The sequence below is a fragment of the Scyliorhinus torazame genome, chromosome 12 (genome assembly GCF_047496885.1).
Source record: "Scyliorhinus torazame isolate Kashiwa2021f chromosome 12, sScyTor2.1, whole genome shotgun sequence".
Taxonomy (NCBI): domain Eukaryota; kingdom Metazoa; phylum Chordata; class Chondrichthyes; order Carcharhiniformes; family Scyliorhinidae; genus Scyliorhinus; species Scyliorhinus torazame.
In genome coordinates, this window is record NC_092718.1 from 54,644,005 (window position 1) to 54,765,900 (window position 121,896).

The 121,896-nt window shown below is 50.4% G+C and overlaps 1 protein-coding gene across 3 annotated transcripts; it reads left to right on the forward strand.

Annotated features, from left to right (window-relative positions):
• The first annotated feature begins 20,887 nt into the window (after window positions 1–20,887).
• Window positions 20,888–120,910, forward strand: LOC140386406 (transmembrane 6 superfamily member 1-like). Of its 3 annotated transcripts, XM_072468722.1 has the most exons (10): window positions 20,888–21,156; window positions 34,895–34,998; window positions 35,124–35,221; window positions 38,548–38,651; window positions 42,292–42,374; window positions 42,839–42,957; window positions 81,992–82,096; window positions 83,624–83,716; window positions 88,893–89,012; window positions 118,704–120,910. In XM_072468722.1, exons 1-10 carry the CDS (start codon window positions 21,065–21,067, stop codon window positions 118,893–118,895), a joined length of 1,110 nt encoding a protein of 369 aa, XP_072324823.1. In that variant the 5' UTR covers window positions 20,888–21,064; the 3' UTR covers window positions 118,896–120,910. The 3 variants fall into 3 exon arrangements, with proteins under 3 accessions (XP_072324823.1, XP_072324824.1, XP_072324825.1); XM_072468723.1 differs by lacking the exons at window positions 34,895–34,998; window positions 35,124–35,221; window positions 38,548–38,651; XM_072468724.1 differs by lacking the exons at window positions 20,888–21,156; window positions 34,895–34,998; window positions 35,124–35,221; window positions 38,548–38,651 and adding an exon at window positions 41,040–41,176.
• Window positions 120,911–121,896: the final 986 nt, after the last annotated feature.

Here is a 121,896-nt window from a genome sequence, read left to right on the forward strand (position 1 = left end):
GTTCAGTGTGGGTGGGAGAGTTGGGGGAAGGGGGGCTGTGTGTGTTAATGGCGACTATGGGTGATACCTAATTTCCTTTTGTCATTTGTTTGTGTGAACATGCGGGCTAATGTTTGGGGTTTAGTGGGAGGATGGGATCGTTGTTATTGATATGGGGATTGGCATATTTGTTACTGATTATTGTTGCTGGGTGTAAATTTGGGAGAAAATGTGAAAAAGGAGGCGAATAAAAAATATATTTTTTAAAAACACAACATTTTATCCCAATTACCATGAGCATAACCCCGTGCACTAGAAAGTTGTGCTCTTCTTATTTCTCTCTCATATGTGGTGCAACCTATGTGGCTTTTGTAGAGGTAGAGCCAGGTTGCCCGGATCCCTGCTCTGATTGCTGAGATGCTCCAGTTTAGGTCAATGATCATTGAGGTTTGGAGCTCTTGAGGGCCCCACCAATGGCTGCTCCAGCTGCACTTTTGCAGGCTGGACCTGGCCATTGGGAGACGGGGTTACATGTGGTGTATTGTAACTGTCCGACTGATTGAGAATTACCACTGATATAATTAGTCTGAAAATCACATTGCCTTTATCAGCAAGAAAAATCTCAAACTCTCCAATACTTTTTATTAGTAAGAAAAAAAACCTTAAAACTTCCCTGCAGTTTTTACGAACATGAGAAAGCTTAATCCTTAAAGTTACATTCTATTACCCTGAGGTTGATCTGACTTCAACTAATCCACTTTCTAGAGGCATCTCCTTGATGGTCTCATTCCCTGATGGTGCGATGCAATCGGCGATCGGCTGGAGAATACCTATTTACGACCAAATCGGGGGCGGTGCCGTTTTTGAGATGCACCACCCCCTCCAAAGCGGCATACTCGCCGCGCACCATATCGACGTTGCCTGAGGCCTATGCTCCAATGCTCCGCCCCCGACTGGCCGAGTTCCCGATGGCGTCAGTCGCATGTGGTATCATCCGTCGGGAACTCGGCGTGGCGGCTGCGGACTCAGTCCAGCACCGCCACAGTCGGGGGAGGGCTGATCCACAGGCAGGGGGACTTTGACAGGGTCTGGGGACACTGTTGGGGGGTGGTCCAGGGCTCGCCCGGTTGCTAGCCCCCAGCGAAACGGAGGATTGGTGGCCATTTTACACCGAATTTTCGGTCGTAAATCGCCACCGTTCTCACGCCGATGTGAAGACATAGCCTCAAAATCGGGGAATCCAGCCCATGATCTATGATGATCTTAATAGACTTCACCTTTTGGTCGGAATTCTCCAGCCGTTGGGATTCTCTGTTCCCGCCAGCAGCACACTCCCCCCCCCCACCGGGTTTCCCAGCGGCGTGGGGTAGCTTCAATGGGAAATTCCATTGACAAGCAACGGGAGTAGGGAATCCCGCCACCAGCGAACAGAGTGCAGCAATGAAACACGCGGCTGGGGGACCCGAGAATCTCCCCATGGAACCTGGAGTATCATGGCTGCATATCTCTCAGCCATAAGTTTGATTTATAAAACACTCAACAGTGGAAAAGTCTGTTTTTCTTTGCAAACCACAACCGTTGAAATATTCCAAGAATCATTAGTTTCTATTGCTCTAATGTAAAACAGATGTTTTGGCATATTCTGACAGTACTGACTGAAAAGTGGAGCTGCTAAGTGGCGTCCCCAATACCATGAACCCTTTCAGCTTCATTCCTCTCATTGACCAGTCGCACTTCCCTGCTATCACTGCGCTGGAGGCTGTTTTAGTCCAGCTCAGTGTGGCTCTGCAATGCCAAGGCTGAAGTATCTGTCAACCTTTAAGTTGGCAGATATGTTGGGACTCAGAGTCTGCACAGTGATGTTGAAGATGTACATGGACTCATTTGATCGGAGTGTATGATGGTCTGTGATGGAGACATAACCCCATTCATACCTGAAATGCAAGGAGAAGTGAACCTAGAATGTAAGTGAATGTGAGGAGTGATATGTTGGAGTAATATTGACAAGGCTAAGTGAGGAAATGGGGTCAGGCATAAGGAGGATATAGGTAAATGTGCCACTGTGTTCTTCCTTCCTAACCTGCTCTGGCCATCAAACTGTCTTCTGCACTAAATTCAGGAGAGTGGCACCTCTGCTACCTCCAGCTACGCCTTCCAGATCTCTTCAGCAGGCTTTACCTTTCTATTGCTATCTCGTCTTCTGCTGTTTAACATCCATCTAGCCTTGCGATTGGCACCTCATTTTTAGGTATACCTGGGTGTTGCTATTTGCATCCTCTCCCACATTCGTCATTGAGCAAGGTCCCCCGGTGATGCGACCGTCAATTCACACAAAACAAGGAGTAGAAGTAAACTGTGGCTTTAATCGACTAGAACAGTACCTGCCTGCGACTGCTCTGCTACTGAGAGCCCCCTACAGGGCTACTGCTCTTTATACCTCCCCTCGAGGGGTGGAGCCAGGGGCGGAGTCCACAAAGGCACCAACATGATACATTACAGGTAGTGCCTTACAATGGTCATTAGGTAGAGTCCTCATGGGCAACAGCATGATACAGTTACATACATGGTGAATGATTAATGCAATACGTTCACCATATTCACCCCCTGTTAAAAAAATGAAGTCTGGCGAGGGTGAAGGGTTCACAAGTTCAGCCTGACCGGTGCCCGGATCGTGCGCTGTGATCACCGAAGCTCTGGTATCGCAGCTAGCCCGGGTGTCAAACTCATTTGTGCGGGCATGGGTAGTGAAGTCGCCGATGCGGGCACAGAAACGGACTCTGGGAGCGTGTCTTCTGGACCTTCATTCCTGTGGGTCGGTGAAGGGGAAATGAGGGGCGGGAGGGGGTGCGGGTGCCATTTAGGGGCGGGGGCGCTGGTCAGCGTAGGTTGGGCGGGGTAAGTTGGGGTGGCAATGGTAGTGGAGCCTGCGGGTGCCACGTCCCGGAGGGAAACCGTATCCTGTCAGCCGTCGGGGTGTTCTCTGTATGTGTACTGGGGGTTGGTGTGTAGGAGCTGGATCCTCTCGACCAGAGGATCGGACTTATGGCTCCTGACGTGTTTGCGGAGTAGGACGGGCCCCAGTGTCTTCAGCCAGGATGGAAGCGAGGCTCCGCAGGTGGGATTTCCTGGGGAAAACAAACAGGCGGTCATGAGGGCCGTGCAAAGGAGGGACCTAATAGAGTGGGGTGCGCGGGGAGGACCACCTGCCAATGGGAAACTGGGAGATTCCTAGACCGTAGGGCCAGGAGGACGGCCTTCCAGACCATCGCGTTGTCCCTCACCACCTGCCCGTTTACCCGGGGGTTATAACTGGTAGTCCTGCTCGAGGCGATGCCCTTACCGAGCAGGTACTGACGCAGTTCGTCGCTCATGAACGATGAGCCCCGGTCACTGTGAACATACGTGGGGAAACCAAACAGGGTGAAGACACTATGTAGGGCTTTAATGACGGTGGCGGCGGTCATGTCGGGGCAGGGGATTGCAAAGGGGAAGCGGGAGAATTCGTCAATGAGGAAATATGTGTTGCGCTTGGTGGAGGGGAGGGGCCTTTGAAATCGATACTGAGGCGCTCAAAGGGCCGGGATGCCTTTACCAGGTGGGCCTTGTCCGGTAGAAAGAAGTGCGGCTTACACTCCGCGCAGATTGAACAGTCCCTGGTCAAGGATCTGACCTCCTCAGTGGAGTAGGGCAGGTTGCGGGCCTTGATGTAGTGGAGAAGCCATGTGACCCCCGGGTGACAGAGATCATCGTGGATAGCCCGGAGTCGGTCATCTTGCGCGCTGGCACATGTGCCGCGGGACAGGACATCTCGGGGCTCGTTGAGCTTCCCAGGATGATATACTATATCGTAATTATAGGTGGAGAGTTCGATCCTCCACCTCAAGATCTTATCATTCTTGATCTTGCCCCGCTGCGTATTATCAAACATGAAGGCGACCGATCGTTGGTCAGTGACGAGGGTAAACCTCCTACCAGCGAGGTAGTGCTTCCACTGCCGCACAGCTTTCACGATGGCTTGAGCTTCATTTTCGACCGAGGAGTGTTGAATTTCGGAGGCGGTGAGGGTACGTGAAAAAAATGCCACTGGCCTGCCTGCCTGATTGAGGGTAGCGGCGAGGGCGACCTCTGACGCGTCGCTCTCCACCTGGAAGGGGACGGACTCGTCCACCGCGCGTATCGTGGCTTTGGCGATGTCCGCCTCGATGCAGCTGAAGGCCTGGCGGGCCTCGGCTGCCAGTGGGAAGATGGTGGCCTTGATTAGTGGGCGGGCTTTGTCCGCATAGTTGGGGACCCACTGAGCGTAATAGGAAAAGAACCCGAGGCACCTTTTCAGGGCCTTGGGGCAGTGGGGAAGGGGGAGTTGCAGGAGGGGGCACATACGGTCAGGGTCGGGTCCTAGAACTCCGTTTTCCACGATGTAGCCGAGGATGGCTAGTCTGGTTGTGCGGAGAATGCATTTCTCCTTGTTGTAAGTGAGATTAAGGGTTTGGGTGGTTTGGAGAAATCTCTGGAGGTTGGCATCATGGTCCTGCTGATCATGGCCGCAGATGTTGACGTTGTCCAAATACGGAAATGTGGCCCGCAGCCCGTACTGGTCCACCATTCGGTTCATGGTTCTTTGGAAGACCGAGACCCCGTTTGTGACGCCGAAGGGGACCCGGAGGAAGTGCAAGAGGCAGCCGTCTGCCTCAAAGGCCGTGTAGTGGCGGTCTCCCGGGCGGATTGGGAGCTGATGGTACGCAGACTTCAGATCCACCGTGGAGAACACCTGATAGTGTGTGATCTGGTTAACCATGTCTGCGATCCGGGGAAGGGGGTACACATCAAGGTGCTTGTACCGGTTTATGGTTTGGCTGTAATCTACAACCATCCGATTCTTTTCCCCGGTCCTGACGACCACCACCTGAGCTCTCCAGGGGCTATTGCTGGCCTCGATGATCCCCTCCCACAAGAGTCGCTGGACCTTGGACCTGATAAAAGTCCTATCCTGGATGCTGTACCGCCTGCTCCTGTTGGCGACTGGCTTACAGTCGGCAGTGAGATTTGCGAAGATGGGGGGAGGGTCGACTTTTAGTGTCGCGAGGCTACATACGGTGAGTGGGAGTAGGGGCCAGCCGAATTTCAGAGTTAGGCTCTTGAGGTTATATTGGAAGTCCAGTCCCAACGGGAGAGGGGCACAGAGGTTGGGGAGTACATATGACTTAGAATTGGCGTACTCGGCGCCCTGTATTGTGAGGGTTGCGGTAGTGCACTCCCGGATCTGCACCGAGTGCGACCCAGAAGCGAGGGAGATGGTTTGATGTGCTGGGAAGATTGGCACGAGCAGCGTCTTACCATGTCTGGATGAATGAAGCTCTCCGAGCTCCCGGAGTCGAACAGGCAAGGCGTTTCGTGTCCATTCACCCGGACGGTCATCATGGAGCTCCGGAGGTGTAGCCGGCATCATCGGAGGTGCTGGGGTGATCCCAAGATGGCTGCCCCCGTCGGTCGCATGTGTCGGGCAGTGTTGCAGATGGCGGCCAAGATGGCCACCCCCATGAATCGCACGTGGAGGGCCGCATGGGCGAGGATGGCCAAGATGGCGGTCCCCGCGAGTCACACAAGTTGTGCGGACTTGAAGATGGCTGCCCTCACGGATAACATGAAGCTGATGACGCGTCCGGCGTGGCGGAACTGGCAGGCAAGTTGCCACACTGCGGGATCTGCGGGCCTGTGAGTCTGAGGGTCGGGCCTGCGATTTCGAGGGTTTGGACCTGACCAGGCAAACCTTAGCGAAGTGTCCTTTTTTTCCGCAGTCGCTGCAGTTTGCGTTCCGGGCCGGGCAGTGTTGCCTGGGGTGCTGATGCTGGCCGCAGAAATAGCAGGGTAGCCCCCCGTGTTGGGCGGGCAGCCGCGCGGCACAGGCCTGGGGTACTCTTTGGTCGGGGGTCCACGAGGGGGTCGCGTGATCAGACGGGAACGCGTTGAGGCTTTGGAACGCTACTTCGAGGGAGGAGGCTAGCTTTACTGTCTCTTCCAGGTCTAGGGCACCCTTCTCGAGTAGGCGCTGTCTCACGTAGTTGGACCTGACTCCAGCTACATAGGTGTCCCGGACGGTGAGGTCCATATATTGAGTGGCCGCAACGGTCGCGTAGGTACTCCTCCAGCGATTCCCCGGGGCATTGGCGGCGAGTAGTGAGGAGATGCCGCGCATACATCTCGTTCACTGGCCTTACGTACAGGCGCTTCAGCATCGCGAGAGCATCTGTGAACATCGAGTTGTACAGAGATTCGATGGCTCACCCGGGCGTGGAGGAGGCTTAGCTTCTGATCGTCAGAGACGGAAGGCGAGGAGGCAGCGAGGTAGGCCTCGAAACAGCGGAGCCAGTGCAAAAAAAATCCCTTTCACCTCCGCGGCTTGTGGGTCGTGTTCCAGTCGGTCAGGTTTGAGGGCTGATTCCATAGTGGTGTTGTAGTCGATTAAATTGATGCGACCATCAATTCACGCGAAACAAGAAGTAGAAGTAAACTGTGGCTTTAATCAACTAGAACAGTGCCTGCCTGTGACTGCTCTGCTACTGAGAGCTGCTGACAGGGCGACTGCTCTTTATACCTCCCCTCAATGGGTGGAGCCAGGGGCGGAGCCCACAAAGGCACCAACATGATACATTACAGGTAATACCTTACAATGGATGTAGGGAAGTTGTTTCCATTAGCAGGGGAGACTAGGACCCGGGGGCACAGCCTTAGAATAAAAGGGAGTCACTTTAGAACAGAGATGAGGAGAAATTTCTTCAGCCAGAGTATGGTGGGTCTGTGGAATTCATTGCCACAGAGGGCGGTGGGGGCCGGGACGTTGAGTGTCTTTAAGACAGAAGTTGATAAATTCTTGATTTCTCGAGGAATTAATGGCTATGGAGAGAGAGCGGGTAAATGGAGTTGAATGGTGGAGTGGACTCGATGGGCCGAATGGCCTTACTTCCGCTCCTATGTCTTATGGTCTTATGGTCTTATGGTCCATAGGTGGAGCCCTCATCGGCAACAGCATGATACAGTTACATACATGGTGAATGGTTAATGCAATATGTTCACCACACCCGGATTGATGAGGGTATACTTTGGGGTTGAATATGATTCTCTGCTCTGATGGCCCACAGTGCCTCATGGGTTCCCCATTTTGAGCTACTAGATCTGTTTTGAATCAATGCAACTCAATGGAGAGATTATTAAGTGTGAAAGCTGGCCTTCTTCTGCACAAGAGGATTTAAGGGGATGGTGGCGTAGTGGAAACATTCCTGGATTGGCAATCCAGAGGCCTAGGCAAATACTTTAGGAACACAATTTTAAATTCTACCGTCACAGAATCACAGAACTTTGCAGTGCAGAAGGAGGCCACTCAGTCCTCGAGTCTGCACTGGTTCTCAGACAGCATTCAAACTGGTCCCACACCTCTACCTTATCCTTATAACCTTGCATATTCTCCCTTTTCAGATAGCAATCGAATTCCCTTTTGAATACCTCAATCAAAGCTGCCTCCACCAACCTCTCAAGAAGTTCATTCCAGACTCCAACTATATCATTCCTTTTGCCAATTATTTTGAATTTGTGCCCTCTCTTACTTGAGGTGCTCTTGGGTGGAAATTTTCTCAATATTGACCTTGTCCATACCTTGCCCAGGATCTTGAATACCTCTATCAAGTTTCCTTTCAGTCTTGTTTTCCTCAAAGGAAAACAGTCCTTCTCCAATCTCTCCTCATAGTTACAGTTCTTTATCCCTGGAATCAATTTTGTCAACTCCTCTGCACTCTACCCAATGCCTTTGCATCCTTCCCCAAGTATCTGGTTGCAGTACTGCAGATGAAGCCTAACTATTGTCTTATAGAAGTTCAACATGACCTCCTTATTCTTGGGGGCTGATTTAGCACAGTGGGCTAAACAGGGTTCAATTCCGGCACCAGCCTCCCCAAACAGGTGCCGGAATGTGGCGACGAGGGGATTTTCACAGTAACTTAATTGAAGCCTACTTGTGACAATAAGCTATTATTATTATTGTACTTAATGTCCCTATACTTTATTAACTGCTCAACCTGCCCTGCCATCTTCAAATACTTATGCACATGTACACTGAGGTCCCTATGTTCCTGCATCTCCTTTAGTATTTCTCCCTTTATTTTATTCTTCTCTCCATATTCTTCCTGCCAAAATGAACCACAATCACCTCACACCTTTCTGAATTGGATTTTTAAATATATATGTTTATTAAGAATACTTTCATAATAATCAGAACAAACTGAAACAAATAGAAAAATACAATTGAAGAGAAAATTTAAAAAAAGGAAAAAACACACACTGCACCTTATTAACTTAAATACAAGAACTAACCTAAACCTCCTAACAGCTGACGGTGACTAACTCCTTAAAAAAAGAAATGAATGGCTGGCATCTTAGGTTGAACCTCTCCACCGATCCCTGGATGGTCAACTTGCCTTTTTCCAAATGCAGAAATGACATTAGGTCACCCAGCCAAGCAGAGGCACTGGACAGAGTGGGATACGCCAACCAAGCAAAGTTTGCCTCCGGACTATCAACAAGGCAAAGGAAAGGACAACCAACTTCACCCCAGACTGTATCACCAGCGAATGTGACACCCCGATACGGCCACCAGCAGACACGGATCCAAATCTAAACGGAGTATCTCCGACATGGCGTTAAAGAAAGAAGCCCAGAAGCCTATCAGCTTGGGACAGGACCAGAACATATGCGTATGGTTTGCTGGCCCATGAGAACAGTGCTCACACTTATCCTCAACCCAGGGAAGAACCCACTCATCCTCACCCTGGTCACATGCGTCCTGTACAAAACCTTAAACAGAATCAGACTCAGATGAGCACATGAAGATTGGAGTTGACCCTGTGAAGGGCCTCACTCCACACCTCACCATTAAGAATGAGACCCAATTCACCCTCCCATTTTGCCCTCACACCACTCAACGGAGCAGAATCCATTGAAAGAATGTGACCAGATATGTCTGAAATAGGCCTAGCCAGAGACTGAATCTTCTTCATCAGGGAAGAGGGTAGGGCCAATGGAGAGGACAGAAAGGCTTTACGTGAAAAATTGTGAATTTGGAAATACTTAAAAAGACTGGAATTGGGCAACTGGAATTTCTCCTTATCTGGTCTGGCCTACATGTGACTCCAGACACATAGCAATGCAGCTGACTCTTAACTGCCGTCTGGAATCGCCCAGCAAACTTCTTAGTTGTACCAAACCACTACTGAAAAGTCAAAAAGGAATAAAACTGGACGGAACACCCAGCATCGATCTAGGCACTAGAAACGACAATGGCACACATGGCTCAGGTGACAAGCAGAGTCCTCCTGACTCACTTCTGTGGACTTATGCCAAACTTGGGAGAACCGTCCGACAGATTAGTCAAGCAATAGCCTGTGACACTCCTGTATCATGCCTTCCAGCCAAAATCCAAGATATCTCCATCACCATGCCTTAGTGTGTCTTGTCAGAGTGCAGAAGAGGTTTACGAGGATGCTACCAGGACTTGATGGTCTGAGTTATAAGGAGAGGCTGGATAGGCTGGGACCTTTTCCCCTGGAGCGTAGGAGGCTTAAGGGTGATCTTATAGAGGTCTATAAAATAATAAGGAGCATAGATAAGTCGACATCTTTTCCCAAAGATAGATGAGTCTAGAACTAGATGCCATAGGTTTAATAAAAATAATAATCGCTTATTGTCACAAGTAGGTTTCAATGAAGTTACTGTGAAAAGCCCCTAGGTGAGAGGGGAGAGATACAAAAGAGATCAGAGGGGAAATTTCTTCACACAGAGGGTGGTGAGCATCTGGAATGGGCTGCCAGAGGCAGTGGTAGAGGCAGGTATGATTTTGTCTTTTAAAAAGCAGTTAGACAGTTACATGGGAAGGGTGGGTATAGAGGGATATGGGCCAAATGTGGGCAAGTGGGACTGGTTTAGCGATAGAAACTGGGCGGCATTGACAAGCTGGGCCGAAGGGCCTGTTTCCATGCTGTAAACATCGATGACTCTATCTATATATGACTGTCCCACTGGCTGGTGGCAGCACAGTGGTATACCTTTGGGAGGGAGTGGCCCTGGAAATCCTCAACATTGACTCCAGGTCCCATGAAGATCAAACATGGGCAACAAACCTCCAACTGATTACCACCCCCCCACCTCCGCTGATGAATTAGTACTCTTCAAAATCGAACACCACTTGGAAGGTGCACTGAGGGTAGTAAGGGCAGAGAATGTATTCTAGGTGGGGGATGTTAATGCCTATCTCCAAGAGTGGTTCAGTACTCACTACTGATTGAGCTAACTAAGTCCTGAAGGACATATCTGCCAGACTGGTCCTGTGGCAGGTGTTGGGGGAAAAAAGCTGCTTAGAATCATAAAATGTCTACAGTGCAGAAGGAGGCCATTCAGCCCATCGAGTCTGCATCGACCCTTGGAAAGAGTACATTCCCTAGGCACGCACCCTGACCCTATCCCCATAACCCAGTTACCCCACCTGGACACTAAGGGGCAATTTAGCAAGGCCAATCCACCTAACCTGTACTTCTTTGGACTGTGGGAAGAAACCAGGGCATCCGGAGGAAATCCACGCAGACACAGGGAGAAGGTGCAAATTCCACACAACAGTCAGCCGAGGCCAGAATTGAACCTGGGTTCCTGGCGTTGTGAGAGAGCAGTCCCAACCACTGTGCCACCGTGCCGCCCCTACTTGATCTTGTCCTCACCACTCTATGTATCACACATACATTTGTCGATGACACTATACATGGGAGTAACTACCATACAGTTCCACCTTCCCACCTATTGTGCTATGTGTTAAATGGGATGGATTCAGAACAGGTCTAGCAGCTCAAAACTGGGTATCCATGAGGCACTGTGGGCCATCAGCAGTAGCAGTGGAATTTTATTCAAGCACAATTTGTAAGCTCATGGCCTGGCATATCTCTCACTCTACCATTATCAGCAAGCCAAGGAATCAACCCTGGTGTGTAGGAGGTCATGCCAGGAGCAGCACCAGGCATATCTAAAAATGAGGCGCCAACTTGATGAAGCTACAATGCAGGTCTACATGCATGCAAACCAATGGAAGCAGCATGCTACAGACACAGCTAAGCAATCCCACAACAGATCAGATCAAAGCCTTTTAGATCTGCCACATCTGGTCGTGAATTATGGTGAACGTTTAAGCAACCAACTGGAGGTGGAAGCTTCACAAATATCCCCATCCTCAATAATGGGCTTGGGTAGGGTGCACTTTCCAAGAGCCGGTGCAGACTCGATGGGCTGAATGGCCTCCTTCTGCACTGTAAATTCTATGATTCTATGATGTGGGAAGCCGGCACACCAGTGCAAAGACAAAGCTGAAGCCTTTGCAACAATCTTCAATCAGAAGTGCTGAGTGGATGATCCATCTCAGCTTCCTCCTGGAATCTCAGGCATCACATATATCAGTCTTCAGCTAATTTGATTCACTCCACTTGATATTAGGAAACAGTTAAAGGCACTGGATGCAGTAAATGCAACGAGCCCTGACAACATTCCAGCAGGAGTACTGAGGACTTGGGCACAAGAAGAGGCAGAGCTACAGATACAACACTGGCATCTATCCAACAGTGTGGAAGATTGCCAAGGTTTGTCCTGTCCACAAAAAGCAGGACAAATAGAACATGGCCAATATACGGCCCATCAATCTACCCTTGATCATTAGCAAAGTGATGGAAGGTGTTGTGAGAGAGCTATCAAAAAGTTCTTACACAGTAATAACCTACTCGTTGATGCTCAGTTTGGATTCCAGCAGGTCCACTCAGCTCCTGGCCTCATTAGAGCCTGGTCCAAACATCGGCAAAAGAGCCGCACTCAAGAATAGAGTTGAGAGTTAGTGCCCTTCATAAAATGGCAACATTTGATTTGAGTGTTGCATCAAGGATTCCTAGTAAAATCGATGTTAATGGTATTCAGGGGGAAAACTCTCCACTGGTTGGAATAATACCTAGCAAAAAGGAAGATGGTTGTGGTTGTTGGAGGCCAATCATCTCAGCCCCAGGGGCAGCACTACATGAGTTCCTCAGGGTAGCGTCCCAGATTCCACCATCAACTACTGATTTCAAATAACCTTCCCTCCATCAAAAGATCAGATGTAGGGTTGCTTGCTGCTGATTGAAAAGTTCAGTTCCATTCGCAACTCTCAGATACTGAGGTCACCTGTGTCCATATGCAGCAAGACCTGGACAATATTCAAACTTGGGTTTGTAAGTGACAAGTAACATTGGTGCCACACAAGTGACAGGAAATGACCACCTACAATAAGAGAAAATCTAATCCTATTCTCTTGACATTCATCAGTATTACCATTACTGAATTCCCCACTATCAACATCCTGAGGGGTTATCATTAACCGGAAACTGAACTGGACTAGTCATGTAAATACTGTGACTCCAAGAGCAGATCAGAGGTTAGGAATCCTGCAATGAGTAACTCACCTACTGATTTCCCAAAGCCATCCACTGTCTACAGCGCACAAGACAGGAGTGTGATGGAATACTCTCCACTCACCTGGATGAGTGCAGCTCCATCAACACTCCAGAAGCTCAACACCATCCAGGACAAAACAGCCTGCTTGATTGGTAGCCCATCCACAAAAAATCCCTCCCTCCTTCATCAACACACAGTGGCAGTCATGTGCACCATCCACAAGATACTTTGCAGCAACTCACCAAGGCTCCTCAGGCAGCACCTTCCAATCCACTATTGCTTCTATTTAGAAGGCAAAGGAGATAGACACATGGGAACATCACCACCTGGAAGTTTCCTTTCAAGCCACTCACCATCCTGACTTCAAAATATATCACTTTTTCTTCATTGTCGCTGGGTCAAAATCCTGGAACTCCCTCTCTAATAGCACTGTGGGTATGCCTACATCGCACGTTTCAAGAAGGCAACTCACCATCTTCTTCTCAAAGGCAATTAGGGATCATCAACAAATGCCAGCAAGTCTTATGTTCCGTCACAGAATAAAAAGATCAAGGACTGTGTGGAGCTCACGCCAACTAATAGTGCCATGGAAATATGCACCTGTGACAGGTGGGTTGATGAGGACTAGGTAAAGTAGATTCTCCCTCATGTCAGTTCTCTCACTATCTACCATGGGTCCAGTCTGGCAAATCTATCCTTCAGGATTTAGCCAGCTTGGCCATTGTGCTGCTACTGAGTGAACCTTGATGATGGATATTAAAGTCCCCACCCTGTTACCCTTAGTGCTTCTTCCAAGTGGCATTCGACATGGAAGAGTACTGATTCATCAACTGTGAGAGGGTGGTTGATGCTAAAAGTCAAGACTTGGACTTCCCTTTAGATCTTTAAGAATACAGTTTTCAAGTTACCCATGAAACAAATCCTCACTCTTATCATAGAGTCTTGCAGGCAGAGGAGGCCACTTGGACCATTGTGCTCATGCTAGCTTTTTGAAAGAACTATCCCATTGATGTCACTTTGCTACTTCCCATTGCCTTGCCTTGTCGCAGGACTGAAAATTTGCCCTCACTTACACATTTGGAAACTATGTGGGATATCTGTCAGAATTTTCTAACTATTATGAAACATGGAAAATACTACACTGAAAGACAGTTACACCAAGGCTACAATTAATACATATGTTCACAACTAAGTTAATTAGATAGAAAAAGGAAGAACACAAGTTAATGACGGTGTTAGGGATGTCAGCTCAGCTCTCAGAAGAGGCTAAGGTACTGGATCAGACACACAACTTTTTAAAGTTTTAAGGCAGTGCAGAAAGATTGATTTGTTCCAGGAGTGATATCATAAGAAATAGGGCTTGGTAATTTCTGGAACAAGATTTATTAAAACAGTACTTAAACATTTAAACTTCAACGTTAACAATAACAGATTACATGTAGTTCCTTATCTTTAACACACAAGTTCCCATTAAACAGCACTTTAAATAAACATGCAGTTCTCATTCCACTTACTCAAGTAGGCATAGGCGATACTTGCATTGATGAAACAATTTCTCTTCTGTCAGGGAAGTTGTTTCGTAACCATTTTTCAAAGCCTGCCTCGGTGGCAAATTCTTGGTCACTTTCCAAAGCCTTCTCCTTCTCCAATTCAAAAACAGGATTCTCTCTCTCTCTCTCTCTCTCTTTCTGATCTCCACCCAGCCCCTCAAACAAAGGTTCTCTACTGGGGTTTCCAGACTTGAATCCATCATCGTTATCTTTGCTGTTTGATTTCCCACTCCTGTTTATACAAAAGAGCAGAGCCATGCTATTGATATGCAAATAACCTCCCATTGATGGACAAAAAGGCCATCAGACTCTGTAATGGGCCATTCACTGGTCAGACCGGAGTGCCCTGAAGGACAATAGATCTGGGGCATCCCCACTAAGTTTAAGTCTGAATGGGACAATGTAATATCCCTCTCACGCCGTGCTAGCAGATTTTCCCTCAGTCTGCTAACCCCTAAATTGCTTGCCAGTTCTTCGATCACATTTCTGGACACAAGTTCCTAATCTCTCCCTCTCGTAACAAAGAACAAAGAACAAAGAAATGTACAGCACAGGAACAGGCCCTTCGGCCCTCCAAGCCCGTGCCGACCATACTGCCCGACTAAACTACAATCTTCTACACTTCCTGGGTCCGTATCCTTCTATTCCCATCCTATTCATATATTTGTCAAGATGCCCCTTAAATGTCCCTATCGTCCCTGCTTCCACTACCTCCTCCGGTAGCGAGTTCCAGGCACCCACTACCCTCTGCGTAAAAAACTTGCCTCGTACATCTACTCTAAACCTTGCCCCTCTCACCTTAAACCTATGCCCCCTAGTAATTGACCCCTCTACCCTGGGGAAAAGCCTCTGACTATCCACTCTGTCTATGCCCCTCATAAGTTTGTATACCTCTATCAGGTCGCCCCTCAACCTCCTTCGTTCCAGTGAGAACAAACCGAGTTTATTCAACCGCTCCTCATAGCTAATGCCCTCCATACCAGGCAACATTCTGGTAAATCTCTTCTGCACCCTCTCTAAAGCCTCCACATCCTTCTGATAGTGTGGCGACCAGAATTGAACACTATACTCCAAGTGTGGCCTAACTAAGGTTCTAACTAGTTCTTAGTTCTAACTAAGGTAACAATGGTACAAATTGTTTAAAACAACAAGGAATAACTCAATGCTTAAAGATTTTAAATATTTTTTCTTTATCCGTTTGTGAGATGTGGATGCTGCTGGCAAAGTCAAGCATTTTCTGCCCATCCCTTATTGCCCTTGAACGGACAGTGGTGAACAGCCTTCTTGAACTGTCATCATATGTGTGGGGTAGGTACACCCACAGTGTTGTTGGAAAGGAAGTTGCAGGATTTTGTCCCAGGAACAGTGAAGGAATGACATTATAGTTCAAGTCAGGATGGTGCATGGCTTGGAGGGGAATTTGCACGTGGTGGTGTTCCCATGCATCTGCTGCCCTTGTCCTTCTAGGCAGTAGAGGTCATGGTTATGGAAGGTGGAGAAGAAATATTGGCAAGTTGCTGCAGTGCATTTTGTAGATAATGCACATTCTAGGTAATTGAGTAGATGGTGCACACTGCTTGCACTCTGTGCTGGATTGAATGTTTAAGGTGGTGCATGGGAGTCACGCGGGGCTACTTTGTCTTGGATAGTTTTGATCTTCTTGGGTGTTGTTGGAGCTGCACTCATCAAAGTATTCCAAACTGCTGACTTGTGCCATGTAGATGGTGGACAGGCTTTGGGGAGACGGGAGCTGAGTAGCCATCACAGAATTCCCAGCCTCGGACCTGCTCCTGTAGCCACAATATTTATGCAGCTCATTCAGTTAAGTTTTTGGCCAATGGTGACCCTAGGATGTGGCTGGTCAGGGTTCCAGTGATGGTAATTCCATTGAATGTCAAAGGGAGGTGGTTAGAATTCATTTTGTGGAGTTGGCCATTGCCTTACACTTGTGTGATGCAAAAGTTACTTGCTACTTATCAACCATGAATGTTGTCCAGGTCTTACTGCTTGAAAATATGGACAGCTTCAATATTTGAGTAGTCGCATGTAGTACGGAACACTGCGATCCTCAATGAAGATCACCACTTTTGACTTTATGACCAAGGGAAAGTCACTGATGAAGCAGCAGAGGTGGTTGGACCCAGGCCTATGGTTCAAGTTGGATAGTGTCAGCTTGTGAACATGTAGTATGCCAACGGAATGTTCCCTACCTGAACAGGTGAGCTTGGGGCTCCTTGGATACTAGGCCCCATTCAAATTAGGCAACACTGCAGACACCTGCTGCATATCCTCAGGCAGGTTTTCTGTAAAGTGGCTGTATGTTTAGGGCCAGTGGGTCATTGGCAGTGGTCCTGAGGTAGATTTTGGCAATTGAGAGGGAGAGTGTGATCAGGGGAGAGAAGGGATGATTAGCAGGGAGACGATTTCGAGGGAGGAGTAATCAAGAGGGGTGAAATGACTGAGTGGAAAGGGGACAATTGATAGTGAGGGGGTGGTTGCGAGGGAGGAATGGGAGTTATGAGGGGGTGATTGAGAGGGAGGGATTGCTGGTCAGGAGAGGGCGATTGAGACGGAGGGACTGGTGGTCATGAGGGGGTGATTGGGGGCTGGCAGGAGTCTTGCAGACTGCAGGAGAGCAGATGGAGAATTCCTGCCCCATATTTATTCAGTCTACTTTTTGGCAACTTGCCGAGCCCCTACATAACATCACCAATGAACACCAAATCTGGCTCCAATGGACCAGTATTGGCTTTGTTCTTTTCCTTAGACTGCAGCCTTTTCTTTGGAAAGGCTATGGATAGTTTGACTCAGAGCGTGCTGATGTCAGACATCTTGTGCTGTGATCCATGAGTTAGATTTTTTCCTGCACTCCTATGCTCAAAATCCTTTTGTCCCATGTAGGACGTGTGAGCTGATAGCAGCATGGTGAGCGTAACAGGGAGCATCTGTGAACTTGCTGAACAAAAGGCTCAACAGTACTCCTCCGTAACCAATGTGATTTAAATAATGATGAAACAATAGGGATGATCGAGGACGGTGAATTCAAGTCTAATTGGGCATAAAAAGAAATAATGCAAATATCCCTATTTCTGACCTTATGATGGAAGGAAGGTCAGTGATGAAGTAGCTGAAAATAGTTGGGCCTAGGACACTATCCTGACGAGCTCCAGCAGTGATGTCCTGGAGCTGAGATAATTGACCTCCAACCACCACAACCATCTTCCTTTGTGCCAGGTATGACTCCAACCAGTGTAGAGTTTTCCCCAAAATTCCCATTGACTCCATTATAGCCAGGGCTCCTTGATGCCATACTCGGTCAAATGCTGCCTTGATGTCAATGACAGTCACTCTCACCTCACCTTCGGCATTCAGCTCTTCTATCCATGTTTGAACCAAGGCTGTAATGAAGTCAGGAGCTAAGTGACCCTGGCGGAACCCAAACTGAGTGTCCATGAGAAGGTTATTGCTGATTAAGTGCCGCTTGATGGCACTGTTGATGATTCCTTCCATCACTTTTCTAATGATGGAGGGTACACTGATAAACAGTAATTGGCTGGCTTGGATTTTTCCTTCTTGTGTACAGGACACACCTGGGCAATTTTCAACATTGCTGGATTGATGCAAGTGTTGTAGCTGTACTGGAACAGATTGTACACAGTTTCTTAACTTTAACACAATAAGTCCCATTAAACAACACTTGACATTAAATACAGCTCTCGTTCCACTTGCACATCCAGGCAAAGGCAGCACTTTCATTTAGGAAGCATTTTTTCATCTGTTAGGACATCTTTTTCAGAATCCTTTTTCAAAGTTTTCGCCCTGTGTGACAGTTTCCATGGCTTGTTCCATGGCTACTTACATCTTTAAGCTAGCAGGCTTCATGACCTGACTGGCTGCTCTCCACATCCTTCTGCTTCCAGATTTCCTAATCTGACTCCTTGGCTGCTTCTGTCTTTGTTCCCAAAAGGATTTCTCTCTCTCTCTCTCGAACCTGCGCCCATCCCTTCAAACAAAGCTCCTGCCCTAAGGTGGTCAAACTTGAAGCTATCCTCGTTATTTCGCTGATAGCTCATCCCGTTTACACAAACGGCCAGAGCTATGCCATTCATATGCAACTCGCTTCCGTTGATAGGCCATTAGGTCATCAGACTCTGTTAATGGGATAATGGCCGGTCATGCAGGAATGTCCTGAAAGACAATGGGTCTTTGGTGAATTACATTATGCATTCCCTGACGAGTTTAAGTCTGAAAGGGAGCATATGGTTCAGCCAGGTATGGGCCTAACCCTTTGAGTTTGGTGTATCAGTATTTTCCTTCAATCTGTTTAAACCTTCAAATTGTCTGCTTCAATTTTGGTCCCCATTTCTGAAACCAAGTTTCTAATATCTCCCTATCATGATAAATACCACCACCTGGAAGTTCCTTCCAAGCCATTCACCATCCTAACTTGGAAATATATTGCCGTTTCTTCACAGCCGCTGGGTCAACATCCTGGAACTCCTTCCCTAATAGCACATGGGTGTACCTACACCACATGGGCTGCAGCAGTTAAAGAAGGCAGCTCTCCACCAACCACTCAAGGGAAATTAGGGATGGACAACAAATGCTGGCCTTGCCAGCGAAGCCCACATCTCGTAAAAATAAATTAAAAAAATATATTCTCACCAAGGCCTGGTACAGCGGCAGTGAGACATCCTTGATTCCGTACCCTTGTTTCCGTACTCAAATCCTCTTGCAATGAAGGCCAACATACCAGTTGCCTTCCTAACTGCTTGCTTTCAGTGAGGGTGTACAAGGGCACCCAGGTCTTTTTGTATATCAACATTTCCCAATCTGTCGCCATTGAATTAATACTCTGCCATTCTGATTTTTTCTACCAAAGTGAATAACTTCACTTATTCAAGTTATACTGCATCTCCCATGTATTTTCCCACTCACTCAACTTGTCTAAATCACCTTGAAGCTTTTTAGCGTCCTCCTCCCCTCTCACCTTCCTATCAAGTTTTGTGCCATCAGCAAACTTGGCAATATTATATTTGGTTGCCTCATGCAAATCATTGAAGTATATTGCTGGGCACAAACACTAATCCCTGTGGTACCCCACTAATCACTGTCTTCCACTCCAAAAAATATTGAGTTATTCCTATTCACGTGTGGGTTAACAGATTGACAATCTGTGGTGAACAAATCCTGGAGTGGGATTTGAACCTAGAGCTTCCGGCTTGGAGTTGAGGACGCTATCCGCTGAGCGATAAGAACTCCAAAAACAATGGAGGAGCAGAAATACAAGTCCAAGTCAGGATGGTGTATGACTTTACAGGGAATATACCTGACCTATCAAACTTTTTAATCACCAGAAACCAATTTGATTAGATTGCCCCTTGTGTGTAGACCCCAATATAGTCTAAAGCCATGCATAATTTTCTTTCCATCACATGGTTGACAAGGAGTCTCCCCCGCTTTAACCACCTGCCATTGTTGTGTGTTGGAACGATTTACAGGTTTAATACTCAACCCGTGTGGCCACATTATGAACACACCTTCCTTGACCATCCGGTCCGAGGATGGGATTAGAACTTGGAGCTTGTGGCTCAGAGGCAGAGATGCTACCGACCGCACCACCAATCACTTTTTGTAGAGATTCTGCGACCCTCCAAGCTTGACATTTTAGGGCTGTCAGTCCTCCATGATTAGGCTGGAGTCTTCAGGAATTGAACATTAATCTCCAGGACACTCCTGCGTGTGACCCCGGAGGAACAAAATCATCAAGGAATTAGAAAAGTTTGTTTTTTAAAGTTACTTTTGTTTGAACACTTTTCTTTACCAGATGTAAAAATATTGAAAATGTAGGATGACTTATTTTTCCCACATTTGTCCTTAAAATTAGTGCTGGGGTGTTCAGGGGGTGATGTTAAGAAGTTCTACTTCCCTCAAAGGGTAGCGAAAATCTGGAGCTCTCTGCTCCAAAAAGCTGTTGAGGCGAAATGGACTGATAAAGAATTTTGTCAGGTTAGGCATTAAATGATCTGGCACCAAAGGTACTTCAACATAGTTCAGACATGAGGGAATGGCTTCACTGACGTGAATGGTCTACTCCTCTTCTTACGAAAATTCAAATTATTGCCTTCTGATTGGACCGATTCCTCGAGTATTTTTGCTATTTTGGGGAAAAAAATTACCAATTCAACTTAGGAGTGTACATGTGTCACATGTGACTTGCCAACATGCTTTCCCCTCACTGCCATCTCACCGGGAAACTTGGGACATCCATAAAATGCTCTTTTAAAATTAAGGGATAGACAATTAGAGGCCTAAAGACGAGGGCGCTTTGCTGGACGTGGTCGTGGTCACAGAAAGAGAGAGATTGAGCCAATTTTAGCGTTAACGTTTAGAACGGTTGCAATCTGCAAAGGTTGATGATGATGGTGGCGCCACATACAGATTCTACCCACAAAAAAATTAAAGACATGCAAAATCTCATTATCGAATGCACAATGCTTTTTCACCCTAGTAACTATGCTTTGCAACAAAACGCACACACAAACAAACACGCACAGCTGACAGAAGAAGCTAAATGTTTCCAGTGTGTGCTAACAGCTTGCCCGGGCTACGTTTGACAGCTGGACGATGTGCTGACGTTAGGCGCATGGAGACCTGCCCAGAACCTACAGCTGGAATGTGATTGTGCGCTGGGATCAGAGCCAGCAGCAGCCAGCCAGTCAGCCTCTTGTGTGTTTTTGGAGTGCACAGCCTCCATCCCCACAGGAGAAACGGGTCCCCAGCACAACTGCTGCGCTTTCATCATTATTAACACTGCAACAATTCCGCTGCTTGAAGCTGAGTGAGAGACTGGGGGGGGGGGGGGAGAGGAAGTTGCAGCTCAATCTTTGGAAGGAGCAATGCTGGCTTCCCCTTTTTGATAACCTTGACAGGAGCCACAGAGAGAGAGAGGACACAGGAGTTCCACATCACTGATTCGCAGTTTTGCTAAAATAACCAAGTGACGTCTAATAAGAATTCCAATTTCAGCAACAATGACTGCTTCCTCTGCCACCAGGGTCTTTGTGTTATCACTCGTGTCAATCCCAGTGACCTCCCTGTTTAATTTCTTCTTCACAAACAGCAGGTAAGTCAGTCGGTGCTGATGTTCCAGGTCGTCCTTGATCTGTCCGTGCCTGTGCTGCGTTCCAAGTGCAGCAACAATTGGGGAATTCGTGCTGTTGTTTAAAAGTACATGAAAGTCGCGGGTGCAGGAGGGGCGGGTAGTGTTCAGCATTGTTCAAGCAGCACTGGAAGCTGGCAACTAAGCGGTTCGCCTTCTGTCCCTGGCCATCTGGGCTGGCACTTGTAATCTGTCTTCGATTAAGTGTCAGACTGGACCAAAATAAGCTTGCTTCGTATTTTTTGCATGAAGCTACTTTTATTTTTTTTTAAATCCGATTAGTCTGTCAAATATTCTTCCTGCTAAGAGTTGCTGCATGTTGGAACTTGCGGTCTGCATTCTATGTGACAGACATACACCTATATCTGGATTATTACATCATTAATAAAATTGCTGTTTTACTTTAGGAAAGGTTGTTATCAGTCCTTTAAAGGCTGATCTGTTTGTGTTTCTTGGATAACCCCTGCAATGTACTGTCACTGCCATAACAGCCTATAAAACACATAGAATATTTATGTTGTAAGTAATCATATTACTAACCTCATTTTGGTTAATCGTGGCATTTGAATTCTAACATTCTTTTTTTAGATCTGCATCGATAACTCTCTTCCCCCCCTACCTCATGCCCTAGTTTCTGGAACCTTTTCTGTCCCACTCACCCTCTCTCATATGAGAGGTAAAAGCTCAAGGATGAGTGCTTGCTCTCCGGTGTCGGGGGCAATATTTATCCTCTAAGCAAGCTCACTGAAACAGATTATCTGCTCATTATTTCACTGCTGTGTGTTTGTGGGTGTGGGATCTTGCTGTGCAAATTGGCAGCCCCCTGTTTGGTGCCTCAAAGATTGGTGTGGGAGAGATGGGTTCATGGGTCATTGGCACCAGTATTGGGGAAGGAGGGAGCTGTTCTGTGGGGACGGGCTCCACTTGAATCATGCTGGGACCAGAGTCCTGGCAAATTGAATAACCAGGGCTGTAGTCGGACTTTAAACTAAATAGTGTGTGCCTGGGGTGGGGATGAGGGTTCAATTGCATGGAAGTTTAAAAAATCAAAGCGTAAGGAGAAGGTAAGAGTACAGGTCAATGATGAGGCTAATTGTTACCAGAAAATGAAAGGAAGGGACAGAGTGTGTTAATGCCATTTGAGACCAGAAAATCGTTCAAGAGTAGGGAAAATTAATAGTCACACAAACTTAAAGGTTTTGTATCTGCATGCATGTGGCATTTGGAATAAGATTAATGAGTTAACAATACAAATAGAGATAAAGGGGTATGATTTGGTGGCGATTATTGAGGCATGGTTACAAGGGTACTCAGTCTTTTGGAAGGATAGACAGAAAGGAAAAGGAGTTGATGTAGTTTTGCAAGTAAAGGAAGGGATCAAGCTGCAATGAGAAATAATATTGGCACTGGAGATCAAGACGTGGTATCAGATTGGGTAGAAGTAAGGACGAGCAAGGGAAAGAAATCCCTGGTGGGAGAAATCTGTAGGTTCCCTAATAGTGGTTCCACAGTATAAACCAGGAAATACTGCAGGCATGTAAGAAAGGTACGACAATAATCATGGTGATTTCAATATGCATATAGACTGGATTAATCAAATTGACAAGGGTATCCTCGACGGAGAGTTCATACAGTGTAGAGATTGTTTATTAGAATAATATGTTGTTGAACCAACCAGGAGGCATGGAATTTTGGATTTATTGCTTTGCAATGAGATGGGATTAAATAATGATCTTGTAGTAAAGGGTCCATTAGGGAAGAGTAATCATTGCATGCTTGAATTTTAAATTCAGTTTAAGGGCAATAAGCCTGAGTCTTACACTAATGTTCTGGTGTTAATGTAATTACATAGGCATGAGGACAGATTTGGCCTCAGTGGCCTGGGAAGAAAGACTAAATGCCTGCCACTGATGATCAGTGGCAGGCATTTAAGGAGATATTCAATTCTTCCCAACTAAAATATATTCCAGAGAGAAAGAAAGATTGTAAGAGGGGAAAATGCATCCATGGTTAGCAAGGAGGTTAAATATAACATAAATGCAAAAACTAAAGCATGCCAGATAGCAAAGGTCAGTGGCAGGCTGGAGGATTGGGAAACCTTTTAAAGATCAACAAAGGGTGACTAAAACAGTAGTAAAAAGATAAATTATAAATTATGTTAGAAATCTAGGGCAAAATATAAAATTGGATAGGAAAAAATTCTATAAGTATATAAATATATTAACAGGACGAGAGTAGCTGAAATCAATGTTGGCCCTTTAGAGAATAAGACTGGAGAGCAAAGATGTTGCTCGAGCTTTTAAAAATGTAACTTAAATTGCAGACGTTCAATTTGAAGGTTGTTCTAAGGAGTTCTCAGGGGTTCGCTCCATAAACTTCTCTGCCTATTCTGGCAGTGATCTGCCTCAGGGGCAGTCACTGCGACTAGAAGGAGCTCTCAGTGAGGATAGACTGTGGGGACAAGTTGAGATAAGTATCCTGCAGAGGGCGGCAGAGCGGCGACACTGATTGGCTGTTGCAGGGAGTGAATTGTGGAAAGCTGCTGTCGGGTGAGTTTCTAGAAATAATATTTTTCAGGCGGTGGCTACACCCGAGACACTACACAGGTAGTGTCTCCCACTCATCCTCCTCCTCTAACCAAAAAAAAAGACTTTGTGGTGCGTTGGTGAGGTAAGCTTTCCTTTTCCTCTCTCCACCCTTCCACTACCTCCAACCTGCGGGGAATGTGAAAATCAGGTAAGCTTTTTTTTTTCTCTCTGTAATTGTCAAGTGGATAAATGGAAGGGATGGCAGAGAGCGCAGTGCAATGTTCCTCCTGCAGGATGTTCGAGGCGAGGGACACCGTCAGTGGCCCTGCTGATGTTCACCTGCGGGAGTGCACCCATCTCCAGCTCCTCAAAGACCGTGTTAGGGAACTGGAGCTGGAGCTGGATGAACTGAGGATCATTCGGGAGGCAGAGTCGGTTATAGATAGAAGCTACAGGGGTGTAGTTACTCCTAAGAATGAAGGTAGATGTGTGACGTTTAAAAGGAGGGGGAAGAAGCAGTCAGCGCAGGGATCCCCTGCAGTTGTTCCCCTCAATAACAGGTATACCATTTTGGATACTGTTGGGGGGGGGCATACCAGAGGTAAGCAACGGTGACCAGGTCTCTGGCACTGAGTCTGTCCCTGTGGCTCAGAAGGGAAGGGGGGAGAGCAGGGGAGCATTAGTTATTGGAGACTCTCTAGTTAGAGGTACAGATAGGCGGTTCTGTGGCAACGATAGAGGCTCACCGTTGGTGTTTTGCCACCCGGGTGCCAAGGTCTGTGACGTCTCTGATCGTGTTTTCAGGATCCTTAAGGGAGAGGGGGAACAGCCACAAGTCGTGGTACACATCGGTACCAACGACACACGTAGGAAAAGGGACGGGGATGTAAAACAGGAATTCAGGGAGCTAGGGTGGAAGCTGAGAGCCAGGACAGACCGTGTTGTCATCTCTGGTTTGCTGCCAGTGCCACGTATAAGCGAGGTGAGGAACAGGGAGAGAGTGCAGTTAAACACGTGGCTACAGGGATGGTGTAGGAGGGAGAGTTTCAGTTACTTGGAGCACATTCTGGGGAAAGTGGGACCTGTACAAACAGGACGGGTTACACCTGAACCAGAGGGGCACCAATATCCTGGGAGGGAAATTTGCTACAGCTCTTCGGGGGGGTTTAAACTAATTTGGCAGGGGGATGGGAAACTGATTTGTAGTCCAGGAGATAGCGTTGCTGGAGTTCAGGAAGTTGAGGGTAGTGCAGTACTAAGGAAGGTACCAAGGTCACAAGAGTGGACCTGCAAGCATGAAGGTGGTTTGAAGTGTGTCTACTTCAATGCGAGGAGCATCAGGAATAAGGTTGGTGAGCTTGAAGCATGGATTGGTATCTGGGACTACGGTGTGGCCATTATGGAGACGTGGATAAAACAGGGGCAGGAATGGTTGTTGGAGGTTCCGGGGTTTGGATGTTTCAGTAAGATTAGGGAAGGTGGTAAAAGAGGTGGAGGAGTAGCATTGTTAATCAAGGACAGTATAATGGCTGCAGAAAGGCAGTTTGAGGAAGATCTGTCTACTGAGGTAGTGTGGGCTGAAGTTAGAAATAGGAAAGGAGCGGTCACTTTGTTAGGAATTTTCTATAGGCCCCCAAACAGTAACAGAGATGTGGAGGACAAGATTGCAATGCAGATTTTGGATAGGGGCGGTAGCCACAGGTTAGTTGTCATGGGTGACTTTGACTTTCCAAATATTGATTGGAACCACTATAATTTGAATAGTTTGGATGGGGCTGTTTTTATCCAGTGTGTGCAGGAGGGTTTCCTCACACAATATGTGGATAGACCGACAAGAGGCGGGGCCGCATTGGATTTGGTACTGGGTAATGAACCGGGCCAAGTGTTAGATTTGGTTGTGGGAGAGCACTTTGGAGATAGTGACTACAATTCGGTGACTTTCACTATAGCAATGGAGAGGGATAGGAACATACGGCAGGGCAAGGTTTATAACTGGGGGAAGGGTAATTACGATGCGATTAGGCAAGAATTGGGGAGCATAAGATGGAAATAGGAACTGTCAGGGATAGACATAATTGAGATGTGGAGCTTATTCAAGGAGCAAATACTGCGTGTCCTTGATATGTATGTCTCTGTTAGGCAGGGAGGAAATGGTCGAGTGAGGGAACCATGGTTTACAAAAGAGGTTGAATGTCTTGTCAAGAGGAAGAAGGGGGCTTATGTAAGGATGAGAAAACAAGGTTAAGTTAGGGAACTTGGGGGATACAAGATAGCTAGGAAGGAACTCAAGAAAGGGCTTAGGAGAGCTAGGAGAGGGCATGAGAAGTCCTTGGCGGGTAGGATCAAGGAAAACCCCAAGGCTTTTTACACTTATGTGAGGAATAAAAGAATGACCAAGGTGAAGTTAGGGCCAGTCAAGGGCAGTAGTGGGAACGTGTGCATGGAGTCTGAAGATATAGGAGAGGCCCCAAATGAATACTTTTCTCCAGTGTTCACAAAGGAGAGGGGCCATGCTGTTGAGGAGGATAGTGCAATACAGGCTGGTAGGCTGGAGAAGGTAGATATTCGGAAGGAAGATGTGTTAGAAATTGTGAGAAGCCTGAGGATAGATAAGTCCCCTGGGCCTGATGGGATATATCCTAGGATTCTTTCGGAGGCGAGGGATGAGATTGCAGAGCCTTTGGCTTTGATCTTTATGTCCTTACTGTCTACAGGAATAGTGCCAGAAGACTGGAGAGAGGCGAATGTTGTCCCCTTGTTCAAGAAAGGGAATAGGTATAACCCTGGGAATTATAGGCCGGTTAGTCTCACTTCGGTCATAGGTAAATTATTGGAAAGGGTCCGAAGGGATAGGATTTATGATCATTTGGAAAGATACAGCTTAATCCAGGATAGTCAGCACGGATTTGTAAGGGGTAATTCTTGCTTCACAAGTTTGATTGTATTCTTTGAGGAGGTAACTAAGTACATAGATGAAGGTAGAGCAGTTGATGTCTTATACATGGATTTTAGTAAGGCATTTGATAAGGTGCCCCATGGTTGGCTCATGCAGAAAGTAAGGAGGCATGGTATAGAGGGAAATTTGGCCGATTGGATCAGTAACTGGCTATCAGAGGGTGGTGGTAGATGGTAGTCACTAGCGGTGTACCACAGGGATCAGTGCTGGGTCCTCTGCTATTTGTGATTTTTATCAATGACTTGGATGATGGAGTTGAAGGTTGGATTAGTAAATTTGCTGATGACACCAAGATTGGTGGAGTAGTGGATAATGTGGAGGGCTGTTGTAGGCTGCAAAGAGACATTGATAGGATGCAGAGCTGGGCTGAAAAGTGGCAGATGGAGTTTAACCCTGTTAAGTGTGAGGTGATTCATTTTGCTAGGCTAAATTTGAATGTGGATTACAGGGTTAACGGCAGGGTTCTGAAGAATGTGGCGGAGGAGAGAGATCCCGGAGTTCATGTCCATAGATCTCTGAAAGTTGCCACCCAAGTAGATAGAGCCGTGAAGAAAGCCTATAGTGTGTTAGCATTTATTAACAGGGGGATTGAGTATAAGAGCTGTGAGGTTATGCTGCAACTGGTCAAGACCTTGTTCAGACCACATTTGGAGTATTGTGAACAGTTCTGGTCACCTCATTATAGGAAGAATGTGGAAGCATTGGAAAGGGTGCAAAGGAGATTTACCAGGATGCTGCCTGGATTGGAGGGTAGGTCTTATGAGGAAAGGTTGAGGGAGCTAGGGCTTTTCTCATTGGAGCGAAGGAGGTTGAGAGGTGACTTAATTGAGGTGTATAAGATGATGAGAGGGATAGATAGAGTGGACGTTCAGTGACTTTTTCCTCGGTGGATGTAGCTGTTACAAGGGGGCATAAGTATAAGGTTCATGGTGGAAGATATAGGAGGGATGTCCGAGGTAGGTTCTTTACTCAGAGAGTGGTTGGGGCGTGGAACGCACTCCCAGCTGTGGTAGTGGAGTCGGACACTTTAGGAACTTTCAAGCGGTTATTGGATAGGCATATGGAGTGCACTAGAATGATTGGGATTAGGTTGATTTGATTTTAGTTTCAGACTAGTTCGGCACAACATCGTGGGCCGAAGGGCCTGTACTGTGCTGTACAGTTCTATGTTCTATGTATATGTTCTATTCACCTTTGTCTTATCCCTTGCTCTCTCAAAGCTACCTTTTTGACCCAACTATTGGCCACATTTCCCTATTCCTTTTGTGATTTAATGTCAAAGGCACCACCTTCAGAACACAGACGACAGACAGTTGAAGGGAACAAAATGGTGTTTAAATTCAGTTAATGGAGAATATGGAGTTTAAAGTGTGGAGAGTTGAATTCTTACAAACCCAATCCTCAAACGTAGCCCAGTAGTGTAAGGAAATCACTTAATTGAACAAACTCTTCATTTTGAAAGCAGGCTCAAATTCAGTCCACAGTTCACAAACACCAATGCAGTACTGAGCGAGTGTTGCATTATCAAAGGTACACCACAACAATTATTGGTAGTCATGACACGATTCCAAGCAGAGGGTTGCATGAAGTTGAAGGTTGGATTAGTAAATTTGCTAATGACACCAAGATTGGTGGAGTAGTGGATAATGTGGAGGGCTGTTGTAGGCTGCAAAGAGACATTGATAGGATGCAGAGCTGGGCTGAAAAGTGGCAGATGGAGTTTGATCTTCATTCATCACATTGTATGATAATCAATAGTAAGGAAGAGGTTTGGAGTCAAAAGGTCCCTGCACGTTGCAGCTGTCATGCATGAAGCAACTTAAAAGATGTTGTTGACAATTATATTGTTAATGATACTATTCATGGGAAGCACTTTGAGATATTTTATTATATTAAAGACACTGTATAAATGTAAGCTGCCGTTTGTTGCCTTAAAAAGTGCTGAGGGTGAACATTCCCAGTCATTCACCTGCTGTATCAAGGGGCCATAAATTTTAGGTGAATGGTGGAAGATATAGGGGGGGATGTCAGAGGTAGGTTTTTTACCCAGAGAGTAGTGGGGGCATGGAATGCACTGCCTGTGGAAGTAGTTGAGTCAGAAACATTGGGGACCTTCAAGCGGCTATTGGATAGGTACATGGATTACGGTAGAATGAGTGTAGATTAATTTGTTCTTAATCTAGGACAAAAGTTCGGCACCACATCATGGGCCGAAAGGCCTGTTCTGTGCTGTATTTTTCTATGTTCTATGTTCTATGTATTGCTCTAATTTTGACAAAACATTGAAGTTAAATATGTTGGCGCAGTTTGTGCTGCCCTTATGCCAAAGCAATGCCAGCTGAGTACGAAAGGCATTGAAAAACGTCCTAGTCTTCGTCTTGGATGCTTGAAGAAAAGTCCAGCCATGTACAACCAGTGTACATTGGGACATAGGAGCAGGGGAGGTCATTCTGTCCATCGAGCTTGCTCTGCCATTCAGTCTGATCATGGCCCATCGTCCACTTCAATGTCTTTTCCCCACTCTGTCCCCATATCCCTTTACACCATTGATATTTAGAAATCTGCCAATCTCTGCTTTAAACATACTCAATGACTGAACTCCCACAACCCTTTTGGGTAGAAAATTCTGAAGATTCACAGCCCTCTGAGTAAAAGGATTTCTCCTCATCTCTGTCCTAAGTGGCTTCCCCCTTATTTAAAATTGTGCCCCCTGGTTCTAGACTTCGAACCAGGGAAAACATCTGACCTGCATCTACCCGGTCTATCCCTTTAATTATTTTGTAGGTTTCAATGTGATCACCTCTTATTCTTCGGAACTCTTGAGAATACAGGCCCAATTTCCCCAAACTCTCTTCATTAGACAGTCCCGCCATCCTGGTAAGAAGTCTGATAAACCTTCATTAATCCCCCTCTATGGAAATAATATCCTCTCTAAGGTAAGGGGACTAAAACTGCACACAGTGCTCCAAGTGCATTCTAACCAAGGTTCTATTTAATTGAAACAAGACTTTGCTAATCCTGTACTCTAATCTTCTTGTGATAAAGGCCAACATACAATGAGCCTTCCTAATAACTTACTGCAGCTGCATGTTAGTCTTCAGTGACTTATGGACAAGGATACCCAGGTCCCTTTGTACATCTACACTTTCTAATCTTTCACTTGGAAATATTACATTTGGTCCCCACATCCAAATCATTGATAAATATTGGGCATGATTTTCCCATCGGGCGGCTAAGTGTCGACGCCGGCGTACAAACGGGAGTGTTTTACTCCGGCGTCGCCACCCGTTCCGGAACCCCATTCCCCGGCCCACAGAGGGGTAGCATGGCGCTGGAATGGCCCACGCCGCTCCAGCCCCGATCCCGGCATGAACCCGGCGCCGCGGGTTCCGCGCATGCTCTGTTGGGCCGGCGCCAACTAGCGCATGTGCAGTAGCCTTCTTCCCCGCGCCAACCCAAACGCCAAATGGCGCAGGGCTACAGGAGCCGGCGCGGAGGAAAGGAGGTCCCCAGCCAGAGAGGCCTGCTTGCCGATCGGTGGGCCCTGAAAGCGGGCCAGGCCACTACGGAGGCCCCCCTGGCATCGGACCCCCCCTTCCCCCCACACAGGCCGCCCCCGGACTCTTCAAAGCCAAGGTTCCGCCAGCTCAGAGGATGTTAGAATGGCGCCGGCGGGTCTCGGATTCTTTGTGACGGCCAATTGGCCCATCTGGGCCAGGGAATCACCGCGCCGGCCCGGGTCGGAGAGTCGGCGCATACCCCGACCAGCACCGCGCCGGTCATGCTGGTGCCAATGGCGGTGATTCTCCGCTCTGCGGAGAATTGCGTCGGGACGTCGGGGCGGTATGGCGCGATTCGCGTGGCGCTGCGTCGATTCTCCGACCATTGTGTCTCAAGTACCGATCCTTGTGGTACCCCACCAGTTACAGCCTGCCAACATGAGAATGACCTGTTTATTACTACTTTCTGTTTCCTGTTTGTTAACCTGTCCTTAATCCATGCCAGTATATTATCTCCTATCCCATGTGCTTTAATTTTGCTAATTAACCTCCTGCAGGGGATTTTATCAAAGGCGTTCCTTAGGTCCAAGGACACTAAGTCCATCGGCTCTCGTATATCAATTCTGTTAGTAACATCCTCAAAAAACCCACAAATTTGTCAAACATGATTTTCCTTTCATAAATCCATGTTGACTACGCCCAATGAGATCATCATTATTTGAGTCTTGATTCATAATATCCTTTAGAACAAATTCCAACATTTTCCCTATATCTGATGTAAGGCTAACAGGTCTGTAGTCCCCTGTTTTCTCTCTTCCTCCCTTCTTAAATAGTGGGATGAAATTTGCTACCTTCCAATCTGTAGGAGCCATTCCAGAATCTATAGAAGTTTGGAAGACGATCACCAATCATAGAAATCCTATGGTGCAGAAGGAGGCCATTCAGTCCATCGAGTCTGCACCAACACTCCAAAAGAGCACCCTACCTAGGCCTAATCCCCCACCCTATCCCCGTAACCCCACCTAATCTTCGGGCACTTAGTGGCAATTTAGCATGGTCAGTCCACCTACCCTACACATCTTTGGACAATGGGAGAAACTGGAGTGCCCGGAGGAAACCCATGCAGACAGGGGGGAACTAGCAAACTCCACACAGGCAGTCTCCTGAGGTCAGTATTGAACCCGGGTCCCTGGCACTGTGAGGCAGCAGTGCTAACCTGTGGTGAATGTATTTCACCTAATGCATGAGCTGTCTGTACTGTCTGTATAATGATGTGACCCATGACCTGGAAGTGATGATACGGGCTACTTCCAGGTACTGTACTGGAACCCCGGTGGGCTCCGCCTCTGGCTCCGCCCTCACCGGGGCCATATATATTCCGGCCACCTATGGGTGGCACTCATTTGTACAGCCGACTCTGGCAGGCGAGTTCATGGATATGAAAGCCTAATGTTCACTTGTTCTCACGGTCTCACAGTGAATTGACGGTATAACATAACCCCTATCTACTATCCTCCACTGTCACAATGCATCTGATATCTCTACAGCAAACTATTTCAATACTTTGGGGTGTAGAACATCAGGTTCCGGAGACATAAATCTTTTAATTTTTCTCAGTAATCTTTTCAATACGACCTGCTTACTAATACTAATTTCTTTCAATTCCTCATTCTCCCTATTTCCTTGGATCACTAATTCTGGGAGATTTCTTTATCTCCCTCAGTGAAGACAGACTCATGGTAATCATTTAACCTCTCTACCATTTCTCTGTTCTCCATTACAAATTCGCCCGACTCTGCCTGTAATAGGTCACATTTGTCTTAGCCAAATGTTCCTCTTTTTGCATATCTATCGAAGCTTTTGCAGTCTGTTTTGATGGTTTTTGCTAGTTTACATTCATGTTCTCGTCTCCCTTTCTGTATCAATTTCTTGGTCCTCCTTTGCTGTGTTCTAAAATCCTCCTCATCCTCAGGTTTATTACTATTTCAGGCAACTTTATAAGCATTTTCTTCTAATCTTACGCAATCTTTAACTTCCTTTGTTAACCACAACTGACTGACTTTTTGGCAGATTTTGTGCCTTGAAGGAATGTATAATTTCTGTAAACTGCAATAATTATTCAAAGAAGTTGCTTGTGTACCGTCATTCCTTTTAGTGCATTTTCTCAATCCACCTCAGATATGTTCCCCTCATACCTTCCTTTGTTCAAACCTAGCACCATGGCTTTAGATTAAATTACTTCATTTTCAAACATAATGTAAAATTCTATCATATTGGATTGGATTGTGACATGTACCGAGGTACACTGAAATGCACTGTTCCGCATACAGTCCAGACAGATAATTCCATACGTGAAAAGAAACATAGGACATACAGTAATGCACAATATAAATACATAGCCACAGGCAACGAGTGAGGATACGGAGTGCCATACTACTCATGACTCTGGTAACAGCGGGGCAGAAGCTGTTTTTGAATCTGTTAGTGTGTGTTTTCAAACTTGTACCTCCTGCCTGGTGGAAGAAGTTGGAAGAGTGAATAAGCCGGGTGGGAGGGGTCTTTGAATATGCTGCCTGCATTCCCAAGGCAGACAGGTGTCGAGGTGTAGACAGAGTCAATGGATGGGAGGCGGGTTCGCGGGACACACTGGGCTGTGTTCACGACTCTCTGTAGTCACTCATTCCAAAAGGTTCTTTTACGACAAGCTTATAATAATAATAATTTTTATTAGTGCCACAAGTAGGCTTACATCAACACTGCAATGAAGTTACTGTGAAAATCCCCTGTTTGCCACACTGCGATGCCTGTTCGAGTACACTGAGGAAGAATTTAGAATGTCCAATTCACCTAACAAGCACATCTTTCAGTATCTGTGAGAGGAAACCGGAGCACCCGGAGGAACCCCGCAGGCACGGGGAGAACGTGCAGACTCTATACAGACAGTGGCCCAAATCGGGAATTTAAGCCGGGACCCTGGCGCTGTGAAGCAACAGTGCTAACCGCTGTATGTGCTGTGGGATCTTTTACATCCACCTGAGAGGGCAGTTGGGCCTTTAGTTTCTTATGAAAACGAAAACACCTCCAATAATGAAGCACTTGCTCAGTCTTGCACTGAAGTTTGTGAACTGTGAACGGAATTAGAGCCTGATTTCCAAATGAAGGGCTTGTGTAATCAAATGATGCAAACTTGTTTCCATTTCCAACACTGCTGGACCACATTTGAGGATTGAATTTATAAGAATTCAACTCTCTACCCACTAGCTTCCAAATCCTCCAATAACTGGATTTAAATATCATGGGCTGGATTCTCCGATTCTGAGACTAAATGGTGATGCAGGCATAGGAACGGTGGCCTTTTGCGACTGAAAAAATGGCACAAACGGCCACCGATTTCCCGTCTGGTGAGGGTTAGCTGGCACACAGCGTAGAGCACCCAGCTCTAGCTGCCGATACGGCCAGAGAATTGCCGGGTCCGTGGCCACGCATGCGCACAGTCGAGGCCTGCAGTGGCCGCGGCCTGCCAAATAGTGCCCCCCTTTGGTCAGGCTCGCCACCCCCGGCCCACTCCCCACCAGTGCCCCAGCCCCTGACAAAGTCCCCCCCGCCAGAGTCATGGATCGGCTCTCCCCCGACTGTGACGGCGCTCAACTCAGTCCGCAGCTGCCACATCGAGTTCCTGACAAAAAAATAGCGTGAGAGAACCACATCGTCGGGAACTCGGCCCTTCGGGGGCGGAGCATCAGGGAAGGGCCTCAGGCAATTCCCTGAGGCTGTCCATACGGCGTGTGGTGTGCTCCTATATTACGCCGTTTTGGAGCGGGTGGAGGATCGTAAAAGCGGCGTCGCGCCCGATTTCGGTGCCAACATGGATTCTCCGACCGATCGCCGAATTCAACTTTGGGGTCAGAGACCGTAGAATCCAGCCCATCATATTTTCCCCTTCAGCTGCCTGTCCTGGTAGTTTTCTGAAGGCAGTGCCTCATGGAGTATAATCCCCCAGGATGCAGTCCCATGTCACTTTTGATCAGACGTCAGAATGCGATACTCGCTATCACAAGAATGGTTGGGGCAAATCGCATAGAAACATTTAAGGGAAGCTGGTTAAACGCATGAGGGAGATTGGAATAAACAGTTGCGCTGACAGGGGTAGATAATGAGGGGTGGGAGGAGTCTTGTGGAGCTGAAGCACGGTATGGTTCACTGGGTCCCACTGGCCTGTCTGTGGTGTAAATTCTATTAAGTTCTACGTAATACCATAATTTAACTCCCCAAATTTACCATAACCACCATTAGCAACCATGCTTTCAGTTGTCTAGGCCAGGAACTCAGGGACTCCCTACCTAAAGCCTTCTCCCTCAATTCGGCATTGAGTTCCCATGAATGAGGGCCCCCTCTCAATTCTCCCTTACGAGGCCTCAGGCACGTCTAGAAATGTTTGCTGGGTGGCTTTCGCGGGAACTGTGCGATTTACCTTGCTCCTTGAAGCCTGCCTCCTTGATCACACTTTGTCCTCATATCTGTTTACGTGATTTGATGTCAAATTGTATAACGCTCGTGGGATATATTGCTATATTAAAGGCACAATATAAATGTGAGTTGGTGTTGAATGATATTATTGCATTTTATTTCAGTAATAGAGGTCAAACTCTTTAACAAAACATCAAATAAAATGAGGCTTTTTAAAAAAAACTGGTTGACATTTATTTTTACTTTGGCAGCCCCTGGACAATCTTGATTGTTGCATTGTTGGTCTTGATTTCGGTTGCAATAATTGCATTTTTTCTGGTAAAAAAGAAACCACCAAAGGATCCTTTATTCTACAGTGAGTATTGATGAATTACGGTGAAAGTAATCATGTGCAAATCCAATTGATTTGCCTAATTTAATACTTTGAGAAAAGCCTGAAATGGATCCCATGATAATTGTGCACCATTTTCTTCATGGTAGTTTATGCAGTGTTTGCATTTACCAGTGTGGTGGACCTTATTATAGGACTTGAACAAGATGGACTCATTGATGGATTCATGACTCATTACTTGAAAGAGGTAAGCAAAAACGGTATGAATCCACTGTGAAAGGATTTAGGATGAATTTTGACTTGGGCAATACTATGAAGTACACATTTAGACATCTCTGGTGAACATACAAGAACACAAAAACACAAGAGTTAGGAGCAGGAGTAAGTCAATTTTCCTCTCAAGCCATTCGATAAGATCTGATTGTGACCTCAACTTTATTTTCCAATCTGTTCCACATTACTGTCAACCCTCTTGTCGATCAAAAATCTACCGAACTCATCCTTGACTATAATTAATGGCCAAGTCATTACTGCTGTCTGGGGGAGAGGTATCCATAAACTAACGACCCTCTAATAGAAATGCTCCTCCTTATCTCAGTCATAAATATAAAAGTGCCTAATTTTAAATTGTAATCCCCGAGTTTTTGACTCTCCTGCAAGAGGAAATATTTTCTCAACATCCAGCCTAAGTCTCCTCAGGATCTTGTATGTTTCAAAAAGAACACATCTCATTTTTTTCTAAGCCCCAGTGGGTACAGGTCCAACCTGCCCAGCCTACCTGAAAACAAAAATGACAACAATATTTCCTGAAGTCAAAATGACCCGTAGACATTGGAGAAATCAATTTTGTCTGCAGCACAATTCTTCACGAGTAGGTTGAGTTAAAAAAGGATCCCTGTCCTGTGGGAGCACTACTTTGGGAGTGGTGGCTTATGATGGAGACTAAGTTTAAAAAAGCAAAATTGGTCGCTTGGTAACACAGAAATTGAATATTGCAAAACACAAAATCCTGTCGAAGCATTTCATCTTGCACTCATCAGGATAGATGCAAGAATTTGAAATTTCAAAGGGGAAAACAATATATAATGCATGAAAAAAGCTTGGTTGGCAAGTGGACTCTGGGGGATAACTACTCTGGTGCATTCTCCATGGCAATGCCTCGACCAATCAAAGTCCACTTGCCAACCACTCAGCACCCCTTTTCTCGCACAGTATTAATTGTTGTTCCCGTTGACATTTGCATCTGTCCTGAGCAGTGCAAGACAAAAACCTTGATAGCGTTTCCCTTTTTACAGCAATGCTAAAGCAAAATTACTTATTAAAGATGTAATTGTGTCCCAGTGTCATGTATAATTCTCCCTGCTCTCCCTACTTAAACTGAATTCAATGTGTCAGTTGAGTAGAATCATCTTAAGTTGTAGAACAAGCTTTTGTCCAATGCTGAGAGGTACCGACTGACAGATTTTCAGATAATGATGACCTCCAGAAAGTCTTTTGCTCACTGAATCTCGACAGAGATAACTTGTGTTTACTTTGTCCTTTGAGTAACCTTGGGTAGAGATTTTCTTTGTGCTATTTTTAGTGAAATCATAAACCCGTGCGTAAAGATATTTTGCCAGAGGTAATGAATGGAGGAAACCTTTCCTTATTTTTCAAACTCGGTCAGAGAGATCATTTTTTGTTCAAAGGAGATTGCGGGGGCTTAGGGATTCTACAGAGTGGGTCTCGATTGCTCGAGGCCTTCAGTGGTGGGTGGCAGAGATACACTAATCAGAGGAAAGAAACTTTTTGGATGGGGCGGTTAGAGGAATTACAGATATACAAGGCCATGAAGTGATCTAACTATAAGAGTATGAATTTGTAAACTTCAAATGTACACCATCCTTCCCCATCTCTATCCTCACTTTCATCTCTTCCTCACCATTTTTATGATCATGGACCCCCACCCACACCACCCCTCCCCCACCTCTGCCACTGCCACCCATTTGCTATCTCGTAACCTTTTTCAATCACTGTGTCTCCAATTTCTCTGCTAAAGATATAATAATAATAATTGCTTATTGTCACAAGTAGACTTCAATGAAGTTACTGTGAAAAGCCCCTAGTCGCCACATTCCGCGCCTGTTTGGGGAGGCCGGTACGGGAATTGAACCCGCGTTGCTGGCCTTGCGCTGCATTACAAGCCAGCTGTTTAGCCCACTGTGCTAAACCAGCCCTGTTTGAAAAATAAGATATTGATCCGTTGAACATGTTCAGTCATGTTACGGATAGCTTGACCCGCTCCCTTCACAATGACCTTAGCGAACCCACACTTCAGCTGTTTGGCAAGCATGAAATTCAGTGACAGCAAACTGGTATTGAAGTTACAGCCATGATCTTATTCAAAGGCGGGGCAGGCCTGAGGGGCCGAGTGGTAGATTCCTGTTCCTAATGTGCTGGTAAATTGTGTCTATTATTGGCAGGTTCATACAATTGCATTGTACATTAATTTCTGTGATAATGAATATTGATATTTGATAACATTCGAAGCAGAGCAGCAAAAGGCCAGATAGCATGATTTTGGTAGGATTCCTACAGCAGGGATCCAACATGAACAAAGTGGGCCAAATGGCCTCCTTCTGCTCTCTAAAACATTTACAGTTACTTTGAATGGAAGCATACTTGTGTCATGTTACTGAGCCATGTCTTGTTACCATGTTACTTGTGTCATGTTACAGTTTGAATAAACTCTGGTGAATAATAGTTCACCGTGTCCGTGTTCATGAACCCTTCTTCAGAAAAAGAAACCTGCAGTCAGGTGGTGTCTTCCTGAAGCTGAACTGGGTTAGGTACTCATGAAACAGTTGATGGAGAGATCAATCTCAGCGATACTCCTCTGGTTTCATTTGAATAGTAGGAAGGGAAATTGGGTGTCATTTGCGATTGAATTCTACAATGGAAAATTGGGGCGCAGTTCAACTCTGAAATGAGAAAATAGCTGAAGTTACTTTTCTTTTTTAAGGGGCAATAGTGTACAGCAAATGAAAGTAATGAATTGACCTTTGATTGCTGTTTTCAATGAGATTTATAAATTAAGGAACAAATTGATGCCAGGTTGGTCAGTTGGGTACTGAGTTCCATGCCTCACAGCTCCAGGGACCCGGGTTCAATTCCGGCCTCGGTGTCTGTGTGGAATTTGCACTTTCTCCCCGTGTCTGCGTGGGTTTCCTCCGGGTGCTCCGGTTTCCTCTCACAGTCCAAAGATGTGCAGGTTAGGTGGATTACAGTGAAGCCACAGTGCTATCCACTTGTGCTACCGTACTGCCTTAAGGCTGGCAGTCTTCATTTCATAGGAATAAATAAATATAAGGGAGTTTTCAATGTGGCTTTCAAACATTTTGTAATCACAAAGTTTACTGATTTACATTTTTGCAGCATTGATAAACATTAAAGTTATGAGCTTTTCTTGAATTTACGGTCAGTATTAAGTGTAAAGAAAAGTTTTTAACCAAGTAATAAAGTCAGATGCTTTGATGCTAACTGTTGTTTGACCTTTGTAAATACAATGGTTGCCCTTCTCTTTTTATTGTACAGGGTGAACCTTACCTGAGTACAGGCCATGGCCATATGATTTGCTACTGGGATGGTTCAGCACATTATTTGATGTATCTCCTGATGGTCGCAGCTATCGCATGGGAGTAGGTTACATAAGCAGTTTCTGCTTTAAAGAGAACGTGATTGTCAATGTCCATCTGAATTGCATTGCATGTGAAGCAAAACTCACAATTCCTAATGGCTACTTGGCATGATTTCAAAACTGGGATATAATAATAGGGTTCGATGTTAACTCTAAGCGTGAATGGGATTTCAGCGAGTTAAACTCTTGCTATATGAGAGTCTCGCTAATATACTACATGTTATGCCTGTTCCAAAAGTATTAGGAATGCTCAATAAATGGCAGCCTTACCAAAGAAACCGACATCCTGAGGATTAATTAGAAGATGGACGTTCTCTACCACCAGCGTCCCATACTCCACATACTCTTATTTTCTCCAGTCAGCACATTTAGGCCAACTATCACACCACTTTGCTAATTTCTTGAGTAATTATAAGTAAAGTGGCCATAGTCCCAGATGACCATAGGCTGCTTTCCTCTTTGAAGGGGAAGAGCTGACCTGACTGGTGGTGATTTAACCTGAGGGTCACCACACCTCAGGCGAGGAGCAAGGTTGAGAAGGCGGATCTCAGCCGGTACTATAATTGAACCTGCGCTGTTGGCCTTGCTCTGAATCACAAACTAGCTGTCTAGCCAACTGAGCTGAGTATGGGCCTGATATGAAAAGATGAAAGCTATGTTCATTTTCCTTACGGCATCTTTCCATTTAAAAAAATTATTTTTCACGGAATGTGGGCATCGCATTTGTTGCCCATCCCTAATTGTCCTTGAGAAAGTGATGATGAGCTGCCAACAGCAGCAGTCCATTTGGTGTAGAAACGTCTACAGGATTGTTAGGGAAGGAGCTCCAGGAATTTGACCCAGCGACAGTGAAGGAACGATGATATATTTCCAAGACAGGATGGTGTGTAGATTGGAGGGGAACTTGCAGGTGGTGGTGTTCCCATGCTTCTACTGCCCTTGTCCTTCTAGGTGGTGGAGGTTGCAGGTTTCGAAGGTGCAGTTGGTGAGATGTTGCATTCATCTTGGAGATAGTACACACTGATGCTGCCACAGTGTGTAGATGGTGGAGGAAGTGAATGCTTAAGGTGGCGGATGGGGGTGGGGGTGGGGGGGGGGGGGGGGGGGGGCATTGAAAGTAGACTACTTTGTCCTGGTTGACGGTGTTGAGCTAACATTGTTTTTTTAAGGCTTACCTTATTGAAATGTTCTCCTTGTATCTAAATCCAAACCTTTGTCCCGTTTGATAAAACGGCAGGCCCTGAGATAATGGGAACCAAGCTTCAAAAGGTAGAATTATCACACAGGTTTCTAATAATTAATGTGCATCCCATGGTTCAGTAATAGGTTTTTGCTCAAAACTCTCTGCATATCCTTTAGTGATGCAGCATGGAATATAAAACAGACCTTGTTGGCAGTTTTATCTGATTTGATATAATGTTCAACATTGTGTTCATCACAGAGGAACCCCATTAACAAGCTGCAGATTGCTCAGAGGGACTATAAATTGATTGAGCGAGAGTTGAAAGTACTCAATCAAAGATTCTTGTTCTCCAAATGTAGGAGAATACCCTTTTGAACAAAACATTTTAATTTTGATCATGTGGATTTTTGAACAAGCTCCTTTCTTTATGAATGAGTTTGGAAAGGCTTTCATTGTAAAAGAACAACTGAGTGCCATTTTGCTCACCATTGTGCACTGCCTGGAAGTGCGGTAGAGGCAGCTTCAAGCGAGGCACTCAAGAGGGCATTGGATGATTATTGAATAGCAACAATGTGCAGGGGTATGGAGGTGGAACGGTAGCACAGTGGTTAGCACTGTTGCTTCACAGCTCCAGGGTCCCAGGTTCGATTCCCGGCTTGGGTCACCGTCTGTTTGGAGTTTGCATGTTCTCCCCATGTCTGCGTGGCTTTCCTCCCACAGTCCAAAGATGTGCAGGTTAGGTGGATTGGCTGTGCTAAATTGCCCGTAGTGTCCAAAAGTGTTAGGTGGGGTTACTGGGTTACAGGGATAGGATGGAGGCATGGGTTTAAGTAGGGTACTCTTTCAGCCAGTGCAGACTCAATGGCCGAATGGCCTCCTTCTGCACTGTAAATTATATTCTATGATCTATGGGTATGGGGGAAAAGGCAGGGGAATGACACAAAGTCATGATGATCGTTTGGGGAGTCGGTGCAGACACGATGGGCCAAATAGCCTCCTTTGATGACCACTCATCTGATGAAGGAGCTCTGCTCCAAAAGCTAATGATTCCAAATCAACCTGTTGGACTTTAACCAGGTGTCGTAAGACTTCTTAATGTTCCCACTCCAGTCCTACGCCGGCATCTCCACATCGTAAATATTTTGCGCATTAATTCAGATGAAATTTACTTCACTGCATAGTCCATTTGGCAACAAAGGTTTGCTTGTATTGTTCTTCCAATTTTCTTCCCCTTGCACCTATATGTCCAAGAGTCATTGATTCACTCTGGGATACAGTTCACAGGATTTGCAGCTTTTTGGTACATCACCGAAGGGGTTATTCTTCAAGCGCGAGTCTGGATGGTGAGTTGAGCGATTTGACCCTAGCTGACCACATCTACATTTCACTTTGTTCTCAGATATCTCTGTAATCCAGCTCATATAGCAGTAATAAATGTACAGTTTGATAAGGCACTGAGCAATGCAGACGTTCGAAGGCCAGCCATTTAATTTTCTCTGCACCGAGTGAGATGGAATGCTGGCAAGGGCAATACAATTGGTCTCTTAGGCAACAAAGAGCAATAATCAATCCAGTGCTGATTGCTCTCGAGCTTCTTGGAAGTTTGTTTGGGTGGTACCCTTACCATGCTGTCTGGGCTGAGAGCAATTGTTAAAATGTCTGTGTTTGAATGGCACCCCGACACCTTCTGTTGAAGCTGATGAAAAAGGTTGGGCACTTGACAGGGTAGATGTTGAGAGGTTGTTTCCCCTTCTGGGTCAGTGTAGGACGAGAGGGCATACTCTCACAGTGAAATGTTGCCTGTTTAAGGTCAGGTTGAGGAGGAATTTCTTCTCTCAGAGGGTAGTGAATCTGTGGAATTCTTTACCACAGAGAGCTCCAGAGGTTGGGTCATTATGTATGTTTGAGGCTGAGATCGACAGATTTTTAATCAGTAAGGGAATCAAGGGTTTTGACGATAAGGCAGAAAGGTGGAGTTGAGGATTATCAGATCAGATCAGTCATGATCTCATTGAATGGCAGAGCATCATCTATGGGCCGAATGGCCTACTTTTGCTCCTCCACCTTCTGGTCTTATGGAGTGCGGTACTGTGGGAGCCATGCTCTAAAATGAGTTAGCACTTTCAGGAGAGAAGAAATTCTCTCCCTGAGAAGTTGGGGCTTGGTGTGTGTGGCGCAGTAAAGGAAATTGAAAGAAGCATATTCTGCTAAAATGCCCTATGTTGGGAATTTTTCCAAAAGCACATGGTACATGTCCTACTTTTAAAAAGTAGCACATTTCTTCAATTGGAAATGCGTTGTGCATTCCATTAACATGTTTATAAATGCTTCCGGAAGAGACTTTCAGTTCAGTAAAATGATTTAGCCAGAGTGAGGAATAGCTTTCAAATGTTTTAATTTGTGCAATGTTTGACTGTTGGTGGTACTGCATGTGAGAGCCATGCTTTATATTTTTCAGGCAGAGTTACAGGACCATTGGCTTATACTGGGTTGGATCGATTCTGATGAGTACTATGGTATTCTTATCTGGAAACCTTGTGGGTAAGAACAAACATATTCTGGCTCCGTGTGCTTTACTGTGTCCCTTGTCTCTCTTTGCATCTCATCTTGCAGACATGCGCTCTGGAGATATCCTGCATTATGTACATAATAATAATAATCTTTATTGTCACTAGTAGGGTTACATTACCATGCGTGTGGATGTGCTAATCTCGCTCTCTCTCACTCACTCACTCTTTACCTTTCTATCTTGTTCTCTCTTTCTCTTTCTTTTTATTTCTTCACCCAGTTTATTAGGTTTCAACATCGGGTTCTTAAAGAATAGAAACATATTTTTAATGAAAAAAATGCCAATTTAAAGTCATGTGACCTGACAGGATCTAAAGCTAATTTGAGGAAGGGGTTGAACAGAGAGAACCTGAACCAATTCTCTTACCTTTTTTATTTATGATTTGTAGATTACTAGTCTTAGTTCTGAATCTTCTTTCCTTTTGTACATTCACTAGGGAAATACGGCACCAAACTTGGTCCTGTCAGCCTCCTCATTGTCCCTTACCTCGTCCTTCCCATGTGGGCTGTTCTTCAAATTTCTAACCAGCCTCTAGAGAATGAATCTGCACCTAAGGTTAGTACCTCATCTTAATTGTCAACAGTCTGCATTAAGAATTGACTTTAGTGCTGGGATAAAGTTGGGAACTAAGTTGTACTGCTGAGAAAGATCCCATCTACTATCACTGGTAATGGGTTGATTTAGCAATCTGAACTACAAAGTGAATAGAGTAGTTCTTTTTCTTTGCGCTCTTCATCCTTGTCTCTGGAAAGGACACGTATTGCCCACCCCAGGTTGCCCTTGCAAAGGTGGCTGTGTCCCTTCTCTGGAACCACTGAAGTCCATCTGGTGTAGGTACGCCCACAATGCTGTTAGCTCAGGAGTTTCAGGATATTGATCCAGCAGCAGTTCAGGAAAGCTGATGATATGTCCCAGCTGGGATGGTGTGTGACTTGGAGAAATAAAACTGGAATGGAAGTAATGGTTTTGCCAAATACCTGTTGCCCTTTCCCTTTTAGCGATTGGAGGTTGTGGATTGGGAGGCATTGTTGAAGTAGCCTTCACCCGCTGCTGGAGGACACATTGACCGTGGGTTTGCGCCCATGTTCACCACAAACGTAAACGGCGATGTGGGCGTGTATTATTGCAAGGCGCAAAAATGAAAATGTCACTGGGGAGATCTCCGTTTCTGAGTTTCTCCACTTTTCACCCGTGACATAATGAGGTTCCCGCCCAGCAAGGTCAGGAATCTCATTTTAATAAATTGACATACAACTGTAGGGCTTCTCCACTGTATGTCCCTCCCACCCCCTTCGCCAGCGTGATGTCATGTCAGCGAGGTTTACAATTGTTTTTTGGGAAACATGAACCAGACAAAGGGAACCCACTGGGGGCACACAGGTAAGTACAGCCCCTTGGGGGACGGGACATGCCCAGGCATTAACCTGACACTGCCCCGAGGCACCCGGGGAACTTTGTTGGTGCGGGGTAGGGGGTTATCCCTTATCCATGGGGGGTGGGGGAGAGTGGGGAATCATGGCACCGTATTAGGTCCCTGCTCAGAGTGCTGCAAAATGCAGTGAGAAAAGCTGGCTGCACGGTGTGCGAGCTGCCCACCGGCTCTCTCACCTCAGCCTGCACTCTGTGAAAATAACAGAAAATCCCGCCCGTTGTCACCACCGCTCACCAGTGGTAGATGGAGTGGATGGTCAAGTTGTTGGGTGGACTGCTGATCAAGGAAGCTGTTTCGTGCTGGATGATTTTGAGCTTCTGTGGTGTAATTACAGCTGCACCCATCTAAGCAATTGGAGTATTCAATTGCACATGTGGAATTTAACATCAGCTTTCTCTAGTTCTAGTGATTTTTATCTATCCAGTGACTCATTGTGGAAGATGCATACCAGGTGAAGTTTAGCCATGATGTCTTTCTTGGCCAGCAGCCTTTCAGTGCTCAACATTTAAAATCACAGGAAGAATGGATGCTTGAGCAAGGCAGCAGAGGCCACCAGACCAATGGAGTAGCACTCCAGCATGAGTCAACATTTTGAATGGAGAAGGGAAGAGATTGTGGAGGGGAAAATGGGTTGGGTATATATTAATAATTACAATTTAAAACTTTATATATTGTGAGGTTTGTTTTTAAAAAAATATTTGGAAACCTCGATGAGGAGAAAGATTCTGAAATATTTCAAACTGGATAATCTCATCAAACAAACACATCTTGATGGTTTGATTATTCCTGATTTAAGTGTGGCCGTTGAACATAAGAACATAAGAACTAGGAGCAGGAGTAGGCCATCTGGCCCCTCGAGCCTGCTCCACCATTCAATGAGATCATGGCTGATCTTTTGTGGACTCAGCTCCATTTTATGGCCCGAACACCATAACCCTTAATCCCTTTATTCTTCAAAAAACTATCTATCTTTATCTTAAAAACATTTAATGAAGGAGCTCTACTGCTTCACTGGGCAAGGAATTCCATAGATTCACAACCCTTTGGGTGAAGAGGTTCCTCCTAAACTCAGTCCTAACTCTACTTCCCCTTATTTTGAGGCTATGCTCCCTAGTTCTGCTTTCACCCACCAGTGGAAACAACCTGCCTGCATCTATCCTATCTATTCCCGTCATAATCTTATATGTTTCTATAAGATCCCCCCTCATCCTTCTAAATTCCAATGAGTACAGTCCCAGTCTACTCAACCTCTCCTCGTAATCCAACCCCTTCAGCTCTGGGATTAACCTAGTGAATCTCCTCTGCACACCCTCCAGTGCCAGTTAAGCTCCATCCCTCTAGCAATGAAGGACACATTTCCATTTGCCTTCTTAATTACCTGTTGCACCTGTAAACCAACTTTTTGCGACTCATGCACTAGCACACCCAGGCCTCGCTGCACAGCAGCATGTTTTAATATTTTATCATTTAAATAATAATCCCTTGTGCTGTTAAATCTACCAAAATGGATAACCTCACATTTGTCAACATTGTATTCCATCTGCCAGACCCTCGCCCATTCACTTAGCCTATCCAAATCCCTTTGCAGACTTCCAGTATCCTCTGCACTTTTTGCTTTACCACTTATCTTAGTGTCGTCTGCAAACTTGGACACATTGCCCTTGGTCCCCAACTCCAAATCATCTATGTAAATTGTGAACAGTTGTGGGCCGAACACTGATCCCCGAGGGACACCACTAGCTGCTGATTGCCAACCAGAGAAACACCCATTAATCCCCACTCTTTGCTTTCTATTAATTAACCAATCCTCTATCCATGCTACTACCTTCCCCTTAATGCCATGCATCTTTATCTTATGCAGCAACCTTTTGTGTGGCACCTTGTCAAAGGCTTTCTGGAAATCCAGATATACCACATCCATTGGCTCCCCGTTATCTACCGCACTGTTAATGTCCTCAAAAAAGTCCACTAAATTAGTTAGGCACGACCTGCCCTTTATGAACCCATGCTGCGTCTGCCCAATGGGACAATTTCCATCCAGATGCCTCGCTATTTCTTCCTTGATGATAGATTCCAGCATCTTCCCTACTACCAAAGTTAAGCTCACTGGCCTATAATTACCCGCTTTCTGCCTACCTCCTTTTTTAAACAGTGGTGTCACGTTTGCTAATTTCCAATCCGCCGGGACCACCCCAGAGTCTAGTGAAGTTTGGTAAATTATCACTAGTGCATTTGCAATTTCCCTAGCCATCTCTTTTAGCACTCTGGGATGCATTCCATCAGGTCCAGGAGACTTGTCTACCTTTAGCCCCATTAGCTTGCCTATCACTGCCTCCTTGGTGATGACAATGCTCTCAAGGTCCTCACCTGTCATAGCCTCATTTCCATCAGTCACTGACATGTTATTTGTGTCTTCCACTGTGAAGACTGACCCAAAAAACCTGTTCAGTTCCTCAGCCATTTCCTCATCTCCCATTATTAAATCTCCCTTCTCATCCTCTAAAGGACCACTATTTACCTCAGCCACTCTTTTTTTATTTGTAGAAACTTTTACTATCTGTTTTTATATTCTGAGCAAGTTTTCTCTCATAATCTCTCTTGTCTTCTTTCTAGCTTTTTTAGTAGCTTTCTGTTGCCCCCTAAAGATTTCCCAGTCCTCTAGACTCCCACTGATCTTTGCTACTTTGTATGTTTTTTCCCTCTTTTTACCGTCCTTCCTTTTTGTTGGTATAAACCTTTGCTGAGCACTGTGAAAAATCACTTGGAAGGTTCTCCACTGGTCCTCAACTGTTTCACCATAAAGTCTTTGCTCCCAGTCTACCTGAGCTAGTTCTTCTCTCATCCCATTGTAATCTCCTTTGTTTAAGCACAAAACACTAGTGCTTGATTTTACCTTCTCACCCTCCATCTGTATTTTAAATTCCACCATATTGTGATCGCTCCTTCCGAGAGGATCCCTAACTATGAGATCCTGAATCAATCCTGTCTCATTACACAGGACCAGATCTAGGACCGCTTGTTCCCTTGTAGGTTCCATTACATACTGTTCTAGGAAACTATCACGGATACATTCTATAAACTCCTCCTCAAGGCTGCCTTGACCGACCTGGTTAAACCAATTGACATGTAGATTAAAATCCCCCATTGCTGTACCATTTCTACATGCATCAGTTATTTCTTTGTTTATTGCCTGCCCCACCATAATGTTACTATTTGGTGGCCTATAGACTACTCCTATCAGTGACTTTTTCGCCTTACTATTCCTGATTTCCACCCAAATGGATTCAACCTTATCCTCTATAGCACCGATGTCATCCCTTACTGTTGCCTGGATGTCATCCTTAAATAACAGAGCTACACCACCTCCCTTACCGTCCACTCTGTCCTTCCGAATAGTTTGATACCTTCGGATATTTAACCCCCAGTCGTGACCATCCTTTAACCATGTTTCGGTAATGGCCACTAAATCATAGTCATTCACGATGATTTGCGCATCAACTCATTTACCTTATTCCGAATACTACGAGCATTCAGGTAAAGTACACTTATGTTGGCTTTTTTACCTCTGTTTTGAATCTTAACACCTCGATCAGTAACCTCTCCTAAGTTGTATTTCCTCTTAACCTTTCTCCTAATTTTCCTTGTCGTTGAACCCATATCTTCATGTAACAACCTGCCGCGTCGCTTACCATTATTAATGTTTTCACTTCCCGTTTTATTCCTTATAGTATTCCTGGTCCTATACACTGAGCTCCCCTCAGTCACTGTACTTTGTACTGTCACCCTTTTTGATTTTTGACTATGGCTTCTCTGCCTTAAACTTTCCCCCTTACTGCCTTTTGTTTCTGTCCCTGTTTTACTACCTTCCAACTTCCTGCATCGGTTCCCATCCCCCTGCCACATTAGTTATTTCTCTTCCCAACAGCTCTAGCAAACACCCCGCCTAGGACATCGGTTCCAGTCCTGCCCATGTGCAGACCGTCCGGTTTTTACTGGTCCCACCAACCCCAGAACCGGTTCCAATGTCCCAGGAATTTGAATCCCTCCCTCTTGCACCAGCTCTCGAGCCATGCATTCATCCTCTCTATCCTGACATTCCTACTCTGACTAGCTCGTGGCACTGGTAGCAATCCTGGGATTACTACCTTTGAGGTCCTACTTTTTAGTTTAACTCCTAACTCCCTAAATTCAGCTTGTAGGACCTCGTCCCGTTATTTACCTATATCGTTGGTGCCTATGTGCACCACGACAGCTGGCTGTTCACCCCCCCCCCCCCCCCAGAATGTCCTGCAGTCACTCCGAGACATCCTTGACCCTTGCACCAGGGAGGCAACATACCATCCTGGAGTCTCGATTGCGTCCGCAGAACCGCCTGTCTATTCCCCTTACAATTGAGTCCCCTATCACTTTCGCCCTGCCATTCTTCTTCCTGCCCAGCTCCGCAGCAGAACCAGCCACAGTGCCATGAACCTGGCTGCTGCTGCCTTCCCCTGGTGAGCCATCTCCCTCAATAGTATCCAAAGTGGTATATCTGTTTTGCAGGGAGATGACCACTGAGGACACCTGCACTGCCTTCCTACTCTTGCTCTGTCTTTTGGTCACCCATTTTCTATCTCCCTCAGTACCTTTCTCGCTATGCTACTCACTAAACATGCTATCCACGACGTCCTCAGCATTGCGGATGCCCCAAAGTGAGTCCATCCGCAGCTCCAGAGCCGTCAAGCGGTCTAACAGGAGCTGCAACTGGACACACTTCTTGCACGTGAAGGATCCAGGGACAGTGGACCTGTCCCTGAGCTCCCACATCACATACGAGGAGCATGACACTGGTCTGAGATCTCCTGCCATGTCTTAAACCTTCTGTTAACTTCAACAATTACAATTCCCCCCCCAAAATTAAATAAATAAATAAACAACGAAGTAAACAATAAATAAATATACCAATGAAAAGAAACGGAAAAACAGAAACACTACTTACCAGTCACTTACAAGGGATAAAAAGCACTTCCTCCCCATCCAGCTTCGAATTCCCACCTCGATTCAAATTCCCGAACTCACCCTTGGTTCTGTCTCACTCTGGCTGTGTCTTCTCTAGCTCACTGGGAGAACCCACTGGGAGTGAGTTTACAAGTTGCGCTTGATAAACTGTCCTGAATTGACTCCCCTCCCCCACCTGCTTTTAGATCAAGGGAAATTTAAGTGACTGACACTTAACTGCCAACCAGTTATATGAGTGGGTGGGGCGGCCCTTGTTAACCGACACTGCACAATTCTGGCTTAATTTAAATAAATTTAAACTCCTGAAATTTAAAAGGAGCTGCCTTACTGATTTGTTTCAATTCCTACCTAGATTCAAATTCCCAAACTCACTCTTGGTTCTGTCTCACTCTGGCTGTGTCTTCTCTGGCTCACTGGGAGAACTCACTGGGAGTGAGTTTACAAGTTGCTCTTTTTAAACTGTCCTGAACTGACTCCCCTCCCCACCTGCTATTAGATCAAGGGAAATTTAAGTGACTGACACTTAGATGCCAACCAGTTATGTGAGTGGGTGGAGTGGCCCTTGTTAACCTACACTGCACAATTCTAGCTTAATTTACATTAATTTAAACTCCTGAAATGTAAAAGGAGCTGCCTTACTGATTTGTTTCAATTCCTACCTAGATTGAAATTCCCAAACTCACTCTTGGATCTGTCTCACTCTGGCTGTGTCTTCTCTGGCTCACTGGGAGAACTCACTGGGAGTGAGTTTACAAGTTGCTCTTTTTAAACTGTCCTGAATTGACTCCCCTCCCCCATCTGCTTTTAGATCAAGGGAAATTTAAGTGACTGACACTTAACTGCCAACCAGTTATGTGAGTGGGTGGGGCAGCCCTTGTTAACCGACACTGCACAATTCTAGCTTAATTTAAATTAATTTAAACTCCTGAAATTTAAAAGGAGCTGCCTTACTGATTTGATTCAATTCCCACCTAGATTCAAATTCCCAAACTCACTCTTGGTTCTGTCTCACTCTGGCTGTGCCTTCTCTGGCTCACTGGGGGAACTCATTGGGAGTGAGTTTACAAGTTGCTCTTTTTAAACTGTCCTGAATTGACTCCCCTCCCCCACCTGCTTTTAGATCTAGGGAAATTTAAGTGACTGACACTTAACTGCCAACCAGTTATGTGAGTGGGTGGGGCAGCCCTTGTTAACCAACACTGCACAATTCTAGCTTAATTTAAATTAATTTAAAGTCCTGAAATTTAAAAGGAGCTGCCTTACTGATTGGATTCAATTCCCACCTAGATTCAAATTCCCAAACTCACTCTTGGTTCTGTCTCACTCTGGCTGTGTCTTCTCTGGCTCACTGGGAGAACTCATTGGGAGTGAGTTTACAAGTTGCTCTTTTTAAGCTGCCCTGAATTGACTCCCCTCTCCCATCTGCTTTTAGATCAAGGGAAATTTAAGTGACTGACACTTAGATGCCAACCAGTTATGTGAGTGGGTGGGGCAGTCCTTGTTAACCTACACTGCACAATTCTAGCTTAATTTAAATACATTTAAACTCCTGAAATTTAAAAGGAGCTGCCTTACTGATTTGTTTCAATTCCTACCTAGATTCAAATTCCCAAACTCACTCTTGGTTCTGTCTCACTCTGGCTGTGTCTTCTCTGGCTCACTGGGAGAACTCACTATGCTATGTTAATCTCATAGCTCCCAAAAGTTGCAAGCTCAATTTAGCCGATTGGTGACATATCAGCTCCTTGCCGATTCAGCCGGTACCTCCTGCTGGCCCAGGGGACATTATACACTTTGGAGGTTCGTAGAATTCTTACCATAGTTAGTCAGTGCTCTTGCAGGATTATTGGCACCCCGCCTGAAATATTGGGCGAAATCTAATGGCAGTGCTGTGCTTGACCCGGGCCACAATATGGCCAGTGAATCTTGTGAGAGGCCTCTCGTGAGATTTACCCGGCTCGCTACGCTTCACGATCTTCACTAACAGGATCTGGATTCCATCTGCATATTAAAGTGTGCAGTTAGGTGCCAGAATCGAATCCCCTCGCCGAGGAGACCCCAGCCGGGCGCCATTTAGCACTGGTCTCCATAAATTGGGACCAGGTGGAATGGTGATCGGAGCCCCTCTTGTGGTTGGCCTCTGGGCATGGTGGCACCCTGGCACTACTGACGCCACCTGAGCTGTGTCACATGGACACCAGGCAATGCCACACCCAGGTACCAGACTGGCACTGCCATGCTGCCCAAGTGGCACTGCAAGGCTGTCAGGGGCACTGCCAGGCTTTCGGTCCCAAAGTGGCATTTTGCCTGTGCTGAGGTCCGGGCCTGGGGATGCTCTGCTCTTATGAGGTGTGGTGAGGGGGGCTTGAGTACCCCTCAAAAGGTAAGTTGGGAGAGTGTCTGGGAGTCACGTTGAGGGATCAGGAGATCTCTTCCTGCACTGGCAAGTGGAGCTTCCCAGTGCAGGAAATGAAGGTAAGTGAGGCTGGGAGAAAGAGTCCCGTTTGATAGCCCAAACAGCGGGACTCTTTTTGTTTGCTAAATCGTGCCCAAATTACTTTCCCCTCATTCTTTATTATGTAATGGGGGCGTCAGTTAGCTAGAGCTGTGATGCAGAATGATAAGAACAGTATGGGCTCAAACCCTGTACCTGCTGTGGTAGCCCATGGAAGCCTGCCTCCCCACCTTACCACACACTTTGGGGAGTGGTGCCCCTCAAACTATATAAAAGCAATTGTTTCTCTATGGTCCTTTGAGGACAATGACTAATTAACATTACCATTATTTAATGCAATTAATTACCCATTTCAATGTGGAACTAGACATAATTGCAATGACAATAATGAACAAGATAAAAATTATATGCTAAAAATTATATACTCTTAAAATTCTCTTTTAATATAACATATTCTAGCATGGACAATCTTAAGAATGATTCACTAGTTATTTAATAATGAACAGGTTGACATTTGCATAATCTATTTTTAACAGAGCTAGTGTAAGGTCTGGCAAGGAGTTCAACATTGTTCAATGTTGATACAGTAGAGCTATATTTAGATGAAATATGTTGCTTAACTTGACCTAATTATTTTCTGTGTGCGTGCATGTGCCTGTGTGTCTTTGTGAGTACGTTATACATATATATATATAGTTAGGAAAAGGTATTTTAAAGGTTTTTCATTTGCATTGGTAAACATCAGAAATAAGGTATAGTTTTAAGTGGGTTTAACATAATGTTCATGTGCCTTGAAGGGTAAAGCCGAAAGTTACATTCATGCTGGACAAACAAAGGTGTTTATATGTGTGGGGGTTGGTTAAGTTCCAACTGTGTAGGATACGGACAAGATGGGAATAGAGGGATACGGACCCCGGAAGTGCAGAGGATTTTAGTTTAGAAGGGCAGCATGGTCGGCACAGGCTTGGAGGGCTGAAGGGCCTGTTCCTGTGCTGTACTTTTCTTTGTTCTTTGTGTTTCTCTTGTGCTTCAAGAGGGTTGCAGCGTGAAGAATAAATAGTAGTAGCTTAGCACAGGAGGCCCCTTTCCTTTGTTCTTAGTTGTAACTGAAAGCCAGGGCAGTTGGAGATATGTAGAGAATGAAAGGCAGCTCTCACAGCTCTGCTAGAAGCAGTTAGTTTATTTAATCAGGACATGGGGAGTCCACAGCAAGTAAACTAAAGAACTTTGGTTTATTTACAATACTGTCTATATATTTCTCGGTAGATCTCTAATGGGTTTCTTTGTGGTTGGTGTCTTATTAACCGGCCTTTAATACAATGCTAAATTGAGTTCCCCACCCCTCATTGGGGGAGCTCATATTCCGTGAGAACCACGAGGAAGATAATCATTCCTACCCCGTAAGTCCCATGCAGGATATTAGAAGGCTAGAGAGGGAACATCTCTCTCAGCTTTGCTATGAGAAAAACCATACCATGGAGTAATGAGTGGCTAGTTAAGATAACTAGAGAAATTAAGAGAAGTTTCCAAACAGTCTGAGGTTAAAGATACCCAAACAGAGATCTGGTCAGTAAAGACAGACAGAATTGAGAGGCACGCTGAGATGCCAGAAATACATCAGAAGTGATTTTCAAGTTTGTGTGATTTTACTACACTCCGTGAGATATGAGTTAAAATAATTATTGAAATGAGTGCCTGGATCGCAGAGTTTGTGTAGGAGCCTGTAAGACAAAGAAATCCTAAAAGGGATGATGTGGAATCCTGAAATGGATTTCAAGTTAAAAGTGGAGCGGTCGGAGGAAAAAGTGGAAGCTTTATTTTATAGAGTCATTTGTGAAACTTGGATTGGATCTTGGAATGCAGACTTCCAAGGGAAAACATTATTATTTTTTCTTTGTTCGTTCATGGGACGTGGGCGTCGCAGGCTGTGTGAGAATTTATTGCCCATCCCTAATTGCACTTGAAGGGGCAGTTAAGAGTGAACCACATTGCTGTGGGTTTGGAGTCACATGTAGGCCAGACCAGGTAAGAACACCAGACTTCCTTCCCTGAAGGACAATAATGAACCAGATGGGTTTTTACGATAGTCAACAATGGTACACCTCTTTTCATTCGTTTAAAGTTAGGGGGTTGTAAGCCATGGCTTTCAGCCACTCCTCCTCTGACCACCCTGATTTGCATATATGAACATATATCACGATGACTTCCTACATCCCTGGCATATCCACACATGGAATGCATCCTAAATGGAATTGCCACGGTAGCTCTTATGGGATGGAAAGTTGGCGGAAATGGATCCCATTCCCACAAAACAATTTTGCGAGGCTCGATTTACACTCCAAGTGCATCGCAAAATGTAAGTAAATTTGGGGCCAGTATCAAATTTCACAAATCCTGGCTAATTCTCAACTCCCTGACCAGTTTCATATAAGCATAGCATGCCACAAGGCACTAATTTGTGATCTAGTACCATGACTGAATTAGCAGCGTCTGTGTACTTTTCTCCTTATGTGCTACATTGGTGTGAAGTGGAGTTGAGACAGATGTGGGTAGGGAGAAGACCGTGAGCTTTGGGCAAGGTGTGGAAGATCAGCTATCCAAAATTTAATGCCAGAAGCCATTACCAGCGGAATTGTTTCGGTAACTGTTTTAACCTGCCTGGATCCTATTAGCTGGGGACAATTGGTTACCCCATGATGTTATATTTTAGGGAACATGAGCTCCCCCAATATGGGGGCGGAGTAATCGTTAACCTTTCAACTGTATAAGTAGAGCTGGCCCGTATGGTACCGGCTTGAGATAGAACCAGTAGTGAACGACTGGTGCTGTGTAAATATTGTTTAAATAAATGTTACTTTATGTTTGACTCAACAAACCCGTGTTGGCCCTCACAAAAGTAACCTTGACAGGTTAGCATCTCGGAAAACGAGAATTAATGACCAAGATATTCCACTTCTTTTTTTAAAATAAATTTATAGTACCCAATTCATTTTTTCCAATTAAGGGGCAATTTAGCGTGGCCAATCCACCTACCCTGCACATCTTTGGGTTGTGGGGAGAATGTGCAAACTGCACACGGACAGTGACCCAGAGCCGGGATCGACCCTGGGACCTCGGCGCTGTGAGGCAGCAGGGCTAACCCACTGCGCCACCGTGCTGCTCGGATATTCCACTTCTGATGACATTCAACCTCCTGATTAAAAGATTAGTGATAAACGCAGCAGGCCACATGTTTTCCTAACCTCAGTTTCCTGTATGTTGGAAACAAGCACGCAGATGAAACCAAGATTGGGCATTTCTTCACGCTCCACTTTAACAGCCAGGGCACCCGCGTCACCATGGAGGCCCTATATGCCCATGCGGCTCAATCCATCCATTTCAATGTAGACCGAGCCCACCATGATGCCTGGGCAGCAGGGTTTGCCAACATCACCGGGATGCCACAGGTCCAGGGGGTGATTGATGGGATGCATGTCCCCCTACGAGCGTCTGCAGATAACAGGCCGCTGTACACAAACTGAAAGAGGTTCCACTTGATAAAAGTTCAGCTGGTGTGAGACCATCAGCTGTGCATCATACACGTCTATGCCCGATACCCGGGCAGTGTGCAGAACGCCTTCATCCTGGCACACTCGTTTAGCGATTCCTGACATGTTCGAGATGCCCTGCCAGCTGGGGGGTTGGCTCCTGGGCGACACTGCGTGGCTGATGACACCGATCCGGAGGCTACAGACCGACGCGGAGACCCACTACAACAACGCCCGTGCAATGATCAGGTCTGTGATCAAGCGGTGGTTTGGCCTCCTGAAGATGCGGTTCAGGTGCTTGGACTGTTCTGAAGGGGCCCTCGAGTATGGCGCTGGCTGGGCACCCGCATCCTGGCGGCCTGCTGTGTCCTCCACAACATTGCGCAGCAGAAGTGCGACGTGCTGGAGGAGGAGGATGATCTGCAGTCCTCTTCGATGAGGAGGATGCCGGCGAGGGCAGGACCTGGAGCCCAGGCAGGCTCGGGAGGCCGCACAATGTGTGCACCAGGGCCAATACGCACGGGACGCTCTGATTGCCTTCAGGTTCACCGACAATGGGTGGGATGGAGGGAGGGGACTGGCCAGGGCAGGGACACCGCATTCCACCCCCATACCACCCCTCCCCATTCTCAGGCCAATCCCGCCTGCAACTCCCTCTGTCGCACTACGGGGCAGGGGTGGGAGGGGGTGGGGGGGGAGCGTTGGCAGTTCCAGCGGGTCTGGTCCATGGGATGACGGATGATGACAACCCGCTCTGCGATGAGCTCTGGTGCCCCACATCGTTTGGCAATGTTTCGCTCCTGCCCACGGTTGCACTTCCCACTGTCCACCTGGGTGATCCCTACATGTGAGCTGGCCATTCCGTCATATGGTTCCTTCGAATTCCTGGGGTGGCGGTGGTCGGAATGGTCTGTGGGGAGTGAATGGAGACCAGGCCACCCACGGGGTCTGATCATATTTCCTAACGTCCGCCCATTCACACCCCCCACCACCCCAGCCAACCCACCTCTCACACCCATCGGACAGAGCATCATGGCAGATTGTAATGGTTGGCGTCCAAGCTGCTGTCAACAATGGTGCCCAGCTCATGGGGGTGCTCAGGCTGTGGCACTGGCTGTGTGCGGGGGAACACCAGATGGATCCACCCCATCTCCAGCAGGTCCTACAAGACACAAGGCAAGACATATGATTAGACCGCGGACCGGGGAGGGAGAGTGGGAATGGGCGTGGGGGTGGGTGGGGATGAGGGTGATGGTGGGGGAGTGCGTGGTGTAGGGTGAGGGTGGTCTGGGGGTGAGGGTGGTGTGAGGGAGTGGGTGTTGTAGGGTGGGGGTGGTGTGGGGATGAGGGTGATGTGGGGGTGATGGGCTGTGTTGGGGTGAGGGTGATCTGATGGTGATGGTGGGGGAGTGGGTGGTGGAGGGCGAGGGTGGTGAAGGGGTGGTGTGGGGGTGAGGGTGGTGTAGGGTAAGGATGGCATGGGGGTGTGTGTGGGGGAGTGGGTGCTGTAGGGTGAGGGTGGTGTGGGGGTGAGGGTGCTGTGGGGGAGATGGTGGGGGAGTGGGTGGTGTAGGGTGAGGGTGGGGGAGTGGGTGGTGTGGGGGTGAGGGTGGTGTGGGGGTGAGGGTGGTGTAGGGGTGAGGGTGGTGTGGGGGTGAGTGTGGTGTGGGGATGAGGGTGGTGTGGGGGTGAGTGTGGTGTGGGGATGAGGGTGGTGTGGGGGTGAGTGTAGTGTGGGGGTGAGGGTGGCGTGGGGGTGAGAGTGGTGTAGGGGTGATGGGCTGTGTTGGGGTGAGGGTGGGGGAGTGGGCGGTGTAGGGTGAAGGTGGTGTAGGGGTGAGTGTGGTGGGGTGAGGGTGGTGTGGGGGTGAGGGTGGTGTGGGGGTGAGGGTGGTGTGGGGGTGACGGCGGTGTGGGGGTGAGGGTGGTGTGGGGGTGAGTGTGGTGTGGGGGTGAGAGTGGTGTAGGGGTGATGGGCTTGTTGGGGTGAGGGTGGGGGAGTGGGCAGTGTAGGGTGAAGGTGTAGGGGTGAGTGTGGTGGGGTGAGGGTGGTGTGGGGTGAGGGTGGTGTGAGGGTGAGGGTGGTGTGGGGGTGACGGTGGTGTGGGGGTGAGAGTGGTGTGGGGGTGATGGACTGTGTTGGGGTGAGGGTGGGGGAGTGGACGATGTAGGGTGTGGGGGTGAGGGTGGTGTGGGTGTGAGGGTGGTGTGGGGGTGAGGGTGGGTGAGTGGGTGGTGTAGGGTGAGGGTGGTGTGGGGGTGAGGGTGGGGGAGTGGGTGGTGTAGGGCGAGGGTGGTGTGGGGGTGAGGGTGGTGTGGGGGTGAGGGTCGTGTAGGGTGTGGGTTGTGTGGGGGTGAGGGTGGTGTGGGGGTGAGGGTGGTGTGGGGTTGATGGGGGAGTGGGTGGTGTGGGGGTGAGGGTGGTGTGGGGGTGAGGGTGGTGTAGGGGTGAGGGTGGTGTGGGTGGTGTGGGGGTGAGGGTGGTGTGGGGGTGAGGGTGGTGTGGGGGTGAGGCTGGTGTGGGGGTGAGCGTGTTGTGGGGGTGAGGGAGGTGTGGGGGTGAAGGTGGTGTGGAGGTGAGGGTGGTGTGGGGGTGAGGGTGGTGTGGGGTTGACGGCGGTGTGGGGGTGAGAGTGGTGTGGGGGTGATGGACTGTGTTGGGGTGAGGGTGGTGCGGGGTGAGGGTGGTGTGGGGGTGAGGGTGGTGTGGGGGTGAGGGTGGTGTGGGGGTGAGGGTGGTGTAGGGGTGAGGGTGGTGTAGGGGTGACGGCGGTGTGGGGGTGAGGGTGGTGTGGGGGTGACGGCGGTGTGGGGGTGAGGGTGGTGTGGGGGTGAGGGTGGTGTGGGGGTGAGGGTGATGTGGGGGTGAGGGTGGTGTGGGGGTGAGGGTGGTGTAGAGGTGAGGGTGGTGACGGTGGTGTGGGGGTGAGGGTGGTGGGGTGACGGTGGTGTGGGGGTGAGGGTGGTGTGGGGGTGAGGGTGGTGTGGGGGTGAGGGTGATGTGGGAGTGAGGGTGGTGTGGGGGAGAGGGTGGTGTAGGGGTGAGGGTGGTGAGGGTGGTGTGGGGGTGAGGGTGGTGTAGGGGTGAGGGTGGTGAGGGTGGTGTGGGGGTAGGGTGGTGTGGGGGTGAGGGTGGTGTGGGGGTGATGGACTGTGTTGGGGTGAGGGTGGTGCGGGGGTGAGGGTGGTTTGGGGGTGAGGCTGGTGTGGGGGTGAGGGTGGTGTGGGGGTGAGGGTGGTGTGGGGGTGAGGGTGGTGTGGCGGTGGTTTTGGGGGGGGGGGGGTTGCCATGCATGTCATGGGGAACAGCAACTCAGGAGGATCTCACTTCCTCGCCCACAGCCGAGCTTCATCTCGGCAACCTCCCTTTCCTCCGGCCGCCGACCACGTCCGGGGCCCACTGCTCGGCCACATTGTGGGGCCGCAGGTCCAGCGCTCCCCCTCCTGTCTTCTCCTGCTCCCGGCGGTTTTGCGCGGCCTTCTCCTGGGGTGGGGGAGAGAAACAGAAAGCAACAGTGTTAGACCCCCGACTCATGCAGCCCAGGGTGTGGGCAGCTGGTGGCCTCAGTGGCCAGTGCACCTGGCCATGGAGGCCGGTAAGTGTGCCAGCATATGGGGCAGGGTAGGGCTTCGGTCGCCCTCCATGTGGGGGGGGGGGGGGGGAGGGGCTAGGGTACGGGTGTGTGGAACACGAGTTAGTGCCAGGGGAGCAGTGCTGCCTACTCAGCCTGGCTGCCCTGAGGCAGTAGTGCAGTTTCTTCCAGCACTGCTGTCCAGTCCGGACGGTGTTACTGGTGGCGCTGAACGCCTCTGCCACCCGTGCCCAGGCACGACGCATGGCAGCAGCTGGCAGCCTCTTTTCCGGGCCGTGGTACAGGGTCACCCTTCTCTCCTCCACGGCATCCAGCAGGGTCTCCAGTTCGTCGGTGGTGAAGCATGGAGTCGTTCCCCTTGTTGACATCTTGTTGGCGGGGATGAGGTGAGTGGCTAGTGAAGTATGTATACGCAGCTGCAGCTTGTCACTCTCACGAGTGTCAATCGTAGGTCTGGCGAATTGGTCACCGTTTCTCATTAGAATCGATTGTGTTCCACGTGGCGCCGGTTCTCGCCCCTCAACAGTCGCAGCCCCAGTTTTGCTGTTGCGGAACTTCACGAATTCTGCGTCGGCAACAACACTTAGGGCAGGATCCTCTGTTTCCCGGCGCCGATTTCGGAATCGGCGATCGGGCGGAGAATCCATTTTTATGACCGAATTGGGGGCAGCGGCTGTTATCCGCAGGTTGCGTATGCGCCACTCCCTCCAAAACGGCGTCATCGCGGCGCTCGCTGCACACCATCGGGATGGCCTCAGGACATCACCTGAATGCTCTCCCCCGATGCTCCAACCCCAATGGGCCAAGTTCCCGACCGCGCGGTTGTTCTCAGCGGTCGGGAACCGGGCGTGGCGGCTGCGGACTGTGTCCAGCGCTGCCACAGTCTGGCGGGAGCCATGCCGCTAGCTGGGGTGGGGGGGCTACAGTGAGGGCTGGGAGGGCTGGTGGAGGGTGGCGAGGGGGTGTCCAGGGGGGCACTATTTGGCAGGCCGGGTCCGTGCATGGCCTGCGCTCTGTTGTACTGCGCGACCGCTGCAGGTTGTCGTCATGCGCATGCGTGGCCACAGACCCGGCAATTCTCCGGCCATTTATTTTGTGGAGGCCGGGAGTGTAATGTGGCGCGGCCGCTAGCCCCTCACCAGTTGGAGGATTGGTGCTGGGGCGCTGCCGATTTTTCCCAAGTAAAACGCCACGGATCCTCCGGACATAGCCTCAAAATTGGATAATCCAGCCCTTAGTCTCAGAAACGGAATCCCGCGGCACATGTTCCCAATAGTTCGGGACAAAGAGAGACAGGGACATTTAGCCCTTGACTCTCTGCTATTCAGTGAGATCATGGCTGATCTCTACCTCAACTCCATTCGTTCCATCTTCCCTTCTACTCTTACCCAACAAGAATAGAGCAGTCTCAGTCTTGACATCTTTAATTACCCAGCCTCCACAACCCTTTTTGTGGGACAGTTCCAGATTTCTGCGACCTTTCTATGAACAAGAGTTTTCTGATATCCCTCCTAAATGGCTTAGCCCGGGGCGGCAGGGTAGTGCAATGGTTAGCACTGCTGCCTCACGGCACCGAGGACCCGGGCTCAATCCGGCCCTTGGTCACTGTCCATGTGGAGTTTGCACAATCTCCCCGTGTCTGCGTGGGTCTTGCCAACACAACCCAAAGATGTGACTGATTGGTGGATTGACCACGCTAAATTGCCCCACAATTGGGAAAAAAAAGAATTGAGTACAATAACATTTTTTTTAAATGGCCCAGCCCTAATTTTAAGAGTTGTTCCCCCTTTATTTTTCACTTTCCCACCAGAAGAAATCTTTATTTACCCGATAAAATCAGTTTACCATTTTACCCACCTTGATCAGATCGCCTGTCAATCTCGTGCGTGCGCAGCAGGGTAGCATAGTGGATAGCACTGTGGCTTCACAGCGCCAGGGTCCCAAGTTCGAGTCCCTGCTGGCTCACTGGCTGTGTGGAGTCTGCATGTTCTTCCTGTCTCTGCGTGGCTGTGGTGAACCACTGTAATAGGAGATGTAAGGTAGGACCTGCACTACAGGTTCGCCGGTAGCTCCTGACGACTGGCTCCGCCCACGGAGAACTGTATAAATATGTATGACCTCCAGAGCCCTGCTATGTTACAGCTGCATCAGGAGACCACGCATCTGACTGTAATAAAGCCACAGTTGTACCCAACTTTAGTCTTTGTGCAATTGATCGTGCATCAATTTATTACAGTCAGATTTTCCACAGGATGGATATCCGAATTAAGCCCGATCGCCTGCAGCTGGATCCGCACTCGCCCGACGCCAGGAAAGACTTTACTCACTGGCTAGCATGTTTCGAGGCTTACATCAACACGGTGGACCCCACGCCAATGGAGGCTCAGAAGATAAACCTCCTGTACTTCACACTGAGCTCCAGCGTGTTCCCGTTGATCCAAGACGCCACAAATTACACAAAAGCAATGGAACTCCTTCAGGAACACTACGCGCAGAAGGCGAACACGCTCTTCACCAGGCATGTACTCGCTACCCGCTCGCAACTACCTGGTGAGTCCATCGAAGACTTCTGGCGGGCCCTAATTCCACTCATCCGGGACTGTGACTGTCAGGCCGTCACGGCCGCCGAACACTCGAATCTCCTCATGCGCGATGCCTTCGTGACGGGGATTGCGTCGGACCGCATCCGGGATCGATTACTGAAAGGGGCCACGCTCGAACTGGCGGAGACGAAAACCTTGGCACTATCCATGATGGTTGCATCCTGTAACGTACAATCGTACCCCTCCCGCCGCGCTGCCCACCCTTCTACTCCTTCCTGCCCCTCCTGGACACCGTCGACGACCTCCTCAGCCGGGGCCCTGCCTTCCCAATACGCTTGCACCGCACGCCGATCCGCAAACCCCGGGGGTCCCCGCTGCTACGTCTGCGGTCAGCAGAAGCACCCCCGCCTACACTGCTCGGCCCGCACTGCAGTTTGTAAAGCCTGCAGTAAAAAGGGCCACTTCGCGGCTGTGTGCCAGGCCCGCGCAGTCGCTGCGATCGCGCTCGCTATCACTCCCTCCCCCATGCCAGACGCACAATGGGAGCCGCCATCTTCTCCTCCCGGGTCAATGTGCGACCAATGGCCGCCGCCATCTTGTCCCCCTTCGGCCACGTGCGCCCCATGGGCGCCGCAATCTTGTCCCAGCCCCGCAATGTGCGCACCATGGGCGCCACCATCTTGTCCCCTACAGGATCTCCGGACATCCCGACATCGGAACCGCACACGCTCGCCACCCGAAGCATCCGATGGCTACCCGCAGCTCGCTTCGATGACGCTGGACCAATCTAGACCGCACAACCTGGCCACCGCGTCGACGACGGTTAAAATCAACGGCCGCGCAACCTCGTGCCTGCTGGACTCCGGGAGCACGGAAAGCTTCGTTCACCCAGATACGGTAAGGCTCTGCTCCCTCGCGGTCCACCCAGCCAATCAAAGGATCTCCCTAGCCTCTGGATCCCACTCCGTCCCTATCCGAGGCTTTTGTACAGTCACCCTCACGGTCCAGGGCATAGAATTTAGTAACTTCCGCCTCTATGTTCTTCCTAATCTCTGCGCTGCACTCCGGTTGGGCCTGGACTTCCAGTGCAACCTCCAGAGCCTCACCCTCAAACTCGGCGGGCCCTTACCCCCCCTCACCGTTTGCAGCCTCGCGACCCTCAAGGTCGATCCCCCCTCCCTTTTTGCCAATCTAACTGCGGATTGCAAGCCCATTGCCACTAGGAGCAGATGGTACAGCACCCAGGACAAGACCTTCATCAGGTCCGACGTCCAGCGGCTGCTTAAGGAGGGTATTATCGAGGTCAGCAACAGCCCCTGGAGAGCCCAAGTGGTAGTGGTTAAAACTGGGGAGAAACACAGGATGGTCGTGGACTACGGCCAGACCATCAATCGGCACACGCAGCTCGACGCGTACCCCCTCCCACGCATATCTGATATGGTCAATCAGATTGCACAATACCGGGTCTTCTCAACAATTGACCTGAAATCCGCCAACCACCAGCTCCCCATCCAGAAGTCGGACCGGCCATACACTGCCTTCAAGGCGGACGGTCGCCTCTACCACTTCCTTAGGGTCCCTTTCGGCGTCACAAATGGGGTCTCGGTCTTCCAAAGGGAGATGGACCGAATGGTCAACAAGTACGGTTTGCGGGCCACCTTTCCGTACTTAGATTATGTCATCATCTGCGGCCATGACCAGCAGGACCACGATGCCAACCTCCGCACTGCCACTCTTCTCAACCTGACCTGCAACAAAGAGAAGTGTGTGTTCAGCACGACCCGGTTCGCCATTCTCGGCTATATAGTCCAAAACGGGCTTCTCGGGCCCGACCCCGCCCGCATTCGTCCCCTCATGGAACTTCCCCTCCCCCACTGCTCCAAGGCCCTCAAACGCTGCCGGGGTTCTTTTCCTACTACACTCAGTGGGTCCCAAACTATGTGGACAAGGCCCGCCCACTCATTCAGTCCAACCAATTCCCCCTCGCTGCCGAGGCACAACATGCATTCGCCCGCATCAGAGCAGACATCGCCAAGGCCGGGATGCGCGCAGTGGACAAGTCACTGCCTTTCCAGGTAGAAAGTGACACTTCATACGGTGCCCTTGCCGCCACTCTAAACCAGGCAGGCAGACCCGTGGCATTCTTTTCCCGCACCCTGCATGCCTCTGAAATTCGACACACATCCATCGAAAAGGAGGCCCAAGCTATCATTGAAACTGTGCGGCATTGGAGGCATTACCTGGCCGGTAAGAGATTCACTCTCCTCACTGACCAAAGGCCGGTAGCTTTCATTTTCAATAACACACAGCGGGGCAAGATCAAAAATGATAAAATCTTGCGGTGGAGAATTGAGCTCTCCACCTATAATTACGAGATCTTGTATCGCCCCGGTAAACTCAACGAGCCCCCAGATGCCCTCTCCCGAGGTACCTGTGCCAGCGCACAAGTGGACCAACTCCGGGCCCTACACGACAGCCTTTGTCACCCAGGGGTCACTCGATTGTACCATCTGGTCAAAGCTCGCAATCTGCCCTATTCCGTCGAGGGAGTAAGGACAGTCACCAGGGACTGCCAGGTCTGTGCGGAGTGCAAGCCGCACTTCTACAGGCCAGACCGTGCGCGCGTGGTGAAGGCTTCCCGCCCCTTTGAACGCCTCAGCGTGGATTTCAAAAGGCCCCTCCCCTCCACCGACCGTAACACATACATTCTCAGTGTGGTCGATGAGTACTCCAGATTCCCCTTCGCCATCCCATGCCCCATTATGACGTCTGCCACCGTCATCAAGGCCCTCAGCACCATCTTCGCTCTGTTCGGTTTCCCCGCCTACATCCACAGAGACAGGGGATCCTCATTCATGAGCGATGAGCTGCGTCAGTTCCTGCTCAGCAGGGGTATAGCCTCCAGCAGGATAACCAGCTACAACCCCTGCTGAAACGGGCAAATAGAACGGGAGAATGGGACGGTTTGGAGGGACGTCCAGCTGGCCCTACGGTCCAGGAACCTCCCAGCCTCTCACTGGCAGGAGGTCCTCCCTGACGCTCTACACTCCATCCGGTCACTATTGTGCACCGCCACTAATAACACACCCCATGAACGTGTTTTTACCTTCCCCAGGAAGTCCACATCCGGGGTGTCGCTCCCGACTTGGCTCGCTGCTCGAGGACCTATCCTTCTCCGTAGGCACGTCAGACTCCACAAGGCGGACCCCTTGGTGGACAGGGTTCACCTGCTCCACGCCAACCCTCAATATGCCTACGTTAAGTTCCCCGACAGCCGCCAAGATACTGTCTCACTCAGGGACCTGGCACCGTCAGGTTCCACCCCAACACACACCGCCACCAATGCGCCCCCCCCCAACACCCACCGCGCCGCCAATATTGACCCCACTAGACTACCCCCCCCCGCCCCTTTTCCGCACAAGAGGACGAAGAGGACTTCAGCACGCTCCCGGACTTTCCCAATGACTGGCCAGCATCAGTACCGCCACCACTGCCATCGGTGCCACCTCCACCACCGCCAGCACCGACTTCGCCGCCACCGTTACGCCGCTCCCAACAAAGCACCAAAGCATCGGACCGGCTGAACCTTTGACGGACTCCGGAGCCTCAACATGGACTTTTCTTTCCCTACCACTGTACATAATTGCACTAATTGTATACAGTTTCACGACACCCCCGCTGGACTCATTTTTAACAGGGGGTGAATGTGGTGAACCACTGTAATAGGAGATGTACGGTAGGACCTGCACTACAGGTTCGCCGGTAGCTCCTGCCGGCTGGCTCCGCCCACGGAGAACTGTATAAATATGTATGTCCTCCAGTGCCCTGCCATTTTGCCAGCTGCAGCAGGAGGCCACACATCTGACTGTAATAAAGCCACAGTTGTACCCAACTTTAGGCTTTGTGCAATTGATCGTGCACCAGTGGGTTTCTTCCGGGTGCTCCGATTTCCTCCCACAGTCCAAAGATGTGCAGGTTAGGTGGATTGGCCATGCTAAATTGCCCTTAGTGTCCAAAAATGTTCGGAGGATTATTGGGTTAAGGGGATAGGGTTGAAGTGAATGCTGAAGTGGGTCGGTGCAGACTCAATGGGCCGAATGGCCTCCTTCTGCACTGTATGTTCTATGTCCTATATGCGAGGGAACACAAGGTTTGCATTACCTGTCCACAAAATGTACTCTCCTTGAGGAAGATGACACTTGTGTGAATTGTGATGGCTCAATGGCCGACCTCACCCGCAAACTATGAAGAATATGTAATTTCCTAATTTGCATTTTGTTTAATCTCCATTATCAACTAATTTCACAAACTGACAAAAAACATTCTCCCAACGGGAAGCCTCCTTTCATGATTTGTTGTATCATTTAAAAAATATTTTCTTGTGTAAGGTTGCAACTCTCTGGACTCAGGGGAGGTACCAGAGGAGTGGAGAATTGCAAATGTTACATCCTTGTTCAAAAAAGGTTGTAAGGATAGTCCCAGCAAATACAAACCAGTCAGTTTGACATCAATGGTGGGCCAGCTGCGAGAAACAATTAGACGGTAAAGAATTTAATAGTCACATGGAAAAATATGGGTTGATTAGAAAGAGCCAGCGTGAATTTCTAAAGGGGAAATCGTGTAACTTTTTAAAATTAAATTTGTGTGCCCAATTCATTTTTTCCAATTGAGGGGCAATTTAGCGTGGCCAATCCACCTACCCTGCACATCTTTGGGTTGTGGGGGTGAAACCCACGTAGTCACAGGGAGAATGTGCAAACTCCACACAGACACCAGGGCCGGGATTCGAACCCGGGTCCTCAGCACCGCAGTCCCAGTGCTAACCACTGCGCCATGTGCTGCCCCCTTGATATGTATTAATGATCTAGACCTTGGTGTGCAGGGGACAGTTTCAAAGTTTGCAGATGACACAAACTTGGAAGTATTTGAAACTGTGAAGAGGACAGTGTAGAACTTCAGAAGGTCATAGAAAAGTTGAGTGGGAAGATAGGTGGAAGATGAAGTTCCAATACGATGGAGTGTGGGGTGTGGGATAATGCATTTTGGTAGGAAGAACATGGAGAGACAATGTAAAAGAAGCGGTAAAATTCCTTTTTTTTTTAATAAACCTTTTTATTGGCATTTCCCATATGTATAAACAGTTGTATATATACACATCACATTTTTCCCGTGCTTATTTCCTTTATTATACAGAGAGGTTTAGTTTGTCCTTTGTTTAACTGACCCTATGTGCATTTCGTTGCCCTCTGGATCGGTCTATGGTTCCTCCCCCTTCCCCCTTGTTCCCCCCATCTGTCGTGTTTCTCTCCCCCCCCCCCGGTCTTTTGGTAACTCATCTATCTTGGTGTTTAAAAAAAATACTTACTAGGTTACTCCTCGTTGCTGACCTCGAAGAGGTTTTGGAACAGACCGACAAACTGCCCCCAAGTATCCAGGAAGCCTTCCTCTGACCTGACCCTCGGATGGCGTACTTAATCTTCTCCAGGTGGAGAAATTCCGAGAGGTCAGCGGGCCAGTCTGCAGCTGTGGGTGGTGCTGCCGATCACCAGCCGAGCAGGATTCTCCGGCGTGCGATTAGGGAAGCGAAAGCTAGGACGTTGGCCCCCTTCCCCATGTGTAACTCTGGCTGCTCCGATACCCCAAAGATTGCCACTATTGGGCATGGCTTCACCCTCACCTCCACAACCTTGGACATTGCCTCGGTGAAGGCTGTCTAGAACCCAGCAAGCTTGGGGCAAGCCCAAAACATGTGGGTGTGGTTGGCTGGGCCCCTCTGGCACCGCTCACATTTATCCTCCACCTCCAGGATGAACCTGCTCATACGGGTTCTGGTCAGGTGCGCTCTGTGCACCACTTTGAGCAGCATTAGGTTTAGCCTTGCGCAGGAGCAGGTGGAGTTCACCCTGCTCAGTGCTTCGCTCCAGAGTCCCCATCCTACCTCTGTCCCCAGTTCGTCCTCCATTTTCTCTGGTCTCGACCAGTGGAGTCCGGGCTCTGTTCAGTAGCTGTCCGTATATTTTCCCACATAGCCCCCACTTCTCGTTGCTTGTGCCTATCAGGTCCTCTAGTAGTGTGGTTTCTGGGGCCCCCGGGGTACCCTACTGTCTCTTTGCGGAGGAAGTGCTTTATTTGGAGGTGTCTCAATTCCTGTCCTCTTGCTAGTTTACACTTCCTCGTCAGTTCATCTAGTGTCGCCAGTCTATGCCCTACGTAGAAGTCCCCGACCATCAGTGTCCATCTTTTGAAGGTGGTATCTAGCATGGCTGGGGGAATCTGTGATTGCCGCATATGGGAGCCATGGGGGATATTTTGGTTATCCCGAAGTGTTGTCTCAGCTGGGTCCACGTCCTCAGCATGGCCGCTACCACTGGGCTCGTTGTGTATCTTGTTGAGGAGAATGGGAGTGCTGTTGTGGCCAGGGCCTGGAGGGTCGTTCCTTTACAGGATGCCTCCTCCATTTGTACCCAATCTGTGTCGGGTTCTTGTACCCATCCCCTCACTCTTTCTGCCGTTGCTGCCCAGTTGTAGTAGGTTTGGTAAGGCCAGACCCCCTTTGATTTTCCTTCTTTGCAGTGTCGGCTTGGGAATTCTCGGGTTCTTACCCCCCACACAAACGCCATGATTAGATTGTCTACGTTTTGGAAAAATGCCTTGGGGATGAAGATCGGAATTGATCTAAACAGGAAGTTCGTTCACCTTGATCATCTGCACTCTCCCTGCCAGGGAGTGAGCCCCACCGTTGAAGGACTTTTCTTTCTTCCTCAACCAGGCTGGTCAGGTTCCACTTGTGGATCTGTGTCCAGTCTCTGGCTATCTGGATCCCCAGGTAGCGGAATCTGTTCTGGGCTGTTTTGAACGGGAGCCCCTTCAGCTCTGTCCATCCCCCTTTTGGGTTCACTGGGAATGTCTCGCTTTTACCCAGGTTCAGTTTGTAGCCCGAGAAGGTTCCAAACTCTTTCAGTATTTGCAGTATTGCCTTCAGTCCCTCCCGTGACTTCGAGACATGGAGGAGCAGGTCATCTGCATAGAGTGAGACTCTGTGCTCTCTGTCTCCTCTCTGGATTCCCTTCCAGCTTTTCGCGTCCTTCAGGGCTATCGCCAGGGGTTCGATCGCTAGCGCAAACAAGTGTTCCTCTCTGCAGCTGGAAGTATTCAGAGCTGGTGGTGTTAGTTCGGACACAATGGGAGCATTGTACAGGAGCCACACCCAGGCAGTGAACCCCACTCCTAGCCCAAACCGTTCCAGTACCTCAAGGGGATATTTATATTCAACTCTGTCGAAGGCCTTTTCTGCGTCCAGGGAGACGATCACCTCTGGTGTTCTCTCCCCAGAGAGCGTCATTATTATGTTCAGCAGCCGCCTGATGTTCGCTGTGAGCTGCCTACCCTTGACAAAGCCCGTTTGGTCCTCTGCGACCACCTCTGGTACGCAGCCCTCCAGCCTTCTGGCCAGGACCTTTGCGAGTATTTTCGCATCCACGTTCAGCAGTGAAATGGCTCTGTATGATCCACATTCCGTCAGGTCTTTATCTTTTTTGGGTATCAGTGAAATTGTGGCCTGCGCTAGCGTGGGGGCAGGGTGCCCCCTGCCAGTGAGTCCGTGAACATGTCCCTTCGGTGTGGGGCCAGGACTGGTGCAAATGTTTTGTAGAAGTCCGCCGGGAACCCGTTGGGTCCCGGTGCCTTCCCCACCTGCATGGAGCTGATGCTCTCCATGATTTCTCCCAGGTCTATTGGTGCTTCCAGCTCTCCCCGTCTGTCTTCCCCCACAACAGGTAGTTCCAGTCCGTCTAGGAACTGTTTCATCCCCGCGCCCCCGTTGGGGGGTTCGGAGGCGTACAGTCCCTGGTAGAAGGTCTCAAATGCCCAATTGACCTCCTTTGGTTCTGTTACCAGTCTGCCTCTGTTATCCTTTACCTGCGCTATTTCCATTGTGGCTGCCTGCTTTCTCAACTGGTGAGCCAATAGGCGGCTAACCTTGTCTCCATGTTCGTAGAAGGTCCCCCGTGTCTGGCGGAGTTGGTACACTGCTTTCCTAGTGGATATCACGTTAAAGTCTATTTGCAGCTTTTTTCACTCCGCCAGCAGCTCTACAGTTGGGTCCTCGGAGTATTTTCTGTCGACTTCCAGGATGGAGTCCACAAATTGTTGCCTGGCCACCCTCTCTTCCCTATCTCTGCTTGCGTTGTAGGCTATGAGCTGTTCTCTAATCACGGCCTTCAGTGCCTCCCAGAACATGGAGGGTGAGACGTCCCCGTTTTGGTTGTTACTAACTTAGTTGCCTATGGCCCGCCATGTTTTTTGACAGAAGGCCTTGTCGGCCAGGAGGTCCGTGTCCGGCCTCCACGTGGGGCGCTGGGCCCGGCCTGTCTCCAACCTCACATCCATATAATGTGGAGCGTGGTCAGAGATAATGAGTGCAGAGTACTCCGTTCCCGTGATCCCTGGAAGCACCGATTTCCCCACTGCAAAGAAGTCGATACGGGTGTATACCTTGTGTACTTGCGAGAAGTATGAAAATTCCTTCTCTCCCGGGTGCTGGAACCTCCCTGGGTCCACTGCCCCCATGTGCTCCATAAATGCTCCTAGTTCCCTAGCCATGCCAGTTTTTTTCCGTGCTCTGGGGTTTGATCGGTCGGTCAGTGGGACCTGTACACAGTTGAAGTTGCCCCCCCCCCCCCCATGATCAGTCGGTGTGTGTCAAGATAGGGCATTTCCGCCATGGTCTTCTTTATGAATTCTGTGTCGTCCCAGTTGGGAGCGTACACATTTACCAGTACGACCGGTGGCCCTTCCAGGACACCGCTGACCATGATGTACTGTCCCCCTGGGTCTGTAACTGTCTTGGTTTCCGTAAACCTCGTCCTCTTGCTAATTAATATTGCTACCCCCCCCTAGCCCTCGTCCCGTAGCATGAGTGGTACATCTGTCCCACCCAGCCCTTTCTTACCAGCAGTCGGTCCTTCTCCCTCAGCTGCGTTTCTTGTAGGTAGACTATGTCTTCTTTTAGGCTTCTTAGGTGGGCGAAGATACTGGATCTTTTCACTGGGCCGTTGAGTCCCCTTACGTTCCAGGTAACAATCCTGGTGGGGGGTTTTCGACCCCCTGGTCCTGCGGGATCACCCATACTTACCTGGTGGACATTCCCCTGCCCTCCGGGGTTTCCCTTTGTTAGGGGGCCGTCCCAAATGGCCACAGTCGCTGCTCTCGCCATGAGGTCGGGCCCCAGGGCTCCGGGGTTTCCCTTTGACCAGGGGGCACCCAACATGGCCGCCAGCTATGTGTACGCCACGTGGCTGTGCCCCTACCCTCCAGGGTCACCCTTGGCCCTGAAGCCCTCCCGAGTGGCTGTTTGTAGCACCATCTTGGTTCTTCGCCCTGCTCCATGCCTGCCGAGGCCTGTGTTCGTGCTGCTTATCTACCTCACCCTTCTCTTTGCTTCTCTTTTGTTCTGCGCTCTCCGCCAACTACTCTCCCCCCATAGTCCCTGTCCCCCCCCGTGTTCTTCCTCCCCTTCTGCCCTCTCCCCCCTCTCTTTGTGCCAGACGCTCCCTCTCCCCTGAGAGGTGCGCCGCGGCCCTCCTTTCTTCCTGCAATCCCGTGTTGGCCCTCCTCACTAGCACGGTGGCCCCCCTCCCATTACTTGCCCTGCTCTGGTCCTGTTTTACCTTCCTTTTACTAGCCCTGTCTCGCCCTCCTATCTGCCTCTCTCACCCTCATTTACCTTGCTCCATTGAGAAATAGAATGAGCCCGGAAACGCGTCAGCACAGTCCCGCACAGTGCACCAAACACGTGTGTACAGTTCGTGATCGTATTGTCTCTGTTTGCGGTCTGCCCGCTGCTCTTTTTTCCGATTCTTCCTTTCTTTTCCATCCCCGTCGCTTCATGATGGCCGTTGTGGCTGTCCCTTCCCCAGTTTGTTCACTCTAACGAACTCCTCAGCTGCCGCTGGGGTGTTAAAAAACAGCTCCTTCCCCTCAAATGTTACCCAGAGTTTGGCCGGGAATAACATCCCAAATTTCACATTACTTTTGTCGAGTGCTGATTTGGCCCTGTTCAATTCAGCCCTTTTTTTGGCCAGGTCCGCCCGAATGTCCTGGTGCACCCTTATGATCTTCCCTTCCCACGTGCTCGATTTTGTCTGCCGGGCCCACTTTAGGATTTTTCCCCTGTCTTGGAACCGGTGCAGCTTCACGATAATCGCTCTGGGCTGCTCCCCGGCTTTGGGCCTGGGTTGGAGCGACCTGTGCGCCCTGTCGATTTCTGGGGGCTTTGGAAATTTCTCCCTTCCCATTAGCTTGCCCAGCATTTGGGTGATGAAGCCTGCTGGTTCTCTGCCCTCCATCCCCTCTGGCAAACCCACTATTTTAACATTCTGCCGTCTGGACCTATTTTCCTGGTCCTCCACTTTCCCTCTTCGGCTCCCCTGGGTCGTTACCAGCCTTTTCATCTCGGTTTCCTGAGTTATCATCCTGTCGCTCTGGTCCGAGGCGGCCCTCTCCAACTCCAGAATCGTTTTCTCCTGCGCCTCCACCTTCCTTTCCAGGCCATCGATGGTTCGCTGCATTTTGTCTATTGTCTCCACCAGCATCTCCTTCATCATTGTGTGGAGCTCCGTCCTGAGTGCCTCCCTCATGGCGTTTACCTCAGTTTTAATATCCTCCTATATGGCGTTTATCTCCGTTTTCTGCACACTTCCCCATTCCTCCCCCTGTGCAGGGGGAGGGGGGGGGGGGGTCGCCGCGTTCTGTTCCTGCTCCGCTGCTCGGCTCGCTAGCTTTTCCGCTTCCTGGTTCGCCTGAACCTCCGCCTTGCCCTGGGTCGTCTGCCTGCGCGACCGCAGCTCCTGCCTTTTTCCTTCGCCTTCGCTGTTGCTCCTTCTTACATCTCGCCATCCCCCGATTTATTATTATTTGCAGGCATATTCTGTGCCTTTCTCTTTTTACTGGGTTTTGGTGTGAAAAATAAATTCTTTTTTTTTTCCCCCAAAGAAAAACCCCCCCAAGGGTTTTTTTTTTCTTTTTAAAAACGATTTTTTTTTTTATTAAAAGGATTTAAAAAAAAAAAGTTTTAAAAAATTTTCAGGAGAGAAAACAAAAAGTTGAATAAAAAAATGATTTATTCATTTATTTATTTTTTGTCTCATCCTCTCCGTGCTCTGACTTTCAGGCTGTTTCTTGTTGTGATCCCCACTCCTCCTCCACGTGCAGCTCACCGGGACCAGTCTCTCCTCTCTCGTCTTTTTTTTCTCTTCAGCTCCGTGGAACGGAGCCTTGGCGCCTGAGCAGGGCGAGGGAGGCGGGGCTGATTTCACGGGACTTTAATTTTTTTTAAAACCCGTCGGGAAACCCCCCGAAAAAACCCGGGATTTTGTGGACCTGCGGGAGTCTCTTTGCTGCGACCGCTCCGTTCGCGTACGCCACCGGAAGTCACCAGTGGTAAAGTTCTAAAGAAAGTGCAGGAGCTGAGGGACCTGGGTGTGTACATAGTTCATTGATGGCAGCGAAACAGGTGGAGATAGCAGTTAATAGAGCATATAGGGCTTTATTAATATGCGCACAGCGTACAAGAGCCAGGAGGTTATGCTGACCACTAGCTACCTCAGCTGGAATATTGTGTACAGTTCCGGCTGCCACATTATAGGAAGAATGTAAACACATTGGAGAGAGTAGAGAAGAGGTTTATAAGAATGATTCCAGGGACGTGAAACTTCAGTTATGAGGATAGATTGGAGATGCTGGGGCTGTTCTCCTTGGAGAGAAGAGAAGGCTAAGACGAGATTTGGTAAAGGTGTTCAAAATTACAAGGAGACTGGAGAAAGTCAATAGAGAGAAACTATTCCCGCTTGTAAATAGATCAAGAAAGAGAGGGCACAGATTTAAAGTGCAAAAGAAACAAATGTGATGTGAGAAAAAACTTTTTCACGCAAGGAGTGGTTCGGGTCTGGAAGAAGTGTGGTGGAGGCAGATTCAGTCGAGGGTATTCGATGATTACTTGAACAGAAACTATGTGTAGAGATATGGGGAAAAGGCAGGGGAGTAGCACTAAGTCATTAGAGAGCCGGAGCGGACATGAGAGACTAAATGGCCTCCTTCTGATCCGTAACAACTCTCTGATCTATTTTTATACTCAACAGCCATTAAATGTTTTTGAATTGCCTAGTTAAACATAATAGCATAAATTGTGATTAAATTGAGTTGGATAAAGTACTTAAGATGCTCAGTGTTTTACATAACGACATATAAAAAACGATGACCAGGAGTGAGTTAGCTACTCTATCTGACTTATCCCATACAGTTGCGATGAATTGTGCATATTCCCGATCCCAGCACGTAATCTCTTCAGAGCGGCGAAAACTAAAGCCAAAACCCTAGGTGAATTAAGAGGCTACAAAATTTGGAAAATTCCTACCTGTCCCCTCCTTAGCTAAATCAAAACTAGCTGAAGGGACCACCTTGCTCCTGATAAGTCACACAAGCTATCTGGCACTCATAAAAAATTGGATCCGACTCTCATTTGAAGAAATTAAGCAAATCAATGTCCATTTCACAAGCTGACAACCTGTTGCAAAAGTTCACTATTCACTGGAAAAGAGGAACTTCCTCCTCATATCTAACACAGTTCTGCTGTTTCGTAACGTGCAAGGCTGTCATTGGCTCTCCCTAACCTATTCAGTTGCAACAATCAGTCTACAGAAACACAATTTAGTCACTCCATATTCTGTCAGAGCCCGATCTAATCGCCCCATGTCTGCACTTCTGTAGAGCCTCAGCACTTTGACCCTTTCTGGATTACTGAATTGCTTTCTTTATGCTGGGAATTTATCTAATGGCCCTCTTCTGTACCCTTGCTAGAGCCTCAGTAGCACCCTTTATGTCAGGAGACAATGGGTGAGATTCTCCACTCCCACGCTGGTTGGCAGAATCGCCTGGGCCGTCATTTCCTGGGACGCCGGTCCGACACCCTCCCGCGATTCTCCCAAGCGGTGGGAACGGCCCCGTCGAGTTCCGCGGGCCGCAGGCCGGGGAATCGCCGGAGACACCCAAAATGGCGATTCTCCGGCACCCCCGCTATTCTCAGGCCCGGATGGGCCGAGCGGCCAGGCCACAATGGCGGGTTCCCCCCGGCGCCGTCCACACCTGGTCGCTGCCGTCGTGAACGGTGCGTGAACGCTGGGGGGGCAGCCTGTGGGGGGGCAAGGGGGATCCTGCAATGGGGGGTACCTGAAATGTGGGGTGGCCCGCGATCGGTGCCCACCGATCGTTGGGCCGTCCTCTCTGAAGGAGGACCTCCTTCCTTCCACGGCCCCGCAAGATCCGTCCGCCATCTTCTTGCGGGGCAGACTTAGAGAGGACGACAACCATGCATGCGCGGGTTGGCGCCGGCCAACCCGCGCATGCGCGGATAACGGCAGTAATGCGGCTCCGGCTGCGTCATCTATGCGGCGCCGCCTTTACGCGGATGACAAGGCCTGCCGCGTGTAGGTGATGCGGCCCCGATCCTAGCCCATTGTCAGGGCCTGAATCGGTCGGGATCGGGGCCGGTTCGCGCCGTCGTGAACCTCGACGGCGTTCACGACGGCGCGGCCACTTCGCGCGGGAGTGGAGAAATCCGCCCAATAAGTGAACACAGTATTCTAACTGAGGCCTAACCAAGATCTTGTACAAGGACACAAAGAAAGTGAATTGTTCTATAAATACATCCTAGCACCTTATTTGCATTGGCTATAACTTCATTGCATTGTTCATGAACCTTTAGAGATTGATCGACTATAATGCCCAGGGATCTTTCGTTCTCCATCAGTTCTCCATCATTTTCCCAAAGTGAAGTCCTCATTCACCATGTGCCCTGCCCACATGAACAATATTGCATTTTTCTTTTTGTTATCCAATTAAGGGGCAATTTAGCATGGCTAATCCACCTAACCGCACATCTTTGGCTTGTGGGGGTGAGACCCATGAAAATATGGGGAAAACATGCAAACTCCACACAGACAATGACCTGGGGCGAAATTCTCTGTTATCGGCGCAAAGTCCGCCGACCGGCGGCAAAAACGGCGCAAATCCCACCTGCATCACGCCGCCCCAAACGTCGCAAAGTCTCCGGCCCGGAATGGGCTAGCAGCGACGTGACGCTCTCCGCGCTGGCTCACGTGGTTCACGCCGTGTGGCGTGTGTGACGGCTCATTAAGGACGCGCTGCTCCCCCCACCCTACCAGAACACCCGACCGGATGGCCGCCCGCCGCTCAGCCCCGAGGTTCCAGTCTCGTGACATTGAGGCGCTCCTGGATGCAGTGGAGCAGAGGAGGGAGGCCCTGTATCCCGGGCATGACCGCAGAGTTGCCCCACGCCACAGCCGGCGTCTGTGGAGGGAGGTGGCAGAGGCCGTCACCGCTGTGGCCCTGACACCACGGACAGGCACCCAGAGCCACAAGAAAGTGAACGTCCTCGTCAGAGCAGCCAGGGTGAGCCTCCCCCCTCCCCGATATCCATATCCCCCATATCCCCCCTCCCCCATATCCCCCATATCCCCCACACCCATATCCCCCCTCCCCCATATCCCCCTCCCCATATCCCCCATAACCCCCCTCCCCATATCCACCATATCCGCCTTCCCCCATTTCCCCAAGTGAATCCAGCCCTAACCTTAACCTCTGCAATACACGCGCAACCGATGGCGTGCATTCATATACCTGTCTAACACTGTTGCCTTTTACCCCTGCCACCGCCCCCCCCCCCCCCCCCCCCCCCCCCCCCCACACACACACAGGAGAAACGCGCACACAACACCAGGGAGCATGTGAGGACTGGAGGAGGCCCCGCTGATGAGAGGCCACTGACCGAACATGAGGGAAGGGCCCTGGAACTGGCTGGCGGACCTGTCGACCAGGAGGTTGCTGATGCAGAGGTCGGGGGCCCACCAGCAAGTGAGCCACCAACAGCCCGTCCCCATATCACCCTCCCCCATATCCCCCTCCCCATATCCCCCCTCCCCTATATCCCCCTCCCCCATATCATGTCTAACCATGCATGCTTCATTGTGTATCGCAGGAGCAAATGTCGAGGCACCCATCCCCGCAGATGTAGACCGCCTGCATGATGCCCCTCGGAGACCACGGGAGACGGAGAGACCCAGACCCTCTGGCATGCGACGCCCGCACGATGTCCCTCGGAGACCACTGGAGATGGAGAGACCTGGAGCAACAAGGAGACGACACCCCCGTCTCGTGCGGGTGCGACGACGCAGGCGTGTGCCATCCAGTGACGAGAGGGGCAGCCACAGGCCCCCGTCACAGCTGAGCCACGGAACCACTACCCAGGACACCACTACCCAGGACACCCCTACCCAGGACACCACTACCCAGGAAACTGAAATACCGGACAGTGACACAGAGTGGATGGGTGGAGACGAACTGCCACCCCAAAGTGCCATGGACTCAGAGTGGGACGAAGAGCACGATACAACGCCACTGCTGTCACCAACACCCTCCACCATCGCAGAAACACTCACCTCGGTTGGGCACTTTAGTGATGAGGCGTCTGGTACACTCACTGGTGCGCACAACACAGCCGTCCCGGTACAGCAGGTGGAGGTAGGAGCAGCAGAGGGGTCGGGCGGTCGGAGGGCAGCCCAGCCCAAGCGAACATCTGCCGCCCAGATGGATCCCGGGTTCCTGGAGTTACCACACCCACCCATAGATCCGATGCAACCACCGAACCTGAGACGAGCGAAGAGGGTGACGGCCGGCTTGCGGCGGCTGCAGTCGCAGGTGGAGGAGTCCACCCGCGTCCAGGAGCTGGGAGTGGTGCCGGTCATGCATGCCACCCAGGCCGACACCGCACGGGTGGCGTCCGCGGTGGAGGCAATGTGTGCGACGGTGTCAGACATGGGGAACGATTTGCGAGGCCTGGGGCTTTCCGTGCAGGCGGCGTCTGTGGCCCAGGACATGGCTGCCCTCTCACAGGAGGCCATGAGCCAGCGCCAGCGGCAGATGGCAGAGGCGCTCAACGCCATAGCCCAGTCTCTGCAGGCCATGGCCCAGTCTCTGCAGGCCATGGCCCAGATCCAGCTGGCCATCGCTGAGGGCATCGGCGCCATTGCCCATGTGCGAGCCGGCGTCGCACAGTCACAGACAGGGTTTGCCAATTCCCTGAGCTCCATGGCTGCAAACCTGCAGACCCCTGTCGATACCAGCACGGGCCTCCAGGACTGGCAGCGCCAGATGTCGGGGGGGCGTCGGATGGCCAGTCCGTTCGCATCCCCCACCCATGTAGAGGCCTGGGGGCCATCGGGCACCCCGAGGGAGGAGGAGGTGCTGTGGTCCGTCCCGGGTCCCCCTGTAGGGGAGGTCCCGGAACACCGCGACACCTCGGACTCCCCCCCTTCCGTCCCAGGTGCATTGGATGGGCAAGGGGCAGGACCGGCTGGCAGCTCGCCATCCCAGTCGCCCGGGCCGCAGCCTGGCCCATCTAGGCCAGGACTCCCCAGGAAACGGCCGCCAAAGGGATCCTGTGTCAGAGGGCAGGAATCACAGGAGTCCACCTCCAGTTCTGCTGTACCGTCTGGGGAACCACGTAGACGTAGTCATAGGGTCCGTAAGGCCAAACAATTAGACACTGAGTAAGTTGGCACGGGTGCAGGGCACAGATGAGTTTTAAGGGCTAGGGCACGTGCATGAACTCCTTTTGTTATTAAAGTCAATGTTACACCTACCGAAGCTGCCTTTGTGCTCTGTCCAAAGCGTGCGGGGGTGTCATGTACGTTGAGCGCAAGTGTGTGTGTGAGGGGTGGTCTTACCTCAGCCTCAGGTGCGTCTGCCCCCTTCCCCCTGGGCCGCCATCAACATCCCCCCGGGCAGAGGACGGGACCGTGCGCTGCAGTGTCACAGCCGCATGCAGGGATGGTCCGGATGGATGGTGGTACTGTGGCCATGGGTCAGACATAGTCCAACGATGTGGAGCCAGGAGTTCATTGCAGAGCGGGTTGTCATCATCCTCCATGGCCTGCAATAGACACGCGTCCACCGGCAACTGTGTGAGCCCGGCCGTTGTGCCGCAGGTGGATCGGCAATGGGGGGGTGGTGTGCATGTGGGTGGGGTGGGTGGGGTTGGGGAGGGGGGTGAGGGTGCTGGGTGGGTGGATGGGTGGGGGGTGTGGGTGGTCGGCTGTTGCCATGGTGTGCGTTCTGTGGCCATACTACCCGATTCCCACGCCCATCTAGTTCGTGAAGCGGGCGGCTATCAGCCTGGCCCGTGCCCGCTGGCCCAGCCGGTAACGGTGGACAGCCACCCGCCCGTGTCTAGCCCGTCTGCCCTGACCATTGCCCCCATCCCCCTCATCTGGGGAGGACTGCGCCTCTTTTTCTGCTGCTCCTGCACTCCGCCCTCCTCTGCCTGCGGCACATCGCCCCTCTGCTGGGCTATATTGTGCAGGACTCAGCACACCACAATGATGCGGCCGACCCTATCTGACCGATACTGGAGGGCGCCCCCAGAGAGGTCCAGGCACCTGAAACGCATCTTCAGCTCGCCAAAGCACCTCTCTATCACTCCCCTTGTCGCTACATGGGCATCATTGTAGCGGTTCTCCGCCTCATTGCGTGGCCTCCGTATAGGCGTCATAAGCCACGATCGCAATGGGTAGCCCCTGTCACCCAGCAACCAGCCCCTCAGCCGGGGATGGCGTCCCTCGTACATGCCGGTGATGTATGACCGCGACAACACGTATGAGTCGTGTACACTGCCCGGGTAACGGGCGCAGACGTGCAGGATCATCATGCGGTGGTCGCAGACCACCTGTATGTTCATCGACTAGGTCCCCTTCCTATTGGTGAACACGGCCCTGTTATCTGCAGGTGGCCGCACGGCGACGTGCATCCCATCAATCGCGCCCTGGACCATGGGGAACCCGGCCACGGCAGAGAAGCCCACGGCCCGGGCATCTTGGCTGGCCCGGTCCACAGGGAAGCGGATGTAGCCGTGCGCCATGGCATATAGGGCGTCTGTCACTGCCCGGATGCACCGGTGCACCGATGACTGCGATATGCCGGACAGGTCCCCACTCGGTGCCTGGAATGACCCCGTTGCATAAATGTTCAGGGCCACCGTATCCTTGACGGACACGGGGAGAGAGTGTCCCCCGCCAGTGCCACGCGGTGACAGGTGCGCCAGCAGGTGGCTGATGCGTGCCACGGTTTCCCGGCTCATCCGGAGTCTCCTCCTGCATTCCCGGTCCGTGAGGTCCTGGTATGACTGCCGGTACACATGGGGCGCCCTCAGGTGCCTCCGTTGCCGTGGGGCCGCGACGTCCTCCTCCCCCTCCTCGTCCTGTCGGTCAGGTGTACCTCCAGCCTGGTCGGCTACCGTCTGCCCCTCTGCGGCAGCCTGCGCCGCCTCTCTGGCACGCTCCTCCTCCTCCTCCTCCTCATCCAGGGCAACATGGACATTAGCGGCTGCTGCCACGGCGGCCAACATCGCTGGCTGATCGGAAAACATGATGGCCTGGGGGGGGGGGGGGGGGAACGACGACATGTCATCATTGCCCATACCCCCTCCTCCCCCCAGCCAGGTGGCATGGACCGCATGGGTCCGACTGTTGGAGGCTGGCACCTGGCCAGGTGGACCAACTCACTTGCCACCCCCCCCCCCCCCCACGTCCCTCCCCAGCACGGACCCCGTCTCCCCCTCCCCGGCACGGACCCACCCCCATCCCCCTCCCCGGCACGGACCCCAATCTCCTCCCCGGCACGGACCCCATCCCCCTCCCCGGCACGGACCCCATTCCCCCTCCCCGGCATGGACCCCATCCTCCTCCCCAGCACGGACCCCATCCTCCTCCCCGGCACGGACCCCATCCTCCTCCCCGGCACTCACCCCCCCCCCTCCTGGCACTCCCCCGGAGCCCAGCCCACTCTAACCAACCCCCTGCCGCACACACACACACAAAACCCTACACACACCTCTCCCCCACACATTCAGACTGCGGCCACGCCATCGCCTCTCCAGCGGCCAACCCCCCAGGCCGTCACCCACCTCCACGCTGGTCGGCGTAAACCTTGAGCACTGGTTGACGCCGATTGAAAGGTGGTTTGATTTACGCCGACGTGACCCGTCATCACGTCGACGGGACTTCGGCCCATCCGGACGGGAGAATATCGGCAGCCCCAAAATCGATTGCCTTGCGCCCACCCGTGCCATTCTCCGAGGTGTGCGGCGCCATTGACGCCCCGCCGACTTTTCCCCCTTCGGAGACTTCGGCGGGCGGCGGGGGCGGAATTCACGGCGGCCAACGGCCATTCTCCGACCTGCTGGGGGGTCGGAGAATCTCGCCCCTGGAGCTGGGATCAAAACCAGGTCCTTGGCGTGTGAGGCAGCAGTGCTAACCACTGCGCCACCATGCCGTCACGTGCTTTTCTAAGTTAAACATTGTTTATCACTCACAGACCAAAAGCCCCAAGACATCTCGATCGGTCTGTAGTAGTAGAGCATGACCTACAGTTATGACTCTTGTATAAATCTCTGTATCTTCTTCAAATGTGATGGGCAGCACAGTGGCATAGCGGTTAGCACTGCTGCCGCAGAGCTGCAGGGATCCGGGTTTAATTCCAGTCTTGGGTGACTGCGTGGCATTTGCACGTTCTCAGGGAACTCCGGTTTCCTCCCACAGTCTAAAGATGTGCAGGTTAGGTGGATTGGCCATGCTCAATTGCCCTTCAGTGTCCAAAAAGATGTTTAGGTTCGGTTAAGGGGTTATTGGGATAGGACGGGGGAGTGAGCATGGGTGGATTGCTCTTTCAACAGGTCGGTGCAGACTCGATGGGCCAAATGACCACCTTCTGCATTGTAGCGATTCTCTGATACCCCAACAGCTACACTGAGATCAGTAATGTAAATAGCAACGGTCTTAACACTAATTCCTGCTGAAGTCTGTAATGTTTTGCATGGGAATCTGCCGCAAGCGGCTCACCTTCGGCGGGACTGGAAGATCCCGCTAGCAAGAAGGGCAGGAAAATCCCACCCAATGACTGAAATGTATTGGGGCTCCTGGTTTCTGGCCATTGTCGTCAACAGATGCAATTTAACATGCTGCCGACAATGAAATGAATGGGCGTTAGGTTTATCACATACCACAGCCCCCCTCCCTTTTTCAGAATTAGCGAATTTAAACCCCAGTGTGTTTTACCAATCATTTTTTAATGTAAAAGGTTTGGATTACTAAGTATTAAATACTACTGCCAAGGATCTTGGAAAGAAATACTTAACATGTTTAAATGACAATCTTCTGTCTGTTAATTAAGAGAGGCATTTAAGAAAGAAAGATTTGCATTTATCTTGTGCCTTTCACAAATAGCAGTGTGATAATGACCAGCTAATCTATTTTATTGATGTTAGTTAAGTATTGGCACTGTTCGTAAAAAATGCTATGATCCGTTACATTCACCAGAAAGCGAAAATTTCCTTTTGTGTCTCTTTCAAAAGACAGCATTCCAACAGTGTGGCACTTCCTGAATACCGCACTAGAGTATCAACATAGTTCCCGCTTGGGTCACTGTCTGTGCTGAGTCTGCACGTTCTCCCCGAGTCTGCGTGGGTTTCCTCCGGGTGCTCCGGTTTCCTCCCACAAGACCCGAAAGATGTGCTTGTTAGGTGAATTGGACATTCTGAATTCTTCCTCTGTGTACCCGAATAGGCGCTGGAGTGTGGCGACTGGAGGATTTTCACAGTAACATCATTGCAGTGTTAATGTAAGCCTATTTGTGACAATAATAAAGATTATTATAATAAAAGATTATGATTTGTAGTTCTGAAGGTTCTGATTTGGGGTTTGAACCTGTGACTTTTTGACTCAGCGGTAACAGAACTCCCAGTGGGCCATGGGTACCAGTTTGCCCACTTAAAATAAACTGGTTAATTCTGGCAAAACAGCAGAGGAATATCAAGTGAACACGTTACATATTCATTTGCAGATATCATGAAGTCTTTGCAGGCTTACATTTGATTTGATCTATTTGAAACAAAAGCTTAATTTCCGTTATTTCAGGCTATTGAAACTGTTCAAAGGAAGAGTCTGCTACGGAGACCCTGCGACTTGTTGTTGGCCATTTCTCTCATTCTGGCTATTGGATTCAGCCTCTTCCGAGGATTGGTAAGGAAAGCATAAAAGATATTTTCTTTCTGATTCACCAGAGCGCTGCAACATAATGAAGAATTAAGCTTAAAAGGTTAATTTGTTGTTGCCTGAATCAAACTCTTGCTTTCAAAAATGCTTTCAAACTCTTGTCTTTACTCTGTCTCTTCCAATACCTCAACCCTAAAACCAACATGCTATCCAACTGTTTCAGGACCTTACTAATTTAATTAGTCTGGTTTGATGAATGTAGGAATTTCAGGTATATATTTAGTGCTGTAAGGGTTAAAAACCTGGGTTAGTATGTGGATGACTGCTACAGTAATATTTTTAAAGTATCCTGATTTGCAAGACAGCTAGGCTTCTTGGGAGCCAGAGGTGCAATTAAAGCATTGTAAAAGTTTGGGCTACTGGGTATTATTTATCAAAGCAGATTACTGCTGATGCTGGAAGTATCCCTGTGGAGTAGTTAATTGGAGATATTGTGGTCAGGTTAGTGAGATGATGTAGTTAATGGGAGGAGCTAAAGTTGAAGCAGTGAGGTGTTGAGGTTCAGTTTTTGTTTTGAAACACCAGGTTAAGGTCCAACAGGTTTGTTTCAAATCACTAGCTTTCAGAGCACTGCTCCTTCCTCAGGTGAATGAAGAGGTAGGTTCCAGAAACATATATGTAGACAAAGTCAAAGATGCAAGACAATACTTTTGAATGAACTTTAAATTCAAAGTATCGTCTTGCATCTTTGACTTTGTCTATATATATGTTTCTGGAACATACCTCTTCATTCACCTGAGGAAGGAGCAGTGCTCCGAAAGCTAGTGATTTGAAACAAACCTGTTGGACTTTAACCTGGTGTTGTAGACTTCTTACTGTTCTCACCCCAGTCTAACACCAGCATCTCCACATCACAGTTTTAGTTTGTGGCTGGAAGGCAAGCTGAGAACTTTATGAAGAAAATTATTCTGACAGGGTTCAGGTCTATCTTTTCAAACCGTCGCAAAATACATCCCTGTATGGCAAGTATTCTTGAGTGCTAACTGTATTTAAAAGTAGATTGAGATCTGATATAGTTCTGTTGTTTGAGTGGAAATAAAGATGGCAGTTAAGGGTTATTGTGTCACTGTATTGATTAGTATTGTTTAAGTGGTAATTGTAAGCTATTTTCTTGAGTACTGTAAAAGATATTTTAATACTGTGTTCGTAATAAAATTTGTTGAATATACCATATGCTTATTTTGAGTGAAATCACTCATGGAGCGAAATATCCTTTGCTCATAGTCTTAAAAAAGTAATATAAAATATTGGGGGTTCTATCCAGTATCCTAGCCACTGTTGGGACCTTGTCCAGGATCATAATACTGCATTAAAACTAACATAACAGCAAACATAAGTAGTGGCTTCACAGTATACTTTACATTCAAAGAGTATAAACACTGGGGAATTCCTATAAATTACAGTGTGCAGAACATGGAGGTGCTGTGCCATTCTCTCACTATACTCTCCCAGCTATCTCAGCACTCTGTACTGATGACTTATTATTGTCCACAGGTAGCTTTGGATTGCCCTATCAAGATGTGTCGACAATACCTACGGCTCCAAGAGCCATACCTGAGAGATCCCGCAGCCTATCCAAAGATACAGGTAAGATTGAACTGAGATCAGCAAAATACCGCAGGCGCTGGAATCTGAAACAAACAGACGATGCTGGGAAAGACTCAGCAGATTGGCAGAATCTGTAGGGACGGAGAAGCAGAGTTAATGTTTCGAGTCCTTTTAGCTCTTCATCAGAACTGAGAGAGAGAGGAAAAATCTGTTAAATTGCAGCAGAAGTCAAAACAAGAGACAGGTGACCAGGCAAAAGGGAGGGGGAAGAAGTGTCTCTGCATTGAGAAAAAAATGTATGGGGCATCAAAAAAGGGGGTTATGGGAGAAGAGAAACGTTAGAGTCTATAGTTGTTGAACTCAGTGTTGAACTCAAAAATTGACTTGAGATTTTGGTTGGTCAGTCAGTTTAGTTTTATTATTCATGTAACTGTGAATAAATGAGATTGACATTAATGTTGTTTAATTATGAATCTTGGTTATACACACTGGCTATATGTTTTCATTTATTATGCTAAATAAGAGTTGGAGGGAGAGACACTGAGCTTAGTGTCTGGAGAAAGATCAACTTTACTCACTGGGAGGGAAATTGAACATCATTCCACCCATTTTTAGGGACGAAATAGCAACTTTGTGGGTGGTGAATTTTGGGTACCTATTATCTCCAGAAAAATGCCAGAAGCTGTCGACTTCGAAGTGTGCAGGGCACCCACCTTAAACTGGTGTTAGGTGCTTTGCAAGCCAGATTGAGGTTCCAATGTGGCTGTAGGATCCCAGCATAAAATTGGCCTTGGTGTCGGTGGAGCTGCTGCTGCAAATACTCTTCCCAGTCTTTCTCATCTTCAATGACCTGACCTGTGATCGTTAAGGAGAGAGTGGGAGTCCGCCCACAAAACGGACTAAGAAATAGAGCCCGGGGCAGCCGGGCTGTGGGGCGTTACTAGTCCAGGCATGCCTGCCTACTGCTTAACTCCTTCACCCCCCCCACAAGAGGCAGGCTTGGAGTGGAGCTGGGAAAACCCCCAAGGCTCTTAATTGGGGCCCAAGTTCGCAGCTTGACGGATTAATTCAAATGAGACCCAAAGCTGGAATTGCCTTGGGTCTCTTGCCACCATCTTCAGACCCGTGTTCGAATCACTCAATTGTTGGGAAGCGTCACGCTTTGAATCACTCCTTCACCCAGTTTATTCGCTTTCCACCTCAACCACATCGGTCAGGAGGTATGAGACTCCCAGGAGTAGCAAGGGACGGCCGGAGATACAGTTACAAATACTTACCTTACAGGAGGTTTTTTTTTGTTAAGATTAAGAGTACTCAATTCATTTTTTCCAATTAAGGGGCAATTTAGCGTGGCCAATCCACCTACCCTACACATCTTTGGGTTGTGGGGGCGAAACCTACGCAAACACGGGGAGAATGTGCAAACTCCACATGGACAGTGCCCCAGAGTTGGGATCGAACCTGGGAGCTCAGCGCCGTGAGACAGCAATGCAAACCACTGAGCCACTGTGCTGCCCCTTACCTTACAGGAGTGACAACATCTCTGAAGCTCGTCATTGGTTCAGAGGAGCTTTGGGGCTTCCTGAAGTTATGAAAGGCGCTGTAAGGGCAGCACGGTGGCACAGTGGTTAGCATTGCTGTCTCACGGCGCTGAGGACCCAGGTCCGAATCCCGGCCATGGGTCACTGTCCGTGTGTAGTTTGCACGTTCTCCCCGTGTCTGCGTGGGTTTCAACCCAACCCAAAGATTGGTAGGATAGGTGGATTGGCTATGCTGAATTGCCCCTTAAATGGAAAAAATTATTGGGTACTCTAAATTTATTTTTTTAAATTGAAAGGTGCTGCAGAAACTCAAATAATTATTTTCTCCTTTGGTCAGCAGCACCTCCCATTGGCTGAGGGAAGGAGGTATTGGTGTCAGGTTGGGAAAGAGAGGATGAACAAAACAAATGGAATAAAAACAGAAACTGCACCCCTCAAAAAAAACCCCAAAGGTTTAGATTCATGGGAATGGTACCAGGGCTTAAAGGGTTCAATGGGCAGCACGGTAGCACAGTTGGTAGCACTGTTGCTTCACAGCTCTAGGGTCCCAGGTTCGATTCCTGGCTTGGGTCACTTAAGGGTAGTGCAGTGGGTAGCATTGTTGCTTCACCGCCCCTGGGCCCTAGGTTCGATTCCCATCTGGGTGGAATCTGCACGTTCTGCCCGTGTCTGCGTGGGTTTCCTCCGGGTGCTCCGGTTTCCTCCCACAAGTCCCGAAAGATAAGTCCCATGCTGTTAGTTAAGTTGAACATTCTGAATTCGCCCTCCCTGTACCCGAACAGGCGCCAGAATGTGGCGACTAGGGGCTTTTCACAGTAACTTCATTGCAGTGTTAATGTAAGCCTACTTGTGTCAATACAGATTATTATATTAATTGTGAGGATAGTTTACAGGTTAGGTTGTGTTGTTATGGGGATAGGACAGGTTGGACGGGGATATGGACATGAGTAGAGTGCTCATTTGAAGGGTCGGTGCAGACACAATGTGCCGAATAGCCTCCTTCTGCACTGTAGGGATTTTATGATATTATGACAAACCAGGCTTATGTTTCCTCCCACAGTCACAAAGATGTGGGGCGGTATTCTCCCCTCCCACGCCGGGTGGGAGAATCGCCGGGGCGCTGCGTGGGTCGCGCCACACCGCAATGACACCCGCACGCGATTCTCCCACCCCTCCCGAAATCACGCCGCGAGAATCGCGCCGGGCCTCTCGGAGAATTGCCGCAAACGGCGAGCGGCGATTCTCCGGCCTGGATGGGCCGAGCGGCCGGCGAAAAAAATGACAGTCCCGCCGGCGCCATTCACCCCTGGTCGCTGCCGGCGGGAACTGTGCGGGAATGCTGGGGGGGGGGGTGCAGACTCGATGGGCCGAATGGCCTCCTTCTGCACTGCAAGGATTCTAAGGATTCTCTTCGTGTAAGGTTTTTAATCCCACAGATATTTGAATTGCCTGTGAAATGTTCAAAGCCTTTGTGCCAATGTGCCAACTTCCTGGTGAGTGGGATTTGGACAGTGCTGATGTCCGACAGGGAAAAAGTGTTTACATCTCTTCTAGTGACCAGTTGCTGAATGTAACAAACACAGTGACAGTGCCCTATACACCATAAGCACAGGTTTCCAATCATCTGGAGGGGAACCTTGGAAATCAAAGACCCATGTGACAGAGACACTGCAAGGTGTTTATTGGCATGGGATCTGAATTCTCAATCTTCCGGCGGGGAGGTGAAATGTTACCACAATACCATTGCTGACTTTCAGTCAAGCTGCTTTCCTTTAATATCAGGGATTACATCCGATTTGTGCTGGAATAGGTCCAATGGGAAAGCTGCTAAGGGTGAGACTTCCCTCAGAACTGAGTCATAGTCATCACAACATCAACGGGGAAGCTGCTCTATGCCTACAACAGTGGCAAAAAAGGGTTATAGGCACCTTCGCCATCTGACTAATTCAGAACAGTGCATCTGTTCCAGTCTGACAGGCGACAGAAAAAAATGTGTGTGTACCTTGCTCCAGAACAAAATACAGAACCGGTTTGACCATCCATGGAGAACATTTTTCATTCAGGATGATGAGAATACCTGGAAGAGTACCCATGCTGCATGTCAGATTGATCCAAAATATTGATTTGGGCTCCAGCAGAGCGGTTTTATGCACACTTCCAGTTTGCGGATTGTGAACACAGCCATTCATAGAATCATAGAATTTACAATACAGAAGGAGGCCATTCGGCCATCGAGTCTGCACCGGCCCCTGGAAAGAGTGCCCCACCCAAGCCCACTCTATCCCCGTAACCCAGTAACCTGATCTAGTCTTTTAGACACTAAGGAGCAATTTATCATGGCCAATCCACCTAACCTGCAAACCTTTGGACTGTGGGAGGAAACCGGAGCACCCGGAGGAAACCCACGCAGACCCGGGGAGAAAGTGCAAACTCCACACAGACAGTCATCCGAGGCCGGAATTGGACCTGGGACCCTGGAGCTGTGAGGCAGCAGTGCTAACCACTGTGCCACCGTGCTGCCCGTTCTGGGAAATGTCCCTTGTGCTGGAGTGGACAGTTAACAATAAACCGGTAAACTAGCGTTGGAGCAAGTATTGGCGAATTGGGAGGTAATGCTGGAGAATGGGTGATGCTGGATATAGATATTGGGAATGGGATATTCCTGTATATGCACGTTAGGAATGGGGAAAATGTGGCTTGCATATTGGAACCAAGCGCAGATTCCTTTTGCCTCCTGCTCAGTATTTTGAGACCAGTGTCTATTCGTTTGTGCTAGGCAGAAATTTTTGTTCCCATTTGAAGTGCGCACAAATCCCAAGTGCGAGATTTAGCGGCCATAACGGGATTTACGCCGGCGAGATCTTGGTTTGTGATAAATCCCGCGTGATAAGGTTCACTCCCAGAATCAGATTTCCATTGATTATAATAAATGTAATTGTACTTAATCGTCTTTAGGCCGTGCCTTCCAGCCTCATGCGATATTCCCCTCCTGGAGATGTGACGCCATGCCGGCGTGATTCGCTCCTGGTTTTCGTCACAACCATGTTGAGGGTGCAGAGGTGCCTGGAAGTCCACAGGGTTGAGGGACGAGGCAGTGCCAGGGGGCACTGAGAGGGGGCACCGAGAGAGGGAAAACCCTTTTACAATTGGGGGAGGGGGCTTCCCTTATGTGTGGTGGGTACGGGAGGGGTGCGCGCCAGGAAACGTATGGGGTAGGGGGAGAGAGGGGGAAGAATGTCTCCCGATACTTCTGTGGTGATTGTGGGGGTTGCTTCCATGGACGTGAGGGGATTAGAGGGAGTTCAATGTTCTAGTTGATAGGGGTACCATTTAAAAACAGCGGCCTAATCTCTGTGTAGCTGGGCTTGCCAGCTCTATGAGGCCCCACCCCACCAGGGTGACGGTGCTAAACATGGCCACCAATTCTTTTTCTCTGGCAAATTGTCAAAAGATCTAGACATAAAGCCTGGCTATGTTTCTGAGGAGAAACTTGCCAGTTTTCAGTCAGAACCTGGCTCGTCATTTTTTTGGAAAGTTCCGCCCTACAGCTGGGCTCCATCTAATGTGGAATAAACCCCTCAGTACATGTAAATAATGCTGCCTTTCATTGAGGCCTGTCCATTTCAAACATCCTGAGATTGTTTTACTCTTGACCTATTTTCTCTTTCTGTTAGATGCTGATGTACATGTTTTACTCTGTCCCAATCTACATCGTAACCCTGTATGGTCTCTTTGTTCCTGGATGTTCCTGGCTTCCTGACTTGGCACTGCTTCATGCAGGCGGTCTTGCACAGGTAAAAACAAAACTGAGACGTATTGTGCTTTGACTGATTGATTAGAACTTCCTTTTGATATTGTCCAGCTTTATTTTTTTAAAGGCAGAAATCTGTGAAGGGACTTTGGTTCCATTGGAACTAGTAGCCGTCCATTTTCTCGTCTAAGTGGCCATCCTTCATGTGCGAGCCTGGACAGTGCGTGTTCGCTGGCTATTTGACTGCCGAAGGCATCGCAATTCACTAGAGACGATCAGAAGTGGAAGCTGCCCCAGCCTTGGGCAGAAATTCTGTGGCCAGCCATTACATTAAATTTAAAGAATAGAAAAAGGCACAAAACCATAGAATTCCTACAGCGCAGAAAGAGGCAATTCGGCCCATCAAGTCTGCACAGTCCCTCGGTATGACCATCCTGCCAAGGGTCACTCTCCCGCCCTATCCCCATAACCCCATCTAAACTACACATCCCTGAACACTAAGGGGCAATTTATCACGGCCAATCCATCTAGGCTGTGTGGTGTTGGGTGTTCTAACACACAGAAGAGCCAACACAGTTGCATATGGTACAACGCTTGTTTATTTAAACTCACTATTTACAACTTGGTCTTTGCACTCTGCACGTGGGGGGCTCCCTGCTTGTGGTGTTTCAACAGCTCTTTCATGCTTCCTTCTCCCCAGACCTACTGACCTCCAGGTGTCGTGCTCGTGCTTTTTATGTGGTTGGTGTTCTTGTCTGTGATTGGTTGTGGTGTTGTGTACTCTGATTTGCCTGTTAGTGTGTCCATCATGATGTGTGTGTTTGAATATCATGACATCCCCCCTTTTTACAAAGATATGTGCCTACGTGGTAATAAATATGATCGTGACGTGAGTGCATCTAAGAGTGTGTGTGTGTCGTGTGCAGCATGTGTCTATGACGGAACTATGTACATGGGGCGATGTCGAGTGCGTCACATGAATCCAGTTGTACCATAACATAACAGAAATGCGAACGAGAGAAGAAGAAAAAAAATTTTGAACAGTTGTCCAGTCAGACGACATCTGGAACGATAAACAACAACAGGTTATCATGTAAAATTGTCCAACTTATTAAACATATGAACTGTATTATAAGTCCATTCTAATGGGTTTGCGACGAATTCGGGTTGACCGCCTTAAGGGTGGATCAAGAACCACCGGCTGCTGTGCAGGCATGGCCATGGGTGGCGATGGAAAGGGCGTGATGTGCGGCAGCTCCACAAAGTCATCCTCGGAAGCCTGTTGAGGATCTGGCGTGTTGTGTGGCTGTGAACGTGGAAGTCGGCGAAGGGCGCGCCGATTGCGGCGACGCACGGAACCATCCGGCATGCGAACCAGGAACGAGCGGGGAGCCACTTGTCGGAGGACTTCGGCCGGTGCTGACCAGCCACCATACGGTTGATGGACGCGTACATTGTCTCCGGAGGACAGGGGGGGCAGGTCCGTCGCTCGTGTGTCGTACCGACCTTTCTGGCGATCACGCTGCAGTTGCATGTCCCGAAGAACCGCCTCATGGTCTGTTGTCGGTGCCAGGACGGAAGGTACCGTCGTCCTGAGGGAGCGACCCATTAGTAGCTGCGCTGGCGAGAGGCCCGTGGATAACGGGGCCGATCGATAGGCCAGCAAGGCAAGGTTAAAGTCCGATCCGGCATCAGCCGCCTTGCACAGGAGCCGCTTTGCGATGTGGACACCCTTTTCAGCCTTCCCGTTCGATTGTGGATGCAGAGGGCTGGATGTCACATGAGTGAAACCATATGCTGCGGCAAAGGACGACCATTCACGGCTGGCAAAACAAGGTCCATTGTCTGACATGACAGTCCTTGGAATGCCATGGCGAGCAAACGTTTCCTTGCAGGCCCCAATGACTGCGGACGACGTCAGATCATGGAGAGGCATGACTTCCGGGTAGTTTGAGAAGTAGTCTATAATAACAATGTAATCTCTGCCGAGCGCGTGAAATAGGTCAACACCCACCTTCGCCCAGGGGGACGTCACCATCTCGTGTGGTAGAAGTGTTTCCGGAGGTTGCGCCGGCTGAAACCTCTGACAGGTTGTGCAGTTGAGCACCATGTTGGCTATGTCTTCATTAATACCCGGCCAATATACCGCCGCCCGGGCCCTTCGTCTGCATTTTTCGACACCCAAGTGGCCTTCGTGTAGTTGACGAAGAATCATCTGGCGCACACTGTGTGGAATGACGATCCTATGCGATTTCATAAGGACCCCGTCTATATTGGTGAGATCATCTCGCACATTATAAAACTGGGGGCACTGCCCTTTTAGCCACCCTTCCGTCATGTGGCGCATCACTCGCTGCAGCAGAGGGTCAGTCGCCGTCTCTGCGCGTATGTGGGCCAGACAAGGATCATCAGCTGGCATATTTGCTGCTGTCAGAGTCACGTGTGCCTCAATTTGACGCACGAACCCCTCCGCATCTGGTGGTGTGCTCACTGCTCGGGAAAGAGTGTCCGCCACTATGAGTTCCTTCCCCGGAGTGTAGATCAGTTCAAAATCGTACCTCCTGAGTTTGAGTAAGATGCGCTGGAGGCGAGGAGTCATGTCGTTCAGGTCTTTGTTAATGATGTTGACCAGGGGGCGGTGGTCAGTTTCGACCGTGAATCGTGGCAGGCCATACACATAGTCGTGGAACTTGTCCAGTCCAGTTAACAAGCCCAGGCATTCTTTTTCGATTTGCGCGTAGCGCTGTTCGGTAGGGGTCATGGCTCGTGAGGCATACGCAACCGGGGCCCATGATGACGTGCTGTCTTTTTGCAGGAGTACCGCTCCAATACCAGATTGGCTGGCGTCTGTTGAGATCTTTGTAGGGCGAGTCGCGTCAAAGAAGGCCAGCACTGGTGCCGTGACCAGTTTGTGCTTGAGCTCCTCCCATTCCTGCTGATGCGACTGGTGCCAGTTGAATTCCGTCGATTTTTTTACGAGATGGCGCATGTTTGTTGTATGAGAAGCCAGGTTGGGAATGAACTTCCCAAGGAAGTTGACCATGCCCAGGAATCTTAAGACAGCCTTCTTGTCAGCCGGTCGTGGCATGGCTGTGATGGCGCTAACCTTGTCTGCATCGGGACGGACCCCGGACCTTGAGATGTGGTCCCCGAGGAATTTCAGCTCCGTCTGGCCGAAAGCACACTTCGCACGGTTGAGACGCAGGCCATTTTGCCGTATGCGGGTGAAGACACGTCGAAGACGATGCATGTGTTCCTGCGGAGTGGTGGACCAAATGATGATATCGTCCACATATACACGTACCCCTTCGATGCCTTCCATCATCTGCTCCATAATGCGGTGGAATACTTCAGATGCCGAAATGATGCCGAATGGCATCCGGTTGTAGCAGAATCTGCCAAAAGGGGTGTTGAATGTGCATAGTCTTCGGCTGGCCGGGTCCAGTTGGATCTGCCAGAATCCTTTGGACGCATCCAATTTAGTGAATATGTTGGCTCGCGCCATCTCGCTGGTGAGGTCTTCTCGTTTCGGGATGGGATAGTGTTCCCGCATGATGTTGTTGTTCAGATCTTTTGGATCTATACATATACGGAGCTCGCCAGAGGGCTTCTTTACACAGACCATGGAGCTGACCCATGGCGTGGGCTCCGTGACCTTGGATAGGACCCCTTGGTCCTGAAGAATCTGCAGTTGTGCCTTGAGGCGGTCTTTGAGAGGCGCAGGAACCCTGCGAGGTGCGTGAACGACAGGGATGGCGTCCGGTCTGAGTCGAATCTTGTACGTGTGTGGCAATGTCCCCATGCCTTCAAAAACCTCCTGGTTGTGAGCGAGGAGGGAATGGAGATTCGCGTGGAACTCAGCATCCGGGAAGTCGGATATCTCATCTGGAGAGAGAGACATGATGCGCTGTACCAGGTGAAGGACCTTACACGCTTGTGCGCCCAGTAACGAGTCCTTTGATGAGCCCACAACTTCGAAGGGGAGTGTGGCCGTGTACCTCTTGTGAGTCACCTGTAGCTGGCAAGATCCTACGGACGGGATAACGTTCCCGTTATAGTCAACCATCTTAAGCCGGGATGGTGTGATGAGTGGTTTGACCTTCATGGCCTGGACTGCAGAGTAAGCAATCAGGTTGGCGGATGCGCCGGTGTCCAGACGGAAGGCGACGCGCGATCGGTTGACCGTCAGGGTGGCACACCACTCATCGTCTGGATTGATGGCATTGACCTTGTTGACATCAATGACGGCAACTCTGAAGTCATCCTGGTCATCTGCATCACTTAACTGGAAGTCTTGATGCGTGGGCTGGACGGTCCTGACTCGTGTGCGAGGTTGTCGAGGATGCGCCGGATCCATGGGTTGAGCCGCACGACAGCGGGCTGCGTAGTGGCCTATCATGGCACATCTGTTGCACTGTTGGTATTTTGCAGGACATTGCCCTTTTAAGTGTAGACCTCCACACTTGCTGCACGTCATGACGTCACGGCGTTCGTTGCGCCACTGCGCATGCGCAGTGCGATCTTGCGGTGGGCGCGCCTGCGCAGTGCGTCCCTCGTTGTGGCCGTTATTCTTGGCGCGCACCTGCGCGGGAGACCGCGAAAAGCGCGGGAAGCGGCCGCTGTCGTCCGGGCCGTGGGGCGGGAAGAAATCGACGGCCTGGATGCGTTCAACGTCGTGGGCGGCCTGGCTTGCCGATTCGACGGCTGGGGACCCCCTCCGTGCCAACTCGGACGCCTGAAATCGGGCAAAACGGCAGGCAGCATTCTCATGGAGGACACAGGCTTCCACAGCAGACGCTAAGGTGAGGCTCTTTATTTTAAGAAGCTGCTGGCGTAGGCCACTGGAGGCAACGCCAAAAACAATCTGGTCCCTGATCATGGACTCTGTGGTGGTGCCGTAACCGCAGGACTGCGCCAGAATCCGGAGGTGCGTCAAAAAGGGTTGAAAAAGCTCCTCCTTACCTTGCAGGCGTTGCTGAAAGATGTATCTTTCGAAAGTTTCGTTTACTTCAGTTTGAAAGTGCTGGTCCATTTTGAGGATGACCGTGTCATATTTGGCCTGGTTTTCGCCTTCCTCGAACACCAGTGAATTAAAGACATCATTTGGGTGGGGGCCTGCGTAGAAGAGGAGCATTGCAATCTTCGAATCATCCGAGACATTCTGTTTTTCGGTGGCACGGATGTACAGGTCAAATCGCTGCCTGTAGAGCTTCCAGTTGGTGCCTAGGTTCCCCGTGACTTGCATCGGCTGCGGTTTGCCGGTGTGGTCCATGTCCAGAATGGCAGGTTGGTAGGCAGGTATCGATCCACTCCTGTACCATGTGGTGTTGGGTGTTCTAACACACAGAAGAGCCAACACAGTTGCATATGGTACAACGCTTGTTTATTTAAACTCACTATTTACAACTTGGTCTTTGCACTCTGCACGTGGGGGGCTCCCTGCTTGTGGTGTTTCAACAGCTCTTTCATGCTTCCTTCTCCCCAGACCTACTGACCTCCAGGTGTCGTGCTCGTGCTTTTTATGTGGTTGGTGTTCTTGTCTGTGATTGGTTGTGGTGTTGTGTACTCTGATTTGCCTGTTAGTGTGTCCATCATGATGTGTGTGTTTGAATATCATGACAGGCTGCACATCCTTGGACCGTGGGAGAAAACCGGAACAGCCGGAGGAAACCCACACAGACACGGGGACAACGTGCAAACTCCACACAGACAGTCACCCAAGGCCGGAATCGAATCTGGGTCCCTGGGACTGTGAGGTAGCAGTGCTAACCACTGTGCCGCCGTGCCACCCCTCTAGCAGCCTCCTTCAGTCAAAGACTTGGAGCTGAAATATCTTTTCAACCCTTTTCATCTGGACTGCTTGAAGTCTTAGCAGCAGTTCAGGGGCTGCACCAAGAAATGTGAAGCATAACAGCAGCTTGTCACAACTTTCCATTTACCGTTAATTTTGGATAATGTGCGTGTATCTTGTGATCTGTGCATTTGTTTACTTGGAAGCAAAACTACCGGACAAAATAATTTTCCACTTTGCCTAAAAGCACAGTTTTCCTATCAATTCTAAAATGTTTTGCAAAATTGGAACTAAAACTTATTTGTAATTTAGCTTCATTCATAATGTTGAATAGTTTGTTTTAAATGCTTCACATCCGACAACACGGGAATAAATCAGTGCAGCTGGGTCAATAAACTCCAGCTGACCAGTTTGCCACGTTTGTGTGGAGTATTTTGGTAAATTTTCCTCAATATAATCAGGACAGTTTGTCATACTTCTCCCACAGTTATCACTTTACCCCTGTCCTGCTGTATTTTAATTTTGTGTAAGATTGTATTTACAGTGATGGCGAATTAATTTTGCTGCATCAAATTGTCATTGGAATAGATTTAAGAGAGTAATTGTCAATTTGGTTTACATTGCCATGGCCTACGTAAATCAACTTCATTCAAACATGAAGGGTCGAGAAAAGAGGGGTCAGACAGTCAAACCTGATGGCCAGAGAGCACGATGACTGAACCCTAACCCTGCCACCCCCCCCACATTCCTCCCATCGTCGACATCCATGTAACCTCATGGAGACAATGAAAAGGAGAAAAGAAAAATAAAACAGAGCAAATGCAGGGGGAAAATACTCTGGCAAATTCCTCTCCTGCTCCCTTAGACACTTGAAACCAATCCGGATGATTACATGCACATCACACGTCAGAATTAAACTTGGAGGGCTATGTGGACAGAGCAGGAGAATGGGACTGACTTGACTGCGATACTGACTGCTAGCACAGATGTGGGATAAGCGGCAAGCTCATTTTTGTTTGGTCGAGGGATAAATGTAGGACCATCGGAAAGCTTCCTGCTATTTTTTAAATAGTACTGTTACTAATGGGTAGGTCTTGTGGTGCAGTGGTCATAACCCCTACCTCTGGGCCAGAAGCTCTGAGTTCAAGTCCCACTTCAGGACCTGCTGCCGATGGGGTGTGTTCACAGCATCGTCAAACAGGTAGATTATCAGCCTGTAAATCCTCCCAAAACGCCTGCTGACTGTTGTTCAAAGAATGGGAGAGTTTCTTGGTCAGCCATACTGCAGAAGGTAGTAGCAAACCACCACAGAATTCTACCAAGCATAAACGTGAAGCAATCCAATGGAAATCCATGGTCACAGCTACCCTCTTAGGGAATGGTACCTGAACCTGAAGGAAGAAAAAGAGCTAATACTGATAAACTTGGTGACTTCTACAATTACAAGAACAGCCCACCTGCAAACATAGGAAGAGTCAGCAACCCTTAACACCAGCCACAATGTATTCCAGCAGCTCATAATTTTCTGGGAGGATAAAACAAAACGTCCAACAAACAGTCTATTCGTATATGGTGCATACAACACTCAAGAAGGTCAACATCACCTAGGACAAAGCGGCCCCCTTGATTGGTACCCCCATCCACCACCTTCAACATTCACTCCCTCCACCACTGTCGGACAGTGACAACAGCGTATACCATCTACAAGATGCACTGTAGCAACTTGCGAAGGCTCTGTTGGCAGCTCCTTCCAAACCCATGACTTCTAGCATCTAGAAGGACAAGTGCAGCGAACACATGGGAACACCACCACTCTGCAAGTTCCTCTCTAAGTCACTCACCACCGTGACTTGGAAATATAACATCGTTTCTTTACTGTCACCGTGTCAAAATCCTGGAACTCCCTCTCTAACAGCACTGTGGGTGTACCTACATCACATGGACTGCAGTTCATCACCGACTTCCCAAGGGCAGTTAGGGATGTGCAATAAATGCTGGCCTTACCTGCAGCACTCATATCTGTAGCGCACAAAGACTCCGAGAGAGGAATAGAGTGAAGTCGATGAGGCTTTATTAAGCGTGACTGTTCCCCCGCAGTTCAGTAGTAGACTGCCTGCGGGGGTGGACTCCTGGTACTTATACTCCGCCTTCAGGGCGGAGCTAGAGGTCAACGTCCAACCAGGACCCGGGATCTGTCAGCCAATGACATCACGGCTTCACAGTCCCACATGACCCCTAATGCATACTACCACATTCACCCCTTGTTAAAAATGAACCCGGCGGGGTGATGCTTCGCATGGTGGTAAGGGTTTACAAGGCTGGTCCTGGGAGGAAACCTTTCGCATGTTATTACAGTATGTACAAGGTTTTTTTTGTTTCGAACTATTTACAGTAATCGTCAGGAAAAACAAAATGTTCTCGTTAAAAGTCCACATATTGTACTGTTAGATCGACGCCACGAGTCGGTCGGGCGGTCTGGTCGTCCGTGTCGATCGCCTCGGCCCCGGCGGTGGTGCTGGTGCTTGTTCCGGTGTTGTCGTCTCCGGGAGCCTTACGGTTTCAGCTTGGGCTTCATTCCTGGTCGGGCCTGGGAGGAGGACCGATCCTCCTGGGAAGGGGGCGGTCGCGGGGTGCGGCGGTGGCAGGAAGGGGGGGGGGCTTGGGTGATTGGTGTCGGGGGGGTGTGTGTGTTGCCGGCGGGCGCCAGATCTCGCAGGGAGACCGTGTCCTGTCGGCCGTCGGGGTACTCCACGTAAGCGTACTGCGGGTTCGCGTGAAGGAGGTGAACCCTTTCGACCAACGGGTCCGACTTGTGCGCCCGCACATGTTTTCGGAGCAAGATGGGTCCTGGGGCCGCCAGCCAGGTAGGCAGCGACGTTCCAGAGGAGGACTTCCTGGGGAAGACAAGGAGGCGCTCATGAGGCGTTTGGTTAGTGCTATTACACAGTAGTGACAGGATGGAGTGGAGGGCGTCCGGGAGGACCTCCTGCCACCGTGAAACTGGGAGGTCCCTGGACCGTAGGGCCAGTAGGACGGCCTTCCAGACCGTGCCGTTCTCCCTCTCTACTTGCCCGTTCCCACGGGGGTTGTAGCTGGTCGTCCTGCTCGAGGCTATACCGTTGCTGAGCAGGAACTGGCGCAGCTCGTCACTCATGAAGGAGGACCCCCCTGTCGCTGTGGACGTATGCGGGGCAACCGAACAGTGTGAATATGGTGTTCAGGGCTTTAATGACTGTGGCCGCGGTCATGTCAGAGCAGGGGATGGCGAATGGGAAGCGGGAGTACTCGTCCACCACATTAAGGAAGTATATGTTGCGGTCGGTGGAGGGGAGGGGTCCTTTGAAATCCAGACTAAGGCGTTCAAAGGGGCGGGAAGCCTTAATCAGGTGCGCACCATCCGGCCTGAAAAAATGCGGTTTGCACTCTGCGCAGATGTGGCAGTTCCTTGTGACTGTACGGACCTCCTCTAAAGAGTATGGGAGGTTGCGGGACTTAATAAAGTGGTAGAACCGAGTGACCCCCGGGTGGCAGAGGTCCTCGTGGAGGGTTTGGAGGCGGTTAATTTGTGCGTTGGCACATGTGCCGCGGGATAGGGCATCGGACGGCTCGTTCAGCTGTCCGGGACGATACAAGATCTCGTAGTTGAAGGTGGAGAGCTCGATCCTCCACCTTAAGATCTTGTCGTTTTTGATTTTGCCCCGCTGTGCATTATCGAACATGAAGGCTACCGACCGTTGGTCCGTGAGGAGAGTGAATCTCCTGCCGGCCAGGTAATGCCTCCAATGTCGCACAGCTTCCACTATGGCTTGGGCTTCCTTTTCCACTGAGGAGTGGCGGATTTCTGAGGCGTGGAGGGTTCGGGAGAAAAAGGCCACGGGTCTGCCCGCTTGGTTAAGGGTGGCCGCTAGAGCTACGTCGGAGGCGTCGCTCTCGACCTGGAAGGGGAGGGACTCATCGATGGCGCGCATCGTGGCCTTTGCGATATCCGCTTTGATGCGGCTGAAGGCCTGGCAAGCCTCTGTCGACAGAGGGAAGGTCGTGGTCTGTATTAGGGGGCGGGCCTTGTCTGCGTACTGGGGGACCCACTGGGCGTAGTATGAAAAGAACCCCAGGCAGCGTTTTAGGGCTTTTGAGCAGTGCGGGAGGGAAATTCCATGAGGGCCGCATACGTTCGGGGTCGGGGCCTATCTTCCCATTGCGCACTACGTAGCCCAGGATGGCTAGCCGGTTTGTGCTAAAGATGCACTTGTCCTCGTTGTACGTGAGGTTCAAGGCTTTAGTGGTCTGGAGGAATTTTTGGAGGTTGGCGTCGTGGTCCTGCTGATCGTGGCCGCAGATGGTTACATTGTCGAGATACGGGAACGTGGCCCGTAACCCGTGTTGATCAACCATTCGGTTCATCTCTCGTTGGAAGACCGAGACCCCGTTTGTGACGCCAAATGGACCCTTAGGTAATGGTATAATCGCCCGTCTGCCTCGAAGGCTGTGTACTTGCGGTCACTTGGGCGGATGGGGAGCTGATGGTAGGCGGACTTGAGGTCCACGGTGGAGAAGACCTTATATTGGGCAATCCGATTGACCATGTCGGATATGCGGGGGAGAGGGTACGCGTCTAGTTGTGTGTACCTGTTGATGGTCTGGCTATAGTCTATGACCATCCTTTGCTTCTCCCCTGTCTTTACTACTACCACCTGTGCTCTCCAGGGACTATTGCTGGCCTGGATTATGCCTTCCTTTAGTAGCCGCTGGACTTCGGACCGAATGAAGGTCCGGTCCTGGGCGCTGTACCGTCTGCTCCTAGTGGCGACGGGTTTGCAATCCGGGGTGAGGTTTGCAAACAAGGATGGGGGTTGCACCTTGAGGGTTGCGAGGCCGCAGATATTGAGTGGGGGTATTGGGCCGCCGAATTTGAAGGTTAGGCTCTGTAGATTGCACTGGAAGTCTAATCCCAGTAATGTGGGGGCGCAGAGTTGGGGAAGGACGTAGAGCCTGTAGTTTTTGAACTCCCTCCCTTGCACCGTTAGGGTAACTATGCAGAAGCCTTTGATCTGTACGGAGTGGAATCCTGCAGCTAGGGAAATCTTTTGTGCGCTGGGATGGATGGTCAAAGAACAGCGTCTTACCGTGTCGGGGTGGATAAAGCTCTCCGTGCTCCCGGAATCGACTAGGCATGGTGTCTCGTGCCCGTTTATCAGCACCGTTGTCGTCGTCGTCTGGAGCGTCCGGGGCCGAGCTTGGTCCAGCGTCATTGAAGCCAGACGTGGTTGTAGTGGTTGAGCGTCTTCTTCGAACCCTGTGGAGCCGTCGACACTGGGGTCCGTTGTTGCCGCCCAAGATGGCGTCGGGGGTGAACAAGATGGCTGCCCCCATGCATCGCACATGGCTGGGGGGTCACAAGATGGCGGCGGGGGTGGACAAAATGGCCGCCCCCATGCGTCACACAGGTCTGGGGTGGTCCAAGATGGCGGCGCCCTTCCTCCCCTCGTGGTGGCCGGGACCCAAAATGGCGGCGCCTGCGGGTCGCACATGGGGCGCTGGGGGGGTTGGGGAGCGTTGGGAATACGCAGGACTCCCTCTTCTCTGGGGACAGCGGTGGCCGGGACCCAAAGTGGTTGCGCCTGCGGGTCGTACATGGGGCGCTGGGGGGGTTGGGGAGCGTAAACGGCGTGCAGGGCTCCCTGTTCTCCCGGGACAGCGGCGACCTCGCGGGACCGGCACACAGCCGCGAAATGGCCTTTTTTCCCGCAGCTCTTACAGATCGCTGCGCGGGCTGGGCAGCGCTACCGGGGGTGTTTCGCCTGGCCGCAGAAATAGCAGCGGGCTCCCCCGGTGCGACTTGTCGTTTGGACCGCGCAAGCCTGTGGGGTGTCCGGGGGGGGGGGGGGGGGTTTGTCGCGACAGGTGCGTACGGAGCCCAATGGGCTGCCGCGCGGTCGGGGCCGTAGGCGCAGGTATTACGCACGGCCACGTCTAGGGAGGCTGCTAGGGCCCGTGCCTCTGAGAGTCCTAGCGACTCTTTTTCTCGAAGTCTTTGGCGGATTTGGGAGGAGTTCATACCTGCCACAAAAGCATCACGCAGTACCATGTCCGTGTGTTCATTTGCGTTCACCGGCGGGCAGCTGCAGGCTCGTCCCAAAATTAGTAGCGCGGCGTAGAATTCATCTATCGATTCTCCGGGACTTTGCCGTCTCGTTACGAGTTGATAGCGGGCGTAGATCTGGTTTACTGGGCGGACATAGAGACTTTTTAGTGCTGCGAACGCCGTCTGGAAATCCTCTGCGTCTTCGATGAGAGAGGAAATCTCCGTGCTTAACCTCGAGTGCAGGACCTGTAGTTTTTGGTCTTCTGTGACCCGGCCGGTAGCCGTTCTGAGGTAGGCCTCGAAACAAGTCTGCCAGTGCTTGAAAGCTGCTGCTGCGTTCACTGCGTGGGGGCTGATCCTCAGGCATTCCGGGATGATCCTGAGCTCCATAGTCCTTTAGTCACGCTTAATAAATTGTAGCGCACAAAGACTCCGAGAGACGAATAGAGTGAAGTCGATGATGCTTTAATAAGCGTGACTGTTCCCCCGCAGTTCAGTAGTAGACTGCCTGCGGGGGAGGACTCCTGGTACTTATACTCCGCCCTAGGTCAACGTCCAACCAGGACCCGGGATCTGTCAGCCAATGACATCACGGCTTCACAGTCCCACATGACCCCTAATGCATACTACCACAATATCCACATTAAATGAATAAAAAAAAGATGACCCATAACTTCCTCAGGGTGGCAAACTCTGGTGGATTGTCACTTTTGAGGGATTTGCCCACGTTGAAGTTGCAAAGCCCCTGTCTCGCCCAACCTTCCTCACTCAGGCTGGGTGAGACAGGAGCAGCGAGGTACACCCCTGACTGCATTGGTGTGGAGTAACTGGGGTGCAGGGAAGAAAGCACACACCCTTTATACAGCCCCACCACAGTGGCTACATTTGCGGCCGGATGACTTTGGAGAGGTAGCCCACGGTGCCCACTGGCTCCGGGCCCTCTGCGATCGGTGGGCCGGATGCCAGCTGAGGTGTATCATCGTCCCGGGAATTACAGTTTTGATTTGATTTGCAAGTTTCCTTAACATTTTGATTTTTGTCTCACCCCCAGAAGCTGTCATCCTCTTTTGTTAGTTTAATTTATTGATCTCTGTTTTATATTAAAAGGGAACATAAGGAAGATCTGATTCCCTTTAAAGTGTTTTATTTCTGTTACAGAACTCAGGCCCTGGAGGTTTATCAGCCTTCAATCCCATCAATTTCTCCAACACCATTTCTCTACTAATATTGATCTTCTTCAGTTTCTCCCTTTTACTAAACCCTGTGTTCTGCAGCATTTCTGGTATCTGATTTGTGTCCTCATTTGTGAAGACAGAACCAAATTATATATGTAGTTGCTCAGCCATTTCTTTGTCCCCTATTATACATTCCACTGTTTCTGACTGTAAGACATTTGTCTTCACTAATCTTTTTCTCTTCACATACCTATTAAACCTTTTACAGTCAGTTTTTAATGGTTCCTGCAAGCTTACTCTGGTATTCTATTTTCCCCTTCTTAATCAATCCCTTGGTCCTTCTTCGCTGAATTCTAAACTGCTCCCAATCCTCAGACCTGCTCTGTGTACCCAAACAGGCGCCGGAATGTGGCGACTAGGGGATTTTCACAGTTACTTCATTGCAATGTTAATGTAAGCCTACTTGTGACACTAATAAAGATTATATGTATATGTGTTATTTTTCTTGACAAATTTGTATGCTTCTTCCTTGGTTCGGCTACTATCTCTAATTTTCCTTGTAAGCCATGGATTGGCCACCTTTCCCATTTTACTTTTGTACCACACAGGAATAAATAATTGTTGCAGTTCCACCATGCACTCCTTGAATGTTTGCCATTGCCTAATTTGATTTGCCAATCTGTATGCCGATTAAAATCACTATAATTACAGATGTTCCTTTATCCCATGCGACTCTAATTTCCTGTGAAATGTCATTCCCAACATCACCACTGCAGTTTGGGGATCTATATATGACGTCCACTAATGTTTTTTGCCCCTTGGTGTTTCTGAGCTCTATCTTTACAGATTTTACATTGTCAGACCTAATGGGCGGGTTTCTCTGACCCGCCGCACCAGATTTCTGGTGTGGTACGCCTTCGGGATTCTCCATTTTGCTGGCTGGTCAATGGGGTTTCTCATTGTGGGACAGCCCCAAGCCGTCAGGAAACCCCTGGGCTGCTGGCAAAACAGAGAATCCCAACGGCGGAGAATTCAGCCCAATATCCTTCCTCACTATTGCATTAATGTCCTGTTTAACCAGCAGTGCCATCACATTTTCCTTTTTGTCTGATCCTTCCTAAATACTGAATTCCCCTGGACATTCAGTTCCCATCCCTGGTCTTCCTGCAGCAATGTCCCCGCAATTTTGATTATATCATACCCGTTTATGTCAATTTCCATGATTAATTCATCCCTTTATTGAGAATACAATTTGATCAAAAGAGATCAAATACATCTCTATACATTGGCTATTGACTTGTTTACCTTTGTTAAATGTAAAAAGTGTACACAAGAAGTGGACACAAAGTGAAAAGTAAGGGGATGATGTTCATTTACTAAGTGTCCAGTCAGTGTGAAGCTGTTATAAAATACTGGGAAGTATTTGAAAGGTTCTCGAAATAGAACTTAAAAGTGAATGCTGCATGAAATTTTGCAGAACTTCAAAAGGGTATTGACCTGTTGGAAGGTATTCATTTAGAAGTGACGAGGATGCTTTTGTGACACAGGGCGAGATCACAAAATGGAACTTGCTTCATTGGGGAAAGAAGACTGAGGGCATGTGTTGCAGGTCTGTGAGACGCTGAGATTGTAGCCGTGATGTAGGTTCCATGGTTGCCGAGGAATAGGAGGAGGCCATTCAGCCCCTCAAGCCCACTCCACCAATCAATTTGATCATGTTGTAACCTCGGAGTTGTGGCAAAAAATTTGTGCTAACGTATTTGATTGCAGACTTACCAGGTGAAATATCGTGTAGGCGAGAAGCAGTGTGCTGGTATTATTTTCTTCTTGTTCTGCATGTTCCGAAACAGATGTGATTCATGTATTGTAGTCAGGACTATTTTAGAAGACTATGACTCAAGTCAGCTTGTGCCAAGCCCTGCTATCATATGGCAATAGTGGTTGTTAAAAACACTTCTGCAAAATAGCAGCGGCAGACTTAACTGCCAGTTTCAGTTCTTGTCATTTTTCGGGTATATTATTTTGCACTAACTAATGTCCTAACGACAGGGGAAGTAATATCTAACTGCATGTCAGACATTTAATAAGCATGCTGTTCACAAACTGCAGCCTTTATAAAGAACTGGTTGACATTGTGTTGTTTAACTGCTGCAACAAACAAAATTATACATGGTTTAAAATGTAGCTCCAAACTCCCAGAGCTCTATATATATAGCAAGGCTAATTATGGCCAGCACTTGGCGATTGTCCAATACCACTGCAAACTCTGAAATTTTTGTTTTACTTCCCACTGATAGTTTGATCTTTTGAGAAATAACAAAATTGGTTCTCAGGGTGTGAGGCAAGGCTGACATTTTTGACTCATCTCTAGAGGCACTAAGAAGCTGTTCGTGGCCCTCTTCTCAAATCACTAGGAGTGGCTAATACAACTGTGCAGTCTGCTAAAAAGAAGGACAAAAGAACTCACATTTATATGGCCCCTTGCATGGCCTTGGAGTACCCCAAAGCACTTTACAATCAGCTCAGTACTTTCTGAAGTGCAATAGCTGTTGGCGTGTAGTAAACATATGGCAGCCATATCCCCATAATCCTTGATGCTCTTACTGATTAAAAATCTGTCTATCTCAGATTTGAACATACTTAACAACCCAGCCTCTATAGCCCTCTGAGGTAATGAATTCCACAGATTCACTACCCTCTCAGAGAAGAAATGTTTCCTCATATCTGTCTTAAATAGGTGACCCCTTACTCTTTCATTATTCCCTCTGGTCTTAGACTCTCCCACAAGGGGGAAACATCCTCTCAGCACCTACCCTGTCAAGCTCCCTGAGAATCCTATATGTCTCAGTAAGGTCACCTCTCATTCTTCTAAACTCTAATGAGTACAGGCCCAATCTACTCAACATCTCCTCATAAGAAAATCCCTCCAGACCTGGGGCGTCATTCTCCGACCCCCCAGCGGGTCGGAGAATGGCCGTTGACCGCCGTGAATCCCGCCCCCGCCGGTTGCCGAAGTCTCCGGTACCGGAGATTGGGCGGGGGCGGGAATCGGGCCGCGCCGGTTGGCGGGGCCCCCCGCTCGATTCTCCGGCCCGGATGGGCCTAAGTCCCGCCGAGAAATTGCCTGTCCCGCCGGCGTAAATTAGAGTACCTATTTACCGGCAGGACAAGGCGGCGTGGGCGGGCTCCGGGGTCCTGGGGGGGGGCGCGGGGCGATCTGACCCCGGGGGGTGCCCCCACGGTGGCCTGGCCCATGATCGCGGCCCACCGATCCGCGGGCGGGCCTGTGCCGTAGGGGCACTCTTTCCCTTCCGCCTTCGCCACGGCCTCCACCATGGCGGAGGCGGAAGAGACTCTCCCCACTGCGCATGCGCGGGAAACTGTCAGGGCCGCTGACGCTCCCGCGCATGCGCCGCCCCGACATGTCATTTCCGCGCCAGCTGGCGGGGCAACAAAGGCCGTTTCCGCCAGCTGGCGGGGCGGAAATCCCTCCGGCGCCGGCCTAGCCCCTCAATGTTGAGGCTCGGCCCCCAAAGATGCGGAGCACTCGGCACCCTTGGGGCGGCGCGATGCCCGTCTGATTGGCGCCGTTTTGGGCGACAGTCGGCGGACATCGCGCCGTTTGGGGAGAATTTCACCCATGGGATCAACCTAGTGAACCTTCTCTGGACAGCCTTCATAGTCTGTATATATTTCCTTCGATAAGGGGACCAAAATTGCACACAGTACTCCAGATGTGGTATTACCAAGACCCTGTACAGCTGAAGTAAAACTTTCCTACTTTTATATTCCACTCCCCTTGCATTAAACAACAACTTTATATTTGCCTTCTGAATCACTTGCTGTAGCTGAAGACGAACGTGATTCAGGTACCAGGACACCCAGATCCCTTTGTGTCACAGAGATCTGCAATCTTTCTCTATTTAAATAATGTACTACTTTTCTATTCTTCCTGCCAAAATGGAGAAATTCACATTTTCCTGCATTATACTCCATTTCCCAAATTTTTACCCGTTTCATTTTGTCTGTCTATGTCCCTTTGCAGACTCTCTCCCTCCTCATGACAACTTACTTTCTTACTTACCTTGTGTCATGGGCAAATTTTGCAACCACACCTTCGGTCCCTTCATCCCAATAACTTGTTTGGGTTTTTCTGACAATCTTACTGCTGCACAATTAAATCGATACTTTGAATTAAGTTTCATGGTACATTTGAACTCATTCCCTCGAGGTTGCTGGGCTACCATACCTGATGTTTTACTTTAAAACGACGGCAATTAGTTTAATCTTTTCTCATAGTGTATGAATCTTTTGTGCCCACAAAAACAATCAGCTAATCTTCCGTTACACTTATTTTTCAAATGGCTTTCAGTGGGCAGCACGGTGGCACAGTAGTTCGCCCTGCTGCCTCACAGTGCCAGGGGCTTGGGTTCAATTCCGGGCTTGGGTGACTGTCTGAGTGGAGTTTGCACGTTCTCCCCATATCTGCGTGGGTTTCCTCCCACAGTTCAAAGATGTGCAGGTTAGGTGGATTGGAAAGGCTAAATTGCCCTAAATTGCTCCTTGGTTGTACAAAGATGTGCAAGTTAGGTGTGGTTACGGGGATATGGTGGGGGAGTGGGCCTAGGTGTGGTGCTGAGTTAGAGGGTCGGAGCAGATCTGATGGGCTGAATAGCCTCCTTCCACACTGTAGGAATTCTACGGTTCTACTTATCCATGTGCAGTGAGAAGAAAGTCCACTTAATAATTCCAGCACATCAATCAAAGTATAATCACACCTACTTCACCTACTATGTCGAAGGAGAGTCTTTGCAGAGTCCTTGCAATTTTCATTCCAAATTCTTCTCCTGTCATGGCAATCAATTACTGCCCTCCCAAATTAATAACATTTGCCTTTACATAATGTCTTTTACATTCCGTCACGATCACTAAAGTGCTTTACAGCCAGTGAGGTACTTTTGAAGTGCAGACGCTGTTGTAACGTAGGAAATGTAGCCAATTTGCACACAGCAATCTCTCTCAAGCAGCAATGTCATAATGAGGAGAAAATCTGTTCAAGAAATGTTGGTTGTTGGATAAATATTGACTGATTGAAGGGACACAATTCTTCGAGGACACCTGACAGCAAGAGGAGGCCTGGCAAAGGAGCCTGAGAAAGGAATACCAGCGATCTAAAGTCCAAGGACCGATCCCACATCCCAGAAACACCTGCCAAGTGTGTGGTCAAAGATGCAGCTCTAGGCCTCTCCTTCGATAGCTCAGCTGGTAGCGTGGATGACTGTAGATGATTAAAGTTGCAGCTCTAGAAGGGCAGCACGGTGGTGCAGTGGTTAGCATTGCTGCCTCACGGCGCTGAGGTCCCAGGTTCAATCCTGGCTCTGGGTCACTGTCCATGTGGAGTTTGCATATTCTCCCCGTGTTTGCGTGGATTTCGCCTCCACAACCCAAAGATGTGCAGCGTAGGTGGATTGGCCAGGCTAAATTGCCCCTGAATTGGAAAAAATGAATTGGATACTCTAAATTGATTTTTAAAAAAGATGCAGCTCCAGGATCGGGCTCATCAGCCAGGTGAGGACTCACAGAACCCATGACCAGTAACAGGAGTTTCTTAGGTGGACAACCATACTCGTTAGCCAGTGATCGCCGAAGAAAGAGAAGAAAAGATTGACGAGGACATTGGGGAGAACTACCCAGCTCCTTTTTGAAATAGTGCTGCAGTATTTTGTGCTTCTCTCTGAGAAAGGAGTGTCAAGAGGCTAACACCTCACTCTGCAGTTTTTATGAAACATACATGTATATATCATCATGGCTAATTTATAAAATTTTTAAAAAGCTGGACAGAGTTTAAAAAGACTGAAGCCATAGCTGCTCTGTGACACAAACAAAAGGAGCTTCCTGACAATCAGAGAAACTGAGACCTCGTTATCTCTGAAGTAACATTAACAGCTCAGTGAGCCGCAGAAGACCAACTTCCAAGGGAATTCTCCAAAGGTCATTGACATCTCTTAAGCCAGTCTTGACCGATGGAGATGACCCGCCTGCTGGGTGGGGTGCTCTTTCAATGGGTCAGTGCAGACTCTATTGGCTGAATGGCCTCATTCTGCTCTGTAGGGATTCTATGATTCAATGCTAGGATAAAGGATCCTGAAACCTCTTTTGAGATTTTTACTGGTTGAAATAGTAACAAAAAGTGGAGATGTGGAGACTTGACCGCCCCCCCCCCCCCCCCACACGCACACCTTTTAACAAGCTGGTGGAACCTGCAATATTGCTTTGTGCAGCTGCAAATCTCAGACTGCCATCTTGCATCAACCAAACAGCAGCTCAGGAAAAGAGCTCTGGCCAGGTTTGAATGCCTCCCCACATCTATGCCGTTGCTACTGGAACTGGAACTGCATCATTGCTTGAAAAGAATTCATTACTGCAGGCCTATCTCACCATGGAAGTCATCTCTGCTGGAAATGTGGATTATCCAGCATCAGTTTCAACCTGCTGATATCTCTGAAGGGATACATCATTAGACTTCAGGGGCGAAATTCTCCGTTATCGGGGGAAAGTCCGCCGATCGGCGCAAAAAACGGCGCAAATCCCACTTGCGTCATGTCAGAAAATAGGGTCGATAGTCTCCGGCCCGAAATGGGCTAGCAGCGACGTAACGGGATCCGCGCTTGCGCAGTGGTTCACGCCGTGCAGCGTCATACGCGCTGCACGGCGTGACGGCTCACAAGGCCGCGCTGCTCCCCCCCACCCGACCGGAACACCCGACCGCAACACCCGACTGGATGGCTGGCCGTCGCTCAGCCCCGAGGTTCGAGTCACGCGATGTGGAGGCGCTCCTGGACGCGGTGGAGCAGAGGAGGGACGCCCTGTATCCCGGGCACGGCCGCAGAGTTGCCCCACGCCACAGCCGGCGTCTGTGGAGGGAAGTGGCAGAGGCCGTCACCGCTGTGGCCCTGACACCACGGACAGGCACCCAGTGCCACAAGAAGGTGAACGACCTCGTCAGAGCAGGCAGGGTGAGCCTCCCCCATATCCCCCCTCCCCATATCCCCCCTCCCCCATATCCCCCCTCCCCCATATCCCCCCCTCTCCCATATCCCCCATATCCCCCCTCCCCATATCCCCCCTCCCCATATCCCCCCTATCCCCATATCCCCCCCTCCCCCATATCCCCCCCTCTCCCATATCCCCCATATCCCCCCTCCCCCATATCCCCCCCTCTCCCATATCCCCCATATCCCCCTCCCCCATATCCCCCCCTCTCCCATATCCCCCATATCCCCCCTCCCCATATCCCCCCTCCCCATATCCCCCCTATCCCCATATCCCCCCCTCCCCCATATCCCCCCTCTCCCATATCCCCCATATCCCCCCTCCCCCATATCCCCACCATATCCCCCCTCCCCCATATCCCCCCTCCCCCATATCCCCCCTCCCCAATATCCCCCCTCCCCATATCCCCCCTCCCCCATATCCCCCCTCCCCCATAACCCCCCTCCCCCATATCCCCCCTCCCCCATATCCCCCCTCCCCATATCCCCCCCTCCCCCATATCCCCCCTCCCCCATATCCCCCCTCCCCCATATCCCCCCTCCCCATATCCCCCCTCCCCCATATCCCCCCTCCCCCATATCCCCCCTCCCCCATATCCCCCATGTCCCCAAGTGAATCCAGCCCTAACCTTGACCTCTGCGATGCACGCGCAACCGATGGCGTTGATTCATATACCTGCCTAACACTGTTGCCTTTTACCCCTGCCACCACCCCCCACCCCCACAGGAGAAGCGCGCACACAACAATAGGGAGCATGTGAGGACTGGAGGAGGGCCCGCTGATGAGAGGCCACTGACCGTACACGAGGAAAGGGCCCTGGAACTGGCTGGCGGACCTGAGGACCGGGAGGTTGCTGATGCAGAGGTCGGGGGCCCACCAGCAAGTGAGCCACCGACAGCCCGTCCCCATATCCCCCCTCCCCTATATCCCCCTCCCCCGTATCACCTGATCACTGCCTGATGTCTAACCATGCATGCTTCATTGTTTATCGCAGGACGAAACGTCCAGGCACCCATCCCCGCAGATGCACACCGCCCGCAGGATGCCCCTCGGAGACCACAGGAGACGGAGAGACCCGCACCCTCCAGCATGCGACGCCCGCAGGATGCCCCTTGGAGACCACGGGAGACGGAGAGAACTGGACCCTCCAGCATGCGACGCCCGCAGGATGCCCCTCGGAGACCACGGGAGACGGAGAGACCCGGACCCTCCAGCATGCGACGCCCGCAGGATGCCCCTCGCACACCACGGGAGACGGAGAGACCTGGAGCAACAGGGAGACGACACCCCCGTCACGTGCGGGAGCGACCACCCAGCGATGAGGGGGGCAGCCACAGGCCCCCGTCACATCCGAGCCAGGACACCACTACCCAGGACACCACTACACAGGACACAACTACCCAGGACACCCCTACCCGGGACAGCACTACCCGGGACAGCATTACCCAGGAAGACGAAATACCGGACAGTGACTCAGAGTGGATGGGTGGAGACGAACCCCCACCCCAAAGTGCCATGGACTCAGAGTGGGACGAAGAGCACGACACAACGCCACTGCTGTCACCAACACCCTCCACCATCGCAGAAACACTCACCACGGTTGGGCACTTTAGTGATGAGGCGTCTGGTACACTCACTGGTGCGCACAACACAGCCGTCCCGGTACAGCAGGTGGAGGTAGGAGCAGCAGAGGGACAGGGCGGTCGGAGGGCAGCCCAGGCCAAGCGAACATCTGCCGCCCAGATGGATCCCGGGTTCCTGCAGTTACCACACCCACACATAGATCCGATGCAACCACCGACCCGGAGACGAGCGAAGAGGGTGACGGGCGGCTTGCGGCGGCTGCGGTCGCAGGTGGAGGAGTCCACCCGCGTCCAGGAGCTGGGAGTGGTCCCGGTCATGCGTGCCACCCAGGCTGACACTGCACGGGTGGCGTCCGCGGTGGAGGCAATGGGTGCGACGGTGTCAGACATGGCGAACGGTTTGCGAGGCCTGGGGCCTTCCGTGCAGGCGGCGTCTGTGGCCCAGGAAATGGCTGCCCTCTCACAGGAGGCCATGAGCCAGTGCCAGCGCCAGATGGCAGAGGCGCTCAACGCCATAGCCCAGTCTCTGCAGGCCATGGCCCAGTCTCAGCAGGCCATGGCCCAGTCTCTGCAGGCCATGGCCCAGTCTCAGCAGGCCATCGCTGAGGGCATCGGCGCCAGTGGCCATGTGCGAGCCGGCGTCGCACTGTCACAGACAGGGTTTGCCAACACCCTGGGCTCCATGGCTCCAAACCTGCAGACCCCTGTCGATACCAGCATGGGCCTCCAGGACTGGCAGCGCCAGATGTCGGGGGGGCGTCGGATGGCCAGTCCGTTCGCATCCCCCACCCATGTAGAGGCCTGGGGGCCATCGGGCACCCCGAGGGAGGAGGAGGTGGTGTGGTCCGTCCCGGCTCCCTCTGTAGGGGAGGTCCCGGTACACCGTGACACCTCGGACTCGCCCCCTTCCGTCCCAGGTGCATCGGATGGGCAACGGGCAGGACAGGCTGGCAGCTCGCCATCCCAGTCGCCCGGGCCGCAGCCTGGCCCATCTAGGCCAGGACGCCCCAGGAAACGGCCGCCAAAGGGATCCAGTGTCAGAGGGCAGGAATCACAGGAGTCCACCTCCAGTTCTGCTGTACCGTCTGGGGAACCACGTAGACGTAGTCAAAGGGCCCGTAAGGCCAAACAATTAGACACTGAGTAAGTTGGCACGGGTGCAGGGCACAGATGAGTTTTAGGGGCTAGGGCACGTGCATGAACTCCTTTGGTTATTAAAGTCAATGTTACACCTACCGAAGCTGCCTTTGTGCTCTGTCCAAAGTGTGCGGGCGTGTCATGTACGTTGAGCGCAAGTGTGTGTGTGAGGGGTGGTCTTACCTCAGCCCCAGGTGAGTCTGCCCCCTTCCCCCTGGGCCGCCATCAACATCCCCCGGGCAGAGGACGGGACCGTGCGCTGCAGTGTCACAGCCGCATGCAGGGATGGTCCGGGTGGATGGTGGTACTGTGGCCATGGGTCAGACATAGTCCAACGATGTAGAGCCAGGACCTCATCGCAGGGCGGGTTGTCATCATCCTCCATGGCCTGCGATAGACACGCGTCCACCCGCAACTGTGTGAGCACGGCCCGTTGTGCCGCCGGTGGATCGGCAATGGGGGGGGGGGGTGGTGTGCATGCGGGTGGGGTGGGTGGGGTTGGGGAGGGGGGTGAGGGTGCTGGGTGGGTGGATGGGTGGGGGGTGTGGGTGGTCGGCTGTTGCCATGGTGTGCGGTCTGTGGCCATACTACCCGATTCCCACGCCCATCTAGTCAGTGAAGCGGGCGTCTATCAGTCTGTCCCGTGCCCGCTGGGCCAGCCGGTAACGGTGGACAGCCACCCGCCTGTGTCTACCCCGTCTGTCCTGACCATTGCCCCCATCCCCCTCATCTGGGGAGGACTGGGCCTCTTCCTGCTGCTCCTCCACTCCGCCTTCCTCTGCCTGCGGCACATCGCCCCTCTGCTGGGCTATGTTGTGCAGGACGCAGCACACCACAATGATGCGGCCGACCCTATCTGACCGATACTGGAGGGCGCCCCCAGAGAGGTCCAGGCACCTGAAACGCATCTTCAGCACGCCAAAGCACCTCTCGAGCACTCCCCTTGTCGCTACATGGGCATCATTGTAGCGGTTCTCCGCCTCATTGCGTGGCCTCCGTATAGGCGTCGTCAGCCACGATCGCAATGGGTAGCCCCTGTCGCCCAGCAACCAGCCCCTCAGCCGGGGATGGCGTCCCTCGTACATGCCGGGGATGGATGACCGCGACAACACGAATGAGTCGTGTACACTGCCTGGGTGACGGGCGCAGACGTGCAGGATCATCATGCGGTGGTCGCAGACCACCTGTACGTTCATCGAATAGGTCCCCTTCCAATTAGTGAACACGGCCCTGTTATCTGCAGGTGGCCGCACAGCGACGTGCATCCCATCGATCGCACCCTGGACCATGGGGAACCCGGCCACGGCAGAGAAGCCCACGGCCCGGGCATCTTGGCTGGCCCGGTCCACGGGGAAGCGGATATAGCGGTGCGCCATGGCATAAAGGGCATCTGTCACTGCCCGGATGCACCGGTGCACCGATGTCTGAGATATGCCGGACAGGTCCCCACTCGGTGCCTGGAATGACCCCGTTGTATAAAAGTTCAGGGCCACCGTAACCTTGACGGACACGGGGAGAGGGTGTCCCCCGCCAGTGCCACGCGGTGACAGGTGTGCCAGCAGGTGGCAGATGTGTGCCACGGTTTCCCGGCTCATCCGGAGTATCCTCCTGCATTCCCGGTCCGTGAGGTCCTGGTATGACTGCCGGGGCCGATACACACGGGGCGCCCTCGGGTGCCTCCGTTGCCGTGGGACCGCGACGTCCTCCTCCCCCTCCTCGTCCTGTCGGTCAGGTGTCCCTCCAGCCTGGGCGGCTGCCGCCTGCCCCTCTGCGGCAGCCTGCGCCGCCTCTCTGGCACGCTCCTCCTCTTCCTCATCCAGGGCAACATAGACATGAGCGGCTGCCACCACGGCGGCCAACATCGCTGGATGATCTGAAAACATGACAGCCTGGTGGGGGGGAGGGGAACGACGACATGTCACCATTGCCCATATCCCCTCCTCCCCCCAGCCAGGTGTCATGGACCGCATGGATCCAACTGTTGGAGGCTGGCACCTGGCCAGGTGGACCAACTCACTTGCCCTCCCATCACCCTCCTCGGCACGGACCCCCCCCCCCAACCTCCAACCCGCACGGACCCCCCCCCCCAACCTCCACCCCAGCACGGACCCACCCCAACCCCCAACCTCCACCCCGGCACGGACCACTCCCCCACCCTCCACCCCGGCACGGACCCCCCCCCCCCCAACCTCCACCCCGGCACGGACCCCCAGCCCCAACCTCCACCCCGGCACGGACCCCCTCCCCAACCTCCACCCCGGCACGGACACCCCCCCCCCCACCCCCCCCCGGCACGGACCCCCTCCCCAACCTCCACCCCAGCACGGACCACTCCCAACCCCCAACCTCCACCCCAGCACGGACCCCCCCAACTCCCAACCTCCACCCCAGCACGGACCCCCCCAACCCCCAACCTCCACCCCGGCACGGACCCCCTCCCCAACCTCCACCCCGGCACGGACCCCCTCCCCAACCTCCACCCCAGCACGGACCCCCCCCCAACCCCCAACCTCCACCCCAGCACGGACCCCCCCCCCAACACCCAACCTCCACCCCGGCACGGACCCCCCCCCAACCTCCACCCCGGCACGGACCCCCCCCCCCCAACCTCCACCCCGCCACGGACCCCCACCCCCAACCTCCACCCCGGTACGGACCCCCCCCCACAACCTCCACCCCGGCACAGACCCCCTCCCCAACCTCCACCCCGGCACGGACCCCCTCCCCAACCTCCACCCCAGCACGGACCCCCCCCAACCCCCAACCTCCACCCCAGCACGGACCCCCCCCCCCAACCCCCAACCTCCACCCCAGCACGGACCCCCCCCAACCCCCAACCTCAGCACGGACCCCCCCAACCCCCAACCTCCACCCCAGGACGGACCCCCCCCAACCCCCAACCTGCACCCCAGCACGGACACCCCCCAACCTCCACCCCGGCACGGACCCCCCCCCAACCTCCACCCCGGCACGGACCCCCCCCCCAACCTCCACCCCGGCACGGACCCCCACCACCAACCTCCACCCCGGCACGGACCCCCCCCCAACCTCCACCCTGACACGGACCCCCCCCCAACCTCCACCCCGGCACGGACCCCCCCCCAACCTCCACCCCGGCACGGACCCCCTCCCCAACCTCCGCCCCGGCACGGACACCCCCCCCAACCTCCACCCCGGCACGGACCCCCTCCCCAACCTCCACCCCAGCACGGACCCCCCCCAACCCCCAACCTCCACCCCAGCACGGACCCCCCCCAACCCCCAACCTCCACCCCAGCACGGAGCCCCCCAACCCCCAACCTCCACCCCGGCACGGACCCACCACCCGACCTCCACCCCGGCACGGACCCCCTCCCCAACCTCCACCCCAGCACGGACCCCCCCCAACCCCCAACCTCCACCCCAGCACGGACCCCCCCCAACCCCGAACCTCCACCCCGGCACGGACCCCCCCCCCAACCTCCACCCCGGCACGGACCCCCCCCCAACCTCCACCCCGGCACGGACCCCCACCCCCAACCTCCACCCCGGCACGGACCCCCCCCCAACCTCCACCCCGGCACAGACCCCCTCCCCAACCTCAACCCCGGCACGGACCCCCTCCCCAACCTCCACCCCAGCACGGACCCCCCCCAACCCCCAACCTCCACCCCAGCACGGACCCCCCCCAACTCCCAACCTCCACCCCAGCACGGACCCCCCCAACCCCCAACCTCAGCACGGACCCCCCAAACCCCCAACCTCCACCCCAGCACGGACCCCCCCCAACCCGCAACCTCCACCCCAGCACGGACCCCCCCAACCTCCACCCCGGCACGGACCCCCCCCCCAACCTCCACCCCGGCACGGACCCCCCCCAACCTCCACCTCGGCACGGACCCCCTCCCCCAACCTCCACCCCGGCACGGACCCCCCCCCAACCTCCACCCCGGCACGGACCCCCTCCCCAACCTCCACCCCGGCACGGACCCCCTCCCCAACCTCCACCCTGGCACGGACCCCCTCCCCAACCTCCACCCCAGCACGGACCCCCTCCCCAACCTCCACCCCAGCACGGACCCCCTCCCCAACCTCCACCCCAGCACGGACCCCCCCCAACCCCCAACCTCCACCCCGGCACGGACCCCCCCCCAACCTCCACCCCGGCACGGACCCCCTCCCGGCACTCCCCCGGAGCCCAGCCTACTCTAACCACCCCCCCCCCCCCCCCCGCCGCACACACACACACACACAAGCCGAGACACACCTCTCCTCACGCAATCAGTCTGCGGCCACGCCATTTCCTGCCCAGAGCCAACTCCCCAGGCCGTCACTCACCTCCACGCTGGTCGGCGTGAGCCTGGAGCACCGGGTCACGCCGATGAAAAGGAGGTTTAATTCACGTCGACGTGTGATGGTCATCACGTCGACGGGACTTCGGCCCATCCGGAAGGAAGAATATCGGCAGGCCGAAAATCGGCTGCCTTGCGCAGACCCGTGACATTCTCCGCGGCAGCGGCGCCATTAACGCCCCGCCGACTTTTCTCCCTTCGGAGACTTCTGCGGGGGCGGGATTCACGGCGGCCAACGGGCATTCTCCGACCCTCTGGGGGGTCGGAGAATGACGCCCCAGATTCTGGACTCTGGGCTCGTGTGAAACTATTTGTTATGTTCCCTGTGGTCTTTGCCGTGTACCTCTTTTTATATCCCTCATTGACTGTATGAATGCAAAAAAAGGGAGGGCGTAATGTTGCAAACCCTCTTCCCACGTTTTGAGTGTATGTAAAATAAACTAACCCTTTGAGTTTACCCTATCTCGTGTCTGCTCTGGGGTTAGTAATAAAAATTGGGACACACCAAAACCTAGGGGGTGGGAAATATGCCACCACTCATGAAGGGGGAGGAAATCAAAATCAAAGTACCCTTCGGTTTACATCAGGTCATGAGCGGAGAAATCAAATTGCCTCCCGTCTGTAACAGTAGACAGGATGTCAACTCACCATCTCATCCAAAACAAGCACCTCAGTGAGTGGGGCATTACCTCAGTACTGCTTTGAAGTGGCACCTTTCTAACTCAAAGGCAAGGCTGTTAACCACTGAGTCATCTTATTTATGGCCTCCTGTTCACAATCATCAATGCAACAGGATATCTGCTGCTGTGATATTAAAAATATAAATTGCTTAACTTTTAACATACCTCTAGCCATCGGTCAGCTTCTCGCTGACACTGGTCACGGATATACAGTTGCATGTTGAGCTGGAATGCTTAGCAACTTGCTACGTAGATGGTTATCTTTTGACTCCATTGGGAGGCCTACTACTTATTTATTCTTTGCTAAAGTACTATTTCTAAGAGCTAGTGATCAATGGTTGTGAGCAGGAATGGAATATAGATTGCTCATTCAATTTTGAAGCTCCAATTATAGTTGAAGAAGAAAAGGATGTGAGGGCAGGAATGAAGTGAGGATTGTCATACGACAATAGACTGTTGGAACGTGACAATGAATTGTGGAAAAAATAGTGTGGCTTTTAAATTCTGGCCTAGCCCATCTGAGAGACCCGGAATGGACAGAAGTGTCCAATACACTTCAAATTTAAAGTTATTATTTGATCCCATCCTTGACCTCTGTTGATGATACCGAGAAAAGTTATGGAATTCCTGCTACAATGATGCTATTTTAAGTGTCAGCTGTCTGCACTAAAAATAGCCACAGAATGGTGTAGACCTTCTTCATTGGAGTGTGATGTTTCTGTGGAAACTAGATTGTTTATGCACCCCCCCCCCCCCCCCCACCGCCCCAGGTCTTCAGTGTCAATCGAACAATATTCATCCAAAGATGGTTTAAGGAAAAGTTGAAGTATTTCCCAACATGCAGCACTTCACGTGGGTTTTCCACAGCTGTCTTTGTTGAAGGGAAGTTGTTTTGTTCAAGACAGAAGTCTTTTATTTTGATTTGGGCAAAAGGGGGGGGGGTAATGTTTCATGATTTCCTCCAGCCCTCTTCACTGGATTCAATATAATGATCTCTGATTGGATGGCTTCAAGCCGATCTTCAATGGTTTAAGTCAATTAAGTTTTTTGTCATCTCTGCTTATATTGCCCATCAGGACTCAATGCCAGGTTTTGTCTCCTGTGATGCATCTTGGGATATTTGGTCTGCTATGGAAACGCAAGTTGCTTTGGAACCAAATTTTCCTCCAATATCAGTTTAGGCTTGGTCCCAATTTAGGTTATATTTACATTGTTGTACTGGTGGAAAGTTATAATGCAAATGCATCCTAATTGAAGCCTCATTTTGTTTAATGCTACAATTTATGGCCATTCCTCCAGGAAGTAAATTTCGACAGGGCAACACTCGCTCATCTCTGCCCTCTGTGTTCATAACCAACCCCCACCTCAAATTTCTGGTTATAACATCCCACAGGTCAGGCAGCATCGGCGGCGACAGAGCCCTATGTTGACTCTTCAAGATCAATGCCCTTTCATCAGAGCAGGAGCCATTTGGAAGGAGAGGAGGACATGACAAGGCTAGCCCCCTCCATCCCTCAATCCGGATACCCACACCACTTACCGTGACATCCCCACTCTCAGGCAACTTTGGAAAACCGTGGAGGATGTCAGACAGGGAAAACTTGCCAGGACATCCCACCATTAGCACCTGGTGGAAAAGGAAGGATTGGGCAATGTTGGCCCTGGTAGTGATAGGATAGGGAATTCACCACCCGACAACCCAAATTTACCAACATTCTTTACTGTGGTTTTGGGATAGGATAATTTCTCCCAATTGTTTGAGATGTCACATGCATCTTGGCAATACAAATAAGTAAGACCCTAATTTATATATCAAATGCTGCATTGATTGGTATTTTGTATAATTGAAGTATTTTAACTCAGTCTTTTTTTCTTCCTCCCACTCCCCTGCCTAAATAACAGGCACAGTTTTCACATATTGGAGCATCCCTTCATTCCAGGACTCCTTACACATACAGAGTACCAGAAGAGGCTTGGCTGGTCTTTCTAACAATAAATGGACTCTATGGCATTTTGCCACAGTTACTTGCCTTCAGATGTGTCAGCAACCCAGAGTTTTTCTTGAAGAGGAGAGAAGACCCAAAGGCGAAGTGACGCGTCAGTCAATTAATTGTTTTATTTTTCTGTCCAAAGTTGCATTATTTGCTAACTAGTTAGGTATGCATATTAAATATTAGAGTGAATTTCTTATGAAGCAAATTGTATTGGTGCTTTGTAAATGAAATATTTTTTCTATTTTGTTATTGGTACTGTTCTTACAAGTTTAGTGTCGTGTAAAGTTTTGGACCTGTGTGTTTCAGAGCAATTGTGAAATAATTACCAAAAACAAATGCGTTTATTATGCACGGGAGAAGTGATTTCTGGCATGAGATCTGTGCCATGTTCAGTCAATTTTTGTGCTTACTGCGTATGGTGCAATTTGTTGCCAAGTGTCAGTTCTGTGCAATGAGAACTGAGCAGAGGGTGAGGAGGCTTTTTATTAATTCATGGGATGTGGCATCGCAAGCAACACCGGCATTTATTGCCCATATCTGATTGCCCTTGAGAACATGGTGGCAAGCTGCCTTCTTGAACACAACCGGGATGGCTAGATAGGCCTTTTCAAAGGACAGTTAAGAATCAACCAGATTGCTGTGGATCTGGAGCCATATATAGGTCAGACTGTGTAAAGACTGCGATTTCCTTCCCAAATGACGTTAATGAATCAGATGGGCTTTTATGACAATCTGATCGCATGTTGGTCACCGTGACCGACACTAGCTTTTTTTATCCCAACTTTCTTTAATTAATTGAATTTAAATTCTTCAGCTGCCATGTTTGGTTTGAGTTCTGGATTGCTGATCTGGTAATATGAACCGGTTTGCTCCCCATACCTTGGGAGTCATTCTCTGACCCCCCGCCAGGTCGGAGAATGGTCGTTGGCCGCCGTGAATCCCGCCCCCGCCAGTTGCCGAAGTCTCCGGTACCGGATATTCGGCGGGGGCGGGAATTGGGCCGCGCCGGTTGGCGGGCCCCCCCGCTCGAGTCTCCGGCCCAGAGTACCGGTAAATTAGAGTAAATTAGAGTACCTATTTACTGGCGGGACAAGGCGGCGTGGGCGGGCTCCGGGGTCCTGGGGGGGGGCGCGGGGCGATCTGGCCCCGGGGGGTGCCCCCACGGTGGCCTGGCCCACGATCGGTGCCCACCGATCCGCAGGCAGGACTGTGCCGTGGGGGCACTCTTTCCCTTCCGCCTCCGCCACGGTCTCCACCATGGCGGAGGCGGAAGAGACTCCCTCCACTGCACATGCGCGGGAAACTGTCAGCGGCCGCTGACGCTCCCGCGCATGCGCCGCCCCGACATGTCATTTCCGCCACAGCTGGCGGGGCAACAAAGGCCGTTTCCGCCAGCTGGCGGGGCGGAAATCCCTCCGGCGTCGGCCTAGCCCCTCAATGTTGGGGCTCGGCCCCCAATGATGCGGAGCATTCCGCACTTTTGGGGCGGCACGATGCCCATCTAATTGGCGCCGTTTTGGGCGCCAGTCAGCGGACATCGCGCCGTTTGGGGAGAATTTCGCCCCTTGTTTTTTCCGTTATTTGGCCTGTTCTTGAATTCATTGCCTGAAAGGGCAGTGGGAGCAGGCCCAATAGTAACTTCCAAAAAAGGAGTTGGATACTTGAAATGGAAATATTTAGAGGGCAGTAAGGAATGAGTTGGAGAGTGGGGCTAACTGGATAACACTTTCAAATAACCATCCCAGATACAATGGGCCGATTAATATTCTGTCTTAGAAGATCCTGTGAATTTCCAGAAGCTGTACAGCTATCGGCTGAGATTTTCCCAACCCGCTGTGATAGGGCCCAAGGGAAGGATGCGCCGGCAAAGTCCACTGACTTTCGGCAGGATCGGACGATCCTGGCAGTGGGCGGGACCGGAAAGTTCCGCCCCATGTTGACATCAGAGTGGCATCAAATGATTTCTTCAGTCAATGTACAGCTCCAATAGTATGCTACATACTCAAATCGTATGGGTTATCTTTGTGATAATTCAGTCAGGCAATGTGAAAATAATCTGTTTACAGAAGGTGAGTTGTCTGGACAGGCCTTCTCTATTAAACCGAATCTAAGTGATGTTTTGTGTAAGAGTTTTCATCAAACATAACAAGGTGATGCATTCATTATTCAAAATTTTAAGTGCTCTCTGGGAATCAGTTTTTAAGGAAATTCCATGTTGGGTGTGTTTGGCTGTACAAGTGTTTCTACCTTCCACTGTATTTAAATGTTGGTTTTCCCCAATCATCAGCAATTCTTTAGACTGATTACAGTCCTGTGAACCAACTTTGGACTTTATTTCTTTTACACTTTGCAGTTTCTCTACCTCTATAACCTCCTCCTGTCTGACTAACAGATCTGTGCGTGCCTCCAATTCTCGTCTCCTGTGGTGGATACAAATTCAGTAGCAGCTATTAAAAACACCTGAGGGAGAAATAGTTGCAAGGAAATGAGGAAAGAGCAGAGGATTGGGATGGCCCTTTGAAAGAGCTGGTGCATACTCGAAGGGCAGAAAGGCCACCTTGTGAGCTGTACTATGCAGAGCCTTGCCCTACCCCAATTTTCATCGTTCCGGCATTGGTGGCTTTGCTGTCAGCTGTTGAGGCCCTAAAGACTGAAATTCTCTCCCTAAACCTGTCTTCCCTTCGACCTACCTCTCGACCTTTAATGATGCGCCCCCCCAAAAAATCACGATTAACACTCCTGCCTCACAGCGCCATGGACTCGGGTTCAATTCCGGTCTCGGGTCACTGTATGTGTGGAGTTTGTATGTTCTCGTGTCTGCGTGGGCTTCCTCTGGGTGCTCCGGTTTCCTCCTACAGTCCAAAGATGCACAGGCTAGGTGGATTGGCCATGCTAAATTGCCATTTAGTGTCCAAAGAATCAGTGGGGTTACGGGGAGAGGATGGGTGAGTTGGCCTAGGTGGGGTGCTCATTCAGCGGGTCGGTGCAGACCCGATGGGCTGAATGGCCTCCTGCACTGTAGGGACTCTATGCTTTGACCAAACTTTTGATCACCTGCCCTGATATCTCTTCATGTTCTTCATGTGGTTCAATGTTCAATG

Bases quoted from the DNA above. Each gene is read 5' to 3' on its own strand.
- LOC140386406 (XM_072468722.1), top strand. From the start codon at position 21,065: ATGACTGCTTCCTCTGCCACCAGGGTCTTTGTGTTATCACTCGTGTCA. The intron at 42,958-81,991 runs GTTAGTACCTCA...CCGTTATTTCAG, and splicing joins AGAATGAATCTGCACCTAAG to GCTATTGAAACTGTTCAAAG. The intron at 82,097-83,623 runs GTAAGGAAAGCA...TATTGTCCACAG, and splicing joins TCAGCCTCTTCCGAGGATTG to GTAGCTTTGGATTGCCCTAT.